The sequence below is a fragment of the Mus caroli genome, unplaced genomic scaffold (assembly GCF_978045245.1).
Source record: "Mus caroli unplaced genomic scaffold, Mus_caroli_1 scaffold_3, whole genome shotgun sequence".
NCBI classification, from domain to species: domain Eukaryota; kingdom Metazoa; phylum Chordata; class Mammalia; order Rodentia; family Muridae; genus Mus; species Mus caroli.
Window position 1 is genome coordinate 82,780,839 of NW_028227258.1, and position 144,179 is coordinate 82,925,017.

The following is a 144,179-nucleotide window of genomic DNA, read 5'->3' on the forward strand; positions in this document are numbered from 1 at the left end:
GCACTCCCCTGAAGCCTGGTGTTGCCTTTTCCCTCCTGGCCTCTGTCCTCTTGTCCAACCAACTCCCCTTCTGTTCTGTCCCCAAATTCAATTCACAGCCAAGTCCTCTAGCACCATGGGACTCAAGGTCCCCAGACCATGAACTGGACCCGTGTTGCCTGGGAACTGGACAGAAATGCAGCCCAGCTGACAAACTACAGACTTACCGAGCCCTAATCTGCATCTGAATTCAGTCACCCGGGGTTCGTGTGCACATTAACTTCTGAGACTATTCCTGTGCTTCAAAGGCAGTGACAGAAAGAATGCATGAAGTAAAAGAAATAATTTTTTTTTGAAAAAAAAAAAAAAAAAGACTACATCAGCCACCGAGGTTACATTAGTAAGTTGGATTTAGAGGCCTCAAGAACACTGGCAAGCCAAGAATGAAATGGAAATGAATGGTGCTCTATGTCATAAGCTTTACAACATTTAGGTCACTGCTACTTACTGAAAAGAAAAAGATCAAGATGGAAGGATAACAAATGCAAGAGAAGATAGAACTTGAGAGATGTTTGTATTGTTTAAAAAGAGAGGAATTTAACAGGAGAAACACCTTTGCCCAATTGAATTCCAAAAGTTAGTTATGTTAGTGCATGCTAGGTAAATGTGGACAAGAATGTTTCGTACTATTCAATACCTGAATTTGTACTGAGCTTATGTGTGTGTGTGTGTGTGTATCCAATAGCACAAATAATCAAGCATTCTGACCCTCTGTAGATGAGAAGCTGTGTGATACTGTGACAAGGACAGTTTTTTTACTTCTTGGTGGCTCTTGGTACAATTATGGTTCTTTCAGCCTAAGAATGTGAGCTATGCCAGCATGGTGGCACCTGCAGTAATTCTGTCACTCTGGAGGTGAAGGCAAGAGAGTCAGGAGTTTAATGTCATCTTCAACTATGTAGTAAGTTGGAGGTCGGCCTGGGCTAAATGCCACCTTGTCTCAAAACAAAGAAGGGAAGACATGGCAGCCTCTCTCTCGCAGGAATGACTGCCAGCATTCACTGTTGCCTGAGTGGGCGGTGGCGTGGGGATGCTTCTCATGTGGTGTGTTCATTATTGGCTTTTGAATATGTAAGGATTGCTTGGAGTTCGTTCCACGAAGAGGGGTTACACAAAAAGGAGGTGGGAGTTTTCTCAAACGTCCACGACTCTGAGATCCTCCAAGCAAACAGACGCAGATAAGGAGTTTCTAATACACTCTGAAATTTTTAAAGGAGAAAGCCTGCCTGATGAAAAGTTTATTTTGAACTATACATATTTTTAGAAAGGAATTGACTGTGTGCTCAGTGAAGATGCGCTGAGCCCCACCCCTAGTGCTACACCATGTGTCAGGGTTTCCTGTGCATAGCACCCAGTCTGAGTCAGCATGCACAGAGACGGTAGACGAGCCCACCTGGAGAAAACATGCTTCGTGTAGCTTCTCTACAGCCTTCAAAGACACAGATGAAGACTGAGACGCAAATAGAGAGAAACTAAACAGTTAAAGAAACATGATGAATGGCCCCACCCACCATACATACGTCAGGAGAATTGGTTTATGAACTGTAGACCTAAATCTTAAAACTGTAACCATGGTTGTATGTGAGAACATCTTTGTTCTTAGAGAGTACACCCTGAAGTGTCAAGAAATAAAGGGCATTGCGTATGCACTTGCCTTCAAATGGCGTGTGGCTGGGGTGTGGTATATATATGTATACATATACTTAGAGTGCGGAAGAAAATACATCAAAGCAAGGAAACGTAATTGATGGGTCTGGAAGAAGAGGATATGAAGCTGTTCTTGCAAAATTTCCCCTGTAAATTTTTAACCATTTAAAAGTAATAAAACAAGACAAAACAAAACAAAACAAAAAAAACTTCTTAGTAAAAACGTTAATGCAAAACATAAAGGCTCCATTTAGATTTAGTGGATGATGGAAGGCGTTTGGATCTAATGTGTGATTATACTCAAAATGCACTCGATAATATAACTAGCCCAACTCATGTCTATCACTGTTAATCATTACCTCAAAATCATCGCCTTCTCAAAAGTCAGCCCACAGGCAGAGGCTAGCATCTGAACTACCCATTTCCAACACAGAGTATCTCTGGGGCCAGGACCTTCCCAGGAGGACAAATTCAGCTCCCTCACAGACTGCTTCAAAGGGATGACAGTATGGCTGCTGAGCAAGATGGCAAAGCATGGTAAGTTCTGTGCGAATGAGTTCTGAGGACTCTTCTTCAAGGAAGCAAGATGACTCTCTGTGTACAGAACAGGAGTCGCCATGATGTGAGCTATTCCAGTTTCCTTTCTGTCACAGACACTTTCTGTCAGACTCCGTATCAAATGCTGGATGTTGACAAAGCACCTTGTGCTGTGGGATTATGCAGAAGGTCCAGATATGAGCGAGACTGTTTTTTTACACAGACTGCTGAAGAGGAATGCGAAGTGTGTGGTTTCATGTCCTTTACTTGATTCTCATGTTCCCTCTCCAAAAATTTCAGGAAAGTACCTGCTGTCCCCATCTTACTTATTCTTAAAAGCCCATGTAAGGAAATGACAGAGCTTGCTAGGCTCCTGTAAGTACTAAGGAGAGTGGGCTGGTGTGTTCTTAATGTTCTGAGTGTGTGCAGGGTGTGCAGGGTGTTACAGGTTTGCCCCCATCATACGGACTGTTTTCTCAGCTTGTGGAAATTAGGACCTGACCATTCTCTGCAGGTCAAACCATATGATGGATAAACATTTGTAGGGGCAGGACCACACACCGTCCTGTTTTCTTATGCTATAAAGTGAGACTCATACCCGGCTCCCAGAGACAGCGGAAATCTAATCTGGATCACAGTCTGGTTGGTAGGTTAAAAGGAACGGTGACACTATTAGAATCTCATTACACTCTCTGGTCCTCAGCAGGGCTTTTCTCAGGATAATTCAGGAAAATGGCAGCTTACCTTCTTTTCCTGCAGCTTGGGCAGCCTGGAGGGCAGGTTGCTCCTTATTAACTTACTCTGTTTAACCAGAATCGCCCGTTTAGAGTTTCTCTGCTCGATGTCTTCATAGTCACTCATATTCCAGGCAAGAAAACCACGACTGTATCCTAGTTGCTTGTTCAGGACAAAAGGCTTCGGCTGCCTGTAATAGGAACAAATAGAAGATGAAAGAGAATAGAAAAATAGAAACATCGAAAGCAAATAGAGACGGTCTAGAAACAGCTGCCAGCTGCCAGTGGGTGAGATTGGTTCCTTTCTCACTGTTTGAGGAAATTTCTGGCCACAGAGCCAAGGGCATCTGCAAACCTGGCCTGCTTACCTTCACCAAGGAGGTTCTAGGTGTTTCCCACACCCAGCATCTCCAGATGCGAAGCTGCTGGACATTCCTGCCTCCGTGGACACCTGATAGAAGCCATAAACACTCTCGTCTCCCCATTGCCTGTGGAGCCCAGTCAGAGCCATGTGTGGAAGAGTCTGAGAAGCAGGGGGACGCCAAGACCTAGTGAGAGGGTTGGGTGCAGTATCTGCTGCTTTTAAGGTTTCATGGAAACTAGGCAAAGTGCAGTTCTGTAATCTTAAAGTCTAGCTTTAGATGCTTTAGCAAGAAAATCTCCCAAGCACCGGCTTTGGACTAGGTTTACACTATCAGCCTTGATTCCTTCTGTGGAACAGGCTTCAGTACATTATCCCATAACAGTCATACTTTTATGCCAGAGGCACATCTTGCCTGGCAGGCTTGTAGTGTAGCTTGGAGGTTCCACAGCTGGATAAGGTTACTGATGGCTCTCCTCCGCCCCCCCCCCCAACACCCTACTTAGCACCTTCCCTACTTGAAACCTAGCCAGCATGGAGGAAGCGCTGGCTCTGTAACAGCCTGATTTCTTTGTGTCCTGCAACCAAACTTCATCGAATCTTCATCATCGATTTCTGGTGGACAGCCAAGAGCATTGGTCTTTGGCCTGTGCAGTTCAGAGTACTTCTGGGACTCACCCAGCCCCCATGATAAATGCAGAAGGTGTCCCACATCTTTCCATGGTTTTGGTCTCCATAGTTTCTGCGGAGAAGTCAGTTTTATGTCACCTTCCTTAGCTGTTTTCCATAGTCTATCTTTGTCGTTGTCATTGAGGTTTGACCTGCTGTATACAGCCATGAGTCTATTTATCTAGGTTCTATTGAGCTTCCTAAATATTCACCCTACTGTTTTGGCAGTGGCAATAATGTTGTCCAGTGATGATTCCAATTTATTAAAAGTGCCATATGGGTTGGAGAGTTGGCTCAGCAGTTAAGAGCACTGACTGCTCTTCCAAAGGTCCTGAGTTCAAATCCCAGCAACCACATGGTGGCTCACAGCCATCCATAATGAGATCTGATGCCCTCTTCTGGAGTGTCTGAAGACAGCTACAGTATTCTTACTTATAATAGATAAATAAATCTTTAAATAACTAAATAAATAAAGTGCCTTATGTGTCCCTGGAAGTTCCTGCTTGGTTAGTTCAATGGTCAGCCAATGATGGCCAGAGACTTTCTGGAATGTTTTGAATCATTGGAGGTACTGGTCTTTTTACATACTGAGGTCTATTCCCATGTTCTGGAAGGCAGGTTACTATGAAAGTTAGCCTTAGCTTATCCTTTGCACAGTGCTTCAGGATCAGCCCGAGTGAGAGCCTGGATGATATCAGGCCTTGTAGACATAGACCGCGTCCATCCTGGGCATCCTGCCTTCTAGACTCCTGAAGCTGCAGCAACACTTCTCACACAGCCTCCTGCACACTCTCTCACTCTCTGTTTTGTCCCTTTATGGTATTAGGCATCTGCTGTTTGCCCCAACTCATTACTGATAACTGTGATATTGGATAACTGCTGCTAATCTATTTTTGACAAGTGCCCATGAGACCGAGCTGTTTACATACAAAATGAACTAAAAATAATTGAAAATTCTGGGAAAGGAGCTTTTCCTGGGTTTTCAAAAGCAGGTTAACTATGGCACGTCTGTATGTGTGGCTTCCCGAAGGTCTTCAAACGTATGTCCTGCCTCCAGGAATTGGTAGACAGCTGTTTCTCATGGATATTGTCTTTTAAGGCAGTTGGTTTTCAAGCTGCCCTGGAGTTATTAAGAAAAGGGGGCAGGCATCTCCACCCTGAGGATCATAGGCAACGCCATCTTTCTTAAATGGCTATGGTGTCTCCTCTACCCCTCTCCTTGGCCCTGAGTTCCCACCAGTGCACCCTGGTGGCTCTTAGCATCACCTTCTCGTGTGCCGGACTGATTAGTCTCCACACGTTCTAGTCTGATATCCCAGCAGCTCTCTGGTGCTGGGCCGCATCCTCCTCAGGGAGTCCTTGAAGTTTGTGTTTCCAAATCTCTTCTCTCTAGCAGTCTAACTTCTCAGGCTATTTCATTCATATTTATTTTTTAAGTACATTTATCTCTTTGTGTGCTCATGTGTGCCATGGTGCATGTGTGTAAGCCGAAGAACAGTTTGCCAAAGTCATTTCCCTTCTTCTACGGTGTGGGTATCAAAGATCAAATATCAGAGATCAAACCTCAGGCCATCAGGGTTGGCAGCGAATGTCTTACCTGATGCACCATCTCTTCAGCCTCATTGCATTCTTTTAAATTTTTAAAATTCTTTCTGCCCTGTTACTGTTAACACTACCTTCAATTTTACCTAATTCTCATTTGTTTAAAAAAAAAATTAAACATTTTGTGCATGAGTGTTTTACCTGTACCTATGTGCAATGCCTGCAGATGCCAGAAGAGGGCGTCAGATCCTCTAGAACTGCAGTCAGAGATGGTTGTGAGCCATCCTGTGGACATTGGGAACCAAACCCAGGTCCTCTGCAAGAAGCACCCAGTGATCTTAACTGCTGAGTGATCTTCCCAGCGTGTGTGTGTGTGTGTGTGTGTGTGTGTGTGTGTGTGTGTGTGTGTCTGTGTCTCTGTGTCTCTGTGTGTGTTGATGGGATTGAACAAGAGTGTCACCCCCATTATACAAGTTCTCCACACTAAGCCCCAGCCCCAGTCTCTTTATGTTTCTGTGTCTTTAGCATCTTTAGTGGGTTCTGACATAGAACACATTTATGGTCTATTTTACTTGCATCAATAAAAAATTTTTAAGTGTATTTTTTTTTTTCTATCTCCAGTTAGAGAGCTGGCGATCCTGCACATAGTGAAGGGCTTGGCAGACAGTGGGAATGATCTTAGATTGACTGCTTCTTTTACTATTTAAAAATGTTTTATTACACAACAATGTTTGATATTTCCGCTACAACTGCCGGTTCAGAGATGACCAAATTTTTCCTAGCACCCTGAACATCAAGAAATGATCTGAGGAGAGAAAATAGGTTTCAGCACACAGGAAAAACTGGCTGGCCTTTTCTTACGTAAGTGTCTAAAACTGACAGGGCAAGCTTGGCTTTCCTGTGGATGCTTGTGACAGAGAAAACACTCCAGGTGCTGAGGAGGGGCCAGGAAGACGGGCTGCCCTTGTTCCAGGTGTCTTGCCTTTTGTGTGGAGCTGGGACCACGTGGACTCCGTGGCTGCTTTGGTTCATGACCAAACAATTCAGTGGCCTCTTGGTCACTGGCTTGAATGTTGTCATAAGCTGATTAAAATAGCTATTTATTCTGGAGCACCAAAGCGGCCAGCACCCACGGTGCCTGAAGCCACCCTTTCTCTTCTGTCTGCTGCACTGACCCACATCTTGTGAGCTCTGTCTGGGGAACTAAAAATGCTTCCATATAAGTGATTCAGCGGCTGACTCTTGGATTCTGAGGTTAACTATTCAAAGTGACTGTGCTGAGTTCCAGTGAGTCAGCCTCCCACCTAATCTATATAGCACAGTGAGTTACTCACTTGAGTTTCACAGAGACAACCTTCCTTTGGGGCTTTGCGTTTTCCGTACCCACCATGAAGTGATGTCATTGGGTATCCGTGTATTTCTGACTTTCGAGGAGGACCCTAATGACCTGTTCTCTCTTAAGTTCTTCCCTAAGGATCTGGCTCTCTCAGTGGCTGCTTCCTCAAGGCACCATCAATATTTGCTCTTTCTATTTCTGGAAGTGAAAAAAAGTCCCATTGGCAAAGGGGAAGTTTTGAGCTACACACACAGAAGCGCTTGGCAGGTCCTTTGTTGTCTAAGGGACAGGTCCTTCCCTCTCTTCTCTCCTTGGGACACTCCCAGGAGACCTTTATTTACATGGATCTTTTTACATCTCCGGTGCAGCCCACACTTACCATCGGATCGCTCAAGAGAGAGCTTTAAGATGAGTGTCTTCATATTTCCCTTTTTCAAGCTAGCCTTCTGAATAGGCTCATGGGGCAGGGGGTTGCTGATGATGAATAGCAACAGATGGGGGAATATTTCAGAGATGCTGGCTACTTGGGAAGACCATCCCTACCCTGACTGTGGGTGCTCTCCATCCCACCTCCAGAGGCCAGCCTGGCCTTGACTGCAGCCAGGCATCACCACTCAGCCCTTCACGAGGGCAGAGGTTTTGGAGGGTGGGACTGCGTGCCATGATGTTCCAGACTGGTGCCATACATATTCTAAGTGAGTTGAGTACAGCTTTGTTTCTTTTGATTGACTCTCCATCTTGACACACCACCCTAGAATTATTTATGATTATGCTGTCCATACACTACTCTCTAAACATTTCATCTTTCCCCCCTGGAATAGTGCTGATTTGACCCTGGATCAACAGCCTATATCATAGACACTACTAAAAAAAAAAAAAAACGTTGGGTTGTTTTTTTTTTATTCTTGTTGTTAAACCAGACAGATCAAAAGAACATACATATTTGGCAGTTATTGATAGAAAAACGTTTAAATGCAAAGGATAACTATTGCCCAGTGGAAAAAGAAATGGGTTTATAAGAAGCTATTCTCTCTTTTTAAGGAAATTTTTTTCTTTTTATTTAGGTGTTTGTATATCTGTCTGTCTCTTTCCCTGTGTAAAATATATATATTACGTGTGTGTGTGTGTGTGTGTGTGTGTGTGTGTGTGTGTGTGTTTGCAGTGTTGCCCTTGGAAGCCAGAAGAGGGCACTGGAACTAGAGGTACAGGCAGCTGTGGCTTCCTCACATGGGGATTGGAACTAAACTCTGGTCCCCTCCAAGAACAGTGAGTGAGCCATCTCTCCAGCCCCAAGCAATTTAAAAAAAACTGTACATGTTTTTCTTAAATGCATGTGTATGTACCACATGCATGCCATTTACCCAAGGAGCCAGAAGAGGGTGTCAGATGCCCTGGAACTGGAGTTAACGATCATTGTGAGAGACTCCACATGGGTGCTGGGAATTGGATCCAGGTCCCCATGGGTATAGCAAATGCTCAGCTGCTGAGCCATATTCCTAGCTCTGTCCATTCCATAGGCCAAGATGCTGTGCTTCTTAGGTAAAATCCTCAGTGCCTTATACAATTCTCCAGAAGGCACGTGCCTACCAACGTGCCTACCATACTTGCTTGATGTTTGGACTTCAGGATACTGGCAAAACCAAGGGTCTATCTTTGATTTTTAACAACCTACTTAAAATAAAGTCAAAAAGTAATATTGAACCCCAAATTATGGCCAAATAAGACAGCTGATGACCCCAAAGACCCAGAAGCTATTCAGTTGTACAGTTGTAACTTGTGTAAAGGGTGGCATGCATCTACACTGTGACCCTTGGGTGATGAACTGCTTTTTCAGCGAGCTGTTCTCTCAGGTTTTGGTTTGGTTTGTTCTTGTTTTTCTTACAGTGTCAGCGATGTTTTGTTGTTCCTGTCTTTAAATAATAGATGCTTTAGCCAGATTTTACAGTATAAGCATACATCCAGTGTATGTTCAGGGACTTAGCAGATGTCCACGTCATGTAGCAAAGACACACACGGGGACATGAATAAGCATTTTTTTTTAACTGCTGTGCCTAGAAACAAGTGAAATGGACACTAAGGAATTATGTGAATGCTAAACTTTCAAGGATAATCAGTCATGATGAGGCATGGCCAATCTGTGTTTGTGTTATATGCATGTCCATGCTAGTCTGTGTGCATGTGGGCATGTGGTGTGCAGAGGGAGACCAGAGATCAGCTTGGAGCATTTCCCTCAGTTGCTCTCCACCTTACTTTTATTTAAATCAACACCACAATTTATTTGTAAGCATGTTATTTGTGTCAATAATCAAATTGACAACACTTTATACAATTTCCTTGGATAATATTATCATCATAACAGAACACAATCTACAGTACTCCTTTAATACAAAGTGTATTTGAAACACAACATAAAAAAATGAGAATGTCAGAGACAACAAACGACCAAGAAAGGGAAATATCGTCCCTCACACAAACACAAAAGCATCTGGTTGCATATGTTAAACAAAAAAGGCTCTAAGGCAGTGCTTCTCAGCCTTCCTAATGCTGTGACCCTTCCATACAGTTCCTCATGTTGTAGTAATCCCAACCACAAAATTATATTTTTACTACTTTGTAACTGTTATTTTGCTGTTATGAATCATAACAAATACCTGATATGCAGGATATCTGATATATGACCCTGCAGAAGGATTATTTGAGCCCCCAAAGGGGTTGCAACTCATGGGTTGAGAATGGCTGCTGTAAGGAATCGGATGACCCTAACTTCTTAAGTGCTATAAAGTTGCATTTCTTTAGATACATTTGTGAAGTGAAACGAGACCTTTACTAAACTGTATGCCCTTCTTGATATTTAGTAACTCTCTTGTTTTTTGTTTTTTCTTAGTTTCTAAATGTCTGTCGGTGGTTCAAGCTATCGTAAGTGAGAGATCCACCTTATTTTTTAAAACAGGGTCTCTGATCGAACTTGGAGAGTAGCTGGCTAGCGAGCCCTGGGCATCCTCCCACGTCTGACCCCCCTATTCTGACCACCTCTACCCACTTCCCTCCCCTGTGCTATGGTTAAAGATGTGCCCTGCTACACCCAGTTCATGTGGGAGTACTGGGGATCTGCCCTCAGCTCAGCCCTGGTGTTTGCTCAGCAAACATAGTTACTGAGCCACCTTCTCAGCTTGGAAGATAACTTTCTAACACCTGCTTGAATCTAATCTCTTGTTCTTACTTAGTAGTTTCTCCATCCCACATAAAGAAAATGTCTACGGTTTTCATACCATTAATTGTTCAAAAAAACCAAATTTATGAAATGGCTCATAGATGACAGAAATTATATTGGAAGGGTAGGTAGGGTAGAGATTATTTAAATGTAAACAGTGTGACTTCATATAGCATAAAATCTATCCAGCTGAAATGATAAAAATCAAATTGTTTCCCCAAGGAAGATGTTTGAGAAAGTAGGAGAGGTCCCTGGGTCTCCAGTCCAACTATGGAAGATATTCGAATAACATTCCAAATGCTACTTTTAAGACAGAAAGGGAAGATGGACACGCAGCTTTTATTTTCCCTCTTGGAACAAAGCACCCACTCAGAGATTGTTCAGTCTTGCGCACTATTACATGCACGTATGCTTCAAACCTAGTGTTGTGGTCACTCGAGTTTGATTTATTGCTTTTATTTCCCAGGAACATGACCACTTTATTGTAAAGGCTTTTTAAACATTCTACCACTCCACTGAGTTAAAGGAGTGAAACAGGAATCGTCTCTGTGCCTTGAGTGAACATGTCTTCATTAATTTACCAGGTTGGCTTCCTTCCCTGAGCTCCAGAATGTGACTAATGATGTCACCAGCACATTGCTGGTTGCCCTTCTGGACTCCAGCTGGGCTCCCCTACGCAGGCTCTGAAAATCTACTCCAACCGGTCCTCTAGCACAGAACAACAACATACTGCAAACGCTCCCGGTGCCAAGAACCTGCTTGCCATGTGGAAACACGCAGAGGGGCTGGATGCTTCTCATTCGGTGTTTTAAAGTGACTGATATGAAGTGACCATTGCATCAAGCAGTCCCATGCACATAGCCTCAGAAGCAGGTGTCCAAATACCTAATAGATCATCTGAGGCTCTGGATTAAGAGTCCTGACATTGGCACATAAGCCATCCAGTGGCTCCTGCCAGCTTCAGCAGCCTAGGCCTCCTTTATTTATGCTGGTGCTTCCTGGACATCCCTTGCTTCTTTGTGAGTGGTGAGGGGAGAAAGGGGAGGCGTGGTGTTGGAGCTGCTTGGGGTCAGTTTGGAGCACGCTCCTCTCTCTAGATAGGAAATCTAGCGCTTTATTCGCTACAATAAGAGGTGGTGCAGGGGCTGGTGAGATGGCTCAGTGGGTAAGAGCACTGACTGCTCTTCCAAAGGTCCTGAGTTCAAATCCCAGCAACCACATGGTGGCTCAAAAACCATCTGTAACGAGATCTGATGCCCCCTTCTGGAGTCTGAAGACAGCTACAGTGTACTTAGATATTATAATAATAAATAAATCTTTAAAAAAAAAAAGAAAGGTGGTGCAATTTGCTTTTACTCATTTGCAAAACTGAAACACACACAGCAGACAAATGACAGTGCCCCACTGCTCATCACACAGTGCACAAATGACAGTGCCCCACTGCTCATCACACAGTGCACAAATGACAGTGCCCCACTGCTCATCACACAGTGCACAAATGACAGTGCCCCACTGCTCATCACACAGTGCACAAATGACAGTGCCCCACTGCTCATCACACAGCGGACAAATGACAGTGCCCCACTGCTCATCACACAGTGGACAAATGACAGTGCCCCACTGCTCATCACACAGTGGACAAATGACAGTGCCCCACTGCTCATCACACAGTGCACAAATGACGGTATCCTACCACTCATTACCCAACTCAGCAAGCATCAGTTGACAGACAATCTTATTTCATCTCTCTCTTTATTACCAACTCCCATCCCCAGGACACCCTATCTCTATGGTATAAAACACATGACATCTTTTTCTTATCTTAACCGCTTGGCTAGTATTTACCCTAAACAATTAATACTTTGACTAAATAATCACTATCCAAAAGTTGAGTTGTCTCCTAACTTTTTAAAAATACTTATTTATTATATGTAAGTGCACTGTAGCTGTCTTCAGACACCCCAGAAGAGGGCGTCAGATCTCATTATGGATGGTTGGGAGCCACCATGTGGTTGCTGGAATTTGAACTTAGGACCTTCGGAAGGGCAGTCAATGCTCTTAACCGCTGAGCCATCTCTCCAGTCCAACTTTTTTAAGTGTAAGAAAATCCAAATTAGCTTCACACCTCTTTGGTGACTCTTTGAGGCTTTTTATTACTTCTTAACTGCTCATTCGTTAACAAAACTGGGTTGCTTGTCCCATAAAACTTCCGTCATGTATCTTCTGTCTCTCTTCACTGATACTGTTTGACATTTTCTGACATCGTCTTATTTCTACACGTCGTCAGTGGGAGTCGGAGCTGGGTCTGGGTCATGCTGAGTTCTGTGGCAAGGCTACTTCACAAATTCGCTAGGACTGCTGTAACAAAACACTACAAGCTGGTGGCTTAAATAGCAGTGAGGTAGATGTGTCTCTCCACGTGTGTCTTGTGGGCCCGTCTGTACCTGTGTCCGGACAACCTCTTCTCATAAAGAACATACTCATGTTCCTTTATTTTTGTCTTGTGGTGCTAGAAACTAAGCCCATAGCTTCCTGCACGCTAGGGAAAGGCTTAACAACTGAGCAACATGCTAACCCTAATTTCTTCTTAACATCTCCTTAAAGGTTGGGTATATGGCTTCATGGGTCAAGTGCTTCCTTTCTGTGCAAGCATGAGGCCCAGAGTTCAGATGCCCAAAACACACATAAAAGCTGCACATGGTGGAATATGTCTGGAACCCCAGTGCTAGGAGGGGAGGGTGGAGACACAGATCCCAACCAGAACACTTTAGGTTAAGGGGGAATAACTTTTTAAAATCCCAATATTGGGGTTGGAGAGATGGCTCAGTGGTTTAGAGCACTGACTGCTCTGCCAGAGGTCCTGAGTTCAATTTCCAGCAACAAGATGGTGGCTCACAACCATCTGTAATGGGATCTGATACCCTCTCTTCTGGTGTGTGTCTGAAGATAGCTTCAGTGTACTCATATAAATAAATAAATAAATAAATAAATAAATAAATCTTTTAAAAAAACTCCCAATATCGGTGGAGTTAGGATTCCTCGGTGACATCATTTGAATGTCTACCTCCAGAGGCAGTCGCATGCTGAAGTCCATGTTAGGTCTTTACTGCGTAAGTCTGGAAAGGAGAATGGGAAGGCGTTCCGTGATAGAGCCCGTGCTTAGCTTGCACGAGAGTCTGGGTTCCATCCTCAGATTCCATTTAGAGATCTCTAGGGAGGGCCTAGCTTCTCCCATCACAAGGCACATAACCTAAGAGGCACACACGATCTACGCATTCTGCTTGCGATGCTCCTGCACATAACCTAAGAGGCACATACGATCTACGCATTCTGCTTGCGATGCTCCTGCACATAACCTAAGAGGCACACACGATCTACGCATTCTGCTTGCGATGCTCCTGCACATAACCTAAGAGGCACACATGATCTACGCATTCTGCTTGCGATGCTCCTGCACATAACCTAAGAGGCACATACGATCTAGCATTCTGCTTGCCATGCTCCTGGCGGCCTCTTAGCACCAGTGCATAGATGCCGTAACTGTTTAGGCCTCACATGGGGGTGGTGCCTCCATTTCTGTTACTTTTTTTTTTGTATTCATAAGCTGGAGAACTTGGATTTCCTTTTTAAAAGTCACCTCACTTTCTGTGTGGTTATATGGTAGTGTGCTTTGTGTTGCAAAAGTGGAACTCACATGACTTTATTTCCTCCTATTTTCTGTTTTCAAAGTTAGTTCACTGGAATGCTCCAAAAGGGCCTCTGTACTGATTTGTTTTGGTGTTGGGGATAGAACCCAAGGCCTCCTGATTACTAAGCAAATGCTCTATCTCTGGCCCACAAAATCTCTCTCTCTCTTTTTTTAAAGAATTATTTATTTTCTGTCTATGAATACATTGTTGCTATCTTCAGACACACCAGAAGGGGGCATCAGATTCCATTACAGATGGTTGTGAGCCACCACTTGGTTGCTGGGAATTGAACTCAGAACCTCTGGAAGAGCAGCCAGTGTTCTTAACTGCTGAGCCATCTCTCCAGCCTCAAAAATCTCTTCAAGTCTGACTCCTCCAGTTCCTTGGGACTTGAGAGGGTATTTTTTGTTTTGTTTTGTTTTGCTGTTATGGGGTGAGTGGATATAAAGATGTGAGTGCACATTTTCAGAGGTCAGGGGGCAGCTTTGTGAAATCTGGTCTCTCCTTCCATCTTTACATGAGTTTGTAGGTAAAACTTAGATAATCACATTTACTCTGCAATCACTTTTACCTGCTGAGCCCTACAGTGAGTTTTGACAACTCTTTTGCTGTCTGGTCTTGCTGCATGGCCTGTTGAGATGCTTCAGGCTCATCTATGTCATCTCTTTCTCCAGAGCCATAGTTAGCCATTTCTCCAAGATGCCCTGATTGCTTTTGGTGAGAAGGTATTTGAAGAATCTGAACACTTAGCCCAGTGTAGGATGTATGCTTGTTTTCTTTTGGCACTCCGAAGACTGAGGCAAGACTGAGGCCAATTGCGGGGTTACGGAGTAAGTTTAAGAACAGCCCGAGCTACACAATGTGATCTAGTCCCTAAAACAAACTAAAAGAATCTAAGTACTAAAGTGTGATGGTTTGTATATGCTTGGCCCAGGGATTGGCACTCTTAGAAGGTGTGGCCCAGTTTGAGTAGGTGTGTCATTGTGGGTGTGGGCTTTAAGACCCTCACCCTAGCTGCTTGGAGGTCAGTCTCCTCATAGCAGCCTTCAGATGAAGATGTAGAACTCTCAGCTCCTCCTCCACCATGCCTGCCTGGATGTTGTCATGCTCTCACCTTGATGATAATGGACTGAATCTCTGAACCTGCAAGCCAGCCCCAACTAAATGTTTTATAAGAGTTGCCTTGGTCATGGTGTCTGTTTATAGTAATAAAACCCTATCTAAAACATAAGGGAATTTGCAGCTACTGAATTGGCCCTTATGTTTAGGTCTTTGCAGTAAAGAGAATATGGGGGAAAATAAATATACACTACAATCCATGTAGTAGTAATGGTGTGGGGGGTGTGCATGCACACGCGCGTGTGCATGCACACTTGGGTGTGAACATGATGAGCAATATTGTAATAAACTTCAGAGATTTTCATCTCTTTTACATCTGTAATGTCCCCCCCCCCAAGAATTTTCGTACTCATTCAAAACAGGAATGATTGAATGAGAATCTCACTTTGTTTTTCATTTGCTCCAACCCGTAATATATCAGATTCATAATACAGAATCAGAGTAAAAATATTAAAATACTTCCACCAAAATTTGTGGTGTTGTTTGTGGTCCAATAATATAATCCACTAGAGGTTATAAAAGCATCCATAAGTCCAGTCCATATGTCTGATGCCCCTGCAGTGCTTTGAATGCCTTCAAGGAATGGGGAGCACTTACCTAGAACACTTGAGGACTTGGGTTCATCCCCAGGGCTGTGGGATAATTCTTGCCTTTGATTAAACCATAAACTGGAAACAGGCTCAGGTTTAAACAATTTTATATTTAAAATGACTTATTTTGGAATAAGGAATGGTATAACCATGGCCCCCAGCCATGACGACTTCCTGTTTTTGTTCTTGATGTTGTCATGACCATATGTGTCGAGGTGGCTCTGAGGAGGAGGTACCACCCCGGTGGTGTCTTACTGAACAGCTGCAAAGAGCAGCTTAGCTTCTGGGAGAAATGTCTTGAAGGCCTCAGCTCTGCTCCATGAAGAAGACATTTGTTCAGCCACCCACCATGCCACCCATCCTTGAATTTTAATGAGTTAGCCTTTAGGCTGCTAGACAGAAAACAAGCCAGCCGTTCTGCATCAACCCTGCCAGCTTCACACACTGCCTCCGAGACTAGAAACGAACTGTTTTTATTGTCGAATACATGATAATTGGGCTCAAAGAGGAATTTGTCTGAACATGCAAATTACATCTGTAAATAGCAACATTTTGGACTCGAAATCCAGCCACTCTCAAGGCTGATCCTACCTATCCTTCAGCTTGGGTAGCCTTCTCTAGATCCCTGCCCAGAGTTAAACTATCAACTGTGGGCTTTGCTTCCACTAGGTCTTTCAGTCCTATTGTAACTGATACTGATACTCTTAGGTTTTAGGTATCTGAACCAGCATCAAGTATAGTACCTGTCCCCAAACACTAATTGATTCATTATTCCTATCACTGCATGCTATCTAACATCAACTATAGTGCCATTTCATCTATGTCTGCTCCCCTACCCCTAACCAGCAAGGTGATAAGTTCTTCGAAGGCAAAATTCATCTTATTCTCTTGGAATAAAAAAAGCGGAAGTGATGTTGGACAAAATTGAATCTGGTTTATAATGGATGAGCACAAGATGCTGTTGAGGACCCTACCTAGGCAAGAGCCGACATTTAAAGACAGGGTGGTTCATGCCATACAAACCCTTACGCTAATACTACAGTCAACACTTGCATGTATATTTTATTATCTCACTTTGAAAGCTCTTCACTGTTTAGGCCAGCTAGAGATTATCTGTTTTCTGTGAGCAGTAGCTGCAATATTATGTTGACTAATAGATTATACCCAGTAGCTTCCAGTTCAGTTTTTCTTGGGTTCTCTGTCAAGACGGGCTATCTTTTCTTAGAACAAGTGGAAAAGCTTGTTCATGTAAACACAGGGTTTCCAGCCTTCAGCCTTGAGCGTCTAGGAGGTCTTTGGGAGAAGACAACAATGAGCCTCTGGCAGGTCACATTCTCTTTAGTAGCTACCTCAGATTTTCCTTGAATCCTCAAGCCCACTCCTCTCCTCAGATTGTTCGTTCCCTCGGCGGTCCTTCATAGGACAGGACCTTGGTAAGGCTTTACTTTCTGTTACACAGTACTCTTTAAGAATTGTTAAGGCAGGAGGTGTGCAAGTTTGAATGACAATGGCCCCCAACAAGCTCGTGGGGAGTGGCATTATTTGAAAGGATAAGGACCTGTGGCCTTGTTGAAGTAGCTGTGGCATTGTTGGAGAAGTTTATCTCAGGATGGGGAGGGGTGGGGATGGGGAGAGGGCTTTGAGGTTTCTGAAACTCAAACCAGGTTAACTGTCTCTGCTGCTTGCCCATCTAGATGTAGAACTCTCAGCTCCTTTCCAGCACCATGGCTGCCTGCACGCAGCCATGCTTCTCACGATGACAATAATGGACCAAACCTCTGAACCTGTAAGCCAGCCCCAATAAAATGTTTTCCTCTATAAAAGTTGCCATGGTCATGGTGTGTGTTCACAGCAATAAAACCCTAAGCCAGAGTTTTCTGTGGTATCTGTTTTACCACCAAACTTCTAAAAAGAATTACGTGTTCGCAAACACATGCATGCACAAGACTTCAAGGAGAACACCAAGGCCATCAGACCTAGGCGCCAATCCCCACCTCACACAGGTACCAGCCTGCTGGCTCAGTCTGTGAATGTGGGCACTTACTTCAATCCAAGGCCACTTTCATTCACCTCCGTCCTTGAATCTGCCAATGCATCCCTCCCTCTGAGAATGGCTCCAAAGCCTTCATCTCTGACGATGCTCCTCACATCCCAAACAGTTTTGGTCCTTTGGGTGGGTGCCTGTAGTTGCTAATTTCCTGTTCTTCCCTCTCATCCAGAATTTTCATGTGTGTGTGTGTGTGTGTGTGTGTGTGTGTGTGTGTGTGTGTATTCCACTTACCTGCCCTTTCCCTGCCCCCCACCCACTCTGTGCTTCTGTCGCTTCAAATAGTCTTTCCCCCAAGCTGTTCTGTTCTTGCTTAGACTGTTGTCAACTTCCGTTCTACTTTCTTCAGTGGATCCTGTTCAGTGCATAGTTTATATTAATTTTTGTCTACCCAGATTTTTGTTTCTGGTTTTCTTTCAATTATTTCGCCTTTTTGTAAATAAAAGTTTTAATTTTCTACAAACAACATGCTTTCTCTTTCTCTGATCTCATCACATATTTTCAAATGTAACTCAATATGACAAGCACAGAGATTCACACCACCTGGATGTACGGTGGATGCTTCACACACCTGACCTCATCATCTCGGCTCTTTCTCCAGTAAAGGACACATTTCTGGACTCAGTCTGAGTTGATACACTGTCCAGTCATTTAAGCTAGAAGTAAGGTTTTCATTGCCTGACCTTGGCCTTTGTTGTGTACATTTAATAATGAACTCTGGCTAATTCTATTTTGTTATTTTGCTTTGATGTGTGTGTGTGTGTGTGTGTGTGTGTGTGTATGTGTGTATACATGCATACAGACCTACTTGTCTGTAGTGTATGCAGTGCCCATAGAGGCCAGAAGGAGGTGTGAGATTCCCTGGAGCTAGAGTCACAGGCAGTTCTAAGTCACCAGATGTTGGTGAATATAAGAATATCTAACATATCCTTGGCCAGGATCTGTTTGTTGCTTTACAGATTTGCATGGGCAATGTTGAAGACCTGAGCACCTGGTCCTAGTTAGCTTTAACTGTCAACCCAACCTAGAGCCACCTGAAAAAGGAGTCTCAAATGAGGGATTGCTCAGATCAGATTGGCCTGTGGGCATGCCTGTGGAAAATTGTTTTGACTGCTAATTGATATAGTAAGGTCCAGTCCACTGTGGGCAGCATGACTTCCTGGGCAGGTGGTCCTGGCTGTCTAAGAAAGCTACCTCAGCATGACTATGAATGAGTGAGCCAGGGAGGGCCATTGCTTTACATTTCTGCTTCTGCTTCTTGCTGTGGACTGCCTGACAACCCTCACCCCCACCCCCTTAATGATAGTCTGCTACCTGGGAGAGTAAGCCAAGAAAATGCTTTCATCCTCTAAGCTGCTTTTGGTCGATGCTTGTGACAGATAGCACCACAAATTAGAACGCTCCCATACCATACCTTCTCTTTTTAATTTTTCTTTCTATGAGCTCTTTCCTGTCATAACCTGTTTGTTCCAGACTATTTTAGCTCAGCTATTTATGTGTAGATTGTAGTCTCTACTTTGATTGCCATGAACCATCTTGTAAGGTCCAGCAGAACTGCTTCCTGGGTAGTCCTGCAAATGTTCTAAGTGCAACAGGCCTGGTGTCTGGGATGTTGAAGAATGTAGATGACAGGCCAGGGAATAGACAGTTCTCTCTCTCTCTTAACACCTAGAACAGATAGACAAGTTTAACTACCACTGTCTGTGTTACCAGGAAGTGGCCAGGACAGGCTCATGTTCTGAAATGATCTGTGTTTCTTCCTCATTTAGGCAATCACTAATAGACTCATGAATTTTCTTCTTAATTGTACCATAGTCTTCCTCCTCAGCTGCCTTTATTTCTAATGAGTAGCTCTTTAACATCAGTTGCATCTAGCCTAAAAGGTCTTTATGATAAGGACAGTCATTCATTCAACAAACATATACATCTGACTTCATTTATTCCCCAAAGCATGCCCTGGAACCCCAACTATCAATCATCTATCTCCTGTCCTGTCTCTTGTGACTGGGAAGATGGAAGCTATGGCTGTCTCCTGAGTCCTCAGGCCTAGCAGTTGCCTGGTGCATTCTCAGCACTTGGCCATTTCTTTTTAATGCTAAAGTTTCTTTTTAAAATTGTTTTTACATGTATGTGTGTGTAAAATATATATGTGAGAATACATGACATAGTTCATGTATGGAGATCAAGGACCAACGCAGGGAGATAGTTTTCTCCTTCCACTATGTGCGTCCCAGGGGTTAAAGTCAACTCCTGAGGGCTGGTTGCAAACACCGTCTGTCACTGAGCCATCTCTGTGGCTCCTTGGCCAAGGTTTGGATGTATAAACCGACACCAACAATCTGTGTGGCTTTGAAACAAGAACGTCCTTCTGAAAGAGATTGGGATGGGCCTCATACCAGATGAACTTCCAGAGAAAACTTTCCTGAACACTTACCTGGAGAGAGGTAAGGATGGGAGGTGGCGGCACGGAAGAACAAAGGAAAGAGGGCTTTAGGTTAGAGACCCAAAGGGTCCAAGTAAGAATGGATGATGTTGCCCTCAAAAACTTGGAGAACTTTTAGTAAACTGTCATGACGTGCGTGCGTGTGTGTGTGTGTGTGTGTGTGTGTGTGTTCTCACACACACAAATGAGCAACACTAGACTTAGTTCTGGACCAAGTGCTTCTTAGATATTTACCTTTATACCCGTAGACCTGCACTGCTCTCAGCATAGGCCAGAGCAGCTCCATTTTAACAGTGGACAGCAGTCAGTGGAGAGTGCTGAGAGTAAGAGACCCAGAGCTCAGTCCTGAAAGGGACATCTCTCTTCTATGGTGACTCTCCATCCTATCAGGGCTCAGGGAACATCATAGAAGAGGAGGTAGGAAAAAAAAAATGTAAGAGCCGGAGGGTGGAGACACTCTGACCTCACAGCAGCTGTCGTTATCTACACAGGACTCACCCACGACCAAGCCCCATATCCCCAAATCCCAGTGTGCATGGAGCAGATAATCTCCAGGCCCCATCACTCATGGGGGAGCTACTAGCAGTCAAGGAGAACCATTCTTTTAGGAGGGTGTTCTCACTGGTAGGGTTCTCATGCTACAGTGGATAGCCCCTCACCCATGCACTTATGAGCAACACTGGACTTAGGGAATTATTAGGGAAAATAAAAGATGTAAGTTTTGGGGCGGGGCATTGAAGAGGATATAGAAGGAGGTGGAGGCTGAAAATTCAGTCGATATGATCATATTTTATTGTGTACATATATGAAATTCTCAAAAATAAAGAACAAAATGTTAAAAAGCATTGTATTAGGAAAAAAAATGGGGCACAAGCTGGTGGAAGCTGGACAGGTTAGAGGTTGGCAGGCACCACGATGATGACCGAATAAATGAGCAGTGGGGGTGGGGGAAGGGCAGAAGAGTGCAGCAGAACATATGCTGTGGGAAGAGGCAGAACTGGTCCTTGATGTCACTGAGGGCCATGCGTGGGTCAGTGGTCCTGATGTGGCCAGGGGGCCGGGTTGATGTCTGTGGCCTTTATCCTAACTCCATGCAGATCTCCTTAGTCTATACTTCAGCCTGAAGCCGGGTTGATATCCCTGAGCTGGGCTGCCATCTGAGGCCACGGTGTTATCCATGGCCCCATCTGCACGGCTCTGCACGGTACTGCATCTGGGGTCTTTATTGATGTCTGTGGTTTGGTGTGTGTTACTCCCTGGTGTCATGCAGACATCTGTGGGCTGTGGTGCCACCTGAGGCCACATTGGTGTCTGTGGGCTGCGAAGCTTCAGGTGGCCATGCCACTCTGTGTAGCCTCTGCCACCACCTGAAATCATGTTGGTATCTGGGCTCATGCTGCTACTGAGGGCCATGTCTGGGTCTGTGGTTCTACTACAGCCAGAGTCTGTGTTGATGTCCGTGGGGGATGTTAACAACTGAAGGCCATGTGGATGTCCGTGCTCTAAGCTGGAACTTGAAGCCATGTTGATGTTCTTGGGTCGTGCTACAGCTGGGGGCCATATTGATGTGAGTGGCCTGCGAAGCCTCTGGGGGCCATACCTATCTGAGTACCCTCTGTGGCCACGTGAAGCCATGTTTATATCTGGGACTGTGCAGCTACTGAGGACCAAATCTGGGTCTGTGGTCCGACTGTAGTCAGAGTCTGTGGAGCCTATGAACAACGGGAGGCCACGTGGATGTCCTGAAATCATGCAGATGTCCCTGGGTCGTGCTGCAGGTGGGGGCCATATTGATGTGAGTGGCCTGCACAGCCTCTGGAGACCATACCAATCTGAGGACATGTCTGTGCTGTCACCTGAAGACACATAATCTACACCTGGGCTGCTACTGGGGGCCCTGTCTGGGTCTGTGGTCCTCCCCGAGTCTGTGTTGATGTCTGGGGGGGATGTTAACAACTGAAGGCTGGGGGGAGGTCCGTGGTCTGCGCTGCCACCTGAAGCCTTGTTGATGTCCTCGGGTGGTGCTGCAGCTTGGGGCAATACTGATGTGAGTGGTCTGATCGGACCCCTGAGAGCTTGTTGGTGTCCGAGGTCTGGGCTGCCCCGGAGGTCCTTGTCTGGGTCGGAGATCTTCCTGCCAGCTGAGTTCGTCACCAGCATCCATGAGGGACACCATGGTCCATGCTCCTGCTTACTGTGAAGAGCAAGGAAGCTACTTTGGCAGTGACATTGATGAGTGCATACTCACAACTCAAAAGGAAGGGCATGGAAGGCTTCTGTAACAACCTCTACCCCCTTCTCATACCCATCCCTCAAAACATAACAGCCTAAAAAAAGGAAGCCATCAAAGAGGACTCCTAAAAAGTGTGATAAGGATACTGAAGAGGCAGGTGTGCGGGTGAAGGACTCAATTTTCTTTAGCAGGTGGGGCACTGTTGTTTGACCATACTCCAGTAAATATATGGAAAACACAAATTGGACTTTTGTTGTTGGTGGTGGTGATGTTGATATTGTTGTTGGGTTGGGCAGGTCCTAAGGGGTGGGTGGCAGACATAGAAGGAGTGCGAAGTGAGTATGATGTAATATTCCCAAAGAATCAATAAAAACGTTATTTTGAAAAAAAGGGGGGGGGAGTGGCAGAATTTTGCCCTTTTCTGCTTCTGGAATTCTCTTCAATGCCCCAGACACTGACAACTTTAAAAATAGAAAGCTGTCAAATTTTATGGATGTTTTGAGAAAAATAACGCCACGAAACCAGCACACATTTATCTACCAATACATTTCTAAATAGTGGCTGTCATTAAGTCTGCTAGCTTAACAACTGGTTTTGGCAGGATTTCTGAAGAATAACAGACACTTTTGTACAGGGCACTTAGCTAATGCTAAATAGAGGAACACCACACACCTGTCTGAAGAAACAGAAAGCCGTCCTTAGTCAGGCCTGAGGTTTCCTTGGCACAGAAGATCCTGGTTTTAGCTGGGAATTTTCTTTGGTTTGGGAGTCCCGGTGATTACAATTCTGACCTTTGCTGTTTTCCCATACTATAATTATTTTTGCCAAGCAAAATATTTGCACATGCACTTACAATGGTGCTTTTCATCATTTCTTTTACAAAGGGATTTAAATACAGCATGCATCTAAGTAGCACTAAAACATCCCTTCTTTCTCTGCTACCTTCCCAGCATTCTTGCCCCCAAAGCTACGCTAAGCCTCCCGTCTACAGCATCCCAGTTTGCCTGCCCTATCTACACTAATGCTTCTCTGGGCCCTGGGCTGCCAAGTTCCTGCCTCTTTTATTGTTCTCGGAGGAAACACTTCGCCTGCCATGTTTCTTGGTACCCTGTCTCCCAATGGGTCCTTTCTTTGCCCTTGCATTCCTCTCTTTGACTAGGTAACATCCTCCCCTTCACTTCCAGAGGGATAATGTTTGATGGTAGCTTTTAGTGGGACAGGTTTGGACATGCCCACTTTCTATCTCCTCTCGTGATTACCGGCTGAACATGGAACTCTACCCTGCATGTCATTCTCTACTTGTAGGGACCATGCTGCAGAAGATGGGGTGGGTGACATGCTGCTCTGACAGCCCCCAGTCCCGTCTCCTGGAGGTGCCTGCTTCCCTCTGGATGCTTTCTGCACTCTCCTCTTGCTCAAGATGGTTCTCAATGACGCCACAGCACAGTTCCTTAGCCACATTTAATGAATGGTTTCAATATGGAAATCGTCCATTCCCTTAAAGAACATTTTCTTGAATTACTGTTTTTTTCTCTTTTCTACTCCCCCTGGCCTCTTTCTGGTCCTGTTATTCATCAGGTATTAGAAAATTTAATTTGTATATGTTTTCCTTATTTGCTTTTTGTGTACTTTTTCGGGGAATCAACTCAGCTATGTAGTGTGGAATTTTTTATGCTATAGCTAATCTTTATACTGATTGTTTTCATCAATAAGGCCTTTAAAATACTTTTCATATATTCTTTAAACAATCCCATACATGCACACAATGTATTTTCATCCCATTATCCTCATTTTTCCCTTCTGACTTCCTTAAGACCTCAACGGATCTCCTTCCAACATCTGCCGATCCATTTTTATGTCCTCCTGCTAAACTGTTGTCTTGTTGGCTGGCTCTTGCGTGGGTGACCATAATTGTGGCAAGTACATGGGTTCAACAGCTATGTCATGTCCAGAAGATAGCATTTCACAGAACCTCTCCCCATCTTCCTCCTCTTAAATTCTTTCTGCTCCCTCTTTATTGAAATTCCCTGAGCCCTGGAGGAAGAGTTGATACAGGTGCTCTCTGCAGGGCTGAGAACATTTAACAGTCAGGCCCAGCCATCTGGCCAGCTGTGAGTTGCTACGTTAACTGCGGCCTGCTACAGAAAGGAGTCACCTGGCCAAGGTTGACAGTAGCGTTAATCTGGGAGTAGTCATATTTAGAAGGCAGTTGGGCACCATGTCCATTTAGCAACAGAAATCGGTTTAGCCCACCCCAAGGCCTATCTCCTCCGGAGCTTTGGTCTTTTAGCCAGGTTTTACCAGGTATGAATTCCTTCCTGTGGACTAGGCCTCAGAGCCAATGAGAAAGTAGGTGGTTGCCCCTGTAACCTTCACGGCACTGGGGCGCACCTTCCCTGGCAGGTCATTGAGATAGGTTACAGCACTCACCTCTCTGTGCACTGATGGCTTTGCTCTCTTAGGGCCTGAATGATACTTTCTAACATCACAAAAGCTAGCCAGGAGGCAGGAAGCTCTGAGGTCAATTTCACCTTGATTTCTCTATGTCTTGCAATGAAAGTATATTGTGTCTTTAGCGGTCTACTTAATACTGGTGAACCAAGGAGAGCAATGGCCATAGCCTGGATTGTTTGGGGAGCTTCGGGAGCCACTATACCACAATGATGCATTGGATTTCTTATTTCAAATCATTTTTTTAAATTTTTTTTTTTTGTTTTTTGTTTTTTCGAGACAGGGTTTCTCTGTGTAGCCCTGGCTGTCCTGGAACTCACTCTGTAGACCAGGCTGGCCTCGAACTCAGAAATCCGCCTGCCTCTGCCTCCCGAGTGCTGGGATTAAAGGCGTGCGCCACCACACCCGGCTCAAAATCTTTTTTTAAAAAAAGATTTATTTATTTATTTTATTATATGTAAGTACACTGTAGCTGTCTTCAGACACTCCAGAAGAGAACGTCAGATCTCATTACAAATGGTTGTAAGCCACCATATGGTTGCTAGGATTTGAACTCAGGACCTCTGGAAGAGCAGTCAGTGCTCTTAACCACTGAGCCATCTCTCCAGCCCTCAAAGCATTTCATTAACTGAGAAGGTCTTATAAATTGAGTTCCTGGTTTGCTAATTGTAGTTTCAGTTTATCCATTGTCCTGGGGACCCATTCGTTGGTTTCCTCTTACACCCTCAAGAGTGTTTTGGGTGACAAATTCATGGTTACATCACCCATTGAGTCTTTGATGTATCCCAGTGTCCTTTGGGCTGTATGTTTAACAATGCTGTCTATACCATAACCCTGCATAGGAGATCCTGTCACCATCACTTTAAAGACTGGGAAAGTGAGACCACACTTAAATAACCTGTCTCAAGTGTCACAGCCACTAGGCAGTGTACACCTCGGGATTAAATGTAAGGGAACTAGCGGAAAATCAGAATACTTCTGTGTCTCATAGCCTCACAGGGAGGGTGAACATGCAACAAAGCAGAGTCCATCTTTAACAGTGGAGTTAAAGAGGGAGAACCGAAGGGATTGCTATAGGATTTACAAAGGATAGAGGATGTTGAAGTTGCCTTTTGAAGCATAACTGGGGCTTCCAGAGTCCTGGAGGCACTCCCCACTGCGTTCAGACGTTGCTTCCCATGTGGCCTTCTCCTACTGGATTAAGCTGTCATGATTGTTTTCTGTTTTTATTTCCTGTTACTATAATGGCAGGGACCATGCCTGGATTCCACTTTGGTTTCTTAATACCTGGTGCATAGAATATGCTCACTAGTGAAAATTCAGGTGAATTCCTCATCACGGGACTAAATTGAAGATCTATGGGAGGTGTTTTCAGAGATAGGTTGAAGGTGATTGTAGGTAGGTCAAAGATGCTTTACTAAGGAGTACATACAGAGACGACTACAGCAGGGTTGAAGAGGAAGACCCACCGAGACAATATCAGACAGTGGTGATGGTATCTGGGGCCCAGTGTCCTGTGTGGAGCAGCTTCAGACTGGGTGAGAGGATGGATACAAGTTTGATGGATCAGTGAGTTGACCAATTGATTCTCACTACAGATATGGGGACCATGAAGTGGGATGGGAGTTAGAATCATGGATTCAGTGGGGTTACTTGAGATGACCAGCTGGCTGCTTTTTAACTCTGAAGATTGGACTTGTATATGAACATTTCATGTTTGCTGTTGATTGCGCAGGTAATGGAGATCACATTATGGAGAAAGTAAATTTCATTGATTAACCAGTACTCTTTTCATTTGAAAAACAAACAAACAAACAAACCAAATAAAAACAAACCACATCCTGAAAAGATTGTGTTGGACTCAGTACAGAAAGAACTATGGGAACACTGTCCTTTCCCAAACTTGGCTCTAAATTCATGGAGCTTTAGAGAACCCACTGCTTTTTAGATGACTCACACCCAGCTAACAGCACACAGTAATGCCAGTCACCAAAATAAGTGAGCATATTCCAGAGAGCTACAAGAATTCTTCCCTCAAGAAACAGGGAATTTTCTACAGTAAGTTTAAGTTTTCACATAAGAACCTCACTGCAGTCTGAATCTCAGTGTGTGTGTGTGTGTGTGTGTGTGTGTGTGTGTGTGTGTGAGAGAGAGAGAGAGAGAGAGAGAGAGAGAGAGAGAGAGAGCAAGCGAGCTGGTCAGGGAGCCTCAGTGATCCGCCTGTCTTTCCTTCAGTGCTACTGGATTACAAGCATATGCCAACACACCTGGCTGGTTTTGTTTTGCTCTTTTAAACTGTGGGTTCTAGAGATCAGACTCTCGTCTTCATGCTTGTGAAGAAACAACGTTACCCTTAAATGTCCCTCAAAGGTCCACGTTCTGAAAGCTTGCTGGAATCTTTAGGCCCACAGCTCCTCCTGTCTCTCTCTCTCTGCTGTCCAGGTGCCATAAGGTAGCAGTGCTCATCTGTCCTCTCCTCTTCTCCTCGCACCCCCTCTCCCCTCTTCTCTCACCCACTCACCGCCATGTACTGGGTCATCATCCAAGCAACAGGCTCAAGCAAACATGGGCTGGAACCTTTGAAACTATAAGCCAAAGCAAAGCTCCCCCTTTTAAGTTGATTTTCTTGGGTATTTTGTCACACTAATAGGAAGCTGACAGATCCAAATCTCTTATTTGAGAGTTTATTGTTAAAAGTTTGTTCTCAGAGGAAAACAAGAGAAAGATGGTATTCCTAGTTAGCCTTCCCTTATATGTTAAACGCATACAGGGTGGGATCTGTACTGCTACAAGATTTGCTTGCCTCTTACAACACAGAACCCTGCCAATTCATTATTTACCAGTACAGTCTCTGATGACTTCTCTAATCGGAACATAAACTGCTCCTGTGTTTCGTGTCTTGTGCCGTTTATTCTTGTTGATGTTAGAAGTGCTGTGTGTATATGCTGGAAATACCTAGCTGTAAGCAGAGGAGACTGTATGAAGATGAGTGGACCATCCAGTGGCCTAGCTAGGAAAATCTGGGCTATTTAAAGCAGGCATATGCTTACTTTAATTTAGAAGAAAAAATAAAGAGCTAACTTCACACGGCATGACTGCGCTCACTGTCCATCCACACCCAAAATGCTTACATTTGGCTGGCAAGAGAAACTAAAGAGTAAAAAGACAGGTGACAACTCTTAGATTCCAAGCACCTGGCACACATCGGGTCACCATTTCATATCTGCTAAAACACATCTTTGTTGTTCTGTTCTGTAAGACTCAATAATTGTACAGCATGACACACCATTGATTTAATACAGCTTTCCGTTCTCAAGAAAAAGAGGCAGTACGTGTGAATACTACATTATTTATATGAGAGTCTGACTTCAAGTAAGCTAACATCTTAAAAATATGCCTACAGATGGATGGAATCCTGCAGTGTTCTCATCTCAGAAACAGAGTGGACTCTTGCCTCCATTGTGCCAATGGGCAAACATTATTCAATGCTGGGAACACTAACTCCCATCATCCTGCTACCACACTCCTTCTTCCAAGGCCACTGATAACTCCAGATGTTTGTCTGCTGCTGTCTCCCTTGCTTTCTGTTAACTGCTGTTGAAGGTGGAAGAGTCCTTTTAGATTCTTCACTCCCTGCTGTCACCCTGTCATCTCAAGGGACCTGATGTAAGGCTCTCTTGCCTGCTTCACATCTTCCACTTCATCTGGCCCCTTGTGTGAGGAATCCCTGCTCACAAGGCTCCATCTCTTCTCTCCCCATCTCATCTTGTGGTTCTTAGTTTTGGCTGGTTATCATAGGCAGGGAGATCTATTTAAAACACCCAAGCCCAGATCTCAGCCTAGATCAATGGAAACCGTCAACTTAGATTGAAAGATTTAGCTTCATGATTCAATTTCTTTACCCGCAACCTTCTGGTAACATTAACGTTGCTCTATGGAATTATGGCATGTATGTACTTAGCTGTCATTTTGGAGACATTGTCTCCTCTCTTCATTTATATGTATGGTCTATTTTCTCTAAAAGCTCAACTCAGCCTCAGCTCTCTATATTTAGACGCTCTTTAATTTAGAAGAAAAAATAAAGAGCTAACTTCACACAGCATGGCTGCACTCCCTGTCCATCCACGCCTAGAAAGCTTACATCTGACTATCAATGAAACCAGAGAGTAAAAAGCCTGTACACCATGCCTTACTTATTTCGGCTTGTTTGAAGACCCACGATAGGTCTATACAACTGAGATGTCTCTTAGCTGATCTTGTCACAACTGTTCCTGCCACCTACCATCCATTATCCACACAGCATTCCAACTTTCTAAGAGTGACCGTAATTAGCAAAGGGATATGGATCGCATTCCTTCTGACTTAAACCCTCCCAGTGAGCTCTCTTTGTTCTTAGACTAAAATCCATACACTCCAAACAGGTCCACAAGTTTCCAGTAAGTCTAACCTCCTTGTCTCCCCACTCTCCCAGGACTTTCTATGACCCAGGCATAGATCCTAGTTTGATGTGCTTCGTCTGTCTGGCTCAAGTAGCTCCTGGTGTCAGGATGAACTCATAGTTGCCTTTTCAATACCACCTCGATAACAGATTAAATTCACAATTGTACATAGGCTTATGAATGAGAGGAGATAAGTTGTAACCAGATAAGTGTATTGAAAAGCATGCTTAGATTAACCAACATGAACTTTATCCAAAGCAATATCAGTCCTTGCCCAAAGGTCCTCGTAGATATGTTTTGTCATGAACTGTTATATCACAAACTGGATGAAGCAGGGTGGGATATAATGCTTTTTGAGAGAGTCTGTCCCATAGCCCAAACTGGCCTCAAACTAAGTAGCCAAGAGTGCACTTGACTTCCTGATCCCTCCTCTACTTCTTAGATGCTCTATTTCAGCATGTCTGGCTCCAGGATGGTAACGTTTTCTCCCCCTCCCTAACCTACTTGGCATCCTTAAAAAACAGTGTCTTGCTAGACAGTCTTTGTTGACTTAGTACTTGCTAGATAGCCCAGTCTGGCCTTAAACTAGTATGGCCTGGGATGGGGGAGATGGCTCAGTGGTTATGAGCATTGGCTTCTCTTCAAGAGACCCAGGTTCAATTCCCAACACCTAGGTAACATTATAATTTTCAGTTACTCTTGTATCAGATGCAGGTTTCCAGCCTCATCAGGGACATGACAGGCTACCCATGGTGTTCAGATAAATATGCAAAACACCCATAGACATAAAATAAAATGTAGGGTTAGAAAAGTGTTTTAAGAAAACTAAAAAGTATGTTAGTTTCCCAGTACTAGACATATACACATACACCAAAAAAGGGCACAAATGTTGCATATATTTTTAAGAAAGCCATATAGTTGTTTTATAGCTGTATATAATTGTGTACATCAAGCCTGGCTTGCTTGTTATTGTGAACCAGTCAGACTTTTAACTGGGGAAGCACTGCTGCTGTCTGAGAAGAACAGAGCATAGAAACTGGTTGGGAGACTGAATACTACCTAGCCCAGAAAAGACAGGCCCTCAATCCAGCCAAAACCATGGGGGTTGGACATTTCTGCACCACTGGAGTTTAGAGCCCTAGCCAAACTATCTTGACAACTTAAGACAACTGTTGGGTTTCTAAACAGTACAAGTTTAGAGTCACAAGACATGAGCATCCTCCAAGGCACTCATGTCTGACTTGTTAGAACCATCACGAGAGGCCATAGAAGAATCTAGAAACTACCAACATTTAATGAAATTTCACCTTCTCTAACTGGTAATATTCTGGTTATGGTCCTACTTATTAATTTGTAATAGTTTGAAACGAATGGGTCCCTAAGACCCTATGTTAAAGGTTTGGTCTCAGTATGTGGGGTGGAAGAGCTTCTAAGGGGTTGGGAGTATATATCACTCAGTGGTATAATGTGTGGTCATGGTTAAGCCCCTGAACTTGGTCTCTGGGATTCCTAAAAGGGAGGGAAAGGAGGGAAAGGAAGAGAGGGAAGAAGAGGTCGGGAGGAGGAGGAAGAGAAAAGAAGAAATAATACTTAGAACCTTGTGAGAGGTCTGGTCATTGGGAATATGCCCAACTGAAACTTGGGTTCCTAGTTCTTTCTTGTATCTCTCATGGGGTAAATGGCTTTGCTCTACTACGAGATTTTTACTGTGAAGTACAGCTTGGCCTAAAGGCAGCAATGCTAACTGATCATGTCCTACTAGAACCTTCAAAACTCAGAGCCAGAGTGAGTCCTTTCTTTCAGTAAGATGATTATCCCTCAGGAGTTTGTCACAGAAACAGAGAATTAAGCAGTGTTCACACAGGCAAGCTGATTTGGATATTTTCCTTCTTAAACGTATGGTATGCTCAGATTCCAAACTTAATTCACAGTCCCTTAAGTAGGAGAATGTTTTTTCATAGACATTTTGCATCCTTATGACTTGGTACAATGCATAGAATGGTCCCTAGAAATAAAAGGTAACCTTTTCTCTCTAGGGAAGGTGTTCACAGCTTCGGGGATTCTCAGATACTTTCCAAAAAGGTATTTATATTTACAGAGTAGCACATTCAGGCTTTTACCACCAACAGTTGTTAAAGGTGTCCTTAATTTCCAGTAGCCTCTCTCTGGTGCTTTTCCTTGCTGCGAAAGAGCTGACAGAGTACTTACAGTACACGTAAGCAATGCTGTTCAAAGGGAGTGGAATCTTTCACACAGAATGCATGCCTTTCATGCAACGCACTGTAACTCTTTCTATGTGGCTGTTCACAGGAGCAGTGGCTGTGACACTAACAAGTCACAGATGTTATCCAGGGAGATCTTCTGGACAGTACCTGACAAACTTTTACAAATATTTGCTCGATTCTATTTTATATATGTGAGTGTTTTGCTTGCATGTCTATATATGTATGCCATGTGTGTGCTCAGTGCCCATGTAGTTCAGAAGAGGTCATCCTGTCTTCCGGAACTGGAGTTACAGATTGTTATGCGTCACAGTGCAGGTACTGGGAACTAAAGCTCGCTCCTCTATAAGAGCAGGAAGTCTTTGTAACTACTGAGGCATCTTTTCAGCTCCCAAGGGCCTATGTGATCTATTTTATGTTAGCAGAAGAGACCAAGTCCAACATTTTTGTACACACTGATAACTATCTTTCAAGAATGCAAACTGGAGAAAAGCAGCGCCCCCTGCCCCACCCCCACCCCCGACACTATTCTGCTTTTAGTCTTGTCTGACCTTCCCCCTCTAGGTATCTTCGTTGTGTTTCAGCTACACAAAAGCCCAGTATTTTCTCTTCCCGGTAATTTAACACACCTAGAGCTACACGTGTTTAATTTGTGTTAGCTGCTACCTTAAGACAACATGAATTCAAGCCATTATGTGACTTTGTTAAGATTATGTTTATTAACCAAGACTACCTATTATTGGGGTTTCTAGGCCAACAGCATGAAATGAGTTCTTTTTAACTAAATATATATATATATATATATATATATATATATATATATATATAGTTTCTCCACAGCAAGCTTACTTACAAAGCTGAAACTACTCTGCGCATCAGCGTCCACCCTTACCAGCTGCTGCTCCAGTCTCCCTGCTCTAGTCTAGCTCTGTCTTTACCATGTTCTCTTGCTCTGTCTTTTTCCCTAATTAGACTGGCAGAAGGTTAAAATTTATTGTGTTCATGAGAAGTAAAATTTTGTGATTTCTGCCTCCCACACAAAGCTATATGAATGAAGCAATAAGAATTAAAATGATAGCGTGCTTTTCAGAACCGGAAAAGATGCTGTCCCTAACTCAGGAAGGAAACTCATTAACTAACGTGGAATACCTTTGCGTGTACTTACCAAGGGTTTTGATAGCGGTGGGTTATTTTGTCCATCGCGCGGAGACTTAGTTCGCCATGCTGTAAAAGGAGCACAGCTAAAAGTTAGTGGCGTTCCTTAGTAAATAGGGATCCATGGGTTTAAAGACTAAGCGTCTATATTCCTCCTCAGAAAGGGAGTCGGGATTGCAAACGAAGTAGGGATGCTAAATTCAGCTGAAAGAAAATCAGAGGACATGGTTGCTTCCTAAACTGGTAGCTGTTGCTTCCTGAACTAAGAGGAAGTGGTCGGTTGCTATGAGCTCCACTTCCTCTGGGTGAACGGAGAGGGCAGGGGAAAGGGCTCAGGGATTGTGTGGTCTAGCCTGGAGTCCCTGGGTAGCCCATGTCTTTCTGACTCTGGAAGGAGGCAGCGCTGTGGACTTTCAGCCATCGTTTAGGGGGACAATCGAGGGCTATACAGAGTCAGCAAATGTGACCGCACAGTAGGAAAGAGGTGGCGTTAGATCCCCGTAGCAGATGTGAAAACTCTGATAGTTGAGGAACTATTTGTTAGCTAAATATCAGTTTCGCATTTAAAAAAAAACAAACCAAAAACCAAAACAAAACAAGGCACAGAATCCCACACAGTGCTACGGTGCTGTGTGCGCTCGAGTGACAGATTATTCCCGAATGAATGATCCTGAAGTGCGGGCTTCTTCCTCCCCATCTTTTTAAATAAGCTGGCAAGCAAGACGGTTATGTTCATATTCCAAAGGCTTGGGTTTACAATCATTTCTCAGTTTGCCGTACTACAATTGAAAAACTACAACATGAAATATCAAAAAGCATTTCACGTCTGCTTTGGAGTACATTTGATAGGAAGTGCCAGATTCGTAACAACTCACAAATAGCAATAACGACGGTGAAACTTGAGCAGCAACCTGCAACCCCAGACGTTCTCCCCCTCCTGTCCTGCTCTTGCCCAAGCTTTGACTTAGAGTGACTTTGCAGGCTGCCCATGTAGTTGTTGGATGTGCTGTTTCTGTAAGCTACCTGCTTGCTCACGTGACCCAAAATGGCAGCCTGGACTCTCACACAGAAAAAGCGTGTAAAAAGGAAGGGTTCATCCATCAGCCAATAGAAAATGTCTAAGTAGTGCTCTGCAAACGGTGGAAAGGTCATGGCATAGGTTATTCCTAGCATAAAATTAAGTCCCTGAAAACTGGATTTGCCTACTAATTCATAAATAATTTTATCATCATCTTTGGACAAATATATTCAGACTTGGATGAACTTCTTTGATTTTTTTTGCTACTCTATGTTTAATAACAAAAACATAAATCTCCTTAGGAAATACTAAAAAATATCTTTTTTCCACATCTCTTAGAGCTCCATGTGTTAATGTTGAAATGCTATATTACCTGAAATAAAGCTTACCCGTTTGTATTTTAATTAACAAAATATACCATGATTTATTTGAGCAGCGATACTCACTGAGGTGTTAAACCTAATGGATTCACAATCACATTTATATTGGTCCATTATTCATAAGCAAAATATTGATCGATAGATTAGTTCAGCTGGGGATGTAACTCAGAGGTAGAGCACTTGCCTATAGGCACAAGGGCCTGCGTTTCATCCCAGAACTACAAGTAAATAAGCAAGAATCTAAAATGTTTATACAATCCACCAAGAGATAATATTTTAAGGAAGTCAGTGAAAGGAACTTTTATATATCCTCCACCATTTTCAATTACCAAATATAACTATAGGTTCAAATTAGACATTTACTATGAAGCCATGTTTAAATAAGTCTAGGTATTACTAAAAATGAAATGCCTGCTAATTACATCTAGCAACTGTGAGCCAGACACATTTCTGAATGAATAAAATCTGCTAAAATTGGATTAAATTAATTGCATCCATCTGGGGCTAGCTCGATTGGACAGCCATTGCTTACGGCCTCCCCTTTTCCCACAGCCCACCTCTAGAGTACCACTGCCATGCTCAGGTGATCTGTGGGATTGTTTCGAGGAATCCTGGCTTTGTTCTGATGTTCCCCAATGCTTTTGAGAAGGTATCTGATTTAGCTTTCCTTACTGGAAAGGACCGTGTTATCCGTTTCTGTAACTATGGGCTTTTTCATCAGTAAAGCGGACACAATGCGATGCATTTCAAGAATGTGTACACACTAAGGTTTTCTTCTCCAGCCTCCTTCCTTGCTAACACTGGGCTCTTAGTACCAAATAGCGCAGTGGAAAAAGCCCCTCAGGCTATCTTTTGTTATGCTAATGGATTTGTTCTCTTCTTGCCTCAATTTGCAAAATATTCCGGTTAACCCCTTCGGTGTCTTTCTTCCCACAGCCAGTGGCAAGCACCCGCATTGTTGTGACTGGGCCACTAAACTGCATAATGTTGCCTATTTTAGACTGGAATTATTGAATCAAGAAAGGCAGAAAGGTCTTTGCAGGAGTGGGGCATCTGAAGTATTCGTTTTATATTCAGAGCAAGGGTTGAAACAAAACAATTGTTTCTGGAAAATGTCAGTGTTTAAGGCTTGGATTCTGTGATGCATTTTTATCGAGAGAGAGGGGGAGAGAGAGAGAGAGAGACTGATTCACATTTCATTCTATGCCCTGTTACAGATAAGCTTGAGATCTGACATGAATGTTTTGGTCATTGTTGCTTTACTGCATTGTTTTAAATAATTTGAACAAATAAATCAACTTTAAATAAGCAATGATCACTGGATTTTTGTGAGTCTGTTAACTATGGAGCCACAATAGCTACTTTCTGTCTTTATTCAAGTAGTGTGCACATTCTATTGTGGTTTTTACTGTGCTTATAACACTATATAGTTTTGGAATACAGGTAGAGAGAAACATTAATGCCCCTAGATGCCATTTATTAAGCCCTGCTACAAGAAATACTATGCCAGCATGAGGCACACCTACCTCTTGATGCAGAGAACAGTGCTCTGCGGGTTGGCCATTAATCCTGTGGTAGGCAGAGGTCCAATAGTTCCCAGAATTCTCATTTTCTAGTAAACATACATTTTTTTTCCCAGATATTCAATCAAATACTGATCCAGGGGATCGCTGGTAAGGGATTTCTTTTTTAAGTATAATCAAGACTCTAAAAATCCTTTGAATTTTAAGGAAAGAAGATTTGCCTAGTGTGGTAGACTTGTAATGCCAGTTACTTAGGGGGCTGAGGCAGGAGAATCATAATTTCTACTTCTGCCTAGGCTGCAGAGTGCCTAGGCTAGTATAAACAACTTAGTGAGACCTTGGCCCCAGACAAAAAGTTGAAAACAGACTGGAATGGAGCTGTGTTAATGAATACTTGCCTAACATCATGTTTGTGCTGTAAGTTTACTCTCCACACACACACACACACACACACACACACACACACACACACACACACACAAAAGAGAGAGAGAGAGAGAGACTCAATGAGCCTAACTTAGCCAGACCTCATAGAAGACCCTAAACTTCTTGACAAAGATGCTGTAAAGTTAAGGGGTATGAGACCTGATATAACATGGAAGGTTAAATGAGTTGTGTGGTTAGGAGTTTGGGCCTTCTTCAGCTGAGAATGGCTCCTGGCTAACACATATCCCTATTACCACAAGGAAGTAGAGTCGGCCACAACCATATGAACTTGAAAGAGATGATAGTGATACCGGTCAGCTTGGGGAAGACCTGAGCAGCAAGTCAGTCATGAAACCCTCAGGCATCAGACCTATAGATCTGTGAGCTGATACATAGTACTCCATCACATTGCTGAATTTCTGGTTATTTGCTGTGGAGCAATAGCAAACCAATATAATCTCCATTTTAGAAATGGTAAAAATCAAGGTGTTATAAAAATATTAGTAAACACATGTTACAGAAAAGGAGGAAGATAAAAGTCCCCCATCTGTATCCACTTAGCAGGATAATATAGTAGATTCTCCCCTAGAGCCTATGACCTGTCAAGACACAACAGCATCTTGGTCTCAGTCACAGTGCCACACATGAGTTTCATCTTACGCAGTGGTCCTGAAATCTAATTGTAAACAGTGATTGTTTACTCTCATACAGTGCTGCCTTTACTGCACCAGCAGTGTATCTTGCCAGGTTGGCGGTCATCAGAGCTCACAGGGTTTCCAATGGGTAAGACTGATGAGTCTCTTTCTGTTCTGGGAGCACCCATAGCACCTTCCAGCGCTGTGAAAGCCAGCCAGTAGGGGTGCAGCTTCCAGGTCAGTACCGGCTTGATTTCTCCGTGTTCTAGGACTCAACTGTGTGTTCTCTTTAGCCATGGGGTCTTACTGTCAAGTTCCAGAGGGTAACCAGAAGCAAGAGCAGTAGCCTAGAATGCTTTAAGGTTGAGGGGACCCCTCCTAATAAACAATCCCCAAAGAGGTAAACCATTCCTGGTCTGGGATTTATATTTAATAGTTTTTGGTGTCTAGGTGGGGTATTGTTTGCCTTCTCCTATTAGGGATATATATATATATATATATATATATATATATATATATATATATCCCAGTACTCAGGAGGCAGAGGCAGGGGAATCTCTGAGTTGGAGGCCAGCCTGCACATTTTAGGAATCCTTTATACTATTAGGTTTCCATGACTTTTTCAAAGGTCTTTACTGTGAGTAATCATTCCCCACAGATAGAGGGAACGTCTACCTTGGGTTCCTTCCTATTCACCATCCAATTTAATCCTTCTTCCTAATTATTCCCCATTTCCTTTTCATACTACCTGCATTCTTTTGTCTGTTTCTTTCTTTGTTTTTCAAGACAGGGTTTCTCTGTACAGCCCTGGCTGTCCTGGAATTCACTCTGTACACAAGGCTGGCCTCGAGGTCAGAGATCCATCTACCTCTGCCTCCTGAGTGCTGGGATTAAAGACATATGCCAACTCTGCCTCTCTCTCTCTCTCTCTCTCTCTCTCTCTCTCTCTCTCTCTCTAATTTAACATAACAGTTTTATTGATTCTCTGGGAATTTCACAACATGCATCCCAGCCAATCATACTCATTTCCCCGTCCTTCCTTTTCTACCCCATCCCCTTGTAATCTCTTTCCCCCAAAAAAGTAAGAATAAAAACAAGAACTAGAAAAAGGTCTAATTTGTGTTATCCATATACGCACTGGAGCATGGTCCGTGGTCTACCCTTAAATACAGCTGAGCACCTTCCATCCCTCCCCCTCTCCCCCACACCAGATTCTATCCACTGTGGAGAGCCACACCAGCATCCCTGAGACACTTCAGAGCACTGTTCAGTGGCTTCCTGTCTAGGCTGTCACTTTTGAGGGAGGGAGTCATTGGGATAGAAGTAGGATTGTCATAGAATCTTTCCATGTCCCTCCCTCTCAACTGTGTGTCTGCAGTCGTCCATATCACAGCAAAATCAGTCTCCTTATTCTTCACAGTCACCAGGAACATGGAGCACAGGCCTCCAGATGGTTTCTGGTGACAGCACAGACCTCTAACATGGCTCCCAGCAGCAATGGGACCACAGACCCAGCCCAGGCCCTTGGTGTCAGCACAGGTCCAGACATCACTATCAAGTAGCAGTGCAGGCCACTTTAGATCAGCATGGCCCAGGGACATCAACATGGCTTCAGGCTGCAGTACAGACCACAGACATCCACAGGGCTTTTAATGGTAGCATGGGCCATGGAATTAACTCAGACCTCAGCTGTAGTAGGACCATGGATCTGGTCATGGCCTTTGGCAGCAGCAGGGGCCCAGACATCTCCATGACCTCAGGTGGCCCCACCTGTATTTATTGTAAGCCACATTCAGTTTTTTTTTTTTTTTTTTTAAAGACAAAGTCTTGTGTAGTCTAGGCTTGCTTTGAACTTTCTGAAACCCCTGTCTCTGTCTTCCAAATGGTGTCATCTTAGGCATGTACTACCATGCCTAGTCACACATTAAAGCCACAAACATAAATCTGACTCAAAAGTTGTATGTTTCTCTCATTTCTTCCTTGTGCCCTTCCAGGGAGACAAATGCATTCTGTCCTTCAAAATACACTAAGACTTCCTTTCAGAGAAAGACCAGACCCATCTTTGCCAGAGTGGTTCTGAGTAGTTAAGTGGGCAACTGATTTTCTGACATCAACCCTGTCGCCGAGCCCTCTGGTGATTCCACTAAGGAGATTCCACTTTGGAAGTTACCGGGATCTCCCCAAATCTCCATGTGCAATCACTGCGGTCTAACCTGGTCTAACCAAGTGCTTCCTTTGCAACTGTATCCATTCTTGGATTTGTCTAATGTGCTTGTTACTGCTGTTGATTCTGAAGTTACAAGGTGAGTTTTCCCATTTAGCTGTCCAATTAGCTCTGCTTCTAGTGGTAAAATTTCCCTCGCTGTGAAAAGCACTTGTCAAGTTAGGTTGGGGGGGGGGGGGAGGGAATGTAAATAGTTTTGGAGCGATTGCATTGAACTTGAATAGAATGATCACTAATCTAATGCACACTTTTTCCCCCCTGTGTGAATAACAAAGGCTGGGCACAAGAACAAAGGCCATTTCATTTTTTTGTTTTATCATTTCTCAATCAGCATCTACGTCATGCTAAGCACCAGGATGGAGAAGTGAGTGGTACTGATAGTGTCTGTAGAAAGCCAGAAAGTCAAAGCCAAATAAGCTACTGAAAGCCCAGCAGGGGCTTGGGACCACAGTGTCTGGCAGGAACCACTTTCTAAACTTCAACAATCGTTAAACCTAAGATTGACAAGAGGAAGACAACTTCTACAATTTTTGAGCCAAATCTGAAGCAAGCTTAAGTACTGGCCAAGATAATGGACCAGGACCATTTCAGGATTCCCAGGAAAAGGTGATAAGGTACATTTTGCAGAGACTTGGAAGGACACACCCATAAGGCCTCCATATTTCCTATCAGTCTAATCAAGGCAAGCATATATTCTGCCGTACTTCCTGCCTGGGTACCTCTCACCTATCTGTGGTCAAGCACACCAGGTGCAATCAGGTCACAGACTTGTTTAGGGGAATGAAAACATAAACAAAAGCCTTCTGCATTTCAGAAAGAATCTGTCCTAGGTCAAGGGGCTTATTGGTTAGAGGCATTCTGCACAATAACTAAAACTTAACTTTGGCTCTTCCTCAACATTACGGCAAAGCAAAGCACCCCTTCACCCACCCTGCATTCTTCCCTACTTGAGGGAGGTCCTGAAGCATTCATTTGCAGTACTGTGTGTGTGTGTGTGTTTCTGTGTGCACATGAGCACACCCAAACAGAGCTGGGACCACATGCATAAGGCTCCCTAAACTTAATGAATTCTTGAATTCTTTCTAACATGCTTGGCTGAGGTTCCTTGGCTTGTGAGCTTCAATAGTGGGAATGCAGAGAGAGTGCCACATGTCTGGTGTCATCTGCTCCACATTCTATGCATTTTTGTCAGCATAGCTGAGGTACTCTGCAAGGATTGTGTATGATTAACACAGGAAACGATCATGGCAAATTTATAATGCTTTAAGGATTTCCTCCAGTGACCTTAAGAAGAGAGACTCAAGGCCAGATTTAGAAAACAGATGTCTTGGTCTTTTCTCCATCTGGACTTGTGGTATTAGATCATGTACAAATTGCAGAATTCTCCAACAGTAAACTTTTAGAACTTATCTGTGGAGTCAGGCCAGTTTTACTGGACCATATTCTAAGCCCATCAATCCTTTCTGAGCTTCTTGTCATTATCCAATAATATTAGTTGGAAGTCTATGGGATGTGCTTAATTTCTGACTTAAATTTAATCATTAGTGGGAAAGCCATTACTTACATTAGAAATATACTCAAGATGTTATGTCAGCACTGCATAGTACTTTAAGCTGGCCTTATAACTAAGGGATAAAATTTCCTTACCAGCTTCATATAATACAGGGCTCTTTTCCTTTGCTTTTTTTCTTCCAATATATTCACATCATAATAAAACAAATGATAGAAAACAAGGATGTATTTATTTTCCAAGTCACCAACAACTACCTGCAAAGTCTATCAGTGAGTGAAGAGTGCTGCCAGGCTTATCTGAGAGGCAGGCCACTGGCTGTTATGACACCTCATTTCCAAATGAACTGCATTTTAAACGATCAGTTATATTTTAAAATTTTGTTATAGCTGATACTGAAAAATCACAATGATGCTTTAATACATGCACATACTGCATAAAAGAGATAAGTCATTTTAGACAGACCTAGTTCTTCAAACGTAGCTCATTTCTGTATGGTAAACTCTTTCAGAATCCCTCTCTGGGAGATTTGAAACAGCTATTTAACTCACTGATCAACTCACTCCCATACCCTCTCCCTAGGCCTCTGGTAACTACACTTGTCATCTTCTATGAGATCAACTCCTAGGGACTCTGGATGTGAGGGAGATCACGTGACTCTCTGTTCCTGGCTGACCCCAAGCTGTTTTTCTTCACAAACCTGCCCCAAATGCAGGATGGACGGGGCATACACACCAGCTACAGAGGACCAGCCATATAGTTATTTATTTTTTTTCTGGACATTCAGATTCATGCACGACTTTATATAAAAATTACTTTCTTCAATTTATTTGAGGAATCCCATAAATGCAAACTTTGTAAAAACACACAAAACAAAGCATGAGGGTTGAAGCGGGCAAACAGGGTGACTATATTATTTTCAAGGAAGGAGGAGGGTTCGCCTCCCTCACAGGCAGTCAGTGTGTGGCATGCTCACTAAGGCTTCCTACGATACCATGAAAGAGGGTTACTGTAGCCGGCACTTAGGACTGAACGGTGTTAACGCAATCGTTTTTATGTTAAACCACAAACTATCAGATGCATGTCCATCTCAGGACAAAGTACTTCAAAGACATCGCTGTTTTAAGATTTATAGTTTTTTCTTGCTTATAAGTGTGTGTGTGTGTGTGTGTGTGTGTGTGTGTGTGTGAGAGAGAGAGAGAGAGAGAGAGAGAGAGAGGCAAAGACAGAGACAGAGACAGAGTGCAGGTGTCCATGGAAACTGGCGGGTCAGACGCCCTGGGGCTGGGTTACAGACAGTCGTTAGCTGTCTTCTGTGGGTGTTGGGAACTCCATGCATAGCTATTTTAGGAAAAACGTTTTTTTATTTGTCTTCTATAACTTGGTTGAAAGGAGGGACTCTTTTTATGCTTTTAAAAAGTCTCTGGCTGAGGTAGTGTACTTGCTTAGAATGCGGGAAGCCCTTGTTTCAACTTCCAGTACCACCAAAGGAGTCTCAAGACTGGTGGCTGCTTTAACCATTATTCTAAATAAACCCAAAGATAAATGAAAAATTTTGCAGTGAGAAGAATACCCCTTAGTTCTGAATTTTAATGTTCTATATATTTGATAGCTCCACACTGGCAACATTTATTATTATTATTATTATTATTATTATTATTATTATTATGATCATTTTTGTAGTTGGGTTTGATGTCTTACTGCACAGAGACAATGAGAGATGGGTTCATCTGCTGAGAGTGTGTTTCTAGCTTCTATAATACTACTGATAATATTTGATTTGTTTTGAAGAGCTACAAAATACTTCTTAGATTATAATTTCAGAAGTAATCCTGACCAACTTATTATTCCATCCACTCTCTGGCTGGGACCTCCGAACAACTTATAGATGAGGTGTGGTGGGTAATGGTGTTGAGTGTGAAGTTGGGAGAACGCTGGCAGAATATGGAGAAAAAGACACAGGCTTTAGCCAAAGAGGTGACTAGACCTGACCCAGTGGGACACTGGCCACAGGGGTGTGCACATGAAGGCAGCCGAAGCCCAGTCTTTCATTTCAGTCTGTATCTTACTCTCTTACTGTGTGCTTCACTCACATGCCTGGGCTGAAGTCCTGGCTTCACATAAAGAGCTCACCTGTCCATATCACAGTCTGAGCTGTCATAGAGAGGCTCTTAGTGTGTTCTCACTAACACGTCCATTGTAGGTATTTTCTTATTTATCTTTCCTAAATTATTCACTAGAGAGGAAAGTGTCCAAGAAACCAGCCAATTTAGGATAAACTCCATCCATCAGCCATGACAAACTTCAGTATCATCAGAAATTCATTCAGATGCCACTAAACTGTCCAAAGCAGCTCCTAGAAGATGCTGTAGAATTCATGGTGGTTAAAACTGTGGCAGATCAGTACAGGGGAACGCCAGGCCAAGAAGTGGGAGTGGGTGGGTAGGGGAGTGGGGGGGAGGGTATGGGGGACTTTTGGGATAGCATTGGAAATGTAAATGAGGAAAATACCTAATTAAAAAAAATTTTTAAAAATTGTGGCAGAACTGTCCAAGCTTGGAAAATTTCTATTAGCCTTATCACACATGAGTATACAGGTGGATTTCTGTGTTGTAAAACACAATGGTTCTAATACGTATTGCAATGAATTGATTTAATGTTGTCTTGGGGAATCATACCAATGAAGACTGGCTGACCAAGTCCAATATGACATCATTTCTGTGGGGAAAGCAACTACTTAAATCAATTTGTCATGAGGTCAGAGTGCAGGAGCAGAAAACGGGCATCAGGAAGCCAGCTGACCTTACTGACATTTAGGTTAAAGGAAGGCCAGGGGTGGATAGGCAGACCATTGGAGAGGCAGTCAGAAGGCCACAGGCATTGTTTCAATTGGCTCCATTTTATGCCTATAGAAATGAAATACGTAGTTTGGCAGAGACCAAATCCACTTAAACAAGAAGAATGCACTGCTCTTAAATCTGAGAGAATAGGAAAAATAATGGGCTTTTCTGATTGATTGCATATATATGTATGTGTGTGTATGTGTATCATTATGATATTGTAACATACATGAGGCTAGGTAGAAATAGCTATACCACACATACAAACACACATACACACACACACACACACACACACACACACATACACATACAGACACACACACACATACACATATAGACACACACACATACACACATATACACACACATACACACACACACACATACACACACATACACATACAGACACACACACACATACACATATAGACACACACACACATACACACATATACACACACATACACACACATACACACATATACACACACAGACACACAGACACACAGACACACACACACACATACACAGTTATTGTGATGCGTCTTCACTGACCTCTACAGTATAGTAAGTGTTCCAGTGTTACTCAGCAAGGAGATTATTATCTCCCTGCTCAAGCCAGATAATATATCACATGATCTGTAGAGCCCTCCATGGAGCCCTCCTATTGCCCCAAATAAGAGAGCTGGTTCCAGGTAGGAGGCAGTAGCCTCCAGGCATAGTTGTGGAAGTCCCTTGGAAGTGCCTGGGCATCCTGGCTGCAGGTCTCAGAGTGACCTGAAACTTAAATTAGCAAGCCCGGCTGCTGGAGCTATACACACCCAGCAAGGGTCTCTGTTAAAACTGCAGTTCTGAGTTATGGCATACAATACCCTGAGGAGTGTCTGCAGTAAGTAATGAAAAGTGGTCATTTTGATGTGGAATAGGTTGGGCAAGGAATGGCTACACACATGCAAGAAGTCGCAGGGAAACAAGGCATCACCTAGGTGGCACCCTCTATCCTCTGTAAGGTGACCTTAGTTGATGCTACCACTCTCCTCTTATTATTTCCTGTCCCTCTAATCTCTCTCTCCCACACACTTCTATTCTTTCTCTTCTCTCCCCTCCTTTGTCTCCTCCCCTTCCTCCTCTCTCTTCTCTGTCCCTGCCTGTAGTCCTAACCATTTGGGAGGCTGAGGCAGGGGAATCACAAGTTCAAGGCCAACCTGAGCCATATAGACCTTGTCTCGACAAAAGAGAATGGGAGGGCAGAAAAAGAGAGAGGGAGAGGTAATTATTTATATGGTGTGTCATGGTAAGAATGTTGTGTAGTTTTGGTTGTATAGTTTTGGTATTGGTGGCAGTCTTTGTTGTTTTATAACTTTTCACAAACCCTAGTAACAGCTCCCAAGGTTTCCCATGCACTTTCTGCTTTTCCTGGTCTCCCATTGCTGTTGGTTGATCCCTGCAGTGCTTGTTTCACTTGCTTGAGAATTGTATTAACTACTGGTATCCTCACCCTTTTTAAAAAATAAAAAATAAAGACGAAATATGAGAAGGCAGAAGGAGGAGGAGGAGGAGAGGAGGAGGAGGAGGAGGAGAGGAGGAGGAGGAGGAGGAGGAGGAGGAGGAGGAGGAAGAAGAAGAAGAAGAAGAAGAAGAAGAAGAAGAAGAAGAAGAAGAAGAAGAAGAAGAAGAAGAAGAAGAAGAAGAAAGAAGGAGGCGGAGAAGAAGAGAAGAAGAAGAAGAAAGAAGGAGGCGGAGAAGAAGAGAAGAAGAAGAAGAAGAAGAAGAAGAAGAAGAAGAAGAAGAAGAAGAAGAAGAAGAAGAAGAAGAAGAAGAAGAAGAAGAAGAAGCAGCTATCTAACACTGTTGGTTTTTTGTTTTTTTTTGTTTTTTTTTTTTGTTTTGTTTTTTGCTTGTCAAGACAGGGTTTCTCTGTGTAGTCTTGGCTGTCCTGGAACTCACTTTGTAGACCAGGCTGGCCTGGAACTCAGAAATCCGCCTGCCTCTGCCTCCCAAGGGCTGGGATTAAAAGTGTGTGCCACCACGCCCAGCACTTATCTAACTCTGTTATGAGACAGGAATTGCTGTTAAGATGGCAGAACTTATACAGAAATCTTCATGGCTTAAAGTTTCTGCTAAGCAAGACCAGTTTAGTGGAACACACAAACACACACACACACAAAGCACACAGGCACACCCCACACATACACGATACATGCACACACACACCACACATGCATACACACACAACCCCTACACAACACATATATACCACACATGCATATACACCAACACATCATACAAATACCACACATGCACAAACACTGACACAACACACATATACCACACATGCACACACACAATCGTCCCCGTATAACACATATACACCATACATGTATACACATACACACACACACACACTCCACTACCACCACTCCCCCCACACACCTCATGTGCACACCACACATGCACACACAACAAATTTCAAAAAACAATGTGAAGAAATCTGGAAATCCTGCCATTGTGTAATATGACATCAGTGTATGGAAGATGCTAAAGCTGTCTGTAACTACATTTAAATTCTCAGACACTGCTTCTAAAATCACTTCCACTTCTTTCTGTTTTCCAGATGAGTGTGTGGGCACCTGTCGTGGTCCACACAAAACAAGGATTCGAGTCCTGTTCACACACACTGCATGCTCAGCACAGTGACATTCAAGATCTGATAACTGTTTTGTTTTGTTTCTGCTTTGCAGAATGAAACTCAGCACCGCCTTCTTCCCACAGCCCACTCACAGAGCAGGGCAAGCACAGGGTATATGTGCAAATGCCCCTGCACTCACATAACACTGGTACATCCCTACCCCAGCACAGAGCTTCATTCTCTTTTTTTAAGATTTGTATATTTGTTTATTTATTTATTTATTTAATGTATGTGAATACACTGTAGCTGTCTTCAGACACACCCGAAGAAGGCATCAGATCTCATTACAGATGGTTGTGAGCCACCATGTGGTTGCTGGGATTTGAACTCAGGACCTCTGGCAGAGCAGTCAGTGTGCTCTTTCCCACTGAGCCATCTCTCCAGCCCAGAAAGCTATACTTTCTTTCTACCTCTCCTCTGGTCTATTAAAATGGCTAAAAGGGCACGCTGCTGGTAAGTTTGTTAATCCCCAGCGCTTACCTTCCTGAAAATCTTAAATGTCACTTCTTCTCAGTGTGACCGAGGACCTGGCACTGTCTATGATGCAAACTCACAATGAATTCAAATCAGAACACAAGGAGCCGACAGAGAGCATGAAGCTAAGAGCGGTACCTGGATATGAAAGCCACTTTCCACTCTTGATCTGTTGAAGAAACTGTACTGTGGTATCCCCCAACCAATTCCACAAGTGTACTCGTGTTTATATTTTGCTGGCAGGCTTCTGTTTGAAGCAGGCCTCCATAAATATCTGAGATCTCCAGTTTTCTCTAATGCTGGACGCTTTTCTCCTATATAGGCGGTATGCTGGTGAACTTTAGGCAAGTGGTCTTTTATGTAGTCTGGACCTTAAGGAGACAGAAAGAAAAGCATGTTTAAAACCTCTACATAATGTTTCTCCCCACGCTTCCCTTCCCCCGTTCTCTGTGCACGCTCGTGGGTACGTGAGTGGTCTCAGGTATCTCAGCCCAGTTTATGAGGTCCTGGGGATCGAACCCCTTCACATTCTTTTCTAAAACGCCTTTATTTCAACTGGGATATCAACAATATGGCAGTTGTTCATGTTCCTAGGTGTGACTGATTATAAGCTCTTTACAGGTTAATTCGATGAATCCCTATTAGCAGCTGTAGAAGACAGACGGTAACCCCTCATCCCAGTTTAAGATTGAGGAAAAAAGGAGGCATATATAAAGCTTGGTTCTTTGTTCAGAATCTAAACAAGGAAGGGCTCCACACTGACCAAACTGCCTTCTAAGCTGGGCTCTTGATGGCCCCACTAAACTGCTTTGGTTGTAAGTAGTTTTAGATAGACACATTTCAATTCTAAAATCCCTCATCCATGCCACATTGGCAAGGGCTAGCCTTCAGACACTGGGGTGTTTGCTCTAGATAGGGCTCCTTAAACCAGAGTTCAAGCCCCCCCCCCAATATGTTTTAGAAACAATTGGAAAATTGAGAACATAACTTGATAGGACAGTTATATCGGACATGATGACTCTGGGCAGGGGCAGTTAACAGTAGTATTTTAAATGTAAAACAATAAAACCAATCAGCGAAATGAGAAACACACACACACACACACACACACACACACACACACACACACACACACAAAATCCCAGGTCCAGGTAAAGACCATTCAGGTCTGCACTTGGAAGCCGGTGATGTGAAAGTCTCAAAGGAAGAGGCATCTTTCTGGAAGGATGCCACAGGTCGCAGAAGAACAGGGAGCTGCCGTGCCTGGGAAGGAGCTTTAAAGTTTCAGAGCCATAACGAATGTAAGGTAATCCCAGCACTTGAGAGGCAGAGGCAGGTGGATTTCTGAGTTCGAGGCCAGCCTGGTCTACAAAGTGAGTGCCAGGACAGCCAGGGCTATACAGTGAAACCCTGTCTCGAAAGAAAATTAAAAAAAAAAAAAAAAGATTAGGGATGGATTTGGAGACACAAAGAACGTCATTTCTGTTAGGGCAACAACAGTTAACACTGCAGCTGAAGGCTGTGGCTCTGCTCATCCAAAGCGTGATTTTGCAGAGGATGACAAAGCTAAGGCTTTGGGTCCGGTGCCCCTGGAACTGTGGGTTGAGTGTGTAACACACCTCGCACCCCCCAGCCCCCCCCCCCCAGGGGCTCCAGTGTTAAAGACTTGGTCCTCAGGTAGTGAGGCTGTTTTGGAAGACTCTGGGACTTTCTGGAGATGGAGGCTCGCTGGAGGAAGTGGTTGAAGTTTTAGAGCCCTACCCCGCTTGCTATCTACCGTTTGGACTGCGGAGGACACACTTTAACCGGTTTGGGCAGCCGTGCTTCCCCTGCCAAGGTGGGTGGTGTCCCTTCTTAAACTTAACTTAGGGAAACCCCTCCTCCCTTAAGTTGTTTTTATCAAGGCCTCCCGTCACAGCAACGAGAAACAATAACCAACGCAAGGACTACAGGGCTTAGGCGTCTCTGGAGGAGTTCCCATGCCCTTCAAGGTCTGAAGAGAACTCTCCAGAACCAAGTTTGGCATCGTCATCGCCATAACTCCCCATGAGGCACGCATACTCACCTGGGGTGGAATTAATTTCCCCAGTGACCACGGTGCACCCTCAATCTTATCTGCTTTGGGATTTCACTGGTAAAATATAGACCTGCCATCTTCATCTGACAGCTGCTGAGGTCTCCTCTCTGTAATTGTCACCGGAAGCATTTAGCCATCTCTGAAGAGGGTCAAATACTGAAGAACGGAGTCGCCTTCTGAATTGCAGACCCATCTCTCCTAAATGTTTTATTAAATGCTGCTCCCAGGACTGGACTATGAAGGTGTGCTGCGCCAGGCCAAGTGCACATGGGAACAGGGCCCGCAACATTTATCTTGCAGACAGTCCACAAAAGCAGACTTGGTGATCTGGATAGCTCAAGGCAAGCAAACATGCTTCTAATTATAGAATCAGAGTTGGGTTTTGTTTGTTTGTTTTTGTTGTTTGTTTTATAGAGGTCATTTTCATCCATCCCACAGCTGCTGAGAGATTTAGGGAAATAATAAATAGCCATGAGTTTCAGTTATGGTAAAAAAATAAATAAATAAAAATTAAAAAGTGGGGCTTCAGGTATAGCTGAGTGGAAGAGCACTTGCTTAGCATAGACAAGACCCAGGGTTCATTCCCTGCACCATAAGAGAAAGGACTGAGGTTGTGAGATTTTTGTTTAGCTTGGTTTGCTTGGGCTTCTGGTGCTTGAGATGGAACCCAGCCCTACTCTTGCTACCACAAAGCCACACCCAGTTGAGAATACACCATTGAGTTAAAACTGCAGTAGGTAGAAATCCTGGCTTTGTCCAGAGCTGGTAGTGTGAGCCAGGCAAAGTTACCCGTCGGTGCAATCTCAGGCTTCACTGTATCTGTAGTGTTGCCCCCTCTCAGAAAGAGAGGGAGGGTGAGTCTTAACACGGTGTGTAGCTGAGATTCTGGTTCATATGCCCCTAATACTCTGTCTGATTTGTGAACCTTTTAGCTTGAGTCTCTGTCTTACCTATTGCAGTTCTTTATTTGTATCTTGGGAACTGGTGGAATTACCAATGAGTGTGTGTGTGTGTGTGTGTGTGTGTGTGTGTGTGTGTGTGTGTGTGTGATTTTTCTTATTCTGGATGAATTTCAAATCCTTCCAAACTCTTTGAGATGAAAGGTCATCAAAGTAAAGGCCTCAAAAGAAATTGTTTTGCTTTCTCTGCCCATTAAAACCCATTTCTTCAACTCAATTCTGTCCTTGTAGGCCAAAAGCAGCCATGGGGAAACAGGTAAACAATAGCTATTCATATGTTCCAATAAATTATTATGAGAGGGACTGGGAAGGAGCCCAGATGGTAGAGCGCTTGTCTATTGTGCATGCAGTACTGGGTTCCACACTCAGCATTGCAAAACCTGGGTGTGATGGAAAATAAACATAAAATCCCAGGTACCAGAGGTGGAGCCAGGAGGAGGAGTTCAAAGCCATCCTTGGCTACATAGGGAATTGGAGGTTAGCTTGGCCACTTGAAAAAGACCTGTAACAACACACACACACACACACACACACACACACACACACATATACACACACACACACAGACTCACACATAAATCATGCACTGGTGCACACACACACACACTTCATGATGCTCCCAGTTTTCGAAGTAGAAACATTGGGAGGTGAGCTAAGCTCTGCAGTGCACAACTTGTTCATCCATCCATTCCGAATGGATGCTGGAGATGTTGGTCAGAACAGCAATGCAGAAAAAAAAAATCGCTAAAGTAAAAGCAACCTGGCTGGCTCTGGATTCTCACCATGACAGTATTGTACTAAGAAACACCCTTCAGCAACACGCCCAGTACACTCGCAGGGAGGCTTTGCACCTCACAAGTTGCCCATTCTGCCCACAAGCAAGTGAAATAGGAACAACTGAAGCTAGTCCCCAGTAGCAAAGTCACAGAGCTAATGACAAGACCATCCCTTCCAGGACCTCTTACCCGGAGAGTCCAATCAAAACCCACTCACCCAACCCAAATTCCAGGGACAGGTCAACACAGGAAAGGTTGGAAGAAGAATCAAAAGGAAATACTCTTATTTTCTTTTATTCCTTTTTAACTTCCATGTTTTAGTACATTTGAATCTATTCTGAATTATACCTGTGGTGCTGTATTTATATTGTATTATTTGTTTTAATTTTATCTCTGTGTGTGTGTGCCAGTCATGTGCAGGTGCCATCCATGTCCAGGTTCTCATGGGGTCCAGAAGAGGGTGTTGGATCTCTTGGAGTTACAGGGATGGGTGCTGGGAGCCAAACTCAGGGCTTCTGGGAGACTAGCACACAGCCTTAACCATGGAGCCAGCCCTACTCTTGTTTCCTTAAAAAAAGGAAAAAAAAATGTGTCTTTACAGTGTCTAATTTCTCTTGTGACACACAGTCAGAGGTAAGTTAAGAGGATTGTTTCAGTGTTTCCTAAATCATTATTATGATTTTGAGTTTTTTCTCAATGAACACTTATTTATAGTACACCGGCCCACCTTACATTCCAACAGCATATTGTTGTTGTTGGTGGTGGTGGTTTTTAATGAATCTTAAATTCATTTAGGACCTTTACTTTTTGAAGATCACAGTTTTTTTTTCTTTTTCTTTTCTTAAGTTTTATTTATTTCTATTGCATATGTCTGAGAGTCTTACCTGCACGTATGTGTGCACATGACGTGCATGCCTGATGCTCTGGGGGGTGGGGGTGGGGCGGGCCAGAAGAAAGATGCCCTGGCATTACAGATGTGGTTGTGAATCATCACGTGGGTTCCTGGAACTGAACCCAGGTCTTCTGTAAGGGCAATAAGCAGTCTTAGCTGCTGAGCCATTTCTCCAGTAACCAGAAGAAAGCTTGAGGTCTTTTTTATTTGTTTGTTTTTGACTTTTGTTTTCTACAAAAAGCATGCTCAGTGCTTTTTGGTGAAACATTCATTTTTCCTTCTGATTTCACCAACTTCCTAAGGAAAATCAACATGACTGTGGTCAAACTTTATCAGATTAAGCTGTGGTAAAAAGCATGTGGCATGCAGAAATTGAAATCAATTAATTTGGGTGCCATTTATACCCTAGGCTAGATTAAAAGCCATGGGATCTAAAATTTTTTAGGGTACCAAGATTATAGTTGTATATAAATTTAATTGGCTATGACATGTTATTTTATTTTTTTCACAACCATTTAAAAGAAAACAAAACAGTTCTTGACGTCTTGGTAAGTTTTGGCTCTGGGTTGGTAAAGGAAGAGTGCCAGGTTATATAAAAATAGGCACCGTTCCAGAGGGAGACAGGAGCTTTGGAAATCCCTGAAAGGAGGTAACAGAACAGCTGGAAATTGCAAAGAAACAGAAGGATGATGTGCAGAAGAGAAGGTGGCCCTGGTGGCCCTGGTGGCCCTGGGTGCCAGGCATGGCGAGGGAGGCAAAGCTTATGCAAAAGATAAGCCACAGATCCATCGAAGTCTGTCAGTCCTATGCAAGGGACAAACTCATGGCTTCCCCCAGCCTCAATTCTATTGAGAAATTTTCAGAAACAGTGACCTCCCCTTTTGGATGGGTCACCAGCAGAGACGTTCCAGAGACTCAGATGGTTCCTTTAGAAGGAACCTGAACTACCATGAAAACCTGAGAGAGCAGGGACCAGTCAGAGAGGCAGGATCTGAGGAGGCAGTCCTGAGGTAGCAGTTCTACCAGGTGAGGAAAACCCAATGCTGCCAAGTTCCAAAGTGTAGGCGGCAGGAAGCTTGCAGCAGACCCTGAAATGCATAGGGATAGGTAGCCCTTCCCTTCCTTGGTAGCCTGGGGTAGATGTCATTAACCGAGAATCACTGTTCTGTTTGATAACCCCTGACCCTGAGGTCAGCCAGTGGGCAACCTCTGCAGCCTCCTGTCTGCGTCACTGTACTCCAGTCTGACAACTGCTGATCTACCAGTCTTGCCTTGTTGTGGTGGCTGCTTTCCTTCCCTTGCAACCCATTTGGGAGATGGGTTCTTGCGGGAACATTCACTACCCTAGAGGCCTCCACTGAAAGTCTCTGGAGGGTGGGAGAACCTGCTTAGCCCAAGACATAACTGGTCAGCAGGGCTCCTGATACACAAAGAAGGGTGACCATCAAGTGAAGACAGCTCTGACAGATTGTCCTGTACAGGCTCAGCATAAACCATAGGGAAGACGGACGCCGTCAGTTCAACTGACTGACACCCACACACTTGCAAGTTTCTAATTTTCAAGGACACATGGAAAAAAAAAACATTTTTTAGCACTGCATCTATTTGTTTTTCTTTTTTTTTCTTTTCTTTTTTTTTTTTTTTTGCCCCTTCTGATGTCCTTTTTTCCCCTTTGCTATATTTCAGAAGTATTTTGTTTTCTTTTGCTTTGTTTTGTTTTCAGACAGGGTTTCTCTGTGTAACAGAACCCTGTTAGCCTTGAACTCACAGAGGCTTTTGCATCCCAAGTGCTGGGACTAAAGACGTGTGTCACCACACTCAGATAAGAAGTACTTTACTTTTTTATTGTTTTAAAAAAGCAATTTTATAATCCCAGCACTTGGGAGGCAGAGGCAGGTGGATTTCTGAGTTCGAGGCCAGCCTGGTCTACAGAATGAGTTCCAGGACAGCCAGGGCTACACAGAGAAACTCTGTCTCGATAAACCAAAAAAAAAAAAAAAAAAAAAAAAAAAAAAAAAAAGCAATTTTAATCTCAGCACTCAGGAGGCAGAAGCAGGTGGCTCTCTGTGAGTTCGAGGCCAGCCTGGTCTACAAAGCAAGTTCCAGGACAGCCAGGGCTGTTACACAGAGAAACCTTGTCTTAAACTACTCTCCCTTCTTCCCCCCAAAAGAAAGAAAAATGATACTGGGGAATGTTGGCCCCTTGACGTTCTTTGCTTCTGAGCAGCAAGATGTGAGCGTCCTGCCCTAGTACATATCCCCATCGTGAATCTACTGTGCCACAACAGGATTGAAGCTTCTTGGACTAGGGCTTCTCTGAACCAAAATGATGTTTCTCTCCGTCTCTCTCCTTCCTGCCTGTCCCATTCTCATCTCACTATATGACCCAGGCTGACTTTGAACTCACGACCCTCCTTTCTCAGCCTCTGAAGTACTATTTCCTTTTCTCTCTTTAAGTTCATTTGTCTTGAGGACTTGTTAGAGCAGCAGGAGCCTGATTAATGCTGCTTTCTTTTCTGTAAAAAGTCTCCAATCTTCCAAAGTCCAAGTTGGATTCACCAGACAGCCTTCCTGTGTAAGCTTCTGAAAATAACAGCTATGTCTTATTTGTCTCGGTTCATTTCTTCCCATTTAGGTCAGACTCTCGCTATGTATCCAGGCTGGCTTCAGATTCTTGGGTTCACGTGATCTTGTAGCCTCAGCCTCTTGACCAACTGGGACCATAGGCAGGTTACCATGGCTTAGCTGTGTCGCTGGTCATTCTTAATGGTCAGCACAGAGCTTTGCATTCCATTGAGACTGAAGACAAATGTCACAAGAAAAATAAGCACTTCTTTCAATGCAGGATGAATAATCTAATTTCAAGAACGGCCTTAAATTTTCCTATTCTGATAAGGCACTGAAGGATAAAGTCAAAAGAATGTTTTTTTTTTTAAATTACATGCATTCATGTATCCTTATATTTATAATCAGCTTTTGTTAGATATCATTAATACATTGTAAAATTCACCCTTTAAAAATACATAACTTTCTTTTTCTCCCCCCCTTCCGTTTGAGACAGGGTCTGATTATGTAGTCCTGGAACTCCTATGCAAACCAGGCTGATCTTGAATGCTTGGGATTGCCTGCCTCTGCCTCCCAAGTGCTGGGTTTAAAGGCATGGTCCTCCATACCTGGTTCACATAGCTTTAGATATTCCAATTGTGTTCTGAAATGTATGAAAGCAAGCTATATGCAATGAATCTCATTTAGTATGGTTGGATTAGTAATACAAGCACTGTCAGCTTATGTGCACTCTTAAAATGCCACTTCGCCAAGTAACTTTCAGACCGACAGTGGTGGTACATGCCTTCCAGAGAGGCTGCCCACACCCATCTCAAACTCGGCTAACTAAGTAACTAACCAACGGCTGGCTAGATGCCACAAGTTTATTTGGAAAGGATTACAATCTTTAGATATTCTACAACTTTTTATTTTTTTAAAATATGTACCACAGGATTTCTATAACTCTTGGTCTATGATTATCCAGTGGAGTGAACTGCTCCATCAAGGAGCTGCAGTAACAGTTTGGAGCTGTTACAAGTGAGTCAGAGATGCTGCTGTGGCCCAATGGGTAGACCAAGAGTCAGTAAGATGTGCTACGATGCACGGGAAGTTGTCCTCGAGCAGAATCAGGTCGCTCCAAGTGGCAACAGGCATGGCTGAGAACCCCTCCTTGAAACTCTCGAGGCAACACAAGGTGCTATTCGAGGAGAGCATGGTTAGGTAGAGATACTTCTACCACAACTGGTTGTAGGTTGTGCTTTTTCAAAGCAAGAAGACAGGGTGGTGTAGCATTGCATAGGCTCTGGAGTCAGAAAGACCTAGAATGCAATCCAACCAGTTCTAACAAGTCAGAGCTTGGGTTGTTAACTGTAGAATCAACACCTGTACATGTGTAGAGATAAGCCCTTATCTAAGCTGAAGCAGGCTTTGACTTTAAACCTCACCACTGGGGAGAAAAAGCATCATATCCATGCCCACATGAACACTTTCTCTCTCTCTCTCTCTCTCTCTCTCTCTCTCTCTCTCTCTCTCTCTCTCTCTCTCTCTCACACACACACACACACACACACACACACACACACACACACACCACACATGCCATACAACACACACATGTCACACATACACCTCACATACACACACACATATGTCACACAAACACGCACGTCACACAAACACACACACACGTCTCACACACACACGCGTCTCACCCGCGTCACACACACACATCACACACACGTCACACATACATGTCACACACACATACACACAACCATCAAGTCCTAGAAGTGCTTTGAGAAATATTAAATGAGGAGAGGTGGCTGGTATTCAGGGAAATCACAGTCAAAAATAAATATTAGAAATGAATATAAATTTCTTCTATATTTAGAAGCCAACATAGAATAGAATGTGTTGTTTTATTTGTTTTTTCCAAATAAACAATTTATCTACACTCCTGGACTTCCCATCTGCTGGACATTGTATATTCCTATTATGAAACTTGCTTGTGCTTAAGACACTTTCTCTCTCTCTCCTTCTCCCTCTCCCTCTCGCTCTCCCTCTCCCTCCCCCTCCCTCTCCCCTCCTTCCCCTTTCCCTTCTCTGGGAGTTTGAGTGTCTTTGCTCCACCTCACACACCCACACTGCCACTCCACGTGAGATTTATGGGGGAGGCTGTTTTCTCTTGCAGCTTTCTTATAGAACCCAGGACCATCAGGAACAGCACTACCCACAATAAGCTTTTGCCCTCCCTCATTGATCACCAATTAAGAAAATGCCCTCTAGGGAGCCCATAGCCCCATCGTATAGAGGCATTTTCTTAATTGAAGTTCCCTGCTCTCAAATGACCTTAGCTTGTGTCAAGTTGACATAAATCCATCCAGCACAATGATGTATAATTGATCTATGCTAACAAGCATTTTAAGTCTGGGGAGACCATGCACCCACCCACCCTTGGCAACTACTGCTGCTCAGGCAGACCCCAGCCTTGGTCAGAGAAACAATGGAAAATACGTGATGATTTCGTGCTTGGTACTAGATGAGACCTGTTCATCCCCCTCCTCTCAGGCTCAGGGGAATTCTAGGGACGAGGCGACAAGACAGTGTGGGAATGAGAACTGCACAATGACCTCTTCCAGACATGACATTGACATTGCATGACTCACAGAAACTGTGACTACCTCACAAGCCCTGCACGAGATTGGGCCCATCATCATCCCATCATGGATAGGAGAGTGCCTTGGGAGGCCCTGCCTCTCCCTGAGGAACTGCAGGCAGTTCATTGTTGGGGGAGGAGGGACATTTTTTTTATTCTCAGTGGTCTAGCTATGAGTAAGCTGTCCATGTTTCGGTAAATAACCGCACACCTATGCTCATGTGAGCAGCCTGATAAAATCAACAAGTCTTTCTCTCTCTCTCTCTCTCTCTCTCTCTCTCTCTCTCTCTCTCTCTCTCTCTCACACACACACACACACACACACACACACAGAGTTAGGAAAGGACACAGGGATTTGTTGCGGGAAAGAAAGGGTTAGGTAAAGAGGGGTTGGGGGCAAGAGAAAAGTGATGGGGGGTGGGAACACAACCAAATACATTATATCCTTGAATGCAATTGCCAAAGAAGGCTCTCATTCTTTGTGACTTACCAAACAAAAGAATAATATTTGGTGACACATAAAAGATCTGTGATATAGATAGAAAGTTCTGATTTCTAGGCCAGGGTGTGGCTCAGTGGCAGAGCCTGTGCCTGACATGTATGAAGTCCTGGGTTCCTCCTCCACTAGAGCAAGTGTTGATTCCAGCATGTATAAGTTAGGTTTCACTGGAAGCCAGCCTTGCTGAGCTCCAAATGACTTTGTCATTGTGTATGACAGTTCTGGGGCTATAGCTGCATAGGAATGGTCTAGCCTGCAACCTGAAATGGTTGCTAGGTGTGCCTTACAGCAGAGTGTGCAGCTCTGATTGAGACAGACAATACATTCTAAGCCCTGGGGAACACCAACAATCGCTCTCTCCCTTTGCATTGCAAAGAGGGTTACTCCATATTCTTTCATTATAAAGTGATATCCTCAAGTATAACTATACAACCAGAAACATAATTACAACATACCAACAAAGAACCAAAGGAGAGAGGTACTGACATCATCCAGTCTTGTGCATTTGTAGAAGGTGATGGTAAGGGAGGGGGCAAAGTCGGCTTGTGTGCGTCAGGAGGATTTCCCTCTACGTCTTGTAGCTGACTACCTAGAGGCCAGTGCCCTCCTTTCAACTGTTAGATAACCTCATTGCAGTTGGGTGTTTGCCTTTACCTCACAGGCCTCAGGGTTAATCCTGATTCACACCAGGCCTGTCATCAAGATTCTTATGTTCCTGTCTGTACTTGATTTTAGAAAGAGATGAATAATTCAACCATGGAGAAGACAATAGAGAGGAATTTATCTGGGATCTTTCTAGAAAGGATATCCTTGCTGATTAAAAACAGACACCCAGGATTAGGGTGCGGCTCAGGGATAGAGTCCTTTAATAATGAAAAACCTTCCTCCCTCCATCTTAGACTTTAAAGCTATCTTATAGTGAAGACAAACTACGTTCATTCCTGTCTATGATTCAAACTCTGTTTCTCAAGGACTAGGCTATGTTCCCTCATCTGTAAGCAACTACAAATGGTTCTGCACTACTGTATCATCTGTTCCAGAAATGGCAATCATGTCTTTGTTTCAAAAGGTTATTTATAACCATCTTGAAACCCTCTTTGTTTCAAAAATGTATAGGACCAACCATGACTACCTTGTTTTACCCACTGTGCAAGCACGTCTTTGTTTCAAGAGGCCATTAGGACTAACTCATTTGTTCTGCTCCTGTAATTCCACCTCTTTTGCCAAATCCCCCATTTGAAAGCCCCCTACCCTCAGCTATAAAAGCTTTGTCTTTCTCACATCTGTTGGTGACCTTTCCAACCCCACCTTAGGACGAGGCAGCCTGTGTACACAAATAAAAAAAAAAACTTGCTTTAATAGATTGCTTGCTTTAATTAATTTGGCCATTAATTAATTAGTTTCAGGCAAGTGGCCTTCCTCCTCCCTTCTTTGGGATTAGCAACAGTGTGTACTGTCTTCGTGGTAGTGAGGGCCCTGCCCTGAATGTAGCCTGGTATCAAAGCCACTTCCATTTGTTCTGAAGAGCAGTAAACATTTCCAGTAAGATGTGACATGGTCTTTTTAATGGAAACCCAGCAAAACAGAAGTCATGCCTTATCAAATTTTGCTCACATTGACCGGGGCCAGGTACATAGTAAGGTATTATTCTCAATGCTGCTGAAACAGGCAAAAGTATCACATGGCATCTCTAACACTTTGTACTCAAGAGTTCTAACCTAGAATTCTGTGTTTGCTTCTCACATTGGCTTTCCCACTGAAGTGCTTTGACCAGTGACTGTTTAGCCTAAGGATCCTTAAGGAGGTTAATTGTTTGAGAGAACTCTAGCACACAGCGAAAGGTTTCTGCCTGACATTTGCTTGGCTGGTTTGATTACTGGTCAGTGTTAGCATGCATCATTGTGTCCATTAGAATTCACTTCACATCCTGTCTGACCCTTGCTTTTACTGGATACACCTTTGTAATTCCAAATTATGCCCATATTATAATCTGATTATCATAAAACCTTATTAGAATTTTCATTTCCAAATTCCTCTGGATTCCTTCTTATTTATTTCTGTGGTTTGTTCTGTTTTGGAACTGAACTGAAGGACTGGCCTCCCGAGGCAGTATGATACAACAATGGCGTTTCCTCCAGGATCTCTTGTCCTCCTCTCTTCTTTTAAAATGAAATGTCTTTTTTGTGGCCACAGATTTTGTCTGGAACATTTCCTTTTTGTTTCAGGACTTCGTATTAATAGTCTTTAGAAAGGTGGCTGCTGAATGGAAATGTTCATCTTTGTTACTTTATCTGCAAATATCTTTCATTTTCCTTAATCTGTCAGAAAGCAGTTTTGCCTGGTATAGAATTCTGGGTTGATAGTTCTTTTCTTAAGAGAATAAAACCAAACAAACAAAAAATAATGTCCCACTTCTTTCTGGCTGGTGGTTGCTGATGATAATCTTCTCATTTGAATTGCAGTTCCCTACATGGAAAAACGGGATTAGAACAAGCATGCCCATCCTGTGTAGGGAGGGCACCACAGGGCATGTTTCCTGCATCTCTAGTTGTAATGTAGATGTGGAGAGGGGTTTCAAGTCAAGTCTAGGACTCTGCTTAACAATGGAAAAGGAGATGATTACAGAAAAGCATCCTGAACAGTCTCTGTATCAGCTCTTGCATCCAGGTTCCTGCCGGTTTGAGAGTTCCTATTCTGACTCCTTCAGTGATGAACAGTGCTATGGAAGTGTAAGCTAAATAAGCCCTTTTCTCCCCAAGTTGCTTTGGTCATGGTGTTTCACCATAGTCATAGTAACGTAAACTAAAACAAGCATAGTAGACTTCACTATGTCATTGTGTATATACATAATGAATTTGGATCATAGTCATTCTCCCCACCTCTCATTTCCCTCTCACCCCTGATAATCCCCTTCCTCTCTTGAGTTAGCCTCCTTCCACTTTCATGTCTTCTTCTTTTTATTTTTCTTGCTTTGGGTTTTTTGGTGACACATCTACTAGGATGCTTACCAGGAACATGCTAGAGGAGTTGTTTAAGGAGCAAGGCCACCTTATCAGCGGCTACACCCCTGAGGAAAATGTTGCATATAGATCTTCAGGGAGGACGGATGGAGCCTCATGAGTTCCTCTATCTCCATGACTGGAAGCTGATCCACCCAGTCTTATCCAGGTCTTGTAGAGGCAATCCCAGCTGCTGTACGTGCAAGCCTACAGTGATCATCTGCCTGAACGCCACATTTCCATAACACCCTCTGTCTCTTACATTCATTCTATTACATTATTACAATATTCCCTGAGCTCAATGATCATCTTTATGCATACAAAAAATAGATAGAAACCTAGGTTCGTCCCACAAGCCACCATTTACTAACCTCTGATCTAAAAAGGCTCATCCTATTCACTTTTACTTCCTGCCTCCTCTATGCATATTTTAATTAGCAAGATTTTTAAATTAGTCAAATCTATCACTGCAAAATAAGTTATTTCACTTAAATGCAGCAGAGTTTTACTGTCTGACAAATGAGTACATTTTTACAAATCTGTACTTTTAAATCTTTTTTTTTTTTTCTGTTTGTTGTTACAGAGATTGTCTTAGGGTTTCTATTCCTGCACAAACATCATGACCAAGAAGCAAGTTGGGGAGGAAAGGGTTTATTCAGTTTACAATTCCATATTGCTGTTTATCACCAAGGAAGTCAGGACTGGAACTCAAACAGGTCAGGAAGCAGGAGCTGATGTAGAGGCCATGGAGGGATGTTCTTTACTTGCTTGCCTCCCCTGGCTTGCTCAGCCTGCTCTCTTATAGAACCAAGACTACCAGCCCAGAGATGGTCCCACCCACAAGGGGCCTTTCCCCCTTGATCACTAATTGAGGAAATGTCTTACAGTTGGATCTCCTGGCGGCATTTCCCCAACTAAAGCTCCTTTCTCTGTGATAACTCCAGCTGTGTCAAATTGACACAAAACTAGCCAGTACAAAAGATTAACCTCAGATATACACTAAGAACTCATTTTACCATGGAGCTACACATGTCGCTGAAGACGACATTTTTCACTTAACCAATAGTGAGAATAATGAATCCTATTTCAAGTTAGGACCTATCTCATTCGACTTTCATTTTTTAAAATATATTATATTTTTTATTTGTTTGTTCAATTGTATTTAGTTATTTTTGAGACTGAGTCTCCCTATATAGCCCCGACTGTCTTGAAACTCACTAGATCAGGCTGGCCTTGAACTCACAGAGATCCACCTGCCTCTGCCTTCTGAGTGTCTCGATTAAAGACAGGTGTGACACAGTGCCCAGCAGATTTATTTTATTTTTATCTATGGGTATGGGTATATACATGTGAGTGCTGGTGCCCTTGGAGGACAGAAGAGGGCATCCGAAGCCCTGGAGCTGGAGTTACGGGAGATTATGAGTCAGCTGACTTGAGTGTTGGGAACTGAGCTAGGGTCCTCTACAAAAGCACTTCATGCTCTTAACTGCTGAGCTCTTTCTCCAGCCTTCATTTGACGCTGTGACAACTGATTTCAATTTTATTGGAGTTGTGTATATGACCAGTGAGAACATGCAAATTTAAAGTTAAATTTGCAGTGGGGAGAAAATGAAAAATAAAAGGATATATGTAGCAAATTGTCTATTGGAAATTATCCCATCAGGTAAGAGACCTGGAGACAGTGGGGTGTGATGCTCTGTCATATTCTGAATAAGACCTGCAATTACCACCCAGTCAAAGGGAAGACAGCTCTGACTGTGCATGTGCACAGGGCCTTCCAGCTCTGCACTCTGTGCTGATGGAGCAGTGAGTGTACCACTGACTTAATATAAGCTTGGCTTCAACCAGAAAAAAGAAATCTACCACTATAAACGTAGGGCTCGACCTAAAGAGGATCCCTGGCAAGTTAAAAGTATAATTTATTAAAATGGCACTAATTAGCCTGGAAAAAAATAATACAGCAATTCTTTCCCCAAGTCCCAGGATAAACAATGCCTGTAAAAAGAAAGGCTTGTCAGTTTCTAATGGCAGTGAGTGACTCTTAAGTCAGGGAGGACAATTTAGACAGGAAGCAGCATTTCTCAGTCTTTTGAATTATGGAATAAACAAAACAGATGGCCAAAAGTACCCTATAAGAAAACCATGTGGAGCTGATGTTCACTTTACTGAGAAGCAGTTAATGGTAGAACCCAAGTGAGCGGTGACTTGACAGAGCTGATCTCACTTTCTCTTGTCTCTTTGGAACGCCTTCACCTTCCGGGCGCCGACAGAGGAGCTGGCTGGGCTTCATGGCAGTATGGATGCTGACCAAGAGCCTTCGAGCTCCTTAAAGACCCGGAATTCCAGCCTTTCATCGGGTACTTTGAAAGCTGTTCCTTCTGTTCTGCACTTTTATTTTCTTCCTTACATGCCCTTATAGAGAAAAGAAGTCTTCCTTTTTTTTTTGAAGTCCATTGTATGAAGTTGTTTAATGAATTACAGTAGATGCTACATCTTATAAACCTTTGCCTAACCCAAGGTTACAGAGATTTCCTCCTGGAAATTTCATAATTTTAGAGTTTAATATTTTTGGTTTTGGTTATTTATTTATTTATTTATTTATTTAAGGCAGCTGTGTAGCCCAGGCTGGCCTTCCACTGATGAGTCTCTTGCCTCAGCTTTCAGAGAATTGGAGGCACATGTTGTTACCATACCTGGCCTTAGTTGTAGGTTTTATGTATAGGTCAACACAGAAGGCAGTTTCCAAGTCAGGTGTTTTTGTTTTGGGTTTTTTTTTTTTTTTGCATATGACGTATTCCGAGTCAGGTTATTATTATTTTTTAATATATAGTGAAAGATTCAGATGTTTGAGTTGTTTTTAAACTTGTTTGTAAGTATAGCATCATCTGCTAACTCTTTCTCCACGGGACATTGTACATTTGCTTCAACTGTATGCATAAGTTTGCACACACTGTTTGCTGCCTGGACCCCTGCATAAAGTGTGTTTCTGACTGTGGACAGTCTCACTCCCCTAATGGGCACCTGCGTTCCTGTAACTTCCTCTCCTCTGCTCCCTTAATCATTCTCATCTGTCACATCTACACATTTGCTCTTTTGCACTTTGTCAATTTCCACTCTTCCCTTAAAAATCTCACCTTCTGCAGCACAGCATGTATTTATGGTCACTGCAGGGAACCATTGCTTTTGATGGTTCTTCAATTTCCTTCTCATCTCTACTCGAGAAGGAAATTGTGAGGCATTTTATTCCTGTCTGCATTTATATCACCCTCGATGTGTAATTCACACCCTGCCCTTTCGCCCGGGGTTTCTCATGGTTTGCAGCCAGCCAATTCCCTTTCCATTTGTTTTGGTTCATTGATGACATCATGATGCGCAGGAAAGCGAGCCACACTCCATCTGAACTCTACTTCCCCATAGTTTTATAACCTGCTTCAAATGCAGTCTGGGGCTTGGTCTCTTCATCCAAACAAAACAAAACAAACAACTGTTTGTTGACAACACGAAGGAGGATCTATCATTGTTAGTATTTGTTTTTCATGTCTATTCCTATGCCCTGCATATAGTAGATGCCCAGTGCCACTGATGTTCTATTATGAATCTAAATAGAATTACATATTCTAAATAGATTGCAGCTATTAGAAATGCTAACCGCTTGGCCTAAGCAGTCAGAGCTGTAGTCTAAAACACCATTCCCCAGGACCTGCTGGCCAAAACCTAGCATTCTAAGACTGCTGATGGTGCAGAGTATTTTAATTTAGAATAAAATAGAAGATGTTGGGTACCAAAATGGGATTCAGATACTATCTCCATCTACTCTAAATTTGTCTTGCTTTTCATTCATTAAATATTAAAATAACCAAGAGCTATATTCTGGATCCCAAGACTCCTAGCCTAGCAGACATTGCCAAAACCTAGACCACTGAAATTCTAGCGTCTAACTTGATGCTGGTATTTTGTAGCTATATCACAATTTTCATGATTTGCTTTGTTTTGTTTTTGCTTTTGCAGTCCTGGGGTTTGAACCCAGGGCTTTGCACTGGCTATACAAGTTTTAAACCACAGAGAGGGATCTATCTATCTATTTATCTATATCCCTCTCTGTGTCAGGCCAATAATCCCAGAGACTCGGGAGAGTGAGGTAGAAAGACCGAGTTCTAAGTCTGACAGAGGTTCAGAATGCATTCACAACTAGCTTGAAAATTTTAGTGATACTTTGTCTCAAGATAAAATGGGAAGAGAAGGCTAGCGAAATGCTTCAGTGGTAGAGTTCTTTACTAGCAGGCAAAAGGCCCTAAATTTATATCCAGTACAGCGAAAAGAAGAAGAAAAGCCCTCAAAAAGCTTGTAGGCACTCTATCATAGCTAATTGAAGCTACTAGGTCAAGGATGTTTAATTAATGCTTCTAGAAACTTACTTAAAAAGCCATCAACTGTGTTGTTTGGATCTTTGGTGCTCCAAGCTAACATCAACCCAAGCCTAATTGAACAAATGTTTAGCTGTACTGGCCAATGAAGGAGCCACTAGCCATGTGTGACTTGCTATGTGTGACAGATAAGACAAGGGTACCCCATTTTAAAGAGTCCCAAAGAAAGACTATAAAGTGCGTGTTACTAGATTCCCAATTAGTGAAATAATAACATTTTGGAAATATTGGATTAAACACATTGGTATAGTTATTCTTAATTGCTTTTGTTTTTTCTTTGTTAAATGTAGGTCATAGACCTAGAGAGATACTTTGGAGGCTAGAAGCACTGACTGTTTGATTCTCAGAAGACTAGGGTTTGATTCCCAGCATCAACATGGTGGATCACAACCATCTTTAGCTCCAATTCCAAGGGATTCCAGTCTTTCTTCAGGCCTTTAAGGGCACCAGACATGCACATGGTACACAGACATACATGCAGGCACTCATCCACACACATAAAAGTATGTTAAAAAACTTTTAAAATGTGGTTTATTAATTTTTTTTATTGTCTGTATGTGATTCCCACTATATTTTTTATTGAACAGTGCTAGTTTACAGCTTAGAAATGTGTGAAATACTGTGATACATAAAGCTGGTGGATAAGAATAACTGTGGCTCATTAGGATTTTAGCAAAGGTGTTGTAATGTCATTAATGAGCTGGAGGTGTTTAGTGCATTCACGATTGCCTAAGCAACCTGAAGGGGGGCACAGAAGGTTTATTCACAGGACACAAAGAAAACAAATTTGAGCCCCCACATTTCTGCAGAGGAAAAGCTGTGGACACATGTGCCACACACTGCCAACACAACATCATATTCACCGTGTCACTCTTCCCTGAAACCTGCCCCCCAGGGTTCTGCCACTAATGGCTCACAGTCTGATCCCTTTTAAAGTGAGATTACACTCCCTCCAGGATATGGTGTACATGCGGGCATCTTGAAAGTATATAGTTTCTCACTCAACCTAGTATTTGTCTTTACTCTTGTCTTGGCTTTGAACAAAACACTGACCAGGAATGGTGAGTTATGGACTTTGCTAAGAGATGATTGGTGAAATTGTCAGGGTTGCGGTGAAATGCGTATGTTTTTTAAAAACCACTCAAAGGCAGAAACTTTTTCCATTATGAAAAACACTTTGGTGAGTCCTCAAAAAATTAAAGTAGAACTACCATATAAAAAATAGAACACCTAGATGTACCATTCCTAGGAATGAATAATAGACCTGGAAGATTCTACGTCCGCACCTCAGGGATGTTTGCACGTCAGTATTTACTGCAGCTCCAGCCACAAGAGCCAAGTTATAGAAACATCAACAAATGTGGGCAAAGGAAATGTGCAGCATATATACAATGGAGTAAAAAAGGAGTGATGTCATCTACAGGAAGATGAATGAATGGAGGTCATCACACTAGTTAAAATATGCAAGACTCAGAAAGATAAATGTCACATTTTCTCTCATACACAGAATCCAGATTCAAATATACATATATACATATACATGATATGTATCAAATATGTTATATTTGTATGTATATATCATATTTATATACTATGATATAGAAGCAGAGGGAGATTTTTTTTGATCTGAGGGAAAGATAGTGGAGTGGGGAATGATATAGAAATGGATGGGCAAATCTGAGCAGCACACAATGATCTCTGTGTGTGAAATATAGTAAGAAAGTCCATCGTTTTATATGCTAATTAAGATAAAAGGGAAGTTTAATGCCAGAGCTATCATACTGACAACATAGTAACAGATAAATAAAAATATGTCAAAGATAAGGAGGTAGACTGCAGGGAATTATAGATGCTGGAGGTCAGAGAGGCAAGCTTTGGCAGTGTTAACCTACCCTGAAAGAGGGCCCAGTTTCACCTGGTGTGTGTGTGTGTGTGTGTGTGTGTGTGTGTGTGTGTGTGTGTAGTGCAGCTCAAAACCCAAATGTTAACCCTGGCCAGCTCAGCGTCTGTTGGTGCAGCTAGTCCAGTGTTTAACGTTTTTCCTAGTACCACCCCAGGAAGGTGTAATGGCAGCAGGGTTTCCCCCTAATATTTAATTAAACTATATTTAAGAATATAACGATTATATAATACTACTACAGATATTGTAAGTCTGTTGAAATTTCAGGGCTTGCGTGAGGTCATCCAGCACATGACCACCTGATGTCCAGTATTCACAATTATTCTTATGATTGGAAAACTGTTACTGTGACTTGGTATCTTTATCTATAAAAGGGAGATAAAAATGTCCATCTTACAGAAATTTGAAGGATCTAAATGAAATAACTCATTGAAAGAGCTAATAGCACCAATTATAAGCAGCCAGTGATGTTACAGTGAGGAAGATGACGGTGAGTTGGGGCATACATTGAAGACTCACTGGTCTATGCTCATTTTCATGTATAATTTTAATGATCCATTGGTAAAATGTTGGCTATTCCTTGGCCCAGACATTTAGCATACGAACACAGTTCATTGTCTCCTTTAATCCAAGAATATACTTTATTTCACAAATTTCACTCTTTTCAAGCCTTTTCAACACACTGTAATTGAAAAAATATTGCTGTTGTGCAGCCAGGTCTCAAGACGTATCCTTTAAAACATGAATGAAATGCATTAGAAGGCCCCTTAGGTTAGACATCAGATAAATGTAAAATGTTTAAAAGCAGCCCTCGAGGGAAAAGGCTGTGGCTTCAACTTTTAACCCTTGAGAGACATAAAGGAGCTTGAGGAAGTGAGGGGAGAGACAAGAGAGGGTGGTGGGTAAATATGATTAAAATACATCATATACAGTTACAAAATATCCTAGTGAAACCTGTTATTTTCAGCTAATAAGCATTGATAAAAACAGGAAACAAAATATAGTATACTATACCTGATAGAGCCTCTTTCAAACCATCAATGTGATGTCACTGAATATGAAGCCAGAAAGAGATACTGTTCATAATTAGCTTCCTAAAGCAGGAATAAGCTGCCTCTCGTGGCTCATGTCAATACTCTGCAGTGTCCTGATTATAGCATGGTGTCTTCTGCGGCACTGTATCGACTCATTCACTTTACCAATGGGTCTCAAATTGTGGTCTCACAACCAATAGCATAAGCATCATCTAAGAACTAAGGGCAAAATTTTAGGCTCATGTTCTCAGACAGTCTGATCATCTGCAAAGGGATACTGATGTTTGAGAATCACTGCTGGCCACTGTTGCAGTTACTTCTAAAGGGGCAGAAGCCCCAAGGAGCTTTTACAGTGTTAATTAGCAATAGTGTTGTTTTCTGCTTCAGATTTCTAATTATAGATGCTAAAATTGTAGCTTGTACAGTTCCAGAACCAACGAGACTTCTGTGCTCCCATTTCACCTTAGAACTAGGCACAATAGGGAAGTCATGAAGACAAAGTGAGTGTCCCCTATCTGACGAATAATGGCAACTGGACCATTCATACCATTCAGCCAAAAAATGATGGGGTCTTGTCGCATGCGACATTGTAAATGGTACTGGGGTTGATTACATGACACAAAATAAGCCAGCTGGGCACAGAACAAGGTAGTATGTCATATGTAGAATCCAAAGTATTTCATTTCAAGGAATCCCATTATTTCATGGTTACTGTGGGCTAGAGAGAGTATTTGGGGCAGAGGGATGGGGAAGAGGTTAATTCATTGACCCAAGTGGCAGTTAGCAGCAAGAGGGTAACTGTATATATTAGTGCACTACACATTTCAAAAAGCTTAATGAAAGATTTAATTATTCTTTACTACAAAGAAACAATACAAAGGTAAACAGGCGTGTTTCACCTGGTTTAAACACTATGCAATGCATACAAGCGTTGAAACATCATGCTTTTCACATAATCAGGTAGAGTTTTATGTTTCTATGTCTCTGTTAAAAATAAATTTAATTGACAGACGGGAGCTCCCAGGAAGGCAAGATGTCTGAACTCCCACATCATGAGGCATAAAAGAGGATCTTGCCATGGATAAGGATGGGAATGAAATAGCCACAAACTGAAAGAAGAGTGAAGAAACTGAAGACACAGGCTTTGACTCTTTAGAGGATACCAACAGGATTCAAGGGGATTATGACAGTGCAGAAAAGAGCAGTAATGAGCCTGGACCACAAAGCTGTGTGGAAGGATGGATTCTCTTTGCCACTGGAGTCCACAAGGAAGCCACTAAAGACATCGATGACAAATTCAATTGTTACGGCGAAATAGAAACCATCCCCAGGCACACAGGGTACTGAAGGAGTCGTCTAAGAATAAACCACGAAGAGGCCTGGGCTGCTATGGAAGGATTCAGGGATCAATTCTGATGGACAGTCAATCAGTGTGGACAGTTGATCTGTTCAGTGTCCACCCAGGGGCAAGAGGAGATGTGGCTGAAGACTGAAGTCCGGACCTGAGAAACTGCTGGCAGGCTTTTGTCCAAGTGGTTCCTCCCCAATTCCATTGGGTTTTTCAAGTCTTGACAAAACAAGGATTGGGTGGAACTCCCATGTATATTAACATCTTATCCTGTCTGATTGCTAGGGGTTTTGGTGTTGGTGTTTTGTTTTTGTTTTTGTTTTGAGTTACAAATAAATATTCCGTATTTTTTTATTGTCTCAATGTGAAATTACCTTTCTGTTCTAGACACTCTAAAGAACTGTTTACATTAAGAGATTATGGATTTCTGGAAAGATATTCTACCAGGGATGGGATTCTGAATTTCAGTCCGGGCTAGAGATGGGAAGACAAGAGAGCTGAGGTGACAGATTCTCCCATGTTTTCACAGAGTAACTGTTGTGTTCCGACATCCTCTGTTGTGAACAAATGGATGTTATGCTAGTGTCAAAAAGAAACTTAATTTAGAATCCAGGAAGGAGAGGAAACCAAGTCACTGCTCTCAGGCGCAGGACAGTAAATCTTCCTACCAGTGTTCACGTAATTTATTTGCTATGAGAAGTTCTGGGAAGGGGGAGTTGGCAGCTACTAGTTATGATTGTTTTTTAACATCTAGAGTAAAGACCATGGGCAAAATTCCTGGGTTAAAACAGACAGATGCCTGCTGTTCAGATGGCCTTATGAATCTCCTTGGATTGTTTGTTTGTTTAGAAATTACATCAATGCAGCGCTAACTTCAGTTATACTACAGAACTATTGGCAGAGAAATAGACATTTTTGCAGCATGCTGAGCGAGCCTAGTGGAAACTGTAGAGGTCAGAAGGTATGTATGACCTTGTATCCTGGTAGGGGTCTTGCTCTGGCATATACTCATCCAATTACAAAATAATTTTCAATAATAGCAACATTTTCTCTTTGGGGAACATTCCATTTTCTTCAATGCAATGGGTTAAGTAAGATCTGCCTTCCTACACAGTCACAATCTGGCTTGAATTCTAGTGAGAACTCCTCCTGTTTCCCGATCTCTTTTTTCCTCCCCCTCTCTGATTCTGTTTCTTTGTGTCCCTGTCTCTCTCATTCCCCTCTCTCTTTCCTCACACCCCGCCCTTGCTTTTCATGTATTGGAAGGCCCACAGGATACATATAATATGATTCTCAGGCTTCGTACTATGTTGTCATTCCCTTTTTTATTTAATGACCCAGGGTCAGCTATATATCCCAGGACATCTTTAAACTGTTATTCTTCTGCCTCAGCATCCCAAGCACTAGGGCTACAGATGTGTTCTGTCATGCTTGGTCCACCCTGTGGGTTGAAGTATAATCATGCAGGGCCAGGGAGATAGCACAGGGTGCAGTGTCTTCAGGCCCCAGAATCTGCATGGTAGAAGGGAAGAACTGACTCCTGACACCACACACACACACACACACACACACACACACACACCACATTAAATAAATTGGGTCCAATCAAAGACAGTCTCTTGACAAGCCCAGACTGCCATCATTTTCAGCTTTGTCACAAGCATGTCACTTTCTGTGCAGATCTCGAGTTTACAGTCATCCACTGTCTCCACACCAATTACATCATCCTTACCTACCTTTCCACTTGGATTGATAACTAGCTCCATGTGCAAAGTTCATACTTATTCTTCTTGCATCATAACCCTGTTTGTTTGGTTCCCCCAAACAATAACATTCTTTTACAATTTGTCATCTAGCCCCCCACTTTCTCTTTTTCCTGGGTTTGTGTTTCTGTAACCCTAACAGCAGGTCTTGTCTTTCTGCATAAAATCACTGAAAACACCACTGGACAAGACAAAGCTAACTCCTTCATGTCTCCTCTAATCAATTATTGAAGAACAAAGCTTGAAACAGAATGGAATGTCCAGGTGGAGTACCAATTAAACATTGACTGCCAGTTGCTATTTCTCCAGTGTGGCTCTCTGCTAGAAAACAGAGGACACCACAGTGACCGTAAATAATCCTAGGAATGCCAAAGAGGAACCAAGAATTTGAAATATAGATTCCTATGCTTTGGTGCATGTAGAAATGGGAATTTAAGAATAGTTCAATTTAGAGACTTTAGTATGTTTTTTAATTAATTGGACTCTGAGATTCATACTGTACCAAAAACCAGTGTGAGAAATTTTGTTTTGCAATTTTCCCTGAGGCGTTTTGTTTATCAAACATCTTTCTCACATGGCTTCTTAAACATACCAAAATGTTAATGATAGAAGGAATGCTTTCAGAAGACATCTTGCTTAGCTCAGACTGCTAGCTGAGTTTCACACTGTGAATTCACCTACTTGTGAGTCCACCTGTGAACTGTGTGGTTGTGTGGCTGGGTCAGCTAGAGGGCTGAAGGAAGTACCACAAGCTCCCAAATCCCACAATTCAGTCCATGGAGCATATGTGAGGTCACAGCTGAACCTAGTGAAAAGAGATTAGAAAGTGTGTTCCAGGACTGGGGAGACTGTTCAGTGAGTACACACTCACGCAGATGCAAGAATTTAAGTTCAGATCTCCCAGAGACACATAAAGCCAGACATAGTTCCTGTGTCTGTAAGCACAGCACTCTAGTGGCGAGATGAGAGGCAGAGACAGGATAATCCCCGGATGATCTTGGGCCAGCTACCCTGGATGCACAGTGTCAAACAAGAGAGCCTGTCTCCAACAAGGTGGACACCTGAGGTTCTCCTCTGACTTCTGTATGTGCACAGTGACAACCATAACCAGCACTTACCCATACGGACACACACACACACACACACACACACATATGCACACTCACACACACATACACACAGAGACAGAGATTTTTTTAAAAAAAAGTACTTTCAGCTGTATCTACTTGATCTATTTGTAGAATGAAATTACGTTTGTCTCTCTCCCTGCACAAAAATCAATTCAAAGTGGATTAAAGACGTTAATGTAAACCTGAAAAGGCCTCCCATAGCACAAGAATTAACAAACAGGATTACATGAAATTAAGATGCTTCCACATAACAAAGGAAATAATTACCAGAGTGAAGAAAGAAGCCGTAGAAATCAGAAACAACAATGAACATCTTTGCTAACTACACCTTAGACACCTGTGTGTGTGTATTGCTTTCTAGAACTGCAAAAGCTAAATCCAATAGAAAGAAAGAAAATCCAATCAATAAATGGACTAATAAACAGAATGAACAGTTGTCAACCCCCCCCCCCAAATGAGCAATAATACTTGAAAGGTGTTTAATGTCCTTAGCCTTCAGGGCAACACAAATGAAAACAGCTTCTAGATTCCATCTCATCCCAGTCAGAATGGCTGAGTAAGGAGACAAATAATCACGGCTGCTGGAGTGGCGGCTGCTGCTGAGGATGTAAACTTGTATGGCCACCACAAGGCCCTTCCCTGTGCTCTTCGGTCGCATCTCATACCCTCTCCCCCTTATTCTTAAAGCTTTGCTTCTTCTCCCATCATTCGTCCCTTTTCCTTTTAACTTAACCATAACCTTCCATAGATTTATTAACCTCTAAAATCCTCATACCCTAACATCATTCCAACTTTTTCCCCTCCTAGATATTTCATCCACCTTTTTAAAAAAAAAAGTCCAGTGTTGATCTAATACTTAATCTTTATCCTCTTCCACCTTGTTTCCCTCTGACCCTCAATCATTAACTAAAATCTTGAGCCAATGCCTTACAGTTAAAAGATCCTGGCAGAATGTAAAAGGACACAGAAGCCCTGAAATTGGCAAGATAGACGTCAGTGTTAGCAGAACTAGCTTCACTGATTTAGAAAAATAGAGGTGCACAATGCTCTGGCCACTCCTTGAACCTGTGTGTCTGCCAATGTTCTGACCAGGTGTGTGCCCATTGCTGCACCTTCATTAGACTCTTTCCTTGTACCCCTCCCATACCCATTTCTTGAGAATAGACATTGTTTAGATCTGGAAATCTCCTACTCTCCCCCTTCTCCTTACCCCCCTGAGGGCCTATAAAAAGTGGGACCTCTTTCTCCTTGGTGTCGACTCCTCTACCCCTGCATGGGATATGAGTTGTCCCCAGAGCTCTGGCTTTCTCCGAATAAAGTCTCATGTGGTTTGCAACAAGCTTGGTCTGTCGTGAGTTCTTGGGTGTCCGCTATTGTCCTGAGGCCTGAGCGAGGGGCTCCTTTCGGAGTCTTTCACAGTCTGTGGTTGTTTATCCTCCAACAGTTATTGAAGTCAAAAGGGCCACTGTCATTCATGGGCTAGTCTGACATTTCCATAGTGGCACTATCAAGCACTAGTGGTTGCTCTCTCAGTGGACATCTCACTCAGGGAACATATAGAGCTTATACCTAATACCCTAAGCTCCCGAACTGTTTCAGAGCTGGAGGCAGAATCCCTGGTCTTATGTTTTAGGTAAGGGCTCTGCCACGGAGCTGTGTCCCCAGACCCTGAAATAATTTTTAACAAAGAAAGCATACTGAAAGCAGCAGGCTAGAAACACCAAGTCACTTGCAAAGGTGGATCCATCAGAATAATAGCAGATTTGTCAACTAAAAGTTTAAAATCTAGGAGGGTCCTTGAAAAATAACTGCAAGCCCAGAACTTCTCTACCCAGTAATCTGTCAAAATTGAAGGAAAATTAAAACTTTTTTAAAATGATGAAATAGATTAAAGGGTTTTATGACCACTAAACCAATTCTACAGGGAATAGTTGAAGAAACCTTTAGACTGAAGAGAAAAACAAATCCATCTATAGGGCCCCCAGCAGAAACAAACCACAGTAGGTTAATAATTACATAAGAAAAAAAGGGAAAGACAAGTACAGCATAATTAACCAAAATCCAGAAGTCAATATAGACCTTTCAGTAACAACTCTATTAATGGTCACAATTCTCCAATCAAAAGGCACAGACTAAGAGACTGGATTCAAAGGCAGGCCCTCCATATGCCATTTCTGAGAAGCTTAGCTCACCGCAAAAGACTTGACATTATCCTAAGGTAAAAGGATGGAAAAGGGTGTCCCAAACAAACGGATCAAGAAAATAAGCCCATGTTACTGTTCTAATATCTAAAAAGATAGGTTTCAACCCAAGACTAGTGAGAAAAGATAGGTCATTTCCTACTGATTTAGGGAACAACCCTCAAAGAGGATGTGAAAACATAAATCCCTTGAACACAATAACATCTGATCAAATCAAACAAATTTAGGTGTAAAGTCATGGCTTAACCCTAGCACAATAGGAGTGGATGATTTCAATACCCTGCTCCCCCAACTGTTAGGCCACCCTAACAAAACCAAAAACCACCCAAAAACACAATAACAACACAAAAAAATCCAACAACAACAAAAAACCAAAGATCTAAATTCTCTGACATCATAGATTAAACCATCCTAACAGAACAATTCATCTAAACACGGCAGAATATTATACATTCTTAGCATCCCAGGGATCTTTCTCTTAAGCAGACCATGTTTCAGGACACAAAGTAAACTAATAACAATGAAATAAGACTAAAAGTTAACAAGAGAACCGCAAGAGCAGACATAAATGCCAGTGTTCTTACTTAATAATAAGACACTATTGAACAATGAATGGGTCTGTGGGGACATCAAGGAGGAAATAAAAATTTCCCTAGAATCAAATGAAAACAAAGACACCAAGACACCAACCCCTTGGGATGTGATGAAAGCAGTCTTGGGAGGGAAGTTTATAGCTCTATGTGTCTGCTTAAGCCAGAGAGATCCCAAATAAATGATGCAATGATACACCTGAGAGATCTGGAAAAGTTGCTGGCCAAGTCCCACATCAGCACAGGAAAGAAATCATGCAGATCAGGGAACAAAAAACTGTAACACAAAAAATGAATAAAATAATGTTGGTTCTTTCCAAAGATAAACATGGTAGAAAAACCTCTTAACCAAGCTATCCAACAGAAGAGAAGAAGACCCAAATAATAAAATAAGAGGCAAATGAAGGAGTTTTGCAACCCCATAGGAAGAACAATATCAACCAATCAGACCCCCCAGAGCTCCAGGGACTAAGCCACCAACCAAGGAGTACACATGGCTCCAGCTGCATATGTGGCAGAAGATGGCCTTGTCAGGCATCAATGGGAGGAGAGGTCCTTGATCTTACGGAGGCTTAATAGATGCTCCAGTGTAGGGGAATTGAGGGCAGGGAGGCAGGAGTGGGTGGGTGGGTAGAGGAACACCCTCATAGAAACAGGGGGGATGAGGGATGGGATAGGGGATTTCCGGGAGGGGAGGAAACCGGGAAAGGGAATAACATTTGAAATGAAAATAAAGAAAATATCCAATTAAATATTATATTAAAAAAAGAAGGAAGCAAAAAAGAAGGGGATGCTCACAGTCAGCTATTGGATGGATCACAGGGCCCCCAATGGAGGAGCTAGAGAAAGTACCCAAGGAGCTAAAGAGGTCTGCAACCCTATAGGTGGAACAATATGAACTAACCAGTACCCACCGGAGCTCGTGTCTCTAGCTGCATATGTATCAGAAGATGGCCTAGTCAGCCATCATTTGAAAGAGAGGACCATTGGTCTTGCAAACTTTATATGCCTCAGTACAGGGGAACGCCAGGGCCAAGAAGTGGAAGTGGGTGGGGGAGGGTATGGGGGACTTTTGGGATAGCATTGGAAATGTAAATGAAGAAAATACCTAATTAAAAAAAGAAAGAAAGAAAGAAAAATAGACACAATTGAAAATAAACAGAAAAAAATAAGAGGCACAAGGCAACCATTAGAATGGATATCAACAAAAATCAGAAAATTAGGGCTTACATTAAAATGTATTTTACTATATTAGAATATCTAAAAGAAATTGATTTCTAGACACATATTTCCTACTAAAATAAAACCAACAGGAGATCAACTATTGTCATTTTTCTAAGTGGGAATGATGTCAAACTGTTTTCTAAGCATTTTTTATAGCCACAGATTTGTACTGCCTTCAACACTGATCAAGGAAGAGTCCTTTTACAGAAGAGAGTGGTTAATGAAGCAATACAACTGATCTAAGTGCTTAGAATGAGTGACGGCGGTTGCTCAGCTCGAAATGGGACATTATCCCAGTTTCATTTCTATTGTGATAAAATACCTTGACAAAAAGCACTTTAGGGAGGAAAAGGTTGCTTTAGTTCACAATTTTAGGTTATAAGTCAGTCACTGGAGGGAAGTCATAGAGGCAGGGGCCCGAGACAGCTGGTCATGACGTATTCATAGTCAAGAGCAGAGAGACACAAATGAAAACATCTTTCCAGCTAGCTTTCTTCATGGTCTATTTGATAAAACAGAGCCACCCACAATGGACTGAGTCTACATCAATGAACAATCAAGACAATTTCCCACAGACATGCACATAGGACAGCCTAATCTAGCTAATTCCTCAACTGAGTTTCTCTTTCCAGGTTATTCTGGGTTGTTTTAACAGTTTAAGCACACAATACACCTGGGACAACTTGACACACAAATAGACACACATCACTTTAAGCTGTAATTTTCCATCCCAAGGCTTCATGTTCATCCCCTAACACTTTAAAGAGTCTTTTAACTGTGAGCTCATATAAATAAGAAATGAGTTACATACTTATTCCAAGAAGAGGTAAAATGCTCTTAAACTATCACACTTAAGCAAAATCCAATGTCTAGTAGTGTAAATACCAAATCAGTGATTCAAAGTCAAACATCTAGAGCTCATCCTCTGAGCCATAAATGGTGTGGGTAGCCTCGGCTATCCAGCTCTGCCACCTGTAACATACAGTTTCCCTCTGAGGTCACGGTCCATTTCCTACCTGCAGCTATCTTTGGTAGATGACCCACAATCCTGGCATCTTCAATATCTTGGGATCTCCAATGCAAACAAGAGGCCTCTCAGGGCCTCTGCAGGAACTCCAACCATACCACAAGGTGGCAAGCCTTTATGACTCCCTTGGCCTTGCAGTCTTCATGTCTTTAAAACAAGTGCTGCTTAAACGACTGTTACATTTTCAAGGTCTCCTGAGATGTAGCCTGGCCCTTGGGCATGGCTATATCAGCTTCTGTGTGCCTACACTGAGGAAAGTTTCCTCTTGTCCAGATGAATTGTGGAAGGCCTAATTTCAGTGATATTGATCTCTTTGACAATCACCCCCAGCATAATAAGCACATAACAGATCTCCAAGCCAAAATACCACATGAATATTCCCTAGTCCAGTTGACAACAAAGCCCTTGTTCCCTTCTGGAACATGAGCTGGGCCTCCGCCGTCAGCACTTCCCATCTCTCAAGCTTCTATAAGAGCAGGTCATTAAGCTCTGCCCACAGCACTCAATTGATTTTCCAGCCCAAAGTTCCAAAGAGTTTTGCTCACTCTTCCAGAAAATAACACAGTTGAATTTCACCACAGCAGCAACCCTGCTTCCTGGGTACATGCTCAGTTCTGGCTTCCTTCTGTTGTGATAAAATTCCCTGACAAAAAGCAACCTAGGGAAGAAAGGGTTACAGTTCCAGGTTACAGGTCCAATACTTTAGGAAGACAAGGCAGCAGCTCAGGCAGCTGCTCATAGCACATCCACAGTCAAGAGCAAAGGGAGCAAACACATCCTTCCTTGCTTCCTTGATGCTTATGCTCAGCTTTCTTGAGTCATACACAGTTCAGGACCCAGCACATGAAATGGTGCCTCCCAAATACAGGGTGAGTCTTCCCCACTTCAATGAACAATCAACACAAGCCGTTAGGTGTGCCAACAAGCTAACCTGGTCTAGACAATCCAATCATTGAGGCTTTCTTCTTAGGTGATTCTAAGTTTTGGCTAATTTGACATTCAAAACTAACGATGACAGATGTATCAGCTTTCCCAACCAATGAAGAAGGGATGAGAATTGCATGAAAGCTAGAGGATGCTGTGAAATACTGTCTTCTGGGTTGCAAAAGGCTAATGTGCTCAAGAACTCACAATAGCTACGGTTACCTGAACAAGATCAAGCCAGTCAAAATCCCAGCATGGGGAGGGGAGGGGCTCCTGTGTGTTCCCACCCCAGCTGAGGAGCAATGGATGTCTTCTGATGGAGGAAGAGTCATTTTTCTCTGGGGTGTGTAGCCGCTGAGAGGCTGCCTATGTTCTAGTGGGTGGCCTCATACCCATGCATGTATGGGAAATACTAACTGGGCACAGTGCGTTATCAAAGAGGAGGACGGTGAAGGGGAGGTGGGGGAGAAAGAAGCATGGTGTTATGAGACTTGTAGAGAAGGAATATTGTAGAGAGATCAAACCTTCAGCCTAGGACATTGCTGGTGGGTATTAGAATGGTAAGTTGCTGTGGCAAATGGAATGTAATCCCTGAGAAAAACCCTGTAAGATCCAGTAATTCCATTTCTAGATAGATGCCAAAGGAAGTCAAAGCAAGGGCATAAACAGACATTTGGGTGCCCTAGAACACAACAGCATTGCTGACAATGGCCAAAAGGTATAGAATCAACTCCAGTGTTCATCGATGGGTGAATTACGGAGTGAACACGTATGTGTTAGTCTTTGAGACATGCTATAACAAAACACCACAAACTGGGTAGCTTTATGAGACACTAAGTGTTTTCTCACAAGCTGGAAAACAGAAATCTAAGACCATGATGCCACCAGGGTTGGTGTCTGTTTATAGACACCTCTTCTTGGTTTATAGATGCCACCTACTTGCTGTTTGTTTATGTGCCCTTTCTTCCATGCTTGCATAGAGAGACAAAGTCTGGACCCCCTTCATCATCGTCTGGACACCAGTTCTGTCAGATTAGGACCCTATCTTTATGACTTCACTTAACATGAATTATCTGCACAAAGCCTCAAATACAGACATCTCAGTTGGGGTACGAATGTAAAAATCTGGTGGAGTTTAACAATTCACTCCAAAATAATATACACTGGAGTACTAGTCTGCCTTAAAAAAGGTAGAACATTTCTGTTCTGGCGAGAAGGCTCAGTTGGTAAAGTGCATGCTGTTCAAAGGTGCATGAAGACCTGAAATTTAATCTCCAGCAACCATGTAAAAAGCCAAGCATGCTTGTATGTACCCCATTTCTGTATGTACCCCATTCCTGGGGAAACAGAGACAGAAGGACCTCTGGTGCTTACTGGCCAGCCTAGCCAAATCAGTATACTCTATACTCAGTAATAGATTTTATCTCAGAAAACAAGATGGACATAGAGGAAGACACTGTTGACCTCTGACAACCACATCCAGGCCCACACACTCACATACACAAGCACACACATGCACAAGTATGTGTACATACATATAGCACCACCACTACTACACACAAGAAAATTCTGACACATGCTATATGATACAGATAACCTCTGTGAACATACACTAAGTAAAATAACCTGATCACAAAGGGCAGTAATGCAGGGTTCCGGCTATATGACATTCTTAGTGTAACCAAATTCACAGAGACAGAAAATAAAGAGCTACTGCCAGCGCTGGTGGGGGAGGAAGGATGCGTTAGTGTTGAAGGGGGCGGAGTTTCAGTTTTCCTCTGGGAGTGTTCTGAAGATGGGATGTGAGGACAGTTGTTCAACAGTGTGAAATGTACTCAATGCTGCAAGCAGAAAATGGTGGGAACTATAAATTTTGTGCTGCTTATCACGATTCTGTAACAAAAGGATGCAACCTAGCAAAGCACATTCGAAATTTCAGTCTGATATTTACAAAGGGAACTCACTTTGACTAAAGCTGCTGCTCCAAACAAATGTGAACATGCCCCCCCATCCCTTTCCCTGTCACTGTGATGTGCTTCTACCCTGTCACCTACCCACCAATGATTTGTTTAATGTCTCTGTGTGTGCATATGTGAGATCTCACGTACACGTGTGTGGTTTTCTCCGACTGTATCAGGGTACCCCATCATTTATCTTTCTATGAGATCTAAATTCTCAGAGTGGATTGTAACAATCATTCCCAAGTGTTATCGTCACTAAATGATAATTTAGATTGTTACTGGATTATGGGGAAAAATATCAGTCTGGGGACTTCCAAATTTTGCAAGAATGTAAATAATTAAACAATATTGTCAAATGTGAACTGACGCTAAGATAACAGAACAGGAAAGTCCCGGAGTGAGTGTGCCTCTCATTTCTTTGTCTTCCCTGGATGATATCAAATGCAGCAAATGGCGTAACCTAACAGATATTTGTGAATAAATGAATCCATGTGTATATCATCACAGGCAGATTTGCCATAATGAAGGACAGAAGGAACCCAGAGTCCCAGGCAAATCACTGTCAGGAAGACCTGTAGGCAACACATTCTTTGAGAGCCTGACATTATTGTAGGGATAATTCTCTTTTTAAATGCAGCTTAATGCATTTTTACTCAGACAGCATTATTTTTCAAGTGTAGCAGAACATTTGGAAATGAAGTTTAACTCAATGCCATTTATTCCCTTTGCAAAGAAACCTGGGTGTGACTTCTGCACATCTGCCTGAATGCATTTGCAGGGACAAATATCAGACCGGCTAGAAAGAAGTTGGTTCATCTGGCTAGAAGAAAGAGAACTGGAACAAAGAAACTGAGTTTTTTCAGTGCTTCGCATTGCAGCTTATCCATACACAGGAATAATGTATATTAAAAAGTCCTGACAGAAGATTAAAAACTTAGAATTTGGAGCAGTAAATATATGAACTGAGCAGCTGATAAAAGCTGGGTACAGTCTGCTGTAGAGCCTGCTGTGAGGTGGAGGCGGGAGGATCAGAAGTTCAAATCCAGGGTGAGCTGTTATAGCAAGTTCAAAGCTAGCCAGTGGGCTTCCAGAGATACCATCTCAAAAACAAACAAAAACCTTAAGATGTTTAAAATTTGAATTGTGTTTATTATACATACAACATCACATTGTTTGAAGGGGAGAAGGAAAGAGGGTCAGATATGGCCCATGCCCAGGGAGCTCATATCAACCAGAAATGAAAGCAATAGAGGAAACTAAAGGCAGCCCACTTGAAGGAACAGGCAGGCAAGGGCTTTCTGAAAGGATCCTAATAGCATGGGTAATGCTCTTGGGACCTGAAAAATGGGGCTACATGAAACTGTAAAACCTCTACACACCAGAGGAAATAATTATCAGAGTGACAAGACAGAATGCAGACTAGGAGAGACTCTTTCACAACTGTACATAAGAGGATTAATATCCAGAATTCATGGACAATTCAAAACTTAATTCCTCTCCCCCAATCACCTAACCAAAAATAGGCAAAAGAAATAGATAGGTCTTAAGTGAAGAAATAAAGAGGGCTAATAAGTTTATGGTAGTGCATCCTCCACGTCTAATCAGAATGGCTTCCATTAAACGTTGAGGACAGGTTCTGGTGAAGATGGGGAAAGGCTAGGCTTCACTCATGCTGGTGGGAATGCAGCCTGGTGTGGTCACTGTGGAAATAAATACAGAGGCTCTTCAGAAACAAAAAACCAGAACCACTATTTGACCTAGCTGTGGGAATCAAAGTGAGCATCCGCAGACACACCTGTATGCCTATGCTCATTGCTGCATTGAACACAGTAGCCAAGATATGGCTCTGTCCATCAACACAGAGACAACTAAAGAAAACAGGGAAGCACACACAATGGAATTGTACTGTCACTAGCATGAATTTCTGCCATTTGTAGGAGAACTAATGGAAGTGGAGATCACACTGTAAAACAAAATAAGCCAGACTCAGAAAGGTAAGTATGGAGTGTCTCATACTCAGAATCTAGGTGTGTGTGTGTGTGTGTGTGTGTTACCAGAATCTGAAACTCACAGGGTAGCTGGTCTAACCTAAGTTTTTTACATGCCAAGCCTTCAGATTTGATGTTTTAAGAGGCTCAAGTGCTGAGTACCACCTGGCCTGAAAATCCATGAGGTTGGGGTAGCACAGGGACAACCTGGGCTAGCCAGCACCAACCCTCTAAACACTGGATAAGTACACTGTTGCATCCTGCCTTGAAACCCCATGGAATGGACCCTGCCTTAGACTTACCAACACTATTCAGAGAAGGGAACTCTGAAAAATGCAGCTCCATCCTAGCCCACCCCACAGGCTGAGCCTCCCAGATTTGGGTCACAGTGGAGAGCTCTCTCCTGTGACAAGCTTTGTCTCTTAGCTAAACATTCAGATTCTGACATTTTTAGGTGTTATATTTATTAATACACAAACTGGACAAACCCATGACAGAAAAAATTAAAGTACAATAAAAAAAATTAAAATACAATTTGGGGGTTTTTGTCTCTAAGCCTAATAGCTCATGATGCTCCCTTGAATACATTGCAGCTATCCTGGAATTTCTAGATATAGCTTGGGGTGACTTTGGTTCTTTCCTTGGGGCTATAGTGAAAATAATAGATGGGCTGACATACATTGTCTTCAGTCAAGAGGGCTAGCAGCTCTAAACCAGATGGGCAAAAATAAACCAAAGAATATATCCGAGTATATGTGTGTGTGTATGTGTGTGTGTGTGTGTGTGCGTGCGCGAGTGAGTGTGAAAGGGATTTTTAAGTGGCTTACAAGCTGTAGTCCAGCTAATCAAACAATGACTGTCTACTAACAGAAAGTCCAAGAATTCAGCAATAGTTTAGTCCATGAGGCTGGATGTCCCAGTGTACAGCAGAATGTGGAAGAAATAGGCTCTAATGCCAGTGAAGTGAGAGCAAGGACAGACAAATAGCAAATCTTCTTTCTTCCTTGTCCTTTACATATGTTGCCATGGGCAGGTATGGCGCAGATTAGGGGGTATTCCTACCTTAAATGACTCAGGTTTAAATCGAGTCTTCCCACCTCAAATGATCCCATTAATAAGATCTCTCACAAGTGTGCTCAGTGACTTGGGTTTTCAGTTAATTCTAGATTAGTCAGGTTGACCACTGAGAAAGGTCGTCACAGCCCATCCTGCTTGTAAGGTTAATCTCAGAAGTTTCCAGGGGAAGCACTGGCACCGGAGAGGCTAGCCTGGCTAGGGTAAAAGCAAAGATCAGTGTTAATGTGGCCAACGTATTCCATTTTAACTCTTAAAAGTCAATCCAAAGTCACTTTATCAGAAGCCAATTGGGAATGTTGGTTATTCTAGATCACAGCATATGTGTCTTTGGTAGCAATTTGGCCAGCATTTTGCTTGCAAAGGCAAGTGTGTGTGTGTGTGTGTGTGTGTGTGTGTGTGTGTGTGTGTGTGTGTGTGTGTGTGTGTGTTAATCAGCTCTGTTCTGATATTGAATTCAAAGCTATCTCTAAGATTCCCTAAGTACCCCTGAGTAACAATGAAAATGTAGCAGAGACCAGCAAAAGGTTGAGATTCTCACTTGCAGTTTTATCCTTGTCCTCCCATCCTTTGGAACTGCAGGAGAGAAAGGAGGTGGAGAAGTGAGTATGGGCAGGGATAGACATGGGCTGAGAGCTCCAGTCACCTGCTGAACGCAGAAGAGTCTCTCTCTGTGTTGCTAGGATGAGCAGGATGCTGGACTCACTGATCAGACAGAAGCCACTTTTAAAGAGGCGTTGTGTTAGAGTCACTTGTTCAAAATGTTATCCACTCACCTGGTATAGAGTTTAGATGGACACCTGCTTTGAGTCATGTTAGGTGAACAGTTTCTTTCTTTCTTTTTAGTTCTTTGCTGGAACTGTTCTCTGAACTAATAATAGATGGTTCTTGCTTTTCCCACAATACATAATTTTCATGTGGGTACAATGACAACATCATGTCTGGTTCTGCTTGCCAACATTCTCCATTAAGGCACTCTGTGATGGAAGGGGATGCATAGTGGTCACGTGGCTACTTGCACGTGTAGTTCCAATTTGTGTCATATCATTATAGGGAAATAATTGAACAAATTCTTATTCTAATTTGGAGATAGTGTTTTTAGTTGGTGAGTTTTTGTTTTAGTTTAGTTTTGTTTTGTTGAGACAGGGTCTCACCATGTAGCCCTACTGACCTGAAACTTGCTATGTAGACCAGACTGGTTGGCCTCAAACTCACAGAAATCCACCTCCTTCTGCCTTACCGGTGCAGGGATTAAAGGGCAGAGGTTGTGTGTAAGCATCTTAGCCTTCTGGAGTTGTCCTCTGAGATCATTTGAAGAAAATGACAACAAGGGAGCAAAGAAGAAAGCCTTCCACATGAAGATGCATGGGACAGGACATCTACAGCCCTGAGCACTAAACCATAAGGGTAGAACCACACGCCCAGGCAGATTTGTTAACTGCAGCTTCTCAAAGCCAGGGCTCAGACCTCCCAGGGTTAGCAGATGACTGTGGCAAAAACTCATTCATTGAACAATGATGAAGAAGGATCCTAAACAAGATATACATTAACACTAACAGCTTTTTACATTTCTTCACACAAAGCAACACACACACATAGTCCACAATTCAGCAGGATCTCAACTCCCTCAGAGAAGAGATGGAATTCACAAATCCTCTAGAAGTTTCCCACAAACTCATTCCAATCTTTATCTGAGAGTGCTTAAATGCAGTGATAAGCTATGATTTATTTTGGGTCCACCCCAGGGAGTCTAGGATACTCCTCTTTTCAGAGGAAAGAAGAAAAGGCAACCTCTGGGTTTTGTGTGCCAGCTGTTTGTTTTGTATCCAGGCAAACAAGATATGGCACCTATCCACTAGACCCGTGGACTTCTCAAAGAGTGTGAGCACACAGGGCCCACACACTGGTGATGGAAGGGTAGGTGCAGCGGTGGCCCCTGAATTCCACATGGCCACCAAGTCCTCAGAACATGAAATGAATGCTATGGACCACATCAGGCCCAAGGATCATGGGATCACCTGTTTGGGGGGGTTCATTTTGTTTTATGTTTTTCTTTTTTTTAATTTAGCCCACGTGGCAAGCTTATCTACTTTGTTCTATTTCCTTTTTTTCTGCAAAAGTGGCATTAATAGCTTCTTAGCTTGCAAGTTGAACTCTTGAGAATCTAGAAATCGCAACAAAGAGAGATGTGGGCGGAAACATTTCCTTTCCAGGAATAAAGAATCTACCGTGTGGGGATGGGAATGCCGTCAGCAGTCATGCACTAATCTCCCTTCCTTCACTTCCCTGTGTTTGCCTAAGTTTTGACAACTTAGATTCCTACTTATCCTGTCTCCCACTCGCATCATCGTTCCTTGGGTTGAGAACTAGATTTCATTTTATGTAACCACTTACAGAATAGTATAATGAACATTAATTTGAAGTATGCAAAATGCTCCCATTTCTTTATAAAAAGATTGTGGGCCAGGTGTGGTGGCTTATGTATGTCTTTAATCCCAGCACTTGGCAAAGGCAGAGGCAGAGGCAGAGGCAGAGGCAGAGGCAGAGGCAGAGGCAGAGGCAGAGGCAGAGGCAGAGGCAGAGGCAGAGGCAGAGGCAGAGGCAGAGGCAGAGGCAGAGGCAGAGGCAGAGGCAGAGGCAGAGGCAGAGGCAGAGGCAGAGGCAGAGGCAAATAGATCTCTGAGTTTGGGTCCAGCCTGGTCTACAGCCAAGGCTACATAAAGAAATTCTATCTCAAAACCCCAAAAATATGAAAAATAAGATGATAGGATTTTAAATTACTTTTGAAATTCCCAGTGAGAGCCAGGTACAAGGGAGCCTTGTGCGTAGTTCTAACAGACAACAGCTAAGATGAGGGAATTACTTGAGCCCAGGAGTTCAAGACCAACTGAGGCAATGTATCAAAACCTTATCCCCCACCCCACAAAAAATTGTGGGTCAATAAAGCCTTGTAGTCTTCTGATTACAGACAAGTAGAGCATATATGTGCTCTTCAGGTAGCAGAGTGTGGAGAGGCCCTATTGTTCTTGGGGCAACTGCTTCCCACCGTGTGCAAATATATGGCAGTAGCATGCCTCTAATATCAGTTAGCTGAGTCCCCTTCAGAGAGATTGTGATGATCCATTGTATCTTGATTGGGGAAAAGGATGCTCCAATCACCAGTAGTCATTATTCCTTGGCATGTCTGTGAGAGAGTCTGCAAAAGAGACTAGCACTTGAATTGGTAGACTGAACGAAGAAGACACCCTCCAGTGTGCGAAGGCACCATCCAGTCTGTTGAGGGCCCCAAGAGAACCGAAGCTGTGCACAGGAGTGCTTGCTCTCTACTAGGGCCTTCCAGCCACTGCATTCTTAGTTTGGTCATGAACACTGGCTTTCTTGGTTCTTCTGTTTACAGATGGACCACAAGTCACAAGACTTCTCAGCATCTGCCGTCACATGAGCCAACCCCTGTCAATGAACTTCTTTATCTCACATATATCCTGTTAGTCACAGGAGCAGAAGCAGCTCTGCATTGAGCAGGCTGCCCGAGCAGCCTGAGGAGTTCGTCCACAGAGACCTGCACTCAGGTGACTTCTCTGCACCCACAGAAAAGTATTTTGGGATGAGTCAGTATAGAGCAGAGTACAATTTAACAACACGAACGGGGAGACAGGCCCTTAGGAAAAGGTGCGGGCATGGGTCTGAGCTTATTAAGGATAGTCATATTGAAGTGGCGTACAGCAGCAGAATATACAATTTCAGTGTTCTTTTTTAAATGGTTCACTTATTTTCATTTTATGTATGAGGGTTTCAGCTGCACATATCTACATGTACTGTGTGTGTGTACCTGGTGCCCATGAAAGCCAGAAAAGGATTCTGGATCCCCTAGAACTAGAGTTGCAGATAGAAACAGGAGTCTATATGATGCTGAGAAACAAGTCCTGGTCCTCGCATAAGCAGCCAGCACTCTTAACTGCTGATCCATTGCTCCTGCCTCCAATTTTGACAGATCTTAAAATGCGTCTTCTCTCTCTCTCTCTCTCTCTCTCTCTCTCTCTCTCTCTCTCTCTCTCTGTCTCTCTGTCTCTGTCTCTGTCTCTCTCTCTCTCTCTCTCTCTCTCACACACACACACACACACACACACACACACACTTACTTTTGATTAACTGGCTCTTAGGGTAAGATGGACAAGATTATAGGCTAATAAGCTAAAACCATAGGCTGCAAGAGTTAAATGAATCCTTTCTACACCAACCGATAGGGAGTTAATACCTGTTGGTCTTCTTTTTATTACATCTGTTCACTCATATGTGTGCATGCCTGTGCAAGGAGTTCAGAGGACAGCATGTGGAGGTAGGTTCTCTCCTTCCATCACCTGCATTCCTGGGAGGGAATTCAAGTCCTCAGGCTTGATTACAAGTGCCTTTGTCCTCTGTGATTCTTCCCGAGGTCAACATCTGTATTTTGACTTCCAATAAAGTTTACACTTTTATCTAAGAGATTACACTGAGGAAACAATAAAGGTCATACGCTGTTCATCCTCAACCATGGGGCATTGCTATTGTGCTTCCTGCAACTGAGTACATCTCCTTCAATATCAATATTCTTGAAAATGCCGGCGGTCTATCCCTGACAGATGATCTGTGCGATATGTTTTACTAAACGGCGATAACTGTGGTCCATGAAGCCCTTTTGACACTTTTAGTAGGTGTTGGGAAAGGATTTACCTGTCTTGAGATAATTGCCAGAAACCAGGGCTAGCAAGACAAGGAGGCATTTTATTCCTGATCTCTCACTGTGAATGAAACTGACTGGGATTACAGGCAGCACATTGGGTTCTGTGTATGCTGGTTCCTCCCTACTCCTGGAAGAAAAGAAGGATGGGAAATGGACCCAGAGTGGCAAGCAAGATGCTGCCTGTAAGAGAAGATGTCTCACCCTGAACACCTAAAGATATCACTGCATTCTTCTGACTGAAAGATGGTAGGATTTCCATCAACCAAGATTCTAAAACCTGCCTTTCTCTCCTAAGATATTTTAATGGAGCCTGTTTTCCTTTAGTCTTCTTAGGATCATATGGCAAGGAATGGGTTTGTGGAGTCCCTAACAGCATCACAAGTCACCTATCTTCAGGCCTGATAATCAGGTGCTTACCTGAGTCACTTGTAATAGGTGTCAGATGACAGGCCAACATGTATACAGAGCTCAGCATGTGCTAGCGTACTTAGCTCATGCTAAGCTCATTGCAGATAATAACATGTGCTTCCAGGCATGACATCCTATCCAAGGTCACATGGTAGGTGTACAGTGTACTGGGACTGTGAGTTCGCAGTACTCTACTCTGTGTGGACCCTGAGAGGAGAACAGAGGCACCACTGGAAGCCTGACCATATCTGGGCTTGTAGGCCCACAGCAATCAAAGTCACATAGAGGATGTAAAATCATTTGCTTAGATGATCTTAGGGTTTTTTCCCCTCCTTTCATTTGCCCTTTAAAAATACTTAGGAAGGCCAAGCATGGAGGTGTACAGCTTTAATCACAGCGTTTGGTAGGCTGAGACAGGTAGATCTCTACGAGTTCCAGAACAGCCAGATAACTTAGCCAACTGTCTCAAAACAAACAAAAGTACTTGGGACTTCAGATTTTAAAAGAGAAAGTGCACTTGGTTGGCTGTTAAGATAAGAGGAGAGGCTGGAACATCAGCCGTGTTGGGAGAGTGCCTGTCCAACGTATACACAACTCCACATACAGTCAAGGCAAGGTAGAGTGTGCCTGTACCGAAAGCACTCAGGAGGCCCAGTGAGGATGATCACAAGTTCAAGGTAACTCTCAGCTAAACAGTGAGTTCAAGGCTATACACAAGACTCTGTCTCAAAAAAGTAAAAGAAAAAACAAAAAACAAAAAACAAAAACAAACTAGGTTTGTTTGTTTGTGTGTCTTCACCTCAACACCTTCCTCTCCCAGGTAATTATTTTCTCGAGGGGAAAATTTTAGTGGCTGAGTTCATATTAAATAAGTATAATTATTTCAAAACTATACATTGATAAGAGCATTGTATTTAGGAAGGTTAGGAGGAAAAGCTCAAATTAATATCTGATTTTTAGTCGTCACTTCTTCAGTAGAAACTTTGTGTTTCTTCATATTTGCTAACACACTGTCCAGCACATAATGTCAGCCAAGGAATGCTTTATTCATTTAAACTAATCACACAATTAGTGTGTTCCTCCATGATTGGACAGTGGTTTTGGTTTGGGTTTTTGTTTTGTTTTGTTTTGTTTTTGTTGTTGTTTTTTGTTTTTTGTTTTTTCCAAGACAGGGTTGCTCTGTGTAGCCCTGGCTGTCCTGTAACTCACTCTGTAGACCAGGTTGGCCTCAAACTCAGAAATCTGCCTGCCTCTACCTCCCAAGTGCTGGGATTAAAGGTGTACACCACCACTGCCCAGCTTGGACCATGTTCTTATAAAATTTACAAGGTGAGGAGGAATAAAGAGATGGTTCAGTGGTTACAACATGTGCTGTTCTTGCAGAAGATCTAAGTTTGACCCCAGCTCCCACATGGCAGCTGTAACAACCATCTGTAACTCTGGCTCCAGGCACTCAAAAGGACTCCTCTGGCCTCCATGGGTACCAAGTATGCACACAGTACGCAGCCATACATGCAAGCAAAACACTCACACACATAAAATAAATAAATCTTAAAAACAATAAACAAAAAACCTACAAAACACCCATTTGAGAAAATTAAGATAATTTGGCTTGTATAATAAAGGGATTTATTTGTTCTTTAAAGACAAAAGCAAACAAGCTTGTCCTAGACATCCTCTCCCAAGGGTTGGGTCAATGCTTCTCAGCTCCATGGCAACGAATCAGATCAATGATGGTTAGGTCAACAATTTAAGGTGTAGTGATTAATTTAGAAATGCAGGCACCCCAAGGTAAGGTCTTTTGGTGTGGTACATAGGTTTTTTTAAAAACGAATAATGTGTCTTACAAAAAGAAAAGCGTTCAAAGAAAAATATTAAATATATAAGCTCACTGCTTTTGGTCTTTCAGTACCATGTCCTCTGGGGTAAAAAAAACTCAGCAGGTGTCATTAGAAAAGCCAGAAGTTCACTTCAAACAAATGGCTTCTTATATCCCATCAGAAAATAATTTCCAACTAAGTTGTTAATTTTTTTGTCTCCTCCTCCTCCTCGGCCTCCTGCTTTTCCTCCTCCTTCCGTTTCTGGGTTGGATCTCAAATTATTGATCATGCTAGGCAAGTGTCCTACCTCTGAGCTACAGCCCCAGCCTTGTAAGTCTCTATTTTTATTTTATTTAGTTGTTCCTTGTCAAAGATTTATGGTAAGAAGTCGAACACTGTTCACAGATTCCAGCAACAACACAAATGAATCAAGGCAAATTACACACTACGCCAACAGGATGAGTACAGTATAAAATAAATTAAATATCAATAAGTAGAATGCAGCTTCACCAATCTGGCATCTCAGCTCATTATTGTGTATGAGCTTTTGCTGTTAATCCCGTTTTGGAAATCTGAGCTCTTTCCTTCGTGGACTGAAGTCGTGAGACTTAAGCCAAATGTGTGTGTAGCAGGAGAGCTGTCTCGTTCTTTCCTCAAACAGGAAACCACTGGCAATTCTGTGTGAAGTCATGTTCTATTTTTAAAATAATTGGATTTGAGACATAACTATTAGTGTGACAGTTTCACAGGGCAAAAGAGATGAATAAGTAGGACTGAAACTCAGGCTAATGGAGCAATACTCTTGACAATTACACATACACTTGGGCTCTCCTCTACCCCTTCCTCTTTCACCCATCACACTGGCTTCTGCCCTTTTCCTAGAGGCTTCCGGTGCTTATGTGCTTCTAACAAAAGTCATATGTAATGGCCACCCTTTCACAAAGTGGGAGTGCTGCAGTATTCCTGGCTTCTATACACTGGTTTTCTCCTACAAAGACTATGGCTGACTAAATGTGTTAGCTTTTTTACTAAGGCTGCAATCTGAGTATCACATTCACAAACAGCCCAGGCACACAGAGGCTGGGCAGAGATGTCCCTTCTCTCTGAACTAGGCTGGGTAAACGATTCAGCAGTTCTGAACTCTGAATACGGGTGGCTTCATGAAAAACATCAGGTTAAGCTAGATCATCTAATTCTGTGCTTCTGTATTTAGTTAATTATTAATTAATTTTTCTAAATAGGCCTTTCCGTGGCAGTATATTAAATCCTGGGCTCAAGCTATCTTCCTATTCATGTTTCTGCAGTCTCTGGTGTGGTTGAGACTACAGGTACAACCCCAGCATATGCTTATGGGTTTTTTCAGTGTCTCATATTCACTGTTTAAACACCTATCTCTATTTTGGGTCAAGTGGAAATTCATGAGAAAAAAAAATCTTGTAAAGAATGTATTTGTAAGTTAGGCACAATGAGATGGACATGTCTGTGATCCTAGCATGGGAGGCTGAGGCAGAAAGTGTCAGTCCGTGATGGAGCACAGAAAGTTTGCAAAGTCAGACCAGCCTAGAGTACATAATGAATTCCACATTAACCTAGGCAACACAGGGAGATCCTGTTTTAATAATGAAAAATTTGGGTGAGTAAGATGGCTCAGTGGGCAAAGTCGCTTGCCACCAAGCTTAAAGACCTGGGTTCAACCCCTAGGACACACATGGTGGAAGGAGAAAACCAGCTTTGCAAGTTTTCCTCTGAGTTCCATGTTTATGCATTAGAGTCCGTGTATGTTCTCCCACCCCAACAAACAATATGATGGCTAAGGATATTGAATATTTCTCAAGTATTTATTAGCCATTTGTAGTACTTCTTCTAATAACTATCTATTCAGTTCTTTAGACTATTTATTGATCAAAGGATTTGGGTTTTAAGTGTTTAAAATTATTTCTATACTTCTCCCTCCATCTGGTGAATAGCTTTTCCCCCCACCCCATTCTGTAGGCTGTCTCTCACTCGGGTGAATATTTCTTTTACTATACAGAAGAAGCTTTTCAATTTCATGTGCTCCTATTTGTGGATTTATAAGATTGTTTCCTTGTACTATTAGAGTTCTTTCCAGAAACATCTTACCCATATCTTCAAATGTTTAACCTATATTCTAGGAGTTTCAAAATTTTAGTTGAAGTCTTTGACCTCTTTTTGATTGATTTTATGTTATGAATCTGATTTTATTCTATCTGTAAATACCCAGTTTCCCCAGCATCACTGTTGAAAAAGCTGTCTCTTCTCCAATGTCTGTTTTTTACACAGTCTTTGCTAAAACCTGCACAGCTGAGGCTATGTGACCTTACCTCTGAGTTTTTTATTCTGTTTCATTGATTTGATATTCGGAATAAAAGTTCCACTGTCTCCTAACGGTACCACTCCATAGACTGGGTCTTTCATTTGGACATTTGGAGGACCTTTAAGATTTAAATGACAGCATAACATTAATATCCCTCAAGAGCTGAAGCTGGTTGTAATTGGAGCTCTAGAGGCAAACTCGGTTTACATAGGATTAAGTGCCAAGTTAAATGACATATCAAGGAAACAAGTGACACGCCTAGAATGTGAGATGGTTGTCATGGACACTCAAGCCAGTTTCTGCAGCAATTAAGTAGGAGGAAGGACAGGCGACTATAATCCTTGAAAGGACCTAGCAGAATTGCAAGATCTTAATGAGTTGATTGCTTCTGCTCGGTGTTCTTCCTCTTAGACAGTTGCCCTCCTTTTAGATAAAAATAACTCGTGTCCATGCCTTTAAATACGATATATATCTCCTCTATGCTAAACAACAATAACATTCCTACTGTCTACTATGCTGGCCTAAACAATCACAAGTAAATGCTAAAACAATTAAATGTTAATACACTCTCACAAAAAGAAGAGATGAACAGGCCATCCTGGTCAATGTTATATATAAAAAAAAGATCTTTCTATATGACTATAAAATCTCATGGTGTTTAAAAAATGTTAAAAGGATAAAAGATAAAAATAATTTATGAGCCGGGCGGTGGTGGCGCACGCCTTTAATCCCAGCACTTGGGAGGCAGAGGCAGGCGGATTTCTGAGTTCGAGGCCAGCCTGGTCTACAAAGTGAGTTCCAGGACAGCCAGGGCTATACAGAAAAACCCTATCTCGAAAAACCAAATAATAATAATAATAATTTATATATTTTATATATATATAAAGATTAACATGAATATATGTTTACAAAATAAACTAAAAAGCTTTTACAAGTTATAAAGGTCTGAGTCAGTTATTTAAGGTGCATAGAGGATTAGACTTAAATGTATCATACACGATATCAAAGTTTCTAAGGTCTAGGATTAGCAATTACAAAAAATCTGGCTAATGTAGGTCAAAGTTTATTTTAAACTATCTGGTCATTAAATTATTACATAAGTTTAAAGTATCAGTTTAGTGAAACTAGTCTTTTAGGTGTTCTATCTATTCTCTCTTTAACTGGGATATCATCTGCCATTCCTCTTTGTTGCCATAGCAGGGTCAAAACAGGTGTGTTCCTGCTGTCTGAATGACCCAACTGACCTACAACTTTGGGGTCTGAGAGTGGTATGATATACAGCTTTTCAGACACGAACAGTTCATCATTCCTTGGGTTCTCAAGTCTCTAATTACCCACAGATTAATCCATTCAATGGACATTTCCTAGGATGTAATAAAACCCCACCCCTTGGATTCAGATTGGAACTCCCCTTTGACTGGTGAACCCCAGTATTCTGAAGAACACTGCACTTCTGAAGGGGTGACATGAGGTGCTGGTCGACTTGCCCTGGAGGCACAGACCTGGTTTGAAGGCAGATAACTTCCAAAGACCCTCTCATTAACGTCCTATAAGACTGTCTACAAGACAAAAGGTTCAACCAGACTTCCCATATATATATATATATATATATATATATATATATATATATATATATATATATATCAGAATGTATATATATATATCACGGTCATTTTGGACAACAGGTTTTCATTAAAATGACACCAGGCTCTTAAAAAAGTAACTTATTTTAAATAGCGTTTTTGCAGTAGTTAGAATCCACACCCGAGTCCACTGTGGCCCTTGCCCAACAAAAGCAGACTGCCCATTTTGTTAATGAGTTTAGCAGCAAGTACTCATAACCACAGAGCCATTTCTCTAGTCCTGACAGTGTGCTCTTGGGTCTGGTTATAAATTAACAGCATATGTGTTAAGAGACAAGTCCCGTGAGGACTGGACAGAATCTTATAAAATATTGGGCTAATAAAGGGTTTTTATCCAAGATACATGGAAAATCTTTAAGACTCAGTGATAAGAAACCAAACTGGAGAGACCAGTCTGCGCAGGTCAGCTCATGGACTTCGAAGGGTGAGCGAGCAGACTGCAGAAGCGACTCAGCTTCTGGGACAGACCCAGTTTGGGGCTCCAGATATCCAGGCACCTTCCCTGCCAGAGGAGAGGTGTCTGCCAGGGAGGGCTCTGGCCACCAGAGCAGGTGAGAGAGCCATCTTGTGTCCCATGTCCCTCAGAGACCAGTCTGTGCAGGTGAGTATGTAGACTGCAGAGGCAACACATCTTCTGGGACAGGCCTTGTGTCAGGCCTTCATCTTCAGCCAGGAGGCAGGTCTGAATGCCAGATATCTGTGCACCTTCCCTGCAAGAGGAGAGCTTGCCAGCAGAGAGTACTCTGATCAGTGATACTCTGGAGAGAGCTAGAATCCCAGATCTGCTGACAGAGGCTAACAGAATCACAGGAGGAACAAGCTCCAACCAGAGACAACTATAGCAACTAACTTCAGAGATTACCAGATGGCGAAAGGCAAACATAAGAATCTTACTAACAGAAACCAAGATCACTCACCATCATCAGAACTCAGCACTCCCATCTCAGCCAGTCCTGGATACCCTGACACACCCGAAAAGCAAGACTAGGATTTAAAATCATATCTCATGATGATAGTAGAGGACATCAAGAAGGACTTTATAACTCACTTAAAGAAATACAGGAGAACCCTGCTAAAGAGGTAGAACTAGTTAAAGAAATACAGGAGAACACTGCTAAAGAGGTAGAAGTCCTTAAAGAAATACAGGAAAACACAACCAAACAGGTGATGGAATTGAACAAAACCATCCAAGACCTAAAAAGGGAAGTAGAAACAATAAACCTCAAAATGAGAAAACGCTGGAGATAGAAACCCTAGGAAAGAAATCTGGAACCATAGATGTCAATTTTATTTGATATTAGAATGGCTACTCCAGCTTGTTTCTTCAGGCCATTTGCATCAGCAACAGAATACAAGAGATGGAAGAGAGAATCTCAGGTGCAGAAGATTCCATAGAGAACATGAACACAACAATCAAAGAAAATGGAAAATGCAAAAAGATCCTAACTCAAAACATCCAGGAAATCCAGGACACAATGAGAAGACCAAACCTACAGATAATACAAGTAGATGAGAATGAAGATTTTCAAATTAAAGGGCCAGCAAATATCTTCAACAAAATTATAGAAGAAAACTTCCCAAAACTAAAGAAAGAGATGCCCATGAACATACAAGAAACCTACAAAACTCCAAATAGACTGGACCAGAAAAGAAATTCCTCCCAACACATAATAATCAGAACAACAAATGCACTAAATAAAGATAGAATATTAAAAGCAGTAAGGGAAAAAGGTCAAGTAACATATAAAGGTAGGCCTATTAGAATTACACCAGACTTCTCACCAGAGACTATGAAAGCCAGAAGATCCTGGACAGATGTTATGCAGAACTTAAGAAAAAATAAATGCCAGCCCAGGCTACTATACCCAGCAAAACTCTCAATTACTATAGATGGAGAAACCAAAGTATTCCAGGATAAAGCCAAATTCACACAAATCCAGCCCTTCAAAGGATAATAAAGGAAAAACACCAACACAAGGATGGAAACTACATCCTAGAAAAAGCAAGAAAGTAATCCTTCAACAATCTTAAAAGAAGACAGCTGCAAGAGCAGAATCTCAACTCTAACAACAAAAATAATGGGAAGCAATAATTACTTTTCTTTAATTTCTCTTAACATCAATGGACTCAATTCCCCAATAAAAAGACATAGAATAATAGATTGACTACAAAGACAGGACCCAACATTTTGTTGCTTACAGGAAACCCACCTCAAGGAAAAGGACAGACACTACCTCAGAGTGAAAGGCTAGAAAGCAATTTTCCAAGCAAATGGCCTGAAGAAACAAGCTGGAATAGCCATTCTAATATCAAATAAAATTGACTTCCAACCCAAAGTTATCAAAAAAGACAAAGAGGGGCACTTCATACTTATCAAAGGTAAAATCTACCAAGATGAACTCTCAATTCTGAATATCTATGCTCCAAATAAAAGGATATCCACATTCATTAAAGAAACTTTAGTAAAGCTCAAAGCACACATTGCACATCACACAATAATAGTGGGAGACTTCAACACCCCACTCTCACCAATGAACAGATCCTGGAAACAGAAACTAAACAGAGACACATGGACACTAACTGAAGTTATAAAACAGATGGATTTAACAGATATCTACAGAACATTTTATCCTAAAACAAAAGGATATACCTTCTTCTCAGTGCCACATGGTACCTCCTCCAAAATAGACCATATAATTGGTCACAAAACAGGCCTCCATAGATACAAAAATATTGAAATTATCCCATGCATCCTATCTGATCACCACAGACTAAGGCTGATCTTCAATAACAACATAAATAATAGAAAGCCAACATTCATGTGGAAATTGAACAACACCCTACTCAATGATTCCTTGGTCAAGGATGAAATAAAGAAAGAAATGAAAGACTTTTTGAGTTTAATGAAAATGAAGCCACAACATACCCAAACTTATAGGACACAATGAAGGTAGTCCTAAGAGGAAAACTCATAGCTCTGAGTGCCTCCAAAAAGAAACTAGAGATAGTGTACACTAGCAGCCAGACAGAACACCTAGAAGCTCTAGAACTAGAGGAAGCAAATTCACCCAAGAGGAGTAGACGGCAGAAAATAATCAAACTCAGGGCTGAAATCAACCAAGTGGAAATCAAAAGAACTATTCAAAGAATCAACTAAACAAGGAGCTGGTTCTTTGAGAAAATCAACAAGATAGATGAACCCTTAGCAACACTAACTAGAGGGCACAGGGACAGTATCCTAATTAACAAAATCAAAAATGAAAAAGGAGACATAACAACAGAACCTGAGGAAATCCAAAAACATCATCAGACCCTACTACAAAAGACTATACTCAATAAAACTAGAAAACCTGGATGAAATGGACAACTTCTTAGACAGATACCTGATACCAAAGTTAAATCAGGATCACATCAATGATCTAAACAGTCCCATTTCACCTAAAGAAATAGAAGCAGTCATCAATAGTCTCCCAACCAAAAAAGAAGCCCAGGACCAGATGGGTTTAGTGGAGAGTTCTATGAGACCTTCAAAGAAGACCTAACTCCAACTCTTCTCAAACTATTCCACAAAATAGAAACAGAAGGTACTCTACCCAATTTGTTCTATGAAGCCACAATTACTCTGATACCTAAACCACAGAAAGATCCAACAAAGATAGAAAACTTCAGACCAATATCCCTTATGAATATCGATGCAAAATTACTCAATAAAATCCTCACAAACTGAATCCAAGAACACATCAAAACAGTCATCCATCATGACCAAGTAGGCTTCATCTCAGGAATGCAGGGATGGTTTAATATACAGAAATCCATCAACGTAATCTACTATATAAACAAACTCAAATCAAAAACCACATGATCATCTCGTTAGATGCTGAGAAAGCATTTGAGAAAATCCAACACCCCTTCATGATAAAAATCTTGGAAAGATCAAGAATTCAAGGCCCATACCTAAACATAATAAAAGCAATCTACAGCAAACCAGTAGCCAACATCAAAGTAAATGGTGAGAAGCTTGAAGCAATCCCACTAAAATCAGGGACTAGACAAGGCTGTCCACTCTCTCCATACCTATTCAACATTGTACTTGAAGTCCTAGCCAGAGCAATTCGACAACAAAAGGAGATCAAGGGGATACAAATTGGAAAAGAAGAAGTCAAAATATCACTTTTTGCAGATGATATGATAGTATATATAAGTGACCCTAAAAATTCCACCAGAGAACTCCTAAACGTGATAAACAGCTTCAATGAGTTAGCTGGATATAAAATTAACTCAAACAAATCAATGGCCTTTCTCTACACAAAGGATAAATGGACTGAGAAAGAAATTAGGGAAACAACACCCTTCCCAATAGTCACAAATAATATAAAATACCTTGGTGTGACTCTAACTAAGGAAGTGAAAGATCTGAATGATAAGAACTTCAAGTCTCTGAAGAAAGAAATTTAAGAAGATCTCAGAAGATGGAATGATCTCCCGTGTTCATGGACTGGCAGGATTAATATAGTCAAAATGTCTATTTTGCCGAAAGCAATCTACAGATTCAATGCAATCCCCATCAAAATTCCAACTCAATTCTTCACTGAGATAGAAAGGGCAATTTGCAAATTTATCTGGAATAATAAAAAACCCAGGATAGCAAAAACTATTCTCAAAAATAAAAGAACCTCTGGTGGAATCACCATGCCTGACATTAAGCTGTACTACAAAGCAATTGTGATAAAAACTGCATGGTACTGGTACAGTGACAGACAGGTAGATCAATGGAATAGAATTGAAGACCCAGAAATGAACCCACACACCTATGGTCACTTGATCTTTGACAAGGGAGGTAAAACCATCCAGTGGAAAAAAGACAACATTTTCAAAAAATGGTGCTGGCACAACTGGCAGTTATCATGTAGAAGAATGTGAATTGATCCATTCTTATCTCCTTATACCAAGCTCAAGTTTAAGTGGATCAAAGACCTCCACATAAAACCAGAGACACTGAAATTAATAGAGGAGAATGTGAGGGAAAGGCTCGAAGATATGGGCACAGGGGAAAAATTCCTAAACAGTACAGCAATGGCTGGTGCTGTAAGATCAAGAATTTACAAATGGAACCTCATAAAATTGCAAAGCTTCTGTAAGGCAAAAGACAATGTCAATAAGACAAAAAGCCACTAATAGATTGGAAAAGGATTTTTATCAATCCTAAATCAGATAGGGGACTAATATCCAACATATACAAAGAGCTCAAGAAGCTGGACTCCAGAAATTCAAATAACCCCATTAAAAATGGGGTACAGACCTAAACAAAGAATTCTCAACTGAGGAATACTGAATGGCTGAGAAGCACCTGAAAAACTGTTCAACTTCCTTAATCATCAGGGAAATGCAAATCAAAACAACCTTGAGATTCCACCTCACACCAGTCAGAATGGCCAAGATCAAATAAAAAATTCAGGTGACAGCAGATGGTGGCGAGAATGTGGAGCAAGAGGAACACTCCTCCATTGCTGGTGGGATTGCAAGGTTGTACAACTACTCTGGAAGTCAGTCTGGAGGTTCCTCAGAAAATTGGACATAATACTATCGCAAGATTCAGCAATACCTCTCCTGGGCATATACCCAGAAGTTCCAACTGGTAATAAGAACACATGCTCCACTATGTTCATAGCAGCCTTATTTATAATAGCCAGAAGCTGGAAAGAATCCAAATGTCCCTCAACAGAAGAATGGATACAGAAAATGTGGTATATTTACATAATGGAATACTAACTCAGCTATTAAAAACGATGAATTTATGAAATTCTTGGACAAATGGATGTATCTGGAGGATATCATCCTTAGTGAGGTAACCCAATCACAAAAGAAGTCATTAGATATGCACTCACTGATAAGTGGATATTAGCCCAGAAACATAGAACACCCAAGGTACAATTTGCAAAACACAAGAAAATCAAGAAGATGAAAGACCAATGGGTGGATACTTCATTCCTCCTTGGAATAGGGAAAAAAATACCCATGAAAGGAGTTACAGAGCCAAAGTTTGGAGCTAAGACAAAAGGATGGACTATCCAGAGACTACCCCACCCCGGGATCCATCCCATAATCAGCCACCAAACCCAGACACTATTGCATATGCCAGCAAGATTTTGATGAAGGGACCCTGGTATAGCTGTCTCATATGAGTTTATGTCAGTGCCTGGCAAATACAGAAGTGGATGCTCACAGTCATCTATAAGATGGAACACAAGACCCCCAATGGAGAAGCTAGAGAAAGCACCCAAGGAGCTGAACAGGTCTGCAACCCTATAGGTGGAACAACAATATGAACTAACCAGTACCCCACAGAGCTAGTGTCTCTAGCTGCATATGTAGCAGAAGATGGCCTAGTCAGCCATCACTGGGAAGAGAGGCCCTTCGGTATTGCAAACTTTATATGCCCCAGTACAGGGGAATGCCAGGGCCAAGAAGCAAGAGTGGGTGTGTAGGGGAGCAAGGTGGGGGGAGGGTATAGGGAACTTTCAGGATAGCATTTGAAATTTGAAATGTATATAAAGAAAATATCTAATAAAAAAAAAGAAAAAAAAACACAAAAGGATTTTCACACACACACACACAGAACCAAAACTGCCCCACTTACTCTAAAGTGGGCAAACTTGAATCTATGACACCAACAAAGGCAGAGACAGCAAGTAACCATATGGAAATCTGTGCAGCATTGCTGACTGGCAGAGAATTATGAATTCACAGAGCAACTGCACATCTGCTAGGATAGTTAAAAGTAAAAATAACAGAGTCCCACGTGCTGACCAGGACACAGAGCTTCATGTCTGTCCCTGTTAATGGACACACAAAATGGTAGAGTTAATTTAGAAGATTGTTGGGCCACTTGTTAAGAAACTGTACGGGTTGGATTTTTGTTGTTTGTTTTGCTTTCTGTTGGTGTGAGCGTGTGTTATCTCAGAAGAGGGGGACCTCAGTTGAGAAACTGCTTCATCAGATTGGCCTGTAGGCAAGTCTATGGGGTACTTCTTTGATTTATGCCGGAGGGTCCAGTCCAGTGTGAGTTGTGCTATCACGGGGTAGGTGGTCCTCAGTTGTGTAAGGAAGCAGGCTGAGCAAGCCATGGGGAGCAAGTCAGTAAGCAGCACTCCTCCATGCTCTCTGCTTCAGTTCCTGCCTCCAGGTTCCTGCCTTGAATTCCTGCCCTGTCTTCCCTCAGAGATGAACTGTGACCTCAGATATGTGATCCATTCCCCAAGGTGCCTTTGGTCCTGGTGTTTATCACAGCAATACAAAGCTAATTAGAATAGAAGCTAAGCATTTGATACACAAACCACACAGCTAGAGATTTCTGAAATAGACTTGAAAATATGTCTAGCCAAAAGCATAAACACAAATGTTTATCGCAGTTACCTTCACAAATGCCCCAGTCTGGAACGGAGCCTTCAAAAGGTGAATGGATTAGCAAAAGGAAGAATTGCCACACGAAGTAATATTATTTAACAATTTGAAAAAAAAAATCAGCTACTAAGCCACAAGAGCCCCTTTATTTGTGTAACGAAAGGAAGGCATCAGTCTAGCAAGCGCACACAGGGTGTGATTCCAGCTCTGTGGCATTACAGAGAGGGCGAGGTTATAATACATGCTTCTGAGTGTGGCCGTGTGTTTGTTTTGCTTGCTTATTTTACATTTTGTTTAGTTTTCAGGCAGGGCCTCATATTTTGTCCATTAACTATATAAATAGATAGGGTAGTCCCAAACCCACAGGAGAAGGATCCTCCTACCTAACTCTAGCTTGATGGCAAGGCTGTAGAGTAAAGCTCTCAGTGGTTGTCAGGAATGTAAAAAGAGAAAAGAGAAAATGAATGAGGCAGGGGGAGTCTTTAGTTAAAACTGTTCTGTATGCAGTAGATATACTGTTATCCTTAAGTATCTGTCAAAAAAAAAAACACCAAAAAACTAACATTTATAAAGGGACAATTTATTGTGACAATAAAGAAAAATGACTTGGGAAGTGCGAGGAGGAAGCTCCTAGGTAAAACAACAAAACCCTATACTGCAAATGTAAGGACATGCAGCAAAGGGGCTGGAGAAGAAACGCTGCTGGCCTTAGTCACTGGAAACAAGGAGAGCTTGTGAGAACAGAGGCACAGGAGCTGTAAGGACACGCACGCCATACTTGGTTGGTGAAGTTTTGCCCACAGGACCAGTTAATAACAGATCTGGATCCTGGGCCTGAGTAAAATGGCAGTGGGGAGGGGAAACACATTTCTCACACTGTAGTTGAGATGCAGAGATAAGCCAAAGGAAGTGGCCAGAATGACCCCAGGGGAAAGAATTACTGTTAGACACAAGATTAAAACTCATCTTGAGGGTTAGAAACAACCCCCTCGTGACTCTATGAAGGAGAGTCAGGAGATGATAATAGACCTACGTTAGGGCTGAGCTCTCCACAGTCTTATTATTTTCACAATGACCAGGTAAGGGTCTCTGTGTTAATTACCCAGCATAGAGGAGGCAGGCAGGCATGTATGAAAGAAACCCCTCCACTAGCTGGGGAGCTATTGACGTTTAATAGCTGTTGAAAGAGGAAAGTCATTTTTTTTAAGGTAATGTGACAGGGCCCTGCTAGGTCAACCACATGCCAGGACAGAAACCACTCTGGGCAACACAAACTGGACTTGTTGGAGGAAAGGAAACACAAAGGAAGAAATGTCAAAGTTGGGTAGAGAAAGGAATTTGGGGAGGGGGTGAGTATGTTTAAAATGCATTGTATAAAATTCTTAAAGAATAAATAGTGTTATCAGAAGGAAATATAGGCTCTATTAACAAAGAGAGAAAGGATGAGCTGTATAACTTCACAAGGTCACAGGACAGTAGGAAGGGGCAGGAAAGAAGGGAGATGCACCAGAAGTAACCAGCCCACCTCAGAGCCTGTAGGGGAGGCAGGCAGAAGCCTTAGGAAAAAGGTAAGCCTTGTGGCCCTGGTAGGAAGAGACTGGCAGCTCTTCCTACAAGCCCTCACAGGCCTCAAACCCAATTGCAGGCTTTGCTAAGAGAGAGAGAACCTCTGGGGTGGGTCATCAGTGGGGAAGAGTTCCATTTTGTCCTTCTGTAGAAATCAGAGGACTCCCAACTTGAGATCCATCTTATGTAAGAGAGTCAACCCCTGACACTATCAATAATACTCTGCTATACTTGTAGGCAGGAGCCTAGCATAACTGTCTCCTGAGAGGCTTCATCCAACAGCGGATGGAAACAAATGCAAAGACCCACAGTCAAAACATCAGGTGGAAGGAGTCTTGTGGAAGAGTCAGGGGTAGGATTGAGTCAGTTGGAGGAGCCAAGGACACCACAAGAAGACCTACAGAGTCAACTAACCTGACATCACAGAGACTGAGCCACCAAAGAGCATTCAGGAGCTGAACCTAGGCCCACTACACATATGTAACAGATGTGCAGCTTGGTCTTCATGTGGGTCCCCTAACAATTGGAGCAGGGGCAGTATATGACTCCCTTGCCTGCCATTGGATCCCCTTCCCCCTACCTGGACTGCCAGACTGGGCCTCAGCGGGAGAGGTTGTGCTTAGTCCTGCTGGGATTAGATGTCCCAGTGTGAGGTGGTACCCAAGGTGGGGGCCTCCCCTTCTCTGAGGAGAAGGGGAGGGAGTAATGGGGTATAGAGTGGGGCTGACAGGAGAGGAGAGGAGAGAGGGGTCTTCAATTGGGAAGTGAGTGAATACAAATAAATTATTGAATAAAAAGAAAGAAATCAGAGGGCATTGAATGAGCACCATGTTAGAAGGGAACAGTGTTTAAAACTAAGCTAACGTTGGGACCTGAGGACAGAGAACAGCCACAAAACGTTTGAATTTAGCCAGCCATGAACCCAGGGAAAGAGACAGCTACAGAAGCAGTTATAGACTACAAGAAGGCTAAATGAGTCAGGATTGTGAGTTCAAGGCCAGCCTAGACTACCTAGAGAGAGTCTATTCACACACATTCCACTCATTCATCCTGACCTTAATATAGACACAGATGGTTAGTGTACACACATTATCTATAGATACATGCTTATACAAGTTAGCATATACAGACATATTTCCTTGTTCTGTCAGTCTAAACTGTCTGAAAAAAAACGACCTTCCAACAGCAATGATCACCCCTGGCACCTGATGAAAGAAACCAAGAAAAGAGCTAGTTCTAGGACTAGAGCCAGAAGGAAAGGAGTCAGAATACAAGTCAACCAACCCCATTCCGTGTCACAGTATGCCAAGGTGGGCACAGCAGACAGCAGGAAGAGCACGGTGGCCAAAGCTGGATGGACTTTACAACACCAACTGATTAGCATCTGAGCCTAGTTCAAAGCATGAATATTCATGAGCTTATATGAATTTAAATGAGTGAATCCATGAAAAGATGAGGAGGAGATAACTCTCTCCTGCAGAGGTGCTTCTGATGATGTGTATAGGATGCTTCAGTGTCAAGGAAAAGTCGAGGCTACGCAGTAGTGGGAGGGGAGAAGAAAATGACATCATCACCTACCAACTTCTACTTCAGCTGGGTACCTACCGTGAGGATCCACAGTGTAAGTCAGGCTTACAAGTTTGTACAATATGATAGCTCTCCTAAATAACACACACACACACACACACACACACACACCTGTATGTACTCTAAAACTGACAAGGTCTAAGCAAGAAAATACTCATAAATTGTCACAGGCCATTGACTCCTGGGAGGTGTGGCAGCTAAACGCCACTCAGTAGATTTGTGGAATGGCAAAGGCCATTAGGTAAGACTAAGGACATCTGAATAGAGTGTGCATTTTAGCTAACATTTTAGTTAATGATGCTTTGCTATTGATTCGTGAATTGTAACAAGTTACCCTGCTAACAAAAAGATCTCAACTGAAAAGAGCTGGGGTTAAATCATGTGCTTAGTGCTCACAAAGCCCTGGATTCAACCGTCAACCCCAGATAAATTATTGAGGAAGCTGTGGTGGGATAGGAAAATGTTGTGTACTTCATAAATTTCCTGTAAAACACTACCACCCAATCCTTTTAAAGACTAGTTAGAAAGACTCCACGGTAGGAAAGATTTCAGACGTAGGAGGAACCATCCAGAACCATTCCTTAGGCCTTCATGTGGGTTCCTGACTACTGCAGACTCACACACACCCAAGCCAGTTGGTTTATACCAGCCTCAGCTTTCATCTTGGTTTGTCACTTCTGAAATTACCTGGACAAATGTAGGTCTGCACCCATCCTGAGCCAGCTGTTCTGTGGAGGGAGGTGAAGGGCTACTGGCTTTAATCTGGTCGCTATGCCCCACCTGCTGTGAAGCAAGCCAGGAGCGAAGGAGACCTTCTTTTACACAGGCTCTAAGACTGGATAAGTTGGTTCTGTAGGCTCCAAAAGATTTACAAGACAGAACTGGATGAGAGTGATGATAGAAGACTCACAGATGCCCACAGTAAGTGAGCAGTGAATTGTTTTCTGCAAGGTTATTAGATATGCTCAGAATTTGAAAAAAAAAAGGATAAAATAAAGAAAATACTATGGAAATTTGCTTCATGTCCATAGGACTTTGACGTAATTCATCATATTATAGGATTATTTTTTGGATTTGATTATTATAACTTACACACACACACACACAGAGCCAAAATCGTTTAAAGTATAAGTTAAAAGAATAAAATGTAATCCAACAATTTTATGAGGGTTAAAGCACATCTTCAGTAAAATAAAATAAAATAAAATAACCTGGTTTTGCTTAGTGTGGTATGCATACTTCTAATCCTAGCACTCAAGAGGCAGACTAAGGTGGAGCTCTATGAATTTAAGCTCAACCTGGTCTGCATAAAGAGTTCCAGGCCAGCCAAAACCAAAACGTCAAAAACATAGAATAATGCTTAGAATTTTACATTCATTTTAAAAGTAATCTATTTAATTTTGCTCAAATTCTTATCCATAAAACAGGTCCAGTTGCAAAAGATGCAAGAAATCTAAATCACTAATAGTGAAAAATGTGACCAAGATACTTTTTATTAACATCAAGTAGTTTTCCTTACACTAATCATGATTATGCTATAGAAAACCTTCATTTACCCATGTTAGCTTTGGTAGACTGACAGTGGCTGTAATGACCTGTTGATAACAACAATGTATCCATGACAGGCACAGTCCTGTGGTTATTTCACTGTCCGACAATTGCTTAGACCTCTGAGAAAATGAAGACATGCTCTGCTCACCTGTGATGATCATGCGCTTTCCCACCGTCTCACAGTGTGGCTCCCGGTGTGACAAAGCCATGGCTGAAGTTTAAATTTCTTTGCTGCAATTACTGCCTGAACGTCTTCAGAACAGTGAGTGCACCAGTAAATGGCAAAGACCGTGTCTCTGCTCTCCTTGTCTGTGAACTGAGCTGGGCAGTTGCCAAGGATGCTTTATGACACAGGGAGCAGATGTTCCAGAACCAGAGCTCTGAGTTCCAGTTGCCAAGAGCAGACAGAACTGGAGGATGCCCAAGAGCTGCATCCCACCACCACTGTCCACAACCAACCAGAAGAATCTTGTCTACAAAGTCCTACAACAGCCTAAAGGGCTCTATCACCTGTGTCTTTCAGCATTTCTTTTTTTTTTTTTTTTGATTTTTAATATTTTTATTACATGTTTTCCTCAATTACATTTCCAATGCTATCCCAAAAGTCCCCCATAGCGCCCCCCACTTCCCTACCCACCCATTCCCATTCTTTTGGCCCTGGCATTCCCCTATATTGGGGCATATAAAGTTTGCAAGTCCAATGGGCCTCTCTTTCCATTGATGGCCGACTAGGCCATCTTTCGATACATATGCAGCTAGAGACAAGAGCTCCGGGGTTCTGGTTAGTACATCATGTTGTTCCAACAATAGGGTTGCAGATCCCTTTAGCTCCTTGGGTACTTTCTCTAGCTTCTCCATTGGGAGCCCTGTGATACATCCAATAGCTGACTGTGAACATCCACTCCTGTGTTTGCTAGGCCCCGGCATCGTCTCACAAGAGACAGCTATATTTGGGTCCTTTCAGCAAAATCTTGCTAGTGTATGCAATGGTGTCAGCGTTTAGAAGCTGATTATGGGATGGACCCCTGGATACGGCAGTCTCTAAATGGTCCATCCTTTCATCACAGCTACGAACTTTGTCTCTGTAACTCCTTCCCTGGGTGTTTTGTTCCCAATTCTAAGAAGGTGCACAGTGTCCACACTTTGGTCTTCATTCTTCTTGAGTTTCATGCGTTTAGCAAATTGTATCTTATATCTTGGGTATCCTAAGTTTTGGGCTAATATCCACTTATCAGTGAATACATATTGTGTGAGTTCTTTTGTGATTGTGTTACTTCACTCAAGATGATGCCCTCCAGGTCCATCCATTTGGCTAGGAATTTCATAAATTCATTCTTTTTAATAGCTGAGTAGTACTCCATTGTGTAAATGTACCATAATTTCTGTATCCATTCCTCTGTTGAGGGACATCTGGGTTCTTTCCAGCTTCTGGCTATTATAAATAGGGCTGCTATGAACATAGTGGAGCATGTGTCCTTTTTACCGGTTGGGACATCTTCTGGATATATGCCCAGGAGAGGTATTGCTGGATCCTCCGGTAGTACTATGTCCAATTTTCTGAGGAACCGCCAGACTGATTTCCAGAGTGGTTGTACAAGCTTGCAATCCCACCAACCAGAGACACTGAAACTTATAGAGGAGAAAGTGGGGAAAAGCCTTGAAGATATGGGCACAGGGGAAAAATTCCTGAATAGAACAGTAATGGCTTGTGCTGTAAGATCGAGAATTGACAAGTGGGACCTCATGAAACTACAAAGCTTCTGCAAGGCCAAAGACACCATCAATAAGACAAAAAAACCACCAACAGATTGGGAAAGGATCTTCACCTATCCTAAATCAGATAAGGGACTAATATCCAATATATATAAAGAACTCAAGAAGGTGGACTCCAGATTGTTGGTGGGATTGCAAGCTTGTACAACCACTCTGGAAATCAGTCTTTCAGCATTTCTAAAGAATGTCCTACAGGGACAAGTTTCAGGGTGAAATAAAAAAGAAGGAAGGAAGGAAGGGAGGGAGGGAGGGAGAGAGAGAGAGAGAGAGAGAGAGAGAGAGAGAGAGAGAGAGAGAGAGAGAGAGAGAGAGAGAGTAAGGTACAAAGCATGGTTACCCCAACACACAGTGTGCTTGTCCTGAGACAACTAGACTACACAGACATCTGTGCGAGGATGCTCACACAGGAGTCCTTCCCATTTTTATCACTCTGTGCTGTCAAACAGAACCGACTGTTTCCCACTGTAGACAACTGGAGTCAAATCTTTCTTGTATTCCTGGTTTTCTTTGTTGTTTCCTTTGACCCAGGCCTGTATCATACTTTTCTGTTACAGAATCTTCTCTATTCTCAGAGGCTACCCAATCCTGATTACAGTGTTTAAAGGTACTGGATCATCACAAAGCATCTCTCTGTGAAAATGCTCTGTTCTCAAAACAAAATAAAACAAAACAAAAAACCAAAAAACATGTCTGATTATATTTTTGGATTATATATATTGGATTATACTTTTTACACACACAGTGCTATAAAATATAATTTCTGCATACATCTGCAGCTTTTTGCCAACATCTTTGGACTAGACTTCTGGAAATGATGCTGTTGGTTTAAAGGGAAAGGCAAATAGACCTTTATTCTCCCACCCCATAAAGGTTGTATCATTTTGAATTCCTACTTACAGCTTTTGAGAATGCCTGTTTGGCTATTCATATCACCCAGTCAAAGAATATGTTGTTCAGCTTTGGGTTTTCCCCAGGTGACAGATGAGACATAGTGACAGTAATTTGTGTCTCTCTTGTCGTTAGAGTGATTGGACATCCTTTCAAATGCAGACTGGAAATTGAACCCAGGGACTTGCACATTGTAGTTAGGAGTTCTCCTACTGAACTATGCCTCCACCCTATTACGGTCTATGAATCATCATCAAACCTCTTGTTCTATTGTGTTTTCATTCAGGTCATCCTTTTTTAAATCCTACATTTCAAAATAATGAGCTAATGTTTTAAAGAGACACACAAATTGAGGGGGGGGGGAACTGTAGGGAGGGAAACAAGAACAAAATATAAGGACACAAGCCATGACAAAACCTGGTGCCTTGAAAGATAACCATAAATTTTAATTAAGACTAAATCACTTACAAAACATTAATAATAAAATATTAATAATGAAATATTCATGCAAGGATGACTCCAAAATGTAATGAGGCCAATGATGGTTACAGTAATACACGTAATAAACACCTAATATTGCTCTGTGAGTCATGGGAACATGGGTATAGCCCTTGCCCAGGGTAGAATGGTGCCTAAGGATTACATATAGAGAGGTAGGGTTTCTTTGAAGAGGTAATATCTGAACTGCTTTGAAGAATGACCAGAAGCCAGGGTGTGGTTGGGAGATCATTTGGGGACAACTAGAACCAAAGGCTAGAGAAGAGAAATGGTCAACAGTACAGTGCACAGACAGAATTCAAGTTCAGTGATGCTAGTGTCCTGCTAATCCTCTTTCGGTTTAAACCCTAGGGAATTAACTTACGAAGAATGTTTGTTTCAGAGGTTTGGTCCCCTGTCTGTTAGTTCTATGGCTTTGGGGCTTGTGGGGAGACAGCACATCATCACGGGGAGCACGTACAGGATGGCACAAAGCTGCTTATCTCGGGGCAGCCAGGAAGCAAATCAAGAGAAGGGGCTGCTGGGGCCCAAAGTTCTCTCTAAGGGCATGGCCACCATGACCTCTCTCCCAATAGGCTCCACTTACTAAAGATTCCAGGACTTCCCAGTAGCTCACCATCCTGTCAGTCAAGACTTTCAGCCCATAGGAAAACGTCTCGGTGATGGTAGAGAATGATCTGGGCAGTGAGGCGAGAGAGACTCTGACAGGCCCACAACCTACGATAGTGAGGGGCATCTGTGGAAGGCGTCTGCTTAAGATCACGGCCCAGGTCTGTCTTGGGTTGAAATTAGAATCGCTTGACTGGAGAACAGGCTTGACGAAAAAGGCCTGGCGTCCCAGCACCCACGGGCAGCTGTCGACAGTGATGAGTTCAGGCGATTAAAAGGTTCAGGCAGAGCCTCCCAACACGAACAATTTTGACTCCTTCTTGGACAGAAGCTGGCAATGTTCTTAGTCCTGTCAACAGGTCTGTTCTTAGCAGAAGCTAAGAATGCCTGAAGAGAGTTTATTACCTCGCTTTCTCAAAATCTCACCGGTTTATTATCACTCCTGCTAAATGATCATCCCTGCCTGGAAACTGGATCTGAGGGACATGATCAAAACCGGGAGGCACCTGGGCAAATCAATGCATTTCCCCACACCGCGCAGTACCAGCGAAGGTGCTATAAACACCTCAGTGGCACCCTACTTCCGGGCTCCCTGCCCACTATACAGGAACTCTGCCTTCTTTTGTTTAGGTTCCCACCTATTATCTTATAAAACTTTGTAAGCTCACTTTTCCTGTTCATGAAATTCATTCTTAAAATTCATGCGGCCGGGAAACCACTGGCCTAGAACTGCTTTGGTGGTTTTTAGTTTGTCTGAGACCCCTGCACCCCAAGTTATGCTCACCTGAGCTGAGAGGGAAAGCCTCTATTGTACTCAAGGACCCCATACTTTCCCGAATCAATATGGCCCTGGAAAGGGAAGAGCCTGATCCAATTGTAGAGCCACATACAGAGAGGTGGGGGTGGACATGATGGACGTCTGCTTTCCAGCTTGTTTAAATAAGATCGAAAACAAAGACCTGAAGTGAAAGCCAACCAACAAAGTAACAGTACCAGCGATAAAGTGATAACATCAATTAAATATGGATTTGTATGTGCTGCACAGCAGGTTAAGAGAGCTGTTAAAAATTAAGCCCCAACTTGTCATAAAATATTATGACAGCTACTGAGCTCATTGTAGGGAACCAAAGATGACCTCTGTTAGCTTCCGGGCTCATTTCTATGAAAGAAATCACTGTTGTCAATGAATCAATACCGACTCAAGGTTTGCTGCCCAGCAGGAATGAAATCTTTTCACTCCCTTGCTTTGATAATGTAATAGTTACTTCAGAGCTCATAATCACGTCAACAGATACAACTGTAGAGTCCAACACAGTGTCTCTGTAAAGGCATCTAATTTTAATGTTTAGAAAAGAATGAAGTTATATATTTTTATAATCAGAAAATTTAGTAATACTGCAATACAATAAGAAATATCTATATAGGTAAATTTAGGTCAAATTTGCTATAATTATATAACAATCAGTGTCTTAATTGTGGGGATTGTGATGATCTGTGTTAATTGTCAGTTTGATACAATCTAGAAGTACATGAGAAGACAGTTACAATGATGGGTTATCTAGATTAGATTGGCCTGTGGATACATCTGTGAGGGATTATTTTTATTGCAATATTGAGCAAAGAAGAACCTACCCACTGTGGGTGGCACTATCCTCTAGGTAGGGGATTCTGAACTGCATAAGAGTGGAGAAAACAAGCTAAATTCTAGCATACATGAATTCATTGCTTTCTACTCTTGACTGTGTGGTTAATGTACTGCCACTTCAAGTTCCTACTGTCTTATCTTCCCCCTCAGTAATGGACAATAGCCTGAAATGGTGAGCAAAATAAATCCTTCCTGAAGTAGCTTTTGTCAGAGTATTTTGTTACAATAACAAGGAATGAAATTAAGACAGGATCTTAGCATAAGGGTCTCTGAATTTGATCTCCAGCATTAACAGGAAAAGTCAAGGGAGGGAAAAGGGAAGTGGAAAGGAAGTGAAGGACAAGGGTCAAAAAGAAAGTAGGAAAAAAGAAGAAAAAGAAGAAAGGGAAGGAGGAAGGAGAAAGAAAGGGAACGAGAAAGGAAAGTGGAAAGGGAGGAGGGGTGGAGGAGAGGGGCAAGAGGGCTCAGTACAGTTTGCAATCTGGGGAGTTTTGTGGCTCATGGGTCAAAGGTTCTTTACTTATTACTTCTCTGGGTAGTGTTAGATCACAGACATACCCCCTGCTAAAGTCAGCGCATCCAAGCCTTCATGCAGTCTGTCCCTTAGGACGAAGACCTGACAGGTGCCTGCTGCTGCTGTGACTGGGACCATGGGAAAAACAAGCCCAGTCTTCCCCCAACCCTACTTGCTGATCAGGAACAAGGCAACTTTGAACTACAATCCTACGGAGTGCCTGCCTCCTGGCACATGCTGTCACGTGATCTGCCACCCCTTAGAACCCTGTAAGAGTAGAAACCCCCTTTGCTCAGGGATTTGAAGGATCTTTCCTTCAGACCCTCATAATGTTGTCTCTCCTAATGGCGGTGTTCTTTGGGATCTGAAGGGAAGGCTCCTGCTCTCTCTGTGACCCCACTGAACTTATTGAGTTAAACTGCGTCTATGGGCTGGTGCTGTTTCTTCTTAGGCTGTCTCGCTTCAAGATCTGATCACAAAACAGCCCGTGGTCATGAAGCACACTGTCTTAGTAAATATCCTTCTAAAGGGCAATTCATGTCAGCTACTTTTTGCCCTCCCATAATTTCTAATACAGAGTAGAAACGGAACCCAGGGCCTTGAGCATGCTCTGGCACTCAGCCACACACCCATCGCTTTCCATACACTCTCGGTATGTTGAGATAATGCCTCGATGTGCCCCATTTATCCTCAGACTCCCCATGTATGCAGAGACTGACCTTGAAGTCAAAGGTATCCTACTTCTACCTCCCAAGTGCTGAGAGGACAGTTCTGTCACTATACCATGAATTTCCTTACACTTTTAATTATCAAACATTGTTACATCTCATAAAAGTGTTCTGGATTTATTTTAAAAAAAAAAAAGTAAACCGAATACTTATAGGCTTGGCTTCAAGCCACAAGTCTTTTGTATAATATTGGCAAAGTGCTTTTTTTTTTTTTTTTTTTTTTTTTTTTGGTATGGCAATCTGTAGAATAAATGAGATGTGTGTAAAATAGTTATCTATATTCTGGACACAGTATGTACTCAATAAGTTTTAACCCTGTTATTGCCCCTTGCTGCTGCCAACCATGCTTTCCTGAAAGAAAATATGTATAACAAATGCAAACGTAAACTGACCATTGTTTACATTTTGTCATCTTTAAGTCTGCAAGACCCTCAGGAGAGGGTCTGTAGCCATCTCCCTCCTCCTCATTTGGCTCAAATTTGGGTGAAATAGGACTGTGATAAAGAATTGCTATTCCCTCTCAGTCTATGTAGCTCAATTTCCACATTAATTTAAATTAAAATCAGAAAGCATCTCCATTGTTAGCACTGGATTGCTACACTACGTGTTTAAAAACAAAAACAAAAAAGAAGCTGGTTGTGGTGGCACACACCTTTAATCCCAGCACTCAGGAGGCAGAGGCAGGTGGATTTCTGAGTTGGAGGCCAGCCTGGTCTACAGAGTGAGTTCCAGGACAGCCAGGGCTTCACAGAGAAACCCTGTCTCAAAAACCCAGCCAACCAACCAACCAAACAAACAAACAAATAAACAAGCAAAAGAATAATTAAAACAAGTGAGTCACGTGCCACGTATCTTACAATGATGAGTTTCCATTGTTAAGTATGATGTCAGCCATGATAGAGATGGGGTGTTCCTTTTTTTCCCATGAGCCACTGGATCCAAGGAGACTAGTTGAAGCTTCCCTTGAGACAGAAACAGCTGGGACTAATTGCTCAGCCCTGCTTGTTCTCAGGCCAGGGTGCTTTGCTCTGTTCCCCCTTACAAAGCAACCTAGCAGGTCTTTCATACTTGTGATGTGATATCTATCTATCAAGGGTTTGCTCTTGTTTCTGTGTCTTCCTACTGATCCCTGTTATAATTTCTGGTGAGGCCTTTTTCACTGATTCATAAGGAAATATAACTGCCACTGGTAGTGCCAGACATGGTAGCATGTTGCTTTCCGGGAAGTCTCCTGGTTTCTGCACATAATGATGTGAGGTGGCCTCATTACCGTGGTTTACTGATGAGGTGAGCCCCAAGGTTTAGTGTGGACATTTTGTCTTATTATATACTCATAATGGAGAAGATCCATCAATCCCCAAACCTGACTGCTTCTGGCTTTGGGTGATTGAAGTATAATTTTAATCTTCAATAAATGTGTTTTTCAAAATGCTGCTTTTCATGATGGAAGTTGTCCCTTAGGGGGACAATTAGGCCTCCATAGTTTCTTCACCAAAGAGGTGACAGTTAGCCGCTGTTTCCTCTTAGAGCTATTACAACTTCCTAGCTTGTGAGCTCCAATAAGGTATTTATATCATTCCATCTGAAGCCCTCCTGGGTTAGCATCCCTCCCAAAACTGGACAATCAACTGTTATCTGTCTCCATATTAACTTGAATCTGAGGATCTCAAATGTCCTATTTCCTTCTCAGCACCACTATTAGCCGTTGCCATCGACACAGGGTAGTCACATACACTGCCACTGAGATACACCCCAACCTATGTGCTTCAATTTTAACCTGACTGCTGCTTAAACATGTCTTGCTTCTGCTGGTGAGAATGCCTCTGTACACTGATCACTGGGTAGAGCAAAATTCTGCTAATCCCTAGACCCAACTCTCTCAACTGCTGCTGGGACCCTGGCTACTTGCACCATCACAGACTACCATTTCAACTCAGACTCTGTCAGGGGAAGAAAGAAAACATGTTTCCTTTTTATGAGTCATTTTCTTACAGGATTTCCAGAAGGTTTTGCCTGCCATAATTATAATAATGGCCCTAGTACAGAGAGAAAATATTCTAGAAAGAGACCTGTGACTTTACCGGTCACCTATCAGACAACTGAAATAATACACTACAAAGAGCTAATATACCCCTCCCCCACCCACCAGAATCCTACGCTGGGGAAAAATAATTAAGTCCTGGTGCCAGGTAGAGGAGGAACTCCGTCCCTGGAAGAGACTGCTCAGTTCTGAGAGCTTATCACACAGTTAACACACATATTTCTTGGCTTTTGTTTCAATTTTTTCTATAATATTGTCACACGAAGGTATTAAAAGGATGGAGAGAGACAAGGAGGTTTCTCTGTAGCTTGGGTAAAGTTTAAATGAGTCCATTTTTCTTGATCAATTTTTTGTTTCATAAGTTCTGTTAGGACATGATGCTAACTAAAGGGAGTCCACAGGTGAGACATGCTCCCTGCTGACTGAGCAGGGCAGGGAGAGGAAGTGGCTTTGGAAACTCCTTCTGGCCACCATTTTCTACCGAATCCCGTGAGTACCACACTTGTGCTGCTCCTGAGTCACCCTGACCTCTACATCAGTGAAGGCATTCCAAAGAGATACTGTGCCTCTCCCTTTACTATCAGTCCATTCAAACAGCGTTTCCCAAGTACTTGGAATTCCCCAGAAATCTTATGCTGGAAGGAAGAGGAAAAGGCTAAAGCCTGAAGCCAGTCAGAGGAGGAACTTGTCTCCTGGAAAGAGATTTCACATAGTTTTGCCAGAGCGATTGGAACCAAGACAACCAGGGGTCACATAAAGGGACTTGACCATGACTGCTTAGTTACGTATGCAAAACCTAAATCTCATTAACATGAGACCCCCAAATATGGATTTAGGGAAGAGTCTGAACCTCTCTGTCCCTCTTCTCATGGTGAATAAGTCAACTGCTTTGTAACCTTACTTACTTCATTAATTAGTCTGTTGAGGATTAGTGATCCAGCCTAACTTGCTAGAGCAGCTGCCAAGGCCTAGGCGCTGATCTTAACTCCAGTAACAATTCTAGCAAGCTCCTGTGAACTGTTGTAACTGTTGGGGGGGGGGGTGTCCTTTAGTGATTAGCTCTGTCCTTCAGAGTTTTTCTCAACTGTTTTGGTTTGTTGAACTATTTGGGCTGTTGCACCATTTGTTTGACAAGCCTTATCCATTTGGAAGCTCTTGTGAACAAATTGGGTGTGCTGTTGGGATATTTGGGCATCTGCTGGGTGACAGGGAAGGTTGAGATGTGTTTCTCTTTGGGACTCTGTTGAAGTGAGTGAGACTGAGAAGCAACGGTATTGAGCCCTGTGTGGTCACTTATTTAACCACGAAACATGTTAAGTGTGTACTATCGTGGTTTCCCCCAGGGAGAATTCTGTCCGGCTAGTCTTCTGTAACCTTTGATGCTCTCTAAGACAGCACGGGAACCTGACTCAGCTTCCTCTAGAGTTCCAGCAAATGATGCATGGCAAACCTCTGGGGGCTTCAGTTGTGAATTTGCAGGTGTTGAACTTACTGCAAACTAAAATTGCTCTTCTTGACATGCCTGATTCGGGCTGTATGTGTATTCACGTATGGATGGATTTAGGCCTTTGGACATGATTTCTGTACTACATTAGTATGCATTGCCGGGGGTTTTTTTTCTCTCTCTCTTACTTTGAAAATATAGATCAAATGTAACAATTTACTTTTATACTATAGAACTTAAAACTGAAAGGAAAAAAAAACCTACCTCATCCATCCAATTAAAATGTTAACTATATAGTTGAAAGGTTAATTTTGAACTTCCTTCCTGATGGAATGATTTAGGTCTAGGGCAAGACAGGTTTTTATAGACCTATATAAACCAGGCTGTCCTTAAACTTACAAAGTTCCACCTTTCTCTGCCTCTATCAAGATTTTATGTTTTAGTAACACAACTACTTGGTGGGGGGTTTTTTGTTTGTTTTTTTTTTTGTGTTTTGTTTTTGTTTTGTTTTGTCTTGTTTTTGATGATTTTTTTTTTTGAGATTTTGACTAGTTAGAAAACTATCTAGGGAGACTTAAAGACATGTTTAAGTCTTTAAAATGATCATTGTATAAGCAACCATTTAAAAAGATTTGATTCCCTGTACACCTGTGACTAGAAACACATGGAGTTGTGTGTCCAAATCTCTGTATTATGCACAAGACTGCAGAGTTAAGTATGTGTAAATGCAACACGTGCAAAGTGGCCAATACGTGCTGTTTCATGCAATATACATTATATAGACTGTCAACATGCAATACATACTATATATAAGCTGTCAACATATAAAATGGACACTGAGGTTCTTTTGACATTTCTGCTATTTTGAGTCAATACAATTGAGATTAAACACCTGCCATTTGGAGCCAAATGTCTATTTGCCTGACCACGTCATTATATATAAGGGGCTTATTTCTACATCAGAAAATGAGTCTGCTTCTGGTGGTCACTAGTCCAAAATGTATAAGAGGTCAAGTGCTTTTATTCTTGCCACTACTGTAGATGTATTATCCCACTGAGCCATTAATTCTAAAATGTGGCTCAAAATTAGAAGCTGAGTTGACAAAGACCTCTGTGTGGTTGTTCTGTGTAATGATGCTAATGGTGGCTGTCTCCTTTATATGTGAATGTATGCTTATCCCTGCTGCAGATTAGTGAATTTCTCAACTGTTGTTAGAGGAGCTTCTTTTTGCAGAGGATGGTGATTAACAAGAGACCCACACTGGTCATGGTGCACAGATGCTCAGCCTGTCTCATACTCCCTTCTCCCGAGGCTCAGGTATCATCATGGGATCAGAGTTGTAAAGGATGTAAGAACCAGAGGTTGTGGATTCCTAGACAACAGTGAGACAGTCTTTACCAGGCAGAGGAAGGAAGTTACACATATGAACTCACAGTGGATGTGGCATTGTGCATCAAACCCGTGCAAGCTCAAGCCAGACCAAAGCCCAGCACTGAGAAGTGAGCTCAAAACTCTCACTGTTGGTTGAAAAGCCTTTGGCAATCAATAGCTAGTGGGAGAAAAAAAGTCAGTTTTCTTTAAGTGTTTGGCCCCCTAGTGGGTTGACCATACTTCAGTGAATGACGTATACCCAAGAGTTCTTAGACAGCACACATTGTACACACTGGGCTTCCCAAGGGGAAGAAAGTGGTGGGGACCACAAGATTGGGTAGGTAAGTAAAGAGTGGTGGACCTGGGGGGGAGTTGGGGGATGGGTAGGGAGGGGAATATGATCAAATGCCTTCTATGAAATTTGCAAAGAATTGGTAAAATTTATTTTTAAAGAAGAAAGAAAAAAGTTACAATAAGAAAGAAATAGAAAAGAAATAAATGCAAGAAATAAATAAAAAACCATTTGTACACACACAGATTTGCATGTCTACCATTTCAAAAATTCTTTTTTTTTTTTAAAACAGTGCTAGAGATGGAACACAGGACCCCACATGGTTAGGCAAATGCTCTGCCACTAAGCTACATCTTTTCCTCAGACTCTTCACATTCTCTCTGGTTTTCTTAGGGGCCCAGTTTATATCAGACTTTGAATTAGAAGCACTCGTGTGGTTCCTGCCGGGTCCCAATTGGCTACATTTTTGTCTACTAATGCTTATCGTCCATATCAGGAAACAGTCTACAGGAGCAATCTGTCTCGCTCTCCTTATCTACTTACTAAGTCCCTGTCACTTTACAATAGATTCTTGGTAATCTGAAAAATGCCAAGGTGCTCTTAGATAAATGAAACCCTAAGCAATGAGGAAGAATTGGCAACATACTTTTGAGAAGGATCTGAAGAACAAGCAGGTCACAGTGAGTTCTCAACTAGGCTGCCATGCCCTGTGCTTTGCTGAGCACTGGCCTAGGGGCTGCACAACCCAGTAGGTAGAGACTCAATGTTCCAAAGGCCATGATGTCATACATGTCATAGCACAAGCATGTCCTATAGAAAAAGCAGAAAGAAAAAGTGACACAGCTCAAACCACTGGCATTTAGAGAAGGAAAGGCTGACTGTGAGAGGGTGTCCACCTTCTTTAAGGGATGCTGGCTCAGGTGATCCTACAGTCCATAGAGATGTTGTTTTGGCTTTCTCTACGTGGTCTAGGAATAGAAGACATCCTCATGCCTCTTCCAAAACTCTGCACTTGAGACTAGCCAAAAGAGATTGCCATTTTACCTGTACAGAGAGGACTTGGGAACACGTTCCTGAGTGGGTTTCCTCTGTCACTGTCCTGCACTGGTACCAGAATGCTGGAACCTTACAGCGAAAGATTGTCATCATGGCCTAGTTCCCACCAAACTGTTCAAAATGCTCAGTTACCTGGAAAGGGTTCTCGGGAAGTTTCTCTGTATGCAGCTTTGTCTCTTTCATCGCCCAGAAAGCAGCCAGCCTGTTTCCTTCCTTTAGGAATCTCTGTTGGTTTCAAGCCAAGTGGCTGTGAGCCCAAGGTAATAGTAAACCCAGGCCGCTGATACTGGTTAGCTTTCAAAGATGTTGTCAACAAAACATGTTTGCAATAATAACTTACATGGTTTTTTTAATTGAGATAACTTCCCAAATAATAGTTTTTAAAGTTATTTTAAGATGAAATAGGAGGTGTATCTCGGTGGTAGTTTTTAACCTAGCTTGCCCCAAACTGGAAAAAAAAAATTAGGGGCTAGAGAGATAGCTCAGTGGTTAGGAGCACTGGCTGCTCTTCCAGAGGACTGGGGTTCAATTGCCAGCACCCACATGGCAGCTCACAACTGTCTGTAACTCCAGTCCTAGAGGATCTGGCACCCTCACACAGACATACATATAATCAAAATACCAATCCATACTAAGTAACTAAGTCTTAAAAAAAAAAAAAAAGCATTAATGCATACAAAGCACTCACACTTTTGGTTGGCAGAATGTGATTTAACTGACTTAATTACAGATGTTGGGTTGGGGAGAGGGGCCAATAGCTCAGTCTTTGTCCAGCATACACTGGGTAAGATGGGAAGAATGGATGAATAAAATGAAAGAATGCATGTCAACGTTATCTGGATAAGAAAAAGAAATTAAATCATCTTTATTGATACAACAATGGAGAGGGAAATCCACTGCTATTACAAATGAGCTGAAAGCTAGATTCGCAAGAATAGCTAGCTGCACAGCTCACACAGCTGGTTGGATTTAGTAGAAGACAGCAGAGGCTGGGCTGGAGAGATGGCTCAGTGGTTAAGAGCACTGACTGCTCTTCCAGAGGTCCTGAGTTCAATTCCCAGCAGCCACATGGTGGCTCAGAACCATCTATAATGGGATCTGATGCCCTCTTCTGGTGTGTCTGAAGACGGTGACAGTGTATTCACGTATATTAAATAAACAAAAGAGAGAGAAGAGAGGTGTGCACTTCAACAATCTAGTGACTGCATGCATTAGGATACAGTCTCTTCCCTGAATACGCATGCAACTGTGTCCCACCTCAGGTTCAAACTCTTTCTACAGGAGTCATCAGAGTAGTGGCGACAGCAGTGGCTTTCAAGCATCTGCCCTCTCTTGCGACTGCCTTCCCATCACAACCTTTTTCTGCAACACAGTCATTTAGGTTCACTTTGTGTGCCAGAACTAGATGATTGTTGTCCGACGCCACATCCTCTAAGCTCCACCGGGACTGCTCGTGCAGCCGTGTGGTTGGTTTCCATCTCTGGTCCAGGTATACTTTCTTGATTTATATATATTATAAATTACTAGACACTGATTGTCACCAAAATAATTTTCTATTGTAATTTTATTACAAACTAATACAGCTTTCTGAAAAGTTACCAGAGAAGGGATGTAAAGAAGAAGAGGCACTGTCAAGTTTCAATGGTCTACATACATTCAATACACATTCGTCGTTATCCCCCACTTCCCCCCCCCACACACACACACCCTTTTTTAAAGTAAGTAATCTTAAAAAGCCTGCTGGGCCAATTAAACTCTTTTTATTTTTCTATTCTTTCAAGACTCTAAGACATTTTTATTGACTACCTAATATTACTGCAATAGCTTTAAGTTATTTTGGTTTTACTATTATTTACATGCACATGTGGAGGTCAGAGAGCAGCTTGAGAGAGTCAGGTCTCTCCTTCCACCATGTGAGTCTCAGGAATGTAACTCAAGTTGACAGATTTGGTGGCAAATGCTTTACCTGCTGGGTAGTCTTGCCCACATCACACAGGTTTAGAAATGATTGGGAGAATATGAATAAAGGCCTAAAACATAGATAAAATTTAACAGTGTTACATGGGGTGGTGACTATGTGGTTTTGAAGCTTAGTTTTATTTTTATTAATTTTTTATTTTGGGGGACAAAAAACAGAGTCTTGTCCATGTTAAATGCTCTCTGTCCCCGAGTTCCATGTCTGTCTTTCCCCACATAATTTTAAGCACAGTTTGGGATTTTCAGTTAACTTTCCCTGAAGGTATTTCTTCTTTAAAATGCCCTGAATTTTTATCATTCTTTGGGAAACACTGGTCACCTGTTCTCAATTTTGTATACTTGGGTCAGGAACTACTTAAAAATGTATGAAAAACCACATGAATTTTATGTCCGTCTGGAAAACAGGATTCGACTTCCATAGATGTCATAGGGTCCACGTGCACACTGCTCCATAGCCCTGAGGGTGTCGCTGCACAGAGGACGCAGGGGGTGAGTCACTGTGGTGATTATCCGTAAGAAACTGAGCACCTCTGGATCTAAGACAGTCTTCTTTTTATAACAGTCCCTGGGACTCAACTAAAATACAATTCATTATTAGCTGATGTCCTCAGAGTCGACGCAGGTCTCTGGTCCTGAGTGGTTTCTCTTGACCTTGCTAGAGAAGCCTCAAAATAAAATGAAGGATGACATTAGTCAAATCTGTTTGATTTTTGTCAGCATCTGGACTTCATTCTCCTCACTGGGTGGCAAAACCACCTGATTGCTTTATTTTATTTTATTATTTTATTTTATTTTTTATTGCCTTTGTGTGTTTACTGATAATCCTTGTCAGCCTTGAGAATAGAAAGACACGGTGACTCCCCAGCTTTAGTACCAGGTAGAGAGGAAGTGGGGAGAGCGATGACAGCATTTTCCACAAATTCCTGATGGTCTAAAGAGAACACTCAATATGGAGGTCAGGAAAGGGGGCAGGGGAACGGCTGAAACAGAAAATCACTGTATATAGTAATTGAAACCTCCAGCTTGACTCAAGGCTGGCTCAAGATTAAATATTAGCAACACTTACTGTTTAAAAATTTTAAAGGAGCTTTCAAGAAAGTGCAATTTTGCACTTTTCTTTGGAGAGAGAAAAACAGAGTGGCTACAGCAGGGTAAATGTGTTTTGGATTATGTTCACGTGGATGTGAAGTGATGTTTCTGGGCCCAGTGTCTGGTGCAGAGTTTTTTCGTTGTTTGGAACTGTTTAAGATTTGACACGGCTTTACAGGGAAGCTTCGTGCCCCTGGAAAAATCTCTCACTGTGAAACTGCTTCAGAAGAGATTCTAGCCTGTTTGCCATTCCTCTCCCCCACAGTGCCTGGCACCTTGTGCACTGCAGGAACTAAACAATGGTGTGTCTGGGGTCAGTGAGGTGGCTCAGCGGGTAAAGGCACCTGCCCGCCAAGCCTGAGGCCTTCAGTTCTTTCCTCAGGATCCATGCTGTGGAAGGAGCAAACCAACACCTCCAAGCCGCCCTCTGCCCACTGCGAGTGCCTCGCCTACACAAATAGATACGTCTTTCCTTTTTTTTTTAATTTAAAAAATAGTGTGTGTGAGTTACTAAAACATCACATTCAGCAGTTTCATCACCAAACGGTCGAGAAGAGGCGAGAAGAGGCCATTTGCACTATGCGTATTTTCAAACTTACTTACTGTCAATAAATGAGAAATCATTCATTCCAGACAGTTACAACATCTATTTAGAACAATGAAATTAAAGTTTCTTTTCTGTGTCATTTCATTCCTTGTTTCTTTAAGAGCAAACACAGTTGTCTTTTATGCTACTCTCCCTTCCCCTGCCCTGATCACACCCCCACACACACACCCGAGGTGTATTATATATATATATATATATATATATATATATATATATATATATACACACACACACACACACACACACAGCACACAGGAAAGCTGTCTTCAGTATTAGAAGAACACAGTAAGTTCCAAGCCTGTCTGGGGCCTGAAGGCAGTCAAGGTTTGGCATTTTCTTAGTGAATTATTACTCTCTGTTTCACTGCCGTGGACTGGCCTTATGCTCCCTTCTCTTCCTTCCCATCCAGTTTCTGGGCGTGATATCAGTGGAGAATATATCTCATATATACAGACAAAACACGTACAAAAAAAAAAGTTGCCCGGCCACAGCTTCATTCCCCCCATTCCCAAAAAAATTAAAACTGAGTTAATAAAAAGAAACCAACAAAAGAGCTAAGGAGATGAATAGCTGCACTTGAGAGCTGGTAGGAAGGAGTCTGGTGCAGAGGAAGTGCAGAGGAAGCAGGAATACAGACAGCACAGACAGCATCCCTGTAGCCTCCTTCTGGAAACAGCCCCAGAGGGAGCCAGGTACACGGAGGGGGGTGGGGTGGAGCAAGCAGAACTCTCCCTCAATGCTGGGCATGTGTGCCCAGATCACATGAGGCTTGGGTTTATTTCCATCTTCAACATTAAAATATCAGACTTTCACATATGAATATCCAGCTTCTCATGAAAACTCAGAAGATCTGGGTCCGCATTTGCACATGCATAGCCATCAACAAGGCTGAGCAGAGGTTCTCATAGCACATAACCTGAGAGCCCCTGGCACATATAGTAATATGCAGGGCTTGTTCACTTGCCACAGACGGCGGCCAGCTTTTTGTATAGGGTAAAGTAATCTGAAGAAGATGAGCGGTTGAGATTTGAAACCTGCCGCTTCCTTTCCTAAACACTTCTTCCCATCTAAGTGAGCACCAGTACCTTCTCCTCTGTAAATGCTTTAGTGACCGCTGCTGCCCTCATGGAGTGATCATGAGGATGCAAATATTTTTTAACGATGGGAGTAAAAGTGCCAAATGCACACTAATGCCATGGCTGCTAGCATTCCTGGTCATTCTTGCAGGGCTAAGTGTTTTTCTACTGGATGTGCCGTCTTTTAAAATACAACCAGGTATAGCTAGTTAATACACTGAGCAATATACGATGTGGAATGCTGTCCTCTGGAACTGACTATTAGATTTTTGAAGGTATGGCACCTGTGATTATCTGCATGGGGCCCTCATGATACCGGGTCTGTTAACCTCCCCTTACAGAACAAGGGAGTGAGGGCAGTCATTAGACCCACACCCGGGATTCCAGTCCCTCCTCCCAACTCTGCTGCTTTTAAGAACTGGTCACTATGCTGGCATTAGACTTTACCCCCAAGGAATTGTTACAGGATCACCTGTACTCTCTTCATATCCCTTTACCCATGCTCTTCTAAGTAAGCTCAATAAACTCATGGGTTCACCAGGGTATACATGGGAGGAATGCTTAGGTAGGTCTGACATTGGTGCCCTATCTGTCCACATCTCCCAGGAAAAGTAACATCAAAGTTAATATCTTGGTCTGGAGAGATGGCTCGGCAGTTAAGAGCGCGCCGGTTGCTCTCCCAGCACCCGCATGGCAGCTCACCACTGTCTGCAACTCCAGTTCCACAGGATCTGATATTCTCACAAAGACATACATGCAGACAAAATATCAACCCACATACAAATCAATAAGTCCTTCTTTTAAAAAAAATACATAAAGTAGTACCAAAGATGGTTGCTGACCAATTACAGACAGCCTAGTCATGGAACTCGGTACATTGCTATTCAGTGATCCCCCTTAGCCACAGTTCGTTCACGTTCTACTCATTCGAAATGTGCTCTATTTCTGACGTCTAGTCACCCAACCCATCATTTAATGCCACTTCTGGTATATATGGACTCTCTGTTCCCTGCCCATTACCTGTTCTGAGCAGATGGAACCCAGGGATAGCACTGCAATCGCCCCTCTGGAGTTTCTTTTCTTCTTGCTTTCTTTCCTTCCCCAACTCCCTTCCTTTGCCTTTCTTTCTTTCTTTCTTTCTTTCTTTCTTTCTTTCTTTCTTTCTTTCTTTCTTTCTTTCTTTCTTTCTTTCTTTCTTTCCTTCTTTCTTTCTTTCTTTCTTTCTTTCTCTTTCTTTCTTTCTTTCTTCCTTCCTTCCTTCCTTCCTTCCTTCTCTCTCTCTCCCTCTCTCTCTTTCTTTCTGCCAACTAGAAATCACTCTCTCTCTCTCTCTCTCTCTCCCTCCCTCCCTCCCTCCCTTTCTCCCTCTCTCTCTCTCAACTAGAAATCCATTCATACTTGTGTGGTTCTTGTTCCAAGTGTCAGAGAAGCAGTACCCATTAATCGAAACTGGTCAAGAGACTAGCATCAGGGTGGAGACAGGATATTCCAGTTCAGACAGTTCACCTGGCCCAAGGACCACCCTAGGAAGGTGGGCTCACCTCCTGACATGCTAAAGAGATAGGTAGGAATGGAAAATTATTCTCTTAATGAGACACTACAGTTTTCCTTCCTAAAATTCCCACCTCCCCACCCCCACCCCCCTCCACTCCCCAGTGAATCTCCCACAAGCTGAGCAGTCATGGGAGGTTTGCTGGGTCTGACCACCATTCTGAAAGGGCTAACTCTTCCTTTTTCTTTTTTTTCTGTGCCTTGTTTTCAGATGCTGGCCAAAACCTAAGTAGTTTTTTTTTGTTTGTTTTTTTTGTTTTGTTTTGTTTTGTTTTAATTTAAGCTTCCTTACTCTTCCTTTAAAACTCCTCTCACACAATGTGACTACATATCTGCCATGTGTCTGACCTCCATGCTGGATCAAAAACATGTCTCCCCCTCTCTCTTCATCCTCTTCTTCCAGGCAGCTGCTGGAGTTCACTTTGCCTGCTCTGAGGTACTTTTCTTCTAAACTCTAGTGACTGGTCCTCGAGCTTATGTTTAAACCTCAACTTCTTTTATTAACGAGTCTAAGAACCCCAAGAAAGGGCTCCAGTTTCCCCAGTGTCATCTGGCAACCTTGAAGGGACTGTCCCAAATTCCAGTAACACAAGCAGCCTATCATGTTAACCCCTCCTCTTTCTTTAAAACTCATGCCTTTGTAACCTTCCCTCCGTCCCTAACTTGTCCTGTTTTACCTGTGTGCAGCAAGCACAGCCTAAATCCTGGTACTTCTTCTCCAAGGCCAAGGTCGTGTCCACATGTTCTGCATACCCACTGTGGCAGCAATTGTTAGAAAACTGTGCCACTTCAGACCTTTTCTCAGTCACCTTTGTCCCAATACTTGCCTCCATCCCTTCCTCTCCACCTTCCAGCAGAGGCCCATGCTTCTGCTGGCTCCTTTCCCGGCACCACTAAGAGACATGCCTGTATTTAACATTCTTTTTGATGTTCTTTACCTACTTATTTAGGGACAAGGTCTCCTTGTGTCATCCAGGCTGACTTGGAACCTGGGGATTTCCCGCCTCAGCCCACTGAGCAGCTGGGATGGACAGGCCTAACCCACCCATCTGTTGTTCAGGGTTCTTTACTGAAGGGTGTATAATTACAGATGGACATTACAGACACAATGGAAAGCCACCGGACACTTCAGCTTTTAAATTACTATTCCTGAGCCACGTCACACCTGTAATCCCTGTACTCGGGAGGCTGAGGCAATAAGGTGACAACATACCTGAGACCATTCTGGACAGAACAGAGCAAGGGCTGGTCTAAACAAATGAATACAAGCAAAGAAAGGCCATGAAGGGTGGTGGCCATCCTGAAGCTGGCTGCCAAACCCTCTGGCTTTATTACAGAAGCTGACCTGTTTCTTCATCTTCTTCCAGCCCCCCACCCTCCACCCCCCATCCCCCATTGCTCCTACAGAAAGTGCTTCTAAACATTATAATCTCAGCAGTGTGGGCTCTGCTCCACTGGAGTCAGCCTTTTTAAATCATTAAAGACAATATTGGACACTAAAGCAGGCTAAAGCAACTGTATTTAACTTATTCACTGATACAAGACTTCTGCAAAGAAATTTCCATGACTTTTTGTGGCTTGTGTAAGTCCCTGCCTACCAAACAAAAGAAATGTTTACTCGAGGATCACCTGGTGTCAAAGCACTGGTATGGCTTTTGTATTTTCAGAGGGCTCCTGAGACTTCTGAGATGTCCTTAAGGAGGGAGTGTTTCCACTGCAAAAAAGCATGTATTGAGCCCCTATTGTACACACTAATGCAAGGGGTGCTCCAGAAGCCTTCTGATGTCATCATCTGATTTCTCTTTCCTCCCCCTTTCTGAAACTTTCCAAATGTTAACCATATGAACAAATTCCAGATTCCAGAAATTTCAGTACTTGCTCTCTCTGTACCACAGGAACCAAAGCTAAACGAAACCACACACACAACCCCTAGAACTTGAAGGGTGAGGATATACGGTGGGTTTGGTATCCTTCATGTTCCAAACAGGTTTTGAATTTCAGGGTGGATACAAAAGACCTGCAGACCCATTTCTCCCCTCCCCCGTTGCTCGGGACAGTGAGAACTTTGATTAGAGGAGGAAAAGCTTTGCCTACAAAGCTTGGCTTCCAGCTTACAATGTTTCTGCTGCTGATACTGAACAATGCATTATTCACACCTGTGTCAGACAGGGGAGGCGCCTCCTGGCTCAGCCAAGACTCCAGCATCTCACATGATAACCAATGCCACAGCACCTCCCCCTTCCCCATTCCTCATTTCCTTCTTTGCTCCCAAAGGTATGTTGTATTTCACTGGAAAGCACTCTGTGACTAGAGCAATAAGCACTATATAAATAATAAATGGAATGCAATAGAATCGGAATCGTCTTGGACCCCTGACTTTGGCTCACTTCCCAAAGCAGGCAGATTTAGACATGCAAAAGCTGCTCCTTTGACAAGCTAGTTTCCCCTCCTCCTTTCTCTAAAACTCGGCTCACTTGCTGACTGGAACTTCTGTGTGCCTGTTTGGAAGTGAAGGAATATTGACAGCCTTCTCTCTCCAGTGCTCACAGTGAAATGCCTCTGTGTATGGGGAGGGGAGAATGAAGAATAAAAACAGACAACGGAGAGTAAGAGAAGTTGTAAAGTGTACCAACAAAGAACTAAACAAAAGCAATAACCAACTGCTTTTTTGAGCCCCATACCATGCTGAGGTGATTCAGGCCTACAAAGACCCTTGAGACACAGGCTCCAAGTCCAAATGAATGGATGTTGCATACCATAAACTGTGCTCCTTTTGGGAAAGTGTGGCTTCCAAGACCAGAAGACTGTTGCTGTTGGAGAGCACATACCAGACAAGCTTCTCCTTCGGTCCTAGATTGGTTTGGGGGCTATGAAGGAAAGGAATTTGATGGAGAAAGCAGAGTGGGAGAGATGCAGAACAGAAAACATCCTATAGGCAGGGATCCATTGCTGACAGATAGCAAGAGTTGAGTCCAGATTAAAGAGGCAAGAATTCACACGAAGGTTCCTTCTTACTGTGTACCTTACAAATGAATCTTCCACCAATTACACAGCCCTGTAAATCTCATGACAGGGAGAATTGAGGCAGAAGATAAGATTTTACTACTAGGAAAGACTTGAACCCAGATCCTCTAAGTATGAGGCAGGTGCCCTTCTGGGGTCCAGCTGCTCTATTAATGCTCTGTATCACCTCTGAACCAGGACTTAGGATTTGCAAATGCATGGACCATAGTAACCATGGAACCTTTTTTTTTTTTCCCAACAAGGGAAAAATATAAACAAATGAGAAGAGAATCTTCTTTAAAATGTGTCGCTTTTACAGAAATCAAATTGCCTCTTACAAAGAGTTAGATGACTTAGTCAGGACAAGAACAATAATTTTCATTTCCTATCTGCCTTTAATATATTCATTAAGTATGATCTGATATGGGATCTTAGCGCATTCTTTCATAATCTGAATGTAAGCTGAGGTTTTTGTAATCTAATGTAAATATCAGTTAAAGAGGATTTTTCTTTTATTTGCTTCCTAAACAGTTAGTTATACCAAAGACGGCTGTTCTTTAATAAATACAAATTCAAGTCACTGGGGCTGGGGCTGTAGCTCAGTGGCAGAGTGCATGCTTAGCATATGGGAGGCCCTGGGCTCAATAACCAGTGTACATAGTCACTGAAATGTTCTGAGTTGGAGTCCTTGTGTCTGGGGTTGATGGAAAATGAACAGAGCTGCAAGAATAATTTGGTTTGTAATTTCAACCTTAACTGTTGCAAAATTAGATTAAGACTCTGTCTCAAAAGCAACAACAGGAGCTGGAAAGACGGTTCAATGGTTAAGAGCACTTGCTACTCTTGACAGAGAACCTGGTTTATTTCCTGGCACCCACATGTAGGCTCATGACCACCTGTAACTCCAGGAATCCACTGGCTTTCACTGGCTCCTGAATATGTGGTGCACATAAACTCACTGAAGCTCATACACTTAAGCCCCAACCCCAAAGAGAGACATTTTTTTTCCAGTTAGGGAAAACTGTTTCCGCTGGGCGTGGTGGCATACGCTTTTAATCCCAGCACTCAGGAGGCAGAGGCAGGCGGATTTCTGAGTTTGAGGCCAGCCTGGTCTACAAAGTGAGTTCCAGGACAGCCAGGGCTATACAAAGAAAGCCTGTCTCAAAAAAACAAAAACCAAAAATAAAAAAACTGTTTCCCAAGATGTTTATTGTCTCATTACAGAATGATAAAAAACAAATTACGATAGTATATTCACCTACAAAAAATTGTTAATTCATTAAAATAATCATTAGCACCATGCCAGAACTTAGAAATATTTATTATAGAATCATGTATTACATAGCTGAGAATGTAAGTTTTTTAAAAATCAGCATATGTGTTAATAAGTACAGGAACTTGAAATAGAAAAATAATAATTGTGTTGGCATAGGTCTACTTGAGTTTTCATTAAATATATTATTTTAACTGATGCATTAAAACAAAAATTGTACATAGTGGGCTGCTCACATCACTCAGAAGTAGAACACTTATGGAGGCCATAAGTTGTTCTGGGAAGTATTAAAAATGGACAAACATGTTCCTGCACCACTGCTGGACCCGGGAGGGCCACATGTCTCCAGCCAGGTGATCTCAACTCGGTGATCTCTCTGGGCAGAGCTCCCAAATTCCCTGCCACACCAGCTCACGCAATGACCGTCCACCCCGCAGTCAGCAGCCACAACTCTCTGCCCAGCACAGTCCACATTTCAGTAACCCGGTAAATCAAAACTCTTGAAGCTTATAATTAACCAATCAGATTTATGTATCAATAAATTATCAGTTCACAAGATACCAATACAATAATTTCAGGACCAATTGATAATGATAAAAGCTGCCCACCTAGATTAGACAAATTATCCCAGTTATTCTAACCTTTATGATATCATAACTACCTGTGGCTATTTAAAGCCACGCTGGTTCAGGTTCTTCTTCCTGTCCTTCCAACTCCATCTTGGCTTTTTCTCTCTCCTCAAACACTCTTCTGTCTCTGCAACTCTGCCTCCCTCTTCCCTGTCCAATCACAGGCCTCCTGCTGAACTAATATATTAGTGTGATTGGAAAGGGAAAAGCCTGTCACAATAAGTTCAATCCCCAGTACTGCAAAAACAAGAGAAAGAAAATAAAAGTCTTGCATCAAAATGGATTAATTGTATGGTATTTAGACCCAGTTAAGAATGTGTGCCCTCACGCCGGGCGTGGTGGCGCACGCCTTTAATCCCAGCACTCGGGAGGCAGAGACAGGAAGATTTCTGAGTTCGAGGCCAGCCTGGTCTACAAAGTGAGTGCCAGGACAGCCAGGGCTATACAGAGAAACCCTGTCTCGAAAAACCAAAAAAAAAAAAAAAAAAAAAAAAAAGAATGTGTGCCCTCCCTCTTGTTTCTTTATGATGGTAACAGTTAGAATCTTTTATTCCCACCTTTTGAAATGCACAGTGCCTTACTGTTACATACTCCACAGTGGCACACTGGAATGCCCTACTCTTAACTGTTGCATTTGCTTTTGTGTAGAAGAAATTCTTATTAATGAGTTTGAATATTTCTTGTGTGCACATATTTAAAGTTGCAGCTATGTGATTGAGTATAGAGGCCAGAGGAAAACCCAGAGGTACTCCTCCAGAGTTGTCTTTTTCTTTAGACAGGATCTTTCCTGGGCCAGGCAGGGACTGGCTGAGTGGGCTAGGCTGGCTGGCTAGTGAGTCCCAGGGCTCGCTCCTCCAGCTTCCCCTTCCCTAATGCACTGGCTTTGTGAGTAGCAAGCCACCACACCCAGCTTTTCTCATAGGGTTCTGGAGGTAGAAGTCGGGTTCTCTTGCTTGCTAGGCAAGTACATTTCTGGTTGGACCTACCTCGTCAGTCCAGGCTTTGAACATTTCTAATGCTATTATTTTAAGTGTAATTGTTAGGCAGAAGCAACAAGGTTATGATGTGTGTGTGTGTGTGTCCCAAAAGCTCAATGTAAGAACAGTGCTGTCTGCTCACAATTGGTGATTTTTTTCATTAAGCACTAGCAAAACTACAGCCTTTGTTTGGCACTGCCTTGTTTTGCCCTTGATCACCGAGCATTATATTGTCAAATCGTCTGAGAGAATTGAAGTCTTATTTATAACCAGGATGTGTTTGCTTTGTGTTTTTCAATTATGGATGGCTATTTGAAAATGTTTAAGGGCAGCTCCATGTAAAAGCAAAGAAACTGATCAGAGCTAAGCCTTTATTTCTTTCTCTTCTCTCTCTCTCTCTCTCTCTCTCTCTCTCTCTCTCTCTCTCTGTGTGTGTGTGTGTGTGTGTGTGTGTATGTGTGTGTGTGTGTGTATGGTTCTATGACTATCATTTTAAAAATGCATAGCTATTCCAGGACAAAGAAAATAAATAGCTACAGAGGGAATAATGGAAGCATGGCTAAGAGCTTATTTCCAGTTAAAGCATAATTATAGTATTGAGAACAATATGCCTTCCTTATTTCCACTGGTGCACTTATAAAAATGCAGTAACACACGAATGACTAAAATAATAACTTGAATAATATTTTACAAAGCCCTTTCTTACCCATTATCTCTACACTCTTACCCAAAGTAAAATACTGATCTGCAAATGGCTAATAATACCTTTAACTTGCCTTTCCACTTTTATTTTAAGATAATCATTACTACAAAGATGTAGAGTTTTTAAAAAACATGTAAGTACCAATGTCAGTGGGGAAACTACTATACAGAATAACATACCTTGAAGGAGGGCCAGTGTGTGAGTGCTTATTCTCTAAGATCTGTAGAATTCAGGGTTGAACTCAAGTCTTTTGTCACAGATGTCAGGCCAGTTTTCTGAGGGCTTGTAGCCTGAAGTATCAACGGGGATCTAGGTCTAATAAAACATTCGGTCGAATTTTCCATATATTCCAGCCACCGTTAGGAGTTTATGTTAAGATGGAGATGGGTTTTGTGGCACCATCCAAGTGGCACTGGCAGGGATGCGATAACGTCTGAGCAGGCAGGGAGATTGCCAGGGTTAGAGGATGAGACCCAGTGGACTGACTCCTGATGGGATGAGAGCTAGGTTGGCATGGTCTCTTTATGGTTGGTCATACATGATCAAGGGATGGTGTTGGCTCCAGGGATTGACTTCAGAGGCTCTCTGGGGTCAGAGAAGGTACAAGGAACATGCTTAACAATGGCTTCAGCCACAGGGAGGCCTGTGGAGAGGCCTAAGGTAGAGCAGGTGCCCTAAGGTATTCACTCCATCTGTGTGCCCAGGGCATGTCATGGTGAATCCTGCCTGAGGTGATGTCTAGATTCCTGCAGACCTGACTTCCAGGAAGAAAATGGGCTTTTTTTTTTTTTTGTAGAAATCTAGTCATATTTGCACTTCCAAAGGAAAACCCAAGACAGATTTCTAGTTTTTTCAGCTAGGTCATATAGGAGAATAGTCTTGGGAAGCACAATGATATATATCTCTCAGCCCCTCAGGAGGCCTATGAGGACCAAAATCAGCCTGAAATGTACAACATATCTATCCCCACCCCATGCCCAAAACAGGAAAAAAAAAAAGTATCAGATAGTGGTGGCGCACACCTTTAATTCCAGCATTCCAGAGGCAGAGGCAGGCAGATCTCCGTAGTTCAAGGCCAGTTTGGTCTAGAGTCAGTTTGGTTCAGGTCAGCCCAGAGCTACTCAAAGAAACCCGGTCTCAAAAAAAAAAAAAAAAAAAACCACAAAACAAAAACTAAAACAAGACAAAACAATGACAAAGAGGCAAAGAAAGAAAAGGTGTTTGGGAATTGCAACTTTCGTGAGGGGTTCAACTGGCAGGAGGAGACAAAGCAGAGTGTAGACTCGGAGGCCCTCGCACACCATAGAGGGACACTGCTCCTCAGCTGGTCTAATGAGTAGAGTTAACACTGAAGTCTAGTAGAAATCTTTGTCCTTGCTGCTAAACTGCACTAAAGTACAGCTGAGCTCAGAGCGCTTCTGTAGACTCAACTGTTTCAACAGTGTAATCCACTCTTGATCGAACGTGAACCAGAGGCTGGAGGGTTAGAACTGGGAAGCAAAGGGTAAGCACAGAGCTCAGCAGTGGAGCACGCGTGGAGCACATGCTGGGCCCTGGGTTCGCTCTTCAGTACTGGGTAGAGGGAGAAGTATTGTGGAACAAATAGGACTAGGAGGGCTTTGAGGTTACAAAGTGTAGCCACTCCCAGTTAGCCTCCTGTCTTATGCTTGTGGATCCAGATGCAAGCTCTCAGCTATTGCACCAATGCCCTACCTGCCTGCCTGCCTGCTGCCATGCTCCCTGCCATGATATTACAGTCATGGACTCACTCTCTGAAACTGTAAGCCGCAATAAACTTCCTTCTATAAGTTTCCTTGGTCCAAGTATCTTCACAGCAATAGAAAAGCAACTAAGACAGGAGCAATGAAAACTTCCTGAGGGGGGTTAGCAGGAGGTGCTACCTCCTCCAGGATGCTGGGATTCTTAGTTCCCTCATCTCCTGTCTACCATGATGCTCCCACCATGGTAAGCTGCTTTGGCACAGACCCAACTGAGCATGGACCAAACCTCCATAACTAAGAGCCTACGTAAACCTTTCCTTCACATAAACCAGAGATGTGGTGTTTGTGTAGCATCATTACCAAATATTCTATGCTATACATCACCATCCATACTCTACTATCCGAGCAGTAAGCACTGTAGACGTGTTTACCTCTGCATCATCATAAGCATGGAGTACTTCATGGGAAGACAACATTATGACAGAACTATGATGTCATGGTTGATAGGAAATTTTCAGCTCCCTATAGTCTCAGCGGGCCACCACAGGCTATCACTGACATAGAAGTGATGCGCACATTATTAGTTACCCTTCCCTTGGTGCTGGGGATAGCACCTAGGACCTAAGTTTCCTCTCTTCTATGGACCAATCCCACCCCACAGTTACTGCTGCTTTGTCCTCAGCCAGAACCCTAGAAAGCAACATTGACATAGATTTCAAACAAAGATAATTGGCTCTGGTTCCCATATCAATTGTTCCAGTGTTTTTCCTTTCTTCCTACTTGGAGCTACTATTTTAAGACTCCCATCATATGAGAGCCATTAGAGTGAGACAGAGGTTTGACCTTCAGGGTCTAGATAGCACCTCCCTTATTCAGTTAATGAATTTGGCCATCAGAAAGAGTCTCCAAGAGGCTAACCCAGGTTTGGTTCTTAATTTCAAAGTCCAAGCTTTCCTCACACTTCATGTTTCTGCTTTCAAGTCAAGTCACATGTAGTGTCTCAACTCTTAGCCATCTAATCCTGGCTAGTCACACAGACTTCTCCTGAGTCGGTTTTTATCTGTCTCTCCATTTGTTCTTTAGTTCATCCGGGAGAATTTTTAAGTGGTCCGTACCCTTAAAAAGTTGGTAAAAAAAAAAAAAAAAAGTATCAAGGCATTGCCATTTGGTTTAAGTTTAGCTCTCTCTGTGACTCAGTCCCCACAAAGATAATTACAGAATTAGATGTTAGGGTGGCTTTGCAATGCAAGTTCCGATGCTCTCATTGGAGACACCAACAAAGGGATGATACAGAGCAAAAATAGGAAGCTTACAAGATGTAATGAAAACTTTCCTGACTCAGGAGATTATTGAGCTTCATTGTGATCTAAAAATAAACAAACTGTCTTTAAGAGTGCTGTTCTTGGGAGGGTACGGGGGACTTTTGGGATAGCATTGGAAATGTAATTGAGGAAAATACGTAATAAAAAAGATCTTTAAAAAAAAAAGAGTGCTGTTCTCCCTGTCTTTTCCCGTTGAAGTTTATTCCTTAAGCGCTAGTTTTCATCTGTGTATTTAAATATAACCATAAGAGCATTAACTTTGATATCTGCAATTCATCACGATGTGTTATTAATGAGTTGATAAATAAGAAATGAACAGCAAGATGAACGATGAATAGTTTTGAATCAGCAATTATTTTGAGCAGTGAGTTAGAACAACAGCTAATGTGCAGAGCTGCAAGCATTTGTATTTTTTGTATAATAACTAGGGCAGAGGGACCATATGGGACTAGAAAACTCTATCAGGAAGCTTCAACAAACGTCAGATAAAATTTCACAACATATAAATACTTCTAAAAGAGAAATGAGTAGGGGGTCTGGCATGGTGGAATATGGTTGTAACCTCAGCATTGAAGAGGCTGAGGCAGGAGCATGGCGAGTTCTAGGTCAGCCCAGGCTACATAGCTCAACCTTATCTGAAAAAATGAGAACAAAAGCCTGTGGCCACCAGCAAGGAATGTGTAAGAAAACGAAGGCATGTGTTAGGAGCCTCCCTGTGAAGGTCATGTGTGAGGAGCCTCCCTGTGGCTCTGTCTCTATGTCCATTTCAATATTTTAAAGAAGTGTGTCAATTTCTTCCAGGATTCCTATTTTCATTAGAAAAATAGCAAGCCAAGTAGGATAGACAAGACTTCTTGGGAAAAAAAAAATCACATTTTTCATGTTAGTGACATTCTTGGAATCATTCTTTGTGTCCTGTTTGAAACACTGAAAAATAATAGTTTTCTTCTTATTTTCCTAAAATATGAGGCAACCTGTTTGTTTTTTTAAAAAAACATTATTTGCTTTTTGTGCTAATGGTTCCCTAACACCAATATAATGTGATATAGAATGTGTTTCCCTCTAGATTCTGATATTTTAGTATCATAAAAATATTGAATAACCCCAAATTTATAAACTTAGATATTTATATATTGTATATTGACAATTATACATATTAAGAGTATTTATATGCATACATACCTTGCATATTTTCATGAAATTGTCTTAGTGTAATTGTCTTTCACTTGTGAAGATGTATAAATTTTTTTTTAAGTTCCTGGAGAAGATACATATGCGCATTGAAATGACAAAGGGAGACATTGGTTAGCTCTGCAGTAACGCTAATGTAAAACAACCTTGGGATTCTACTTGGCTTTTATATCTTTGCATTAATAATGCATTCACATATTTGCAAATGGAATTTTGCATTTCTGGCAGAAGGGTTGCGGGGAGAGGCAGCATTTTTGTTGGTATCACAGTGTCACATGATGCCAAGTTACATAATTGTACATAAATTTGGACTTTGATTCTGGAAGGCCCCTGACCAAAGGTGCTTCATCTGCTGTCCTCCATCACTTGCTATTATTTTGTTTTGTTTCCTGTGTAGGAGGATGCATTTTCCCTGGTGTGTGAGATGAGAAGAAAGCTGTGGTGAGTTGGTTCTTTCCTTCCACCTTTATTTTATGTAGACTCTGGAATCCTTTTGCTTGTACAATGGCTTTACTGACTGGACCATCTCCCTAGTCCGGTCGGTGGCTGTTTTATAACTGATTTGAGCTCGTTTGGGAATGACAACATCTCCTTTGGAAATAAGTATCCTGGCTATCTGTAGGAGATTTTTTTCATGACTCATGCCACGAGGAAAAGTGCCTTTCTTTTCATCAGTCTTTTTACTAAGTAAAAGTGAGATGTTGCAGTATTTCTCTAAGCTGACTTCTAAAAGACATTTTTTCCCCCTTACAGAATGGGAGTTACTATGTTTGATGATCCATAAAGATACAGGCAAGCAACCTAGCACCGGGTCTCCAGCTTCCTGCCTTCTCCATCATGTCAGGCCACACCGCCAATCATGAACCGAAACCGATCTTTCTTCCCCTAAAAGAAAAGCATTTTTTGGTTGTTTTTGTTTTTGTTTTTGTTTTTCGAGACAGGGTTTCTCTGTGTATCCCTGGCTGTCCTGGAATTCACTTTGAAGACCAGGATGGCCTCGAACTCAGAAATCCGCCTGCCTCTGCCTCCCCAGTGCTGGGATTAAAGGCATGCGCCACCACACCCGGCAAAAAGAAAAGCTTTACAATGAGAGTTTAAATTTGCCCTTTGGAGACAAAGTGTTCAAGCACTACACTTGTTTGCCCTTTTCTTTTGATCTGCTTGGAGCTAATTATGACACATTGATATATGTTTAGAAATCATGTGAATTCTAAGCCAAAGAGGGCTTATATTTGTATATTCATTGTAATTCAATGTTCCCATTGAAAACAGGTCCAGAAATCTATAGCATTAAAAAAAAAAAAAAAAAGAACTGTTAAGTGTTTAAAACACTCAGAAACACATAAAAACTTGCTGAGGATTTCTGCTGTCTTCTGTCTTTCTTATCACATAATTAAAAATCCACCAGAAAGATCTTTGCAATCAGTCCTTATGGCATTGGTCTTTAATCCCAGCATTCAGGAGACCGAGGCATATAGACCTCTATGAGTTCGAAACCAGTCTGGTCCACATAGTGAGTTCTTTCCAGGGCAGCCAGAGTTACATATTGACACTGTTTAAAAATAAATTGCTTATAAATACTAGTTTTAGAGATTTATAAAATCAAAAAACCACTGCTTGTATGGCATATACAAAGCCCTACATGCTTAGGAGAAGGGAAGTGTGCATGTGCTGTGTATGTGCCAGAGGACAGAGAACAATCTCATGAAGTGGGTTCTCTTCTTCCACCGTGTGGGTTCTGGGGATCAAATTCAGGTTGTCGGATTTGGTAATAAGTGCCTTTACTAGCTGGGCCAAGTGATCCCATTCTTCAGTGTGGAGAAAAATGTTTCTTCTGAGTAGAAAAGATGTCAGTGACCTCTGACAGGCGTATGAGCCGAGCACCATTGACTGGCATCGTTCACATGACCAGCATGTTGCATCCCGAGGCTGCACCGAATCTCACAGAGCCCGAACAGAGCCAACAACAGGGTTTTTTGTTTGCAATATCTCCCTAATGAGCATCCTCAGATCAACTCCTTACAGTAGTCTGATAGGCTATGAAGGATAATTGTGCTTAAAAAAAAAAAAAAAAAAACGAGGCCACGAGATTGTTAAACGATTAAAAATTGCTTTCCCAAATAAGATGTTGCATAGACAGTTCATGTTTTTCTCCCCTTGTTTCAGAGCTAACTCCTTTCCTTGTAACCCTGAGAGTTACCCACGCTGTCTCAAACAAGTGACCAGAAATCTCGTTTCTCAGAGTGAGGCGTTGCCATGGAAACAATGACTGGCTAAATTTGGCTAGAAATATTTGCTGTTACATGTGCCTTGCCTTAAACACAGTGCTTTCCTTCCTTCAGAGTAGGAGAGGAGAGCTGGAGAGCAACATACTAGCGCATCTACTGTTTGTTTCTTCTTCTTCTTCTTCTTCTTCTTCTTCTTCTTCTTCTTCTTCTTCTTCTTCTTCTTCTTCTTCTTCTCTCTCTCCTGCCCTTCCTTAAGTTTTTATAGCCCTAGCTGGGCTCTAACTGATGCTCCTCCTGTCTCAATCTCTGAAGTGCTGGGGTTACATCACGCTATCACTCTTAAAACATGATTTCATATTTACAGTAATTTCTTTAAAATAATTTCATAAACTTTATTAATGTTAAAAATACTTGCAAGTACACAGAAGTGCTACTTACCAAAATAACCACACCCAAAGCCCATACAATGCAATGAACTTCTATATAGTTAAAAATAGGTATTTTGAATGAAAGCTGTGGAGGTTTCACATTCAATTTTTATACTTTCATTATCAGATATATCTTATGTACTATTCACCACCTAAAACAAAACAAAACAAAATGACAGAATTAGAACTAGAAAAAAAAAAGCTTTATATCCCATTTGTAACCAGTATCCATTACTTTCATCTCTCTGTAGCAATTACAAGGGTCACAGACAGAGATTTTACTCTGTATGCTAGATGTTCTCCCATCTTACAGATAAGTAAAACATTAAGTGATGTTTGAAAGCTGTGGTTTTAGCATTGCTTGAACATACCCCCACAGTGTTTGTGTGGACATTTGGCTTTTTTTTTTTTCTTTTTTGAGATGGGGCATTACTACCCCATCCAGAGGCACTGAAACTCTTCTACTCAAGACATCTTCCCAGTAAGTTTTCCAAGTGGCTGGGACAGCTGACTTATGCACTGAAATTTAATTCTCATTGAGAGATGTTAAGAAAGCAAAAACTCTGTCCATGGTGTGTGTGTGTGGGGGTGTGGGTGTGGGTATGGGTGTGTGTGTGTGTATGTGTGTGTGGGGGTGTGTGTGTGTGGGGGGGTGTGGGTATGGGTGTGGGTGTGGGTGTGTGTGTGGGGGTGTGTGTGTGGGTGTGGGTGTGGGTGTGGGTGTGTGTGGGTGTGTGGATGTGTATGTGTGTGGCTTTTATGGGCAGTTAGGATGGGATGCAGTCATCATTCCCTAACTGAATGTAAGAGACTCCGACTCATGCAAAGACCTCTATCTCTTGCCTTGGGATCCATGAGACTAATCCAGCACCCTACCAGCAGGAAGGCCACTGCCAGATGCAAGCCTCCTGCCCTTCATTCTGCAAGACTGTGAGCTAAAGGAGACTAAACTCTTTTCTCTAACACTTGCCTGGCCTCTGGGAGCGATTACCAAGAGAAACAAACACAATTACTTTAGAAGGATTCAGATATAGGAAAGAGGTAAGACTAAGCCAGAATATTCTGCCTTCTGTGGCAACAATGAGCGGCTGCCCACGTGTCTTTACTACCTTCACAGTCCACTTTCCTCTCCATTTTTCTAGATAGATTTTGTCTTTACAGTTCTACAGAAGTTGACTTATTCAAAACTTCTAAGATGGTTTTTGCAAAATTAAAAACTTTTCAGTCTTCCAAAACCATGGTTCTATTTTATATAATGTTCAATTCCCAGAAATGTGCTGGCATATTATATAACTTGAAAAATATTTTGCTAGAAACTAACTATAAATGCAGTGTGTTTGGGGGATTGATGCATAGCTGATTTTTGTAAGTGTCACCTGCAGAGGACTGGAATGCCCGGTCATGGGGTCATACATATTGGAGATGCAGGGATGGAGTCCTGTGTGGGAGGGGCTGGTGTAGCATGCTTTGCAGGATGCAGGAGTAGGAATTTAAGTGTCTCCAGGACATGAGACCTTGGGCTCTAGTTTTCTACAAATCAATGAGCTCAAATCAATCTCTGGACATAAACTCAGCATTTTCAAAAGGCAGTGAGTATACTGGACATAGTAGCATATGCCAGGCCTGGAAAGGTGGAGGCAAAATGATCAGAAGTATGTCTATATACTAAGTTCCTGGCCATCCTGGGTTAATAGGACCCTATCTCAGCCAAACTAAAACACAAACAAGCAACACAATGGCCTTAGTGAAACTGTAGACTAGTAAATGCAAACACTCTACCACAAGCTACAGTGCCAGCCTCAGGGGCCAGTTCTAAGGTCTTTTTTTGCCTAGTCCAGACTGGCCTGGAACATGCTATGTGGCTTTGTCTAGCCTTAAGCTCAAGCTTATAATCCTCCCTGAGTCTCTCATGTGCTGGAATTACAGTGTGAGTCACCACTCCCAGCAAGAGCAGGCTTCCCAGGAAGGCTCCAGAGCTCTGACAATTCCTTATAAGCTTGCTCCTTTTACAGTAATTCCAGGCCTGGCCCATCTCCTCAGTGTCAGCCAGGGAGAAGGTGTGCTTGTGGTTTGTCAGGTCTAAAATTCTCAGGCACTCCCATTGTCTCCTCTCCACTTTCATTTCATGTCTTGTCTCTTATTAATGTAAAACTTTGTTTTACATCACAGCAAAGCCAGGATATAATATTTTATCATCATACGGGCCTTCCTAAACACTAAGAACTTCATTAGAACTGGGTATGTGTGTCCACACACACACACACACACACACACGCACACGCACACGCACATATACCACACCTTTACATAAGCATAAAACCTGACCTTAATGAATCACCAAGAAAAATAAAGGAAAACTTGGTAGACCAAGGCAAAGAAACAAAAATGGTATCGAATCACAACACTAAATAGAGCCTGTCTTTATTTATTCAATTATTGTTCTGGGGTTTATATCTTACTTTCCTAACAAGGGTAAATGTCCTTGGTGATAAAAATCTGACAAACAAACAACCCACATGAACCTTCTATATTAGTAATACCTCTTTCTCTGAGTACATACAAGGTAAATATCTCCAGGAATTTTCCACTGAACTGAAATGGATCATTTGGGAAACTGTCTCTTTAAAAGATTATAATGGTTCATCTCTAAGACCTTTCATTTCAATCTCCTTTGGATCCCCCAGATCAGCTCCTCGTAGAATCTCTTATCATGCCTTGTCCCTTTTGCTTTCTCTTGAAATGCTTTTGATTTTAGTATTAGATTGCTGAAATGCGCACTGACACGCCTTTGAAGATACGTGATGGCAGAACTCTTTAGGGAATGTGAATTATGCTTTTAGCTTATTTCCCATCAGACTAAAAGTAATATACCTGGTTAAAATATCAGCATTTCCTCCACACGTTAGAGTCATAATCAGTGCCAATGTGATACATTGGAGCCCCCCCCCATCAGCTTTTTCTTAATTCCTTTAGACGCAGACAGCTGAGATTAATGCAAAGTGAAGCGTTCCTGACAGACCACTTAAATGATGCATCCACTCTGTTGGACTTAGACATGAGCAAAAATGGCTACCACCTGTCATAGAGGCCCTTGCAAGACTGTAAGGCCCCAGGAGCAGAGACTGTGTGCTTAGTGTTACAGAGAACTCAGCTATAATGCTCTAAGCATGTTAGTTCTTCATAAGGTTCATGCAGCAGCAGCAAGAAAGTGGTAGACTCTGTGTGTGTGTGTGTCTTTGTGTGTCTCTGTGTGTGTAAAAACAATTAATCATAGCAGAAAGACTCAGATGGAGAACAGGACAGATGGCTCTTGTTACATTCTACCCCTAACTAGAATTACCATTCCCTGCTGGAAATAGAATATGGTACCAAACATGAGGGAGACAAAAAGACATAGGAAAGAAACCCACACTGTTTTATGCCATGGAATTGTTTAAAATCACACTATAATGGTGAGTACAGTGAGAAAACAGTAGAGCAGAAGCAAAAAGGAACAAAATAAAGTCAGCCGCCACCATGGAGCTATATAGAGAGTTCTCAGAAGAGATACAGATGGCCGAGAAATATTTTTAAAAGGCATTCACCATCCTTACACATCAGGGAAATGCGAACTGAAACCACTTTGAGATTTTTATCTTACTCCAATTTAGAATGTCTACGATTGAGAAATCAAAAGACAACAAATGCTGGAGAGAACGGAAGGAACTGAGGGTTCCCATGCACTGTCGGTGGGAGCAAGAACTCCAGGAATCAGTGTGGTGGTTCCTCTGAAAACTAGAAATACATCTACTGTTTAACCGATATTCCACTCTTGGGCATGTCCCCAAAGGACTCTATCTCCTCCACAGAGACACATGCTCATCCAGATTCGTGGATGCTCTATTTACAGCTAGGTCCTGGAAGCAGCCTAGATGTCCATCAATTGATTAGTAGGTAATGACCATAGTACATGCACACAGTGGGATTTGATTCAGCTGTAAAGAAAAATAAACGGTGCTGACCCAAGGATGGAACTAGAAAACACACTGAACATGAACGTGATATAGCCCAAACCTGGAAAGACAAATGTTACATGGTCCCACTCATATGGGGACCTTAGCTCCAATCTCTAGCTTGGTGTATTTAACTTGAAGTACCTCCAGAACATAGGGAACAGAAAACAGACCATGGGTGAGAAGGGGCAAGGAAGGATAAAATACAGGTAATATGGAGAAGAAAAGGTAAAAGTGTGGAAAAACCGAAATCACTAATATCAACCAGGCAGTAGACGCAGTGAAAAATTTGGTATTTTGCAGATATTTCTCAGCTTCTTTATGTGTAAATGCTCTAAATTTAAATGGTAAGTAAAAACATAAAAGTTATGTGTAGTAAGAGGGAAACATAGTTTTTTGACACATGTATGATGTACATAACATTTGAACATACTTATTTTCTCCAGTGCTATCATCTCTCTAAGGTAAAAAGGAAATCCTTTCTTATAGCTTTTATGAATGTATAATGAATTACTGCTATTTATAGCTCTTTCTTGCTCTTATCTGTTAATACACAGATTGCACTCTATCATGTGTAGGTATTATATAAATCATTTGGCATATAAGGAATGTTGCTATAAAATCTTAATGGACAGTTGAGAGATGGCTCAGCTGGAAAAGTTACCTGTTACCATCACTATCGATGTAAGTTCGATCCCCAGGCCTAACTTCTGAAGACTGTCCTCTGACTTCTACATGTGCACTGAGAAATGTATATGCCCCTGATAAAGAAGGCATAATAGAAATAAAACTTCCATAAAATACTTTTTAAAACAATCTAAACAGGATGTTTACCAGTTAAATGTGTATGTGTGTGCGTATACACTCAGAATTTCCGGAACTCTGAAAGATAAGGATGATAGGAACTGCATGTAGGAGGCAACTACTGCTTTGTAATAAATGTTTTAGGTGGGAAAGTTTGCTGAGAAAAGCCCCATCTTCTGAAGGGTCTTGGTGGCATGCTCTCGTTCATTCCAGAACCATACCCAGGCTCCCTTGCCAGCAATGATGCTGAGTTCTTAAGGAAGAACAACCTAAAACAGACTGCATTTGTTATCCTATGATTGATTCCAGGGAACATTTCATCTTTGGATGGTCAAAGCATAGTTTGATAGGCTAAGAATGCAGTAATTGGGATAATTAGCCAATAATTTTGCAGCAAAAAAGGTCATTAGTTACTATCAGGTGCTCTGCATGCAGATGATTTGGAGTTGGGGGAAGAGATGGGAGGGAATTTAAGAAGCTTAATTTGTTTAAAAATGCACCCCAGTCTTCTCCGTAGCATTGGTTGTTGGGAATTATGCTCCAGTGGCATCTTTTAAGCCCTGGAACCTTTCCGCGGCTGGACTGGCCTATGGTTGCTGATGCCACGACTAGAGTTACTCAGAGTGAACCTCTACTTGAGGAGAAGGGGCAGATTCTGCATCTTTTACAAGAAAAAAAACGACTCTCTCTCTCTCACAGAAGAGGGCCACAGCTATGTCTCTTAAACTAAACCAAATACGGGCTGCTTTTCAGTCAGTGTTCAATTGCTGTGAAGAGGCCTGATGACCACGGCAATTCTTACAAGAGAAAGCATTTAGTTGGGGCTGGCTTACAGTTTCAGAAGTTTGGGCCATTATCATCATGGCGTAGAGCATGGCTGAACACTGGCACACATGGTGTTGGAAAGGTGACTGAGAGTTCTATATCTGGATTGTGTAGGCAGCAGGAAGAGATAAAGATAATGGGATTGCCTTGAGCCAAAGCCCACCATCAGCAACACACTTCCTCTAACAAGGTCACACCTACTCCCACAAAGCCACACCTCCTAATCCTTCTGAAGTAGTGCCACTCTTGGATGAATAAGCGTTCGAATATCTGAGTAGGCCCATGGGGGGTCACTCTTACTCAAACCACCACGGGGTCCCTTTTTTGAAGTTCTTGGTCTCATAGATAAAATAAGTAAAAACAGACACAGAAAAACGTCTTGAGGGCAATTTATTGGAGTTGACAAGAGAGAAAGAACAGGGAAGCCAAGCTAGAGAGCTTGCTAGCTGCTAGGGAGGGCAAAGAAAGAGGAGGATGGGAGAAATTTACACTGTGTTCTGAGTTAGAAGTCAAGAAAAACATGCAGGTTCAGTAACAAAGGTTGTGAGCAGCTGCACCAGGAAGCAGGCTTCAGAGAGAAGAGTGGACTGAATATTAAGACATGCAGATTGGGGTTTTCTACTTGTATCTGGAAATTCAAAGAGGAATGAGAAAAAAAATACATATTTTCTGAGTTTGAAGCAGATTTAGCCATGAAGGTCTGTAAGTCACTACGT

General features: G+C 42.4%; 1 protein-coding gene across 1 annotated transcript; it reads right to left on the reverse strand.

Annotated features, from left to right (window-relative positions):
* Nucleotides 1–20,828: 20,828 nt before the first annotated feature.
* Spmip2 (sperm microtubule inner protein 2) lies at nt 20,829–105,506 on the reverse strand. The gene is made up of 4 exons (XM_021157840.3): nt 105,356–105,506; nt 46,325–46,557; nt 32,475–32,533; nt 20,829–22,158 (listed from the first exon to the last, which is right to left on the reverse strand). The coding sequence occupies exons 1-4, from the start codon at nt 105,414–105,416 to the stop codon at nt 21,048–21,050; spliced, it is 1,464 nt and encodes a 487-aa protein (XP_021013499.1). The 5' UTR covers nt 105,417–105,506; the 3' UTR covers nt 20,829–21,047.
* Nucleotides 105,507–144,179: the final 38,673 nt, after the last annotated feature.

What these genes read in the sequence shown, in the direction of transcription:
- Spmip2 (XM_021157840.3), bottom strand. Translation starts at nt 105,416, where the DNA reads ATGGCTTTGTCACACCGGGAGCCACACTGTGAGACGGTGGGAAAGCGC. An exon ending in AAAGCGCATGATCATCACAG is followed by an intron (nt 46,558 to 105,355) that starts GTGAGCAGAGCA and finishes TGTCTCCTTAAG; the next exon opens with GTCCAGACTACATAAAAGAC. An exon ending in CACCGCTATCAAAACCCTTG is followed by an intron (nt 22,159 to 32,474) that starts GTAAGTACACGC and finishes TGCTCTTCACAG; the next exon opens with TAAGCAGGAGCATGGACCAT.